At 40.7% G+C, this 144,179-nt stretch overlaps 2 protein-coding genes across 2 annotated transcripts in view; one reads left to right on the top strand and one right to left on the bottom strand.

Annotated features, from left to right (window-relative positions):
* LOC121943023 (unconventional myosin-XVIIIa-like) overlaps window positions 1-26,988 on the top strand; it is a 162,213-nt gene extending 135,225 nt beyond the window's left edge. Inside the window, 11 exon segments of the mRNA XM_042486381.1 lie at window positions 1,261-1,344; window positions 4,162-4,299; window positions 7,386-7,571; window positions 7,690-7,829; window positions 10,587-10,631; window positions 18,483-18,605; window positions 23,396-23,729; window positions 23,732-23,959; window positions 23,961-24,233; window positions 24,236-24,903; window positions 26,934-26,988. Coding sequence (XP_042342315.1) covers window positions 1,261-1,344; window positions 4,162-4,299; window positions 7,386-7,571; window positions 7,690-7,829; window positions 10,587-10,631; window positions 18,483-18,605; window positions 23,396-23,729; window positions 23,732-23,959; window positions 23,961-24,233; window positions 24,236-24,895 — 2,211 coding nt within the window. The 3' untranslated portion in view covers window positions 24,896-24,903; window positions 26,934-26,988.
* A 25,023-nt stretch (window positions 26,989-52,011) lies between these two features.
* Window positions 52,012-119,348, bottom strand: LOC121943021 (peroxisomal sarcosine oxidase-like). The gene is made up of 8 exons (XM_042486378.1): window positions 119,234-119,348; window positions 96,421-96,569; window positions 80,356-80,569; window positions 75,467-75,649; window positions 71,102-71,254; window positions 67,927-68,076; window positions 62,569-62,644; window positions 52,012-52,618 (listed from the first exon to the last, which is right to left on the bottom strand). The coding sequence occupies exons 1-8, from the start codon at window positions 119,342-119,344 to the stop codon at window positions 52,488-52,490; spliced, it is 1,167 nt and encodes a 388-aa protein (XP_042342312.1). The 5' UTR covers window positions 119,345-119,348; the 3' UTR covers window positions 52,012-52,487.
* Window positions 119,349-144,179: the final 24,831 nt, after the last annotated feature.

Here is a 144,179-nt window from a genome sequence, read left to right as displayed (position 1 = left end):
TTCTTGTTTTACAACCTGCCCCTAATTGACTGGCAGTATTAAAATAGTCAGCAACTGACTGATACTGACCAGTACTGATGTTTATTTAGCTATATATTTTATTGTATTTATTCTTTATTTAAATGGTCAGCAAAGGCCAAACAGTACTGGTGTGTATTTTATTTTTATATTCTTTATTTGAATGGCCAGTGAAGACTGATGCTGAAAACATACAGTACTGATGTTTACTTTATTTTTATTTATTATTTATTTTTGTTTGTGTGTAATGTTCGATAAGTAAATTGTTAGATATAAGTTGTTTCTGCCTTCTGAGTACTTCTGCATAGTCATATTGGTGCACAATCCACATAGAAATGGTATATTTTCATTCCAGCTCAAAAATGTACTATATTGGTTGCCATATTGGTAATCGATGAATTTTTCCACTATGAAATCAGTATCGGTACACACACAATACACAATACAGTACAATGCAATACAGTCTTCTCTGTCCACCCATGTGCAAAATATGTTCCAAGTATCACGTCATGCCTACCATATCATGGCAAAAAGCAATCCCAGGTTCATTTGTAAAAGGTAAAACCTCTGGACGGAGCTTCGCGTTGAATTGTTTTTTACACGGTCTCTCCCTGCCAATTGAGTCATTTTTGAAAAACAGTGGTGTTTGGCGAGCCTCAAGTGGTCCCCCATTAGTATTATTGTAGCTGTATAAGCAGATGAACAGCTAGTGGAAATGAAAGTGGAGTAAAAGCGCTTCCTTTCCACCACTGATGGAATGATGAGTGAACTGCTTCCGCTGGCTCCAAATGAATCCATCCTTCCTGTATAAATTGAAGCAGCTGAAATCCCTATGGGACACATCGCAACAGAGTGCTTCATCTACTGTGAAAAAAAACACTCATCTAAAATATTTCACACAGGTCACATTGAAAAGAGATTTATTGATATGCTTTCAGCAGACTGAAAGAATCTTTCCAGCAAATTTATTTGTCTAGGTAATGTCACAGAGAGGTCATCATGTTTTGCTGGTGCTGCACAGTATTTTTTATTGCTTGCCATTTGATGGATTCAGATATAGGTTTTAGGGATTTAGCTGCATTTATAATCCGCATATACTGTATAATCAATGATTATTTGTAAAAATTAGATCCTTATTCATTCTTCCATCAGATGGAATGAAAGAAAAAAAAATTTAATGTCCTCCTACAGTATCATGTTGCTCGCTGACTTTGCTTCTTTGCTGTGTTTTTGTGGTTTCAGTCAGCCCAGAACCTGGCGCAGATCAGTGACCTACAAGCCCAGCTGGAAGAGGCCCTCAAGGAGAAGCAGGAGATTCAGGAGAAGGTAAGTCCTGGCTTTTTGCACTCAGTATACCACTGATGTGACAAAAACAGCCAGTTACAATCTGCAGTCCGTGCAGTAAAACAGGAAGACAGTGTGTAATGAGTTTGAGTCAAGTCTCTGTCAGCTTTTAAAAATCGAAATCAGGCCAAAGGAGGGAGCCAGTAAGGACAGGGTCAGTGGACTGGCAATCTCAGAAGCCATCGGCTATCAGTCTGATGACAGTTTTTTGCCAGAATTGTATTTCACTTGTTATTTACGACATCTATTGCACGTCTGTCCGTCCTGGAAGAGGAATCACTCATCATCCTCTGCCACTCTTCCTGAGGTTTTTTCCTTTTTTTTCCCGTTACAGGGGTTCTTTTTCTGGAGTTTTTGCTTGGGTGATGTGAGGGTCTAAGGGCAGAAAAAAAAGTTTCTTCTCCAGTGAGGATACTGCAGCAATAATGCTGCCTCGGCCCTTCCCCTTTGCCTCTGCACTTTTCTAAAAAAATACAACCCTTGATGTAATTGATGTGTCAGTCAAGCGTGATTGGCAGAGACAACATGTGACACAGATGGCCAACTTGGTTTCCCAGCTCAGACGAGCGATAATGCTGAACATGCTAGTGTTGTCATCCGGGTCATGGCTGCTGCTGCTGCATGAATCTGTTTCTCCATCAGTGACAACTGTATCTGAAAGAGCAAAACCAGCCAGGTAGAGGGGAAATGAGAGCACTAGCCACCCTTTAACTGTACGAGGGACATGGTGTTTTCGAATGACCTAAGCCCTCAATTCTTTCATACCATGATTTTGTCTGAGATCTAATTTTTAGGGCAATTATCTCTACAGAGAGCAAGAAATGATCCTGTAACTTTTCTTAAGTTACAAAGACCAGTCATACCTCTTCATTCTTTACCTGTCTCACGGGTTGCCTCCTTTTATTTTAAAGTAGCAATATCATGGATGGTAATTTATCAGAAACCATCACTAGGACTGATAATCTTTGGAAAATGTTCTGTACCAGTTCTGATTAGTGCCATCACCAAATTACCTTACTTTAAGGAATATAAGTTATGTAAGTTAGTCAGTCATGCCAAACAAAGGCCAGATAAGTTAGAATTAAACAGGAGATTAGAGGCAGAAACATGTTAGAAAAATACAAAATACAATTTTGTTGTACAAAATACAACAAAATTAAAGCTGCAAGAAGCGATGAATGGGCCCTCGCACCTCCGCACACGTCGGGGCTACTTGCTGTATGCCGACTGATGCGGCCGCTTCTCCCCGAGAAAGGGCAACACTGCATGCAGCAGTGAATTAGTGTTTCCTTCATTTAGTGGTGGAGTCTGGATACACGTGAAGTTTCTTGAGGAGGGTGTTTGTGTCTTTCTCTTACTCTGTCTTTCTCTCTCTCTCTCTCTGTGTGAGGGTCAGCTAAAGCTGCAGCTGTGATACATTTGAAAAGGGATCCAGCCTGTTTGATTGATAATGATAATAATGAGTAGGATCAAGACAAAATGAAAATATAAGCTGGAAGATAAATTAAAAAGAGACATCACATAAAAGCAAGAATGGGCTTTAAGAAGTGATTTAAAAGAAGTCACTGATTCTGTGAGTCTTAGCTCCTCAGGCAGGTCGTTCCAAAGCCAAGGGGCCCTGATGGCAAAGACACGGTCGCCTTTAGTTCTAAGCCTCGACTTTGGAATGGCCCCACCTGAAGAGCTCACATAGGTTCAACATTTCTGTTATGTAGCTTGGGGGCAGACCCAGAAGAGCTTTAAAAGTGATCAGTGAAACTATTACTATCTAATATATGTAGTTTAATTTTGTCTCAAAGGAAGAATTTGAGAAATGAGACCTTAGGGCCTGTGTCCACCTAGTGTTTTTTTCTCAGTGCCAGCATTTTTTTTTCAATTGTTTCTTATTAGAAGTGGGTCTCTGTCTCTGCATGTGGCCACCTGGAGAAAAAGCATTGTGCCCAGCGTCTTTTTCAGAGCACGCTGCCTTTTCTGTGCAGTCGCTCCAAACACTTCTACTTCAAAATCTCTTTGCTTTTCATGAGGTGCCAGTGATGTCACAGCTGCTCTTTAGCTAGGCTACTGTCACAACCATAGACTGTATGTAAAGATGGACTTACCCCGGCTATGCTGAGGTGGGGTTAAAATATCTGGAATGCGGCCTATGCCATCCTGTGAGGGTGATGTCATTGAGAGCCTGCATCAAGGCAGTAGTGATATCCAAGGTGGGGGAGTTCCCGCCAAAACACCCGTCCGACTAATCGTTGGCAGCTCAATTGAATACAAGCACACAGATTGGCTGTCACAGTTGTCAATCATGGCCGAAAAGCCCCCTTTTGTGTCATTTAATTACTCAGGAAAACCAAACCTATCATGAAAACAAACTTTTGAACAGACATCAGGGTGATGAAGCCTACCTTCAGAGACAGAAACCATCTTTGGGAAAAATTTGTTTGGCGTGGAATTTGAGTTTTTAGTTTGGCCCATCCACTAACATGGAGGGTCAGGCTTTATGACTTGTACTACAGTCAGACACCAGATGGCGATTGAGATTGAATAACCTCACTTGGGGGAGCTGTCATGTCATCCATTTATATATACAGTCTATGGTCACAAAAGAAACAGAGAAGGCTGTCTGTGTTACCTGATCAGTGGAGGGTTGTGGATGTTGCTGGAGAGTGTTGTGCTTTTATCACTGAACTCAATGTCTAATTTTCGTCATTACCGCTTTGAATGAAAAACAGTTCAGATTTTATTCAAGCCAATGAGTGTAAATCAAAAATTAGTGATCTAATATTATATGTGCATGATTGTGTCTAGATGCAAGCCCTCCAGAGCCAGCTGGAGTTCCAAGAGCAGTCCATGGTAGAGAAATCCCTGGTCAGCAGGCAGGAGGCCAAGATCCGCGAGCTGGAGACCAAGCTGGAGTTTGAGAAGACCCAGGTCAAACGGCTGGAGGTGAGAGCTGCAGACAGGTGGTGGAGTGCTGGTGCTGGGAGGCGGTTGGCTGATGAAGCTCCAGCATGTGGAGGGCATGGGAAAGAGGCTAGGTGAATTGTGCTGCTGGGGTCCGAGATGCAGACAGAGAACGGTCATGATAAACTGAACATGAATGAACTGTACTTCCATGAATGAAATGTCCCACCACTGCCAGTCAGATGTAACCATCCCGGCTTCATTTTGTCCTCGAGCTTGTGTTACTTGCACTTGACAATACCATTTGTTATTGTTATTTGTCATTTTTAAATTATTTTCAGACTTTGCCTGAGACAAAAAGCACAAGTGAAGGATAAAGGTTCCCATCTGCATGCTCCTATGGAGACATTGAAATCTTCTCTCACCCACTGAAAAAATGACCCTACACTCAATTTTGCAGGTTCAGTTTAGTAATTACTGACTGTGCAATGTGCTCACCTTCAGGCATACTCCCTCTGCTCCTTGCCCTCCAAACTCAAAATAAATATATTTATTTATTTATTATGATTTTTTTAGGAACTCTAGCCTGTGGTGAAATGTGCAGAGTTAGGAAAATACACACAAGGAGTCGACTTTTATGGCTTCTCACCAGTTTTAAAACCTGCAGTGTGTGAATATTTCAGGTTTCCTGAGTAGTATAACTCACCAAAGCTGGAGGTAGCAGAGCTCAATCAATAGAGATATGAGGAGGCACAGTGCAACACCCACTCAGTATGTGAAATATGGACGGGGCTGGTGGCTAGTGCTGGAGCTAACTCAATGATGGAGTATACTGCTGGCATTGATGCAGTGACTGAATACAGACTTGCTGCAGATTTAAACACCCATATAGGAGTCACCTGTTCAAACACAGCTAAAGACGAACATATGTGTTATCAAAGTCTGCTACACCACTCCCATGCATTATTGATACAAATAAGCTCATCAATTGTTAACATGGTCTTCTGACTGAGTTGTGTGGAGATGAAGTGGTCAGATCCATACTCACTGATCTATAGCAGACTTTTGTTTTTGTCAAGGACTTCATGGAACGTATTGGCTTGTTTTATGTGTTTTGATTCTCATCTGCTATAGAACTGAAGTTTGAACCAGGGATTGGTTGATGCAGATTTTTGAGGGCAGTGACAATTAAGATACAGTAAATACTTACAATTCTTATGCCTCTGTGCCAACATTAGCGGTGGCCAAAGGCATTATGTTTTTGGCTTATTCATACATCCTTCTGATACTCATGAACTCAATATCCAAAGAATGCCTTGAAAGACTTTCTTCACAAATGGCATAAACATCCATTTGGACTCAACAATGTACTGATTAGATCTTGGTGGTAAAAGGTCAAAGGTCACTGTGACCTCGTCTGTCTCATTCTTGTGAATTTGTTATCTCAAAAAAACCTTAAGGGAGTTTCTTTTTTTTGGCCCAAACATTCAATTCAACTTGACTCAGCATTGAACTGATTAGATTTTGGTGGTCATGGGTCGAAGGTCAAGGTCACTGTGACTTTGTTTGTCTCATTCTCATGAATGCGACATCTTCAGAGCACCTCAAGGGAGTTTTTTTTTTTCTTTTGAAATTTGACACAAACATTCACTTGAAATGAATGATGAACTAATTAGATTGTGGTGAACACAGGTCAAAGGTCACTGTAGCCTGTGGGTCACTTTGTTTCAGGTATCAGTGAGACGTAAAAAAACAATCCAGGAAGTCCAGTTTGAGTGATAGATCCATGAGTCTCAAGGCTGATCATATACCAAAGAAACAAAGTTATCACAGTAGCAATTATTTATCTGCCATCTCAGCAAACCAAAAGATTATCGAAGAAATCAGTCTGACATTTACATGTTTTCATTGGGACGCTTTATCCAAAGGGATGTACAAATGAGGGACAATTTAAGCCACAGTGGGTCAAGGAAGAGGCCTTTGAGAGTGCCTCAGCACTTACTTCCACATTCCACCTAAAACATGTGACATAAGGCTTGCAGAGCATGATGTTATATGTTAGTACCTAGAAAATTACTCAGTAAGTATGTCATCTTTAAGAGAGGTATTCTGCTGATTGAATGGAGTAAGGTAAGTCATTCCACCTCCAAGGAGAAGAGTTTGGATTGAGAGATCCTGCTTTGCTGTGACAGTAGGACTCGTCGTCATTTATTTGCAGATCTGAAGATCGGATTTGAATTTATTGTAAACAGCACCAGGGAGCCAGGACAAAGAAATGAAAAGCAGGTGACATGCTGTTTTTGGCTGGTTGAAGACCGGACCTCTTGTTGCATTTTGGACCAATTGCAGAGGTTTTACTGTGCTTGCTGGTAGCTCTGCCAGGAAGATTTTAGAGTGGATGTATTTTACAGCGAAAGAGAACCAGTGCCAATACAAGGAGTTGAGTAGCATCCTCAGTCAGATAGGACCTGATCTTTCTAATGTTATTCATACAGTGCAAAGTAACATGACTGAGTGGAAGATGCAACATGCTCAGTGACAGTTTATCAGTCATCAGTTACAATTCAGGATCCTAACTGTCTCTTCTGTAAAACTGAAATTGAAAACATGTTCACCACATGTTTTGTCAACATGTGGTGACGTTTGGGATGACCCTGAAAAAGTGGCTGGCTTTGCAGTCCTTGCTGTTAACAATGTGCCCTCAAACAATAATACTTGGTGACTTAAGAAATGGATGTGCAATTATCTAAAATAGAGTTACTTTATTGGGTATGATATTTATTTTTTAACTGACATTTCCTAATTTTCTCTTCTTTTTGAAACATTATTTTAGGTTAGAGGGCATTATTGCAAATAGACAGGGAACAATGAAGGACTATGAAAGAAAATGGAAGGCATTAAGGCCATGTTTAGCAGACTGATGATTGTGATGACTGTGTTTTTTGTTTGTTTTGTTTTGGTTTTTTAACCGTTTTGTTTTGCATGTTGATGGTTTGTGATTTGTAGGTCATATGGTGCATCTTGTGTGTATTGTTGTAATGTTATATATACAAAAAAGGCATATGTACAGTATATATATGCTATCAATATGACTGTATTGTTGAAGCATCTGTCTCTCTGCTGCGCAGAGCCTTGTAGCTCGTCTGAAGGAAAACTTGGAGAAGCTGACAGAAGATCGAGACCAGCGTAGCAGCAGCGAGAATCGAGAGAAGGAGCAAAACAAACGGCTGCAGAGACAGATCCGTGACGTCAAAGAGGAGATGGGCGAACTGGCCAAAAAGGAAGCCGAGGCCAGCCGCAAGAAACACGAGCTGGTAAGGATGTGACAGCTTACCACCACTTCTCAATGAGCGAGTAGTTTGGTCATTTTAAGAGAACCTGCATAGCTGATCAACCTTTGTCCCTCTCTGCTGACTCTTGTCTCATTAACAGGAAATGGACATTGAGAGCTTAGAGGCTGCAAACCAGAGCCTGCAGGCAGACCTCAAACTGGCCTTTAAAAGGATTGGTGACCTCCAGGCAGCCATCGAGGACGAGATGGAGAGTGACGACAATGAGGACCTCATCAACAGGTACAAAAAGTAACTGGAGACACACACACACAAAAAAACTTAGATTGAGGACCACTTACTCGCTTTTTCCAGAGTTCTCAGCAGAATCTCACTGTCGTCATTGGCAGATTGAGACTCCTCATTGTACATGCGATACATTATTTATTTACTTATTTATTCCAAAATTAGTGGAACAGCTTTGTAAATTTGTATTACTCTTTATTTTCCACCCTTTGTGCACTTAGGCCATAGACAATGTAGATAAACATGCAGATTTTGCAGCATCTTTCTTTTGTCTGCTGCATTTTATGTCTAGTTGTCTCTGTACGTCTACTCTCTGCGGCCCATCCAATGTTACTCACTCACTATACATTCACATTCTGCCTTGATAGGTAGCGGGGGGGAAATAGTTACAAATGCCATCTCTTCTTCATCTCTTCTCTGTTGTATCTGCTTTCCAAAAAGTTGTTTGTTTTCCTAAAGTCTGAGACAAGCAGGTTGATAATAGGTTGATGATAGCGATGTTGTGTCTGCGTATAGAACAGAGCTTTGATGATCAGCAGCCAGGCACACAGAACTCATCACGGTGAGGTTACTTGGTTCTGTCGTGCCTTTAGACCAAAGCCACAAACTGCTCACCAGCTTTAACTGGAAACCCACACTGCAGCCAGAGACGCTGCTCAGAAGTGCCGGGCAAATACATAAACTATTGTTTGTCTAGAAATTATTCCAGCACATCATTCTCCCTCAAGTCACAAATTGGCATTTTTACATTTCTCTACAATTTAAACAATGGAGATGCAACATGTTAATCAGTGAGCTTTAGAGGTGTTGGTAGGTGTATTTTCAGGCTAGCTGTTTCCCCCTGCCTCCAGTCTCTATGTTTAACTCCAGTTTTGTACTAAAGGCACAGACATGTGGAGTCTGTTTTCATAGATAAGTACGGAAGCTTAGAACTGCCACGACATGAACAACAAATTGGTATCAGCCAATAACATGAAAAATGTATTCTTTCAACAATATGTTTTTTCACATTTTTACAATATAATTTCATTTTATAAGAAGTTGTTTTCATATTTCATGGTATAACAAGAACATTTTCTTATTATAGCATGAAACATAAACAAGAGAAGTTTCTTATCATTACATTAAAACATCTTGTAAAAACATAAACATCTTGTTATATCAAGAAAAAAAAGTTTCTTGTTATAACAAGATGTTTTCATGTAATACCAAGACACTTTTTGCATATAAAAATGTACTTATTTATCTTGAAACATTTCATATTATTACATGAAACAATTGTCTTATTTTATCTTGATATAATGAGAAATGTTTCATGAATAACATATCACATATATCACATATCGTGTAATAATGTGATATGCCTCATGTTATAACAAGATGAATAAGAACATTTTTACGAGAAACATTTCTTGTTCTAACATGAAAACATGTTGATATAAGAAGAAACCTTTTTTTGTTCTAACATGAAAACATCTTGATATAAGAAGAAACTTTTTTTCTTATTATAACAAGATGTTTCTTATGTTTTTACAAGATGTTTTCATGTTATAACAAGGTTTTCTTGTTTATGTTTCATGTTAGAACAAAAAAGTTTGTTGTTATAACATGAAAATATGTATAAAATAAATATGTAAGAACCTTAAAAAACATTTTTTTGTAATATGAAATTAGCTGATACTGATCTTTTTTCTGGCCTGGCAGTTCTAAGCTTCCATACTTATCTGTTATCTTTATAAGAGTTATGTGTTAAAGTGGACTCAAATGCCTCAAGAACAAAACTCGAGTGAAACATTAAGACTGGAGGCATCAAAAGTTCTTACTACAACAAGATGTTTTTCACATTTCTACAAGATGTTTTTCATTTTATAACAAGATTTTCTTTGTTACAACAACACACATATTTATCTTGTTGTAACAAGTAAAATTTCTTGGTATGACGTGATAAACATCCTGTAGAAATTTGAAAAGTTTTGATGTTTTTATACTGATTAATAATTTTTCCTGCCTGACAGCCTCCATAGATAAGCATATTTACCAAACTGAACTGCTCACTTCAGATAAGTGGATATGTTTCCCGTGGTTATGTCCCGCACAGCCATGTGACCAATGGCAATTTTAGCAGTCCAATCAAAGCCCTCCAGGTAGTGAATGTTCTGGTCATTTATTGCACTTAATGCACCTTTGTCCTCAGGATCAGCACCCCGTCTGTAGACAGCAGAGGTAACGAGTAAAGCTGTCGGACAGAGGGAGTGAGTTAGCTGCACTGGAATGATCTTGTTCTTTCTCCATTCAGACTGTATTAAACACAGCCAGTACAAGGCCTCGTCCTCTTTCGGGGCGCTTTGTAAGAAAATGTGTACACTCTCTGAGCTGCCTGCTGAGCCTTGCTAATTTTTCAGCAGCCCCGCACAGCTGTAGAGAGAGTTGTCCCTCGAACAGCAGTAAACAGCTCTGTGAATCATCAGAGTGCACTCTGTATGGAAGACACAACATCAGCATGAGGTGGCATGCTGAGCCAATGCCCCTAAAAACATGATATGTACTGTACAGTAAGTTTGCCAAAGGAAAGAAAAATAGCCAGTCACAGCACATGCCATGACACCTTCAATTCTTGGGATATTTTTAAGCATCATTCACAATTTATGTATTATTTTTGATTCAGATTTCCTGTTTTACTTTTCAATTGTCTTTTGTTTTTCTGTGTGTTATTTTCTTCTCTGTTCCCCAACCCATCATCATCATCACGGCCAGTTTGCAAGACATGGTGACAAAGTATCAGAAAAGACAGAACAGAGTGTGAGGAACTTTTTTTTTTTTTGCAGCACTGAAAATGATGCAGTATTCTCTAGTCTTTGAACATTTAGTGGAGAAGCTGATAGTGAAGAGAGAAAACCCTGAGTTTTTCTGCAGGGTTTAGTTTCGGCCCAGTTAGCACATCACTTCTGGCTGTCACACTGTAGAAAAGAGCTGATATTTGAAGGAAAAATCCCCCCTGACAGAAAAAAAATAGAAGATATTTGGATTGCACCTGGTATTCTGGGCCCCTTTTGTTGTTTGGTGTGGCTATTTTCTTTGATTTCTGTGGTAATTTCCATTTATTTTAAGACATCAGCTATTGGTGTCAGGCCCTCAGAATCAAAGAGTGATGGCTCAGCTCCAGGGCCACACATGATGAACAATTCAAACAGGAAAAAACACTTCATGGAAGACGCAGAGATATAGAAAATCCAAGGGGGGATGTCCTTTTGATGTGCGAAGGCTCGGGGATAATGCATCATCAACAGTGCACAGAGATTACCTCATAACCCCCCGCTCTTCACTGCATGCCCCACAGGCTGAGATGCATGAATACTACTGGCAATATGTTACTTTAGCCACAGCATGAAACGTCCTTCCTCATATTCCCTGAACGGTTAACTGTTTTGCAGAGCTTTGAGCTGAAAGGCAAGTGTCATGATCTCTCTGGTCATCCTCCCTCAAGGCCAAGATCATCCTCTTTGTTCTTCTTTACGCATCCGGGGGCGCATCCGGCTATGTTTCCAGTCTTGGTTCGAGGGCGTTGTGTCGGACACTGCTGTGTTTTGTTTGAACAGCAGTCGGTGACAAGGCAGCCTCTTGCTCCCAGGGCTATCTTAATATTTCATTGGCCCGATCCGGGGCTGGATGTGACTGTGGCTCTGTGGTGACTGCCCTCCTAACAGCAGAAAAAAAAGGGTGTGTTCATCATCAATCTTTTACTCGCACTTGCTTAATAATGCAGAACCCTCAAATGTCTTACAAAAAGCTGTCTTGCTCACCAGGCGAGTAGCACACACGCCGTGTTAACCTCTGGCTCTGAGCCGCTCCAGTCCCCTGTCAGCGTTCACTCCTCTGATGCTGGAGAGGATTAGTAATCAGAGCTGGAGAGAGCAGACTCTTTGTCAAAGACACCAGTGTTTTGATTTGTAAAGAGCTGCTAGGGAAAAAAAAAGCTGAATTTGTACTGGTGTTTGACAACAGACAGACAACATGCATTTCTTCTTCCATGAAATATTAAGTAATTTAGCTATGCATTTGAATTTATTTATTTATTTATTTTGACAAATTGAGCTTACTTAAAATAATCTAGGAAACCAACTGCCTTAAAATGTTTAAGTAAATTTAATTATTAGTCTTAATTTATGTGTACTTTGTAGCTAATTGTTAAGTTTACTTAAATTTTGCTGTATTTAAGTTATTTTGTGTAGTTGTTGCAACCTAAAAATGACAAGTGGAATTACCTTGCTCTTATAAAGTATTAGCAACTTCAGTAAACCAACTTAGTCCGACTGAACTTGATCACCACAAAGAGGATTTTGCAAATTATGAAGTTAGGAGATCTTTGAGTTCTTTTTGGGGTTACATGTTCAAGAAAATACAAATATGACTGACTAGTTTGCAGCCAACAGAATATGGATTTATAGCACAATAAACTTAATTTAAAAGTTATGGTATAAAAGATTCAGGTCCAGGCACTCAGGGTGGTTTGAAAAGCATAAAAGGCCTTTACAGTTGTAAAAGTTCTAACAAGTGTACTTTTAAATGTTTAGTTTAGATGCTAAATGTGGTTCATATTCTTCATTACCACTGACATGCTGCCAGTCCTATGAACTCTATTTAGTTATGAGGGTCAGTTAGTTGGCTTTGTGTCTTATAACATTGCTGGCTTACTTGTCAATCAAACATTCTCTCAGCCCAGAAACTCTGGAGGATAGAGGATCATTATTGATATTTCTCGAAAGACCATCTCTTTAGCTTTTAAGTATTTTAAAATTTCAAATGAAAATTGATGTAATTTCTTTATTTACCCTTTATTTAACCAGGTTGGTCCCATTGAGATTAACAGTCTCTTTCTCAAGGGAGACCTGGTCCTGACAGTCAGCAGTGAGAACACAAAGCTGCAGACAGAGACACAAAGAGAGACAAAATACAATTCACAAGAACTAAAATTTACATTAAAAGAGAACTATCTATGAGTCAAAGAGGACTTTCTGGAAGTCACTTTTACAACCAGGCAGGCTAAAAACATGCACATCCTATAGAATCTGCTTCTAAGTCTTTCATTATAGATTTAAAAATATTTCAGGACTCCAGCTCCTTGAAGTCATTCTGCAACAAATTTCAGGCTGAGGGTGCAGAATCCCAAAATCCCTTTTGCCAATTTCTGTCCGAGTGTTTTAGACAGAGAGCATAAAGAGGTCCTGAGAACGCAATGAGTACTGTCTGGTACTTTTCTGCATGATAAAAACACAGAGGTATTGTGGGAGCAGACCAAGAATTGCCATATATATATAAAGGAGTATCAATGTAAGAACCTACCAGAGCATGGTGTTCTACCAGAGAGTACAACTTACAATGGTGAGTCAGAGCTTTACAGTTTATAATGAACCTCAAGGATGCATGGTGAACTGTATCGACCATATGGAGACACTGAGCAGAGTATGTATGAATGATCAAAATCAGCTGAGCCCAGATATGACTCGACAAAGGGATGGCTTTTGTGACTTCTGTTGGTTTTTAGTAGAGCTAATAAAAAACTAATGTGATCATATTGCATTGAACTCACTGCAGTGGAAGAATTTTTTTTGGCAATTTTGCCTTTATTAGATAGGACAGATCTATTGCATGAAAGGTGGGGAGAGAGGGGATGACATGCAGCAAAGGGCCGCAAGCTAGAATCGAACCTGCAGCCGCTGCGGCAAGGACACTGCCTTCATTTATGGGACGCCTGCTTTATCCACTGAGCCACCGGATGCCCCACTGCAGTGGAAGTTTTGCAGCACACAGCAACCATTTTACCTCTCTATGTGACGCAGTGGATGAGAGTACTTTTTCAAGCCTATCATGATGCTCTTGGAGACAATGCATATGCCTGTCTGTGCTCCAAGGCCACGGGGGCTTCACTGGGTCGACAGTTTCATATATGGGAGACACAAACAGCGGTGTGTATAAGACCCAGGGACACAGAGGAGCAAAGTGAAGCCGAGCAGAGCAGGACGATCCATAGAAGCTAATGATGAATGTAATAGCGTGTAACAGAGATGTACAACCAGTGGCGGCAGAATGTCACAGACAATTAATGTCTGCTCAGCACTGTGTTTGTTTGCTTTCCCCAGGCTTTCAGCAGGGCTTAACTAATGGTATGGTGGTCAAGGACATAAATTGTAGTTGACACCGTGTGAAGCACACAATTACATATTGCCCACGATTGTGGTTTTGGCTATAGACCTGAGAGGTTTTTTTTTGTTCTCGGAATGTGTCATGAAGTTGTACACAGATAAGAAAGTGTTGGAGAACATTGACACAAAATATAAAACTGCTTTTAATGCACTCCTGTGCAAAGTTTCAAAATGTTCATTCTGAATAAAGTCCAAACTGCAGTTAAACGTTGCCATGTAAACGACCCCTCAAATTGTGTGCATACATAAAGGCAGAGAATTATTCTTATTCTTTTCTTCAAATTACTAAAACTGTGGATATGCCTGGCTCTGTTTTATAACTCTTGATCACTGTGGTACAGGGCACTTATTCACAGGCCTCATTGTGACTCTCACAGTTCGCCATAAACAGGTGTAGAAACGCCCTTAAGCCTCCATTTGCATATCAAACTTGTGCACTTCCACCATTCATTACCCCTTTGGAACCTGAGGAAAGCACCTGTTCGGATGCCTTTTGTAAGTATTTAAGAAATTAGTGAAAAGTACCTGAAAATTTGTAAGGCAATGACCTGGAAAGTGCATAAAAAATATATTTCTTCATCAAAATTTGAAATATTTAATTATGATAGTTATAGTTTTTCCATTGCTTTTTTTCATCTTTTTTTCCTCTAGACATTATCTCTTAGCTTTTAAAAAAATTTTAGATTTTTTAGATTTTCTAAATCTAAATCTAAATATAGAAGCATTTCATACCAAGTTGCTTATTGCATTTTCCCATATTTTCAAAGGGTTAATCTCACCCTCATCATTTTACCTGCATCTATGTCAGCTAAAACAGTGTGTATTCTGCTCTGAATATATGAATGCTTCATATATGCACAGAAGGCTGGTTACTATTAACCCTCAAATTGTGCAAATTGAAACTGCGATTTTAAAATACACCAAGCTCAGTTGGTAGAGCTGGTACCCCAGCTACACATCGCAACAACTGCGGGTTTGATTCTGGGCTTGGTCCTTTGCTGCATGTCATCCCCTCTCACTCTCACAAACACTTAAGTTGTCCTATCAAAAAAATAAAGGCAAAAAAGCCCCCCCCCAAAAAAATCTTTTTAAAAAATCAGTTTAGAAAAAACTCCTATCTATTACAAAAACTTTTTTACGCTCACATGAGGTGGTATTTCAGGTGATTCAAAAAAAGCCATATTTCCCAAAACTGCAATGGAAACCCTTTTAGGCTTCTCTAGATCACATGATGCTATGGTTATGCGCTTGTCAGTAGGGACTGGCTCCCTCATGATGCAGTAGGTGCTACAAGAGCTGTTATTGCATAACATAACTTCAACATTCGGAAGTTTTGAATCCACAATTCCTCTGTGAAATCCTGGACTATCACCTCCCAGAAATCCCTCATACGTGGTCACTCCCAGTGGCTCGCATTTCCATTATGGCCCCATAACATGCCTACGTGACCTTGGATTGGAAATAATGACGGCTAGTGCGGTGGCTGCAATAGAAATAAAGATGCTAATGTTTTGAACATCCATCACCCTGCTTCTTGAAATGTTATCATCAGAGAAGTCGCAGAACATCACTCAGTGGAAAAGCAGTAGCAATTGTGCTTTATTGACATTCCCAAAATATTGCTTAATTTTTGTGCGAATCTGTGATGGAAACTCACCTATACTCATCCAGATTCCTCCTTTACAAATACCAGTTTTTGTGCGGGGAAAAGGAGTAAGCATGTTTTTTGTGCATACATTGTTTATTGATCTGACCCCTGGAGTCATCGTCATGCGCTTTGTCTGCCTGCCATCCACCCTGACCACCTCCCTGTGACCTCTGTGTGGCACAAGAACACTTGTAGTAGAAAAAAATGTTGCCAGTCCTAAAATACATAATCCAGGCAACAATCATGTCTCCTCTAATACCATCTGAAGGAGAAAGAGTTTCTGTACCAGAGTTGTTTCTTAGTAGTGCTGTAAGTTTTAGGAAGCTCAGCAGTGTGACTATGATTACAAGGTGACAAAAAACTTTCCCCATTTTCATTTTCCCATTTTCTCAAGGCAGAAGCTGTTATTCTGAAATGAGTGTAGCCTGAGAAGACAAAGGTTAAAAGACTAATTTAAGAGGGCTGCAGGAAAGAATTGACTCACCAGAACTTGACCAGCGCACAAATCCCTGCAAAGAGTGAACTCTATCAAGGGTCATACAAGGAAATCTGCTTGCTGACATGAAAGTGTCTTCCCTTCTTATTGTTATTCAGTCCCAAAGTTCACAGTGCCAAAGACACTTTTCTGCTCTGTCATCATAACAGTAGGCAACAGCAAATCCCCATATTGTTTAATAGTAGAGGCATGTTTTGCAAAGCTAATTACAGCTTAAGAGTCTGCCGCCCCCGTCCTCCCTCCTCGTCTTTGGCGTGAATGCTGTCCTAGCATTAGCGTCCAGGGTTATTGTATTTCATAAAAGCTAGCAGGCTACGCATTTGGATCTCACTGGGCAAGCCATTATTTGAAATCTCCCTTTTGAAATCCAGAGAGCTTTTGTCTCTGACTGCTAATGATTTTAATTATAGGTGGTGCGGGGCCCTTCTGAGCTCTGTGTGCTGGAGAAAACAATGTTTTTCTCTCTCTTCCTCGACAAGACGGGAGGCTCTCTGAAACAGATGCGGAGATGCTGAGCCACCCCTGTGATGTCTCTGTAGGACTATCAAGCTGTAACAACTTAATTTCACAGCACCACACAAGCACTGGGCTTTGAAGGCACTTAATGAGTGTTGCACCCTTTTCATCCGTGTCAAATTTTATGACAAGGTCTCTATTTTACTCCATGGCTCGCAGTGGTTTGTGAATGTGTAATGATAATTTAGAGGAAAAACAGTGCAGTGCCCAGCTGTGTACCAAATCATTCTGTAAAAAAGTAAAATTATGAGTGAATGCATGTGATGATGTGGTGATGAAAATAATTACCAGATGAAAGTAAATCTGGACTTTTTCTGCCTCTCTGCTGTGCACTACTAGTTAAACTTGAGTATTTTTTTTCCAACATAGGTGCTGTTTTCCTCATTTTCACCATCTTTCATCAGGTTATGGTAACATTTATAGATCAATAAACTAATAAATTAAATAAATATTAATTTTACAATATTTTAATCTGGCATAGGTGACATCTATTCCTGTAAAAGTGTGCAAGGCTAGCAGCTCAGAAGAAAAGCCTTAAAGGGATAGTTCACCCAAAAATGAAAATTCAGTAATTATCTACTTACCCTCATGCCGATTAAAAATTTGGTGAAGTTTTATAGTTCACAAAACACAGGCTGCAGGTTTACAGGGGAATGGTAATGCATCCATCTTCCAGACAACTGAATCGAATGGTGACCAGGATTCAAATGTTGAAAAAATACAAAATAAAGCCACAAAATGTCCCCATGCTGCTTGTGTGAAGTAATCCAAGTGTCTTGAAGCCCTGACATGCAAAGTTGTTTTGAAAAATGTCACTGGCATCATGTTTTTAGCCTTGTTGTAGTCTGTAGTTCCTGGTATGTAAGCTGCGTTTACATATGCGTACTCACGTAAGACAAACGAGAGCTTGTGGTACCTACACGCTAGTGTTAACATACTACCTGGAAGCCTCCCCCACACACAGAGGGACTTCTGGAGTTAGCAGGAAACAACAATTCCCTTTGTTTGCTTTAAAACTTCTAAAAGCAACAAGCTCTCGTGGGTCATGTGAGCGTGCATACATGAACGTGGCTTCCACATTAGAGAGCAACAGGCAACAACATGGTTGAAAACATGACGCCAGTGATGTAGACTTTCAAACTCTGGATGGTTGTCTGGTGAATAAATCAGAATAACCGAAAATACATACGTACATCAAGTAAATGATACATATACCTATGTATACCCATATACCTACCCAGGATAAAACCCAAAATAGAAATAATGGTGTGCCATGTACAGTTTTTTTTATAAAATTTTATGGAAAGTTCCTATAATTTAAGCTCTGTGTTTGGGTTTCCTTTCTGTCACGGTGCTACTACAGCTCTGAAGTAGCTTTGGAAGACTAAGGTTGGGTATTTGCCTGATTGCCAGCTTACAGCAGGACCACGATAATGCTCATCTAACAGTGACAACAGCAAGAAGTTGCCGTGTGGTGTTAGCGTCTATACAACCTCTTGTGGGCATGATTGTGTTTTTACTGGGGCTCTTTGAGCATGTGCTGTCTTTTCTCCAGAATGAATGTCAAAATCTGTTTCTGCTTCCACGCTAACACGCACAGCCTGTTCTTGGTTCTCTGACTCCACAGCTACAGAGAGTTACAGCAACATTTCTACCAGTGTTGACTCCTTTTTACACTAAAATTTATCTGCCTATTCTCTGCTCTGTGAATGGCATATCTGATTTTTTCCTCCTTTGCCGTCTCTCTGTGCTTGCTCTGACTTGTTTTCCTGTCTCTGACTCCTCACCAGTCAGGGGGATTCAGATACAGACTCCGAGGTGGAGGATCGTGTGGATGGGGTGAAGTCCTGGTTGTCTAAAAGCAAAGGCTCTGCCAAGAACTTTTCAGATGACGGCAGCCTCAAGAGCTCCAGGTCAGTACGCAGGCAGCAGCTGTTCCTATCACTGCAGCAGCATTTAAGAAGCCATCAATATTTGGCTGTTTTTGAACTCTATCTAAATGAAATGGTTTACATGATTTGACCCAGAAGAAATAAAGCAATGGCAGTAGAGTACTTGGCTGAAATAAGGGGGCTGTTATTACTTAAATGTATTTTCAAGCCGCTTTGTCTTTATTGTCATCCGCTCGGTGGAGAAGAGACTTTTTTTTTCTAAAAACAAACCATCTCTGTGGTAGATTTATTGACATGCCCAATGGCCAGCTGGCATAGTCTACCTGAGCGGCTCGCTGAGATTAATGAATGTGTCTGCCAGCTGACAGTTTCGATTGCCCCAGATTTGTCTCCTTACCAGAAGATTTAACTTCCCTCCCTCAGCTGAACCACCCCCAACTTTACAAACTTTAGGAGTTTTTAAATCTCACTTAGCAGCAGTCCCCACAGACAAACACTGACTGATTCACTGAGCTCGCCAGCACTGCCTTATAGAAGTAGCTTTCGAGTTCCAGTGACTTTAACTGCCATTAGTGCAGGTCTATAAGTACAAGTACATTTTAATTCTTGCCCAGTTCTCTAAGTCATTCATCAAAAGAATAGACCAGCAAACTTATACTTCAATATGGTAAATATTTTCATCCAGAGTTTACCACATTATAAAGTAAGGAAATTTGTGTTTGGTATTTTATTTCTTTGTTGTAACAATTCTTCTTAGCAATAAATCTTATACTGTTGGAAAGCCTGTTTATTTCCCTTTTTAAGTGGTGGCATTTGTAAGGCATGCATTTGTGGGATGAGCAGCAGAGCTGAGTATATGGGTTGCACCCATGAAAAATTTGCCAAATCTTCATTGCCAATGCCAAACAGCTTTTCTTGATTGGCACCTGATTGTCAGCACCTGTGAGCATGGGCCCTGCTTCAGTGGTCAGTTGGTGTCTGCTCCAAGAATCGGCATGCCACGTTTGACCGATCTGGATAGGGCCCGTGCGATAGGGCAACGTCAAGGTGGTGTTCTGCAAAACCAAGTTGCAGCATTATTTGGAGTGAGCCCTCATACCATCTCCAAACTAAATGCCAAGTTACATATAATAGGGGATGTCAGAGACAGGCCGCGAAGTGGGCGTCCCAAAAAGATGACACCCCCAGAAGACCATTTCCTCACCCTGTCAGCACTCAGGAACCGTAGGCAGTCTTCTACAGATTTGCAGTCAAGGTTTGCAGGATGATATGGCTGACGGGTCTCTGCCCAGACGATCTGGAACAGACTGCACGCAGCCAATCTCCGGTCTTATGGGGCTGCCAGGAGGCCTGCCACGACTGCCCTTCACCATCAGTCCCGTTTGCGCTAGTGTCAGCAGTGTGGAGGCAGTAGAGGCAGTGTGATGGTGTGGGGCGGCATCTCCCTCACTGGAAAAATGAGGCTTGTCATCATTGGAGGCAATCTCAATGCAGAGAGACATCGAAATTAGATTCTGCAACCATTGGCAATCCCATATTTCCATTGTCAGGGACCGAACTCTATCCTCCATGATGACAACGCTCGTCCCCACAGAGCGGGGTTTTTCTTAGACTACCTCCAGAATTTAAGAGTGGAGAGGGTGGAATGGCCTGCCAGCAGTCCTGAACTCAACTCCATTGAACACTTGGAACACATCCACAGCTTGGGATTGCTGTTTGTGCCAGAGTGACCAACACAACCACGTTGGCTGACTTGCGACAAATGGTGGTTGAAGAATGAGATGTTCCCACAGCAGTGTGTGACCAGGCTGGTGATGAGCATGAGGAGGAGGTGCCAGACTGTCCTGGCTGTGTATGATTCTTCTATACACTACTGAGGCTCCTGTTTGTTAAATGAATAAATTGTTAAATTGCCAACATGTCTTGTTTCTTCAGACTTCAATCATCCAATCCACCAAACAACACCAAACAAGAGTCAATAGCAGAATAAGCTGTTTGGCAGAAGATTTGGCAAATTTTTCATGGGTGCAACCCACATACTCAGTTCTGCTGCTCATCCTACAAATGCATGTTCCTTACAAATGTGGCACCATTTAAAAGGGAAATAAACAGGCTTTCCAGCGGTATAAGAATTATTGCTAAGAAGCATTGTTACAACAAAGAAATAATCTATCAAACACAAATTTCCTTACTTATTGTGCTACGTTTATTAGTCTTGTTTCTGTAATGCTCAGATGGGTTTATTGATCAATCAGTATTAATCTTACAGTGGTTAAACATTATACTCTATAAAAAAACGATTTCAGAGTTACATATACCAAAAAAAAAAAAACCTAACAAAAAACTGGGTAATTTACCATTGGTATGCATTTCAGTTTTTTGAAGTGGGGTTGTACGGGGTACTTATCAATAGACAGAATATTACATACGGTAGATGTCAGTCAGCATGCACCCATTTTACAGAAGCAGACTGAAGTCCGACATGGAAGCTAAGCAGTGTACTGCTGTGGAAGGGCCAGCAACAAAACTTATTTTAGACACCTAAAAAAAATCATAGTCACTTTAAATGTATGCTTTATCAAGAGTATTTTCACTGTCTTACCTAAATGTAAGGCGGTAATTTCCTATGGAAAAATTAAGCCACTCCATTGAGAAAAACGGTGATTTAACATTACTGACTACAGGAGCTGCTTGTCTACCACTGCCACCACCACAAGCCAGATCATCAACTACTGATAAAGACCCAGTTGATGACTTGGATATCAGACCAGTCAGTCATCGCAACTACCTTGACCCTGACCTGGAGAAAGCCATCAATGAGGTGCTGAGTTTCAAGCCTATTAAGTTCAAGCGCCGGAGCTTGGAAGACTCCGAGGGTGAAGAAGAAAAATCCAAGGATGATAAAGATGACAGCAAAAGTGTCCGTAATGGTGATGCTACTCGCCCGACCAGCAGTCTTAGACGCTCTGCATCCGCAGTGGATTGCATGAGACCATCCCGCAGTGGCAGCAGCAGCAGTCGCCATCGCAGCAAGAGCAAAAACAAAAGCAAGAAAAAGAAGAGAAGCCACAGCTCAGAGTCTGACAGCTCAGGAGATCGTCACAGGAGCAGCTCTCAAGAGGAGGTCCAAGAAGTCAAAGAAAAAGTCCAAGAAGAGGGATGAATCTTCATCTTCTTCCTCATCTTCGTCGTTTTCAGATTCCAAGACAGACTCTGGGTCAGAGTCAAGCTCCGGTGTGTCCACCATTTCCTACCGAAATGTCTACCACTGCCTGGAACATTTAATTTGTTTGTGCTAATGTGTTTTAAAGGGTTAATTCAGGTTCACCAAAGTCATACAATTGCACAGCAGCTCATGTGTTCAGCAATATTAAATCACCATTTTTCTCAATGGAGTCTGGTGGCTTTGACGAGAGCAAAGATGAGAAACTGAAGCTGTTAACAGATTTCTAGTCAGAATGGGTTGTCTGATGGAAATGTAAAAAGGTTAAAATACTCTCAATATAGCGTATACTTAAACTGGTATTGATTTTTTTCTGTGGGATTTTTATAAGATAAAACATGTTTTGTGCTGACACCCATCCACAGAAGTACATTGCTTAGCTTCTGTGTTGGATTCAAGAACTCTCTTCGAAAGTGGGCCATCCAAAACCGTCATCTGATTTAGGTAGTACACTGATTGTGGATAGTACCCCATACAAACCCACTTTAAAGAAACCCATACTATCCCTTTAACTGGTATTAAAATGTCTTATCAATTCTTCAAAAGTCTCAAAAATGCTAAGAAAAGGGATGGAGGATTTTATGAACAGTTTTTCACCATCTTTATAGATAGATAGATAGATAGATAGATAGATAGATAGATAGATATAGATAGATAGATAGATAGATAGATAAAATTTTTTTATGTCACATGAAACACATGGGCAAAATTGTCACCAAACAAATGTCAGCTCATGTTTTTTTCTTTCATTTTGGTTAGTGTATAATTGGTCTTAAACATCCTAAGTGGCATTTAAATAAAATTTTAAATGTAACTTATTGTAAGCTGTAGGAACCCTGAAGTTTTTCCATAAACCACAACCCTATCAGTCAGGCATAGCTAACAGAAACAAATTAGCAGATTGTTTTTTCTCTCTCCAAATGTTTGCAATCCCTTTTTTCTGTTGCAGTAGCATTCTAGCATTCTTTCTCTTCTGTGATTGCCAGGTGCTTTGATTGGAGCTCAGTAACATTTTATAAAATCTGAACCCGGTAAAAAATGCTTTTAGAGTTTTAATCCTTTATCAAATGAAACAAAATACTGAAGAGCTGAAACTCAAACACTGCATTTTAAATTTAATTTTTTCCAGGTGTCTTGCATAGTATGTATCTACTTTCAAGCTAAATGGCTATATGACTGCGTTTTTGCCATTATGTTGTGTTGGCACAAACATTTACAGTGAATTGCTTTAAAGTGGGTTTGTTGGGGATGGAAGCTCCCATTCTTATAATTACTGTAGCCTTCACTGATCCTTGGTGGGCAATAAAATTATTTTGCTGTTTTAACATTTCAATACGGGAACATAACCCTTGTTAATCCATTTTCAGTTGTCTCCAGTTTCACTCTCCTAATCTCCTTTTTCATTGCTGTACTTTCATTTTGTTAAATTTCATCTCCTTCATTTCTCATGAAATTACTGTTTTTATTCATTTGTGTCTTATTCTTTTCCTTTACTCATCACCACTTGACCCACTATCTTATCTTTGTCATTTTCTCTCTCTCCCAATGTCTTCATTCCTTCGTCCTTTCCACTGTTGCTTCTTTCTAGATTTGCCACAAATGTAGACGCAAAGGAAGGGAAAGAGTGGAAAGAGGGTAAGGAACTGAAAGAGGTCAACAAAGAGGGCAAAGAGTTAGAGACCAACAGGCCAGTGTCAGTGATGAGCTCGCTCAGCTACAGAAAACGCTCCAACCTGGATTCCATCGGCGGAAAAGGGGATGCCCTTTTCAGTGCTCTAAAGGAAAATCTTGATTCAGAAGACACTCTGTCGTACCATAAGGCTAAAGCCAAGAACTCCGATCTTCAGGATGACACCTACTCAGTCAGCTCCAGGAGGAGGTCCCAGGCAGGGGATGACATCAACGGCAGAGAATCAGTCATCTCTCCCAGGCCTATTCAGAGGCAAACAGCCGCACCAGGAAAGGCTTGGACAGCCGTCGGGGTGACTTTGACAAAGAATCAGTCATTTCATATGCTGCACCAAGTCGGGCCTCCACACGTTTTGGGGTAAGCCCAGAGAATGATGCCAAGTCTACCATCAGCTTAGGTCTATCAAGCCCACTTGGACGCCGCCCAAGCACCTCACGCTTTGAAGCGGGCAGAGGCGGGCGGCGCGCTGTATGCCAGTAGTCCCAGTAGCCCTTGCTTTAGCCGGCGGTCTGGGGGTCGCAGTCCTGGAGTTCTCAGCCGAGCGGATTCCCATATGTCGCTGGCACGCAGTTGCCGCTTGAGCGAGTTTGACGTTGATTTTGATGATAGTCAAAGCGTGGCGTTCACCGAGAGGTCGGCATACAGTCCTCACTCCTCTACTGGCCGCAGCGTCTCCATGCCACCACCACAAGCCAGATCATCAACTACTGATAAAGACCCAGTTGATGACTTGGATATATCAGACCAGTCAGTCATCGCAACTACCTTGACCCTGACCTGGAGAAAGCCATCAATGAGGTGCTGAGTTTCAAGCCTATTAAGTTCAAGCGCCGGAGCTTGGAAGACTCCGAGGGTGAAGAAGAAAAATCCAAGGATGATAAAGATGACAGCAAAAGTGTCCATAATGGTGATGCTACTCGCCCGACCAGCAGTCTTAGACGCTCTGCATCCGCAGTGGATTGCATGAGACCATCCCGCAGTGGCAGCAGCAGCAGTCGCCATCGCAGCAAGAGCAAAAACAAGAGCAAGAAAAAGAAGAGAAGCCACAGCTCAGAGTCTGACAGCTCAGGAGATCGTCACAGGAGCAGCTCCAAGAGGAGGTCCAAGAAGTCAAAGAAAAAGTCCAAGAAGAGGGATGAATCTTCATCTTCTTCCTCATCTTCGTCGTTTTCAGATTCCAAGACAGACTCTGGGTCAGAGTCAAGCTCCGGTGCGTCCACCATTTCCTACCGAAGCTCCAGCAGTGTGAAGAAGGCCCCGGGTCGAAAGGCGTCCAGCCCAGAAGGGGGAGGAGAAGCTGGTGAGAGCCAGCCCGTGAACAAAAAGGAAGAAAAGAAGAGGAAGAAGAAGGTGGACAGCCTGATGATGAAGTACCTGTACCGGCCAGACAGTGACTGAGGCAGGCAGTAGGTCGTTGCCCGAGACGGACTTAGCTTGAAGAGTGTTTTTGATGCATGATGTGACCTAACCAATCAGAGACCTTACACTCTGATCAGTCAGTGCACTGAATGTTCCCGTTTGGGATTAGACTCTCACAGTTTGGAATTCTAATTTCTTGCTTGTGTTTTTGATGATGTGTCTTCGGCATGCTAACAAAGTTTGATGTTTACTTCATTTTCTCGGTTTCAAGCCAAACTGTAGTGACCACAGACCTCTGTGGCTCTCACCAGATAAGCAAAGCTTTCATTTAGGACTCTTTGGGGGCTGTGTGTTGTGGGTTTTTTTGCACCAGGAAGTGTAGTTGGTAAGAAGCCGCACTCAAAGTGAATATTTACTCAGCCTTAATCACTCCTGAGATGTCACCTTGATTTATAGCCTCAGAAAGGAAAAAATATCAAAAGTCAAATAAATGAGGCCATAGTGCATTTCTCCTTGCAGCCCTTTAACCGCAGGTATAATTAGACTCCAAGTATTGATTTACACCAACTAGCGAATTCATTTGAGATGCACAGTTGACAGTAATTAAACCCCAGTTTGCAATATTTAAGCCATTAGAATGTTATATAATGCTAAAAGGCTGGGCTAGGATCTATGTGGACTGGTAATGGGATTGGATTTTTCTTGTTAATCATGGTTATTAGACATGATGAAATATGACTTGAATTGTGTTTACATATCGGCAATTTATTTCATTTTTTGTAGGGTTTCTAATTCAATATAGCTGACTCACTTGACCACTGTAATAGTTTGAGAGGATGGAATCATGTTTGCATCAATGTTTTGTATTTGGTATTTGAATGAAAGGGATTTGGTCCATAATCAATGTAACCATTATAACATGAAACAGTTTTGCATGCTAGCATAGCACTGGATTGCACAGTGTTTGAGATGCTGGAGTAAAGGCTAACCTCACAACATGGCAGAATACACAGCTGGTGTATGGTGGTTCTGAGAGCTTAACATACTGTAACCAAAGGTAAACAAAACACAAGCAAATCCAGAAAACCTCATCACCACTCAACAATATTTATGTAAAATTTAGAACACCGTAAATAAAGAAAACAAAAACAAATTGAAACCATTACAATTGGACAAACATCACCCAAAAACATAATATCTTTCACACAGTGAAAGATATTATGTTTTCGGGTTCTGTCCATCCGTCCCTCACTTTATGATGATAACGATGTCTCAGAAACGTTGTGAGGGAATTTCTTTTGGCACAAATGTCCACATCGACTCAAAGAGAAACTGATTGGATATATGTGTTCCTGGACACACGATTTCCTGGACACCTTGAGGAATTTCTTCAAATTCGGTTAGCGTCCTCTTGGACTCAAAAATGAACGGATTAAAATGAGGTGGCCAAAGATCACTGAGACCTTTTAACCCATCTCATTCTTTTGAATGCAATATCTCAAACACACCTTGAAGGAATTTCTACAAATTTGGCACAAACATCCACAAATCTGGATGACCTGATTTTGGTGGTCAAAGGTCAAGGTCACTGTTACACTGTCCGTTGCATTCAAGAATGTGATATCTCAAGAATACCTTGAGGGGATTTCTTCAAATTTGACAAAAGCATCCACTCAGACTTAGCAATGACCTATTCCAAATTTGGTTTTCAGAGGTCGAAGTTCAAGGTCATTATGAGCTCATAAGACATGTTTTTGGCCATAATTTATGAATTCATGTGCCAATTATGCTAAAAATGTACACAAATGTCTAACAGAATCAATTAATGAAGTGATGACATTTTATATCCAAAAGGTCACAGGTCAGCTTCACTGTGACATCATAATGTTCTGCAAAAACACTTTTCGAGGCTATTATTAAACATTGTAACTCAGGAACAGAGGGCGAGACATTTGGTCAGATACTGAATTGTTGACACTATTGTGGTGCAGTGCATTGAGCTCTCTCAGACCCCAAACTGTTCTCTAGTCACTTTTGTCATAATAACATGAGTTTTACTTGTTTCTTCCTGCTCCAGCCCCACTGGCCGAAGACACTACTACTTCAATAGATCTGATGAAGAGGAGGAGGAAGAAGAAAAAGAGGAAGGCGGGGCAACCCCAGGCTCTTACTACTCTCGATACAGATACCGCAGCCACATAAAAGACGACGACGGCGAGGACAGGCCTTATGAGACCACATCGTAGTCCTCGCTGTCACCGTCCACCCTCTGAAATGCACCCCTATCAGACTGTGACAGCTTGTCTTGCATGCAAAGTTGACCACAACTGATCACAACTACACACTTAACTTATAACCCTGCAGGAAAACATGTTCCAACACAGTCAGAGTTTCCTGTGGCAGACCTCACAGGATTTGGTTCCAGTTTGACAAATGACATGTTTTTTTTTGACTCAGTCTAACCTCACTGCACATACAGCAGCTTGTTAGGAACAACTCTGCTGGTTGCATGCAGGTAGCTGTTGCTTGACTTGAGAAGCTGCCCTGAATGGTTGTAATCGCGCCAAATAACCTGAGATTGCAATGATAATAGATTATTTCTGTCTTTCTCTTTGTTACTCTTCCTCTCTTCTTTACATATAGTACACCACAATAATATGTATTGCCATAGTACAATGTATTGCCAAAAAGCCTTTGTTCAAGTATGTGTGTGCTCTGTTTTTCTTATTGCCAGCTGACGCTGAGTCCTGGAAAAGTCCGGGACTTTTTTTTCCCCCTTTCTCGCTCTTCTTTCCATTTTGGGAAAAGTGCCATTTGATTTAAGTGGGCTCCTCTACAACTGGCTTCTCTGCAGCTGTGGCATCTCATGAACTGCTGCGCTGTACACCGAGGAGGCTCTCATCATCATCTGCTTACTCTTTGTTTGCCTGAAAAGTTTTTCTGCCTTTTTCCAGCAAATGATCTCCTCCTTACAAGGAAAATTTGTTGCATCACTCAGAGGCACAGCTTTTCTCTCCATTTGAATCTTTTGTTTTAGATGATTTTGATAGATTTGTTTTGCAGAGAGCTGCTGTCAAGCAAATTTATATTTAGCTAATTTCCATGAGGTTTGAGCTTACCTCTGCAAAATGCCCTGCCTCACTTTAAATTCAACTTGATTTGATTAAGTACTTGCCAGAATTCTTTGGCGATGAAGAGACTTTGGCCTTGTCTTGTGTGCTTGTTGTTCACATGTAGTCTGTGTTTTGTTACACATTTGATGTGCTTTCCTTTTCCAGAGGGAATGTACTTGACTTTGGGCACCAGTCATGTGTATGGTATCCTTAGCCAGCATGTTTAAGGGGAAATCTGTTGTTCATTGATATTTTTCATACTGTCAACATCTCACATGGAAAGAATTCTGTATTTTCTTGACCTTTGGGAATAGCTAACAAAATATTCCTCTATCACAAGTCAATTCAGTAAGTTTTTGGGAGCTTTTAACCATGTCTCTTGGTCTTCTAAAGCAATGGAGCTGATTCAGGTGCCATAACAACTGTTAACCCAAAGCCCACTGGTTCTTACTGAAGACAATAATCTTAAAATGTGGCTCACAACTATATAGATGTTTTTAAGGTTCAGTAATTTCCTTAATTGTGAACCACTGTAGTGGCAAGACTGAGCTAGCCAGGATTTTATTATCATCCATACAGACAGAGGGCATGTAGGTCTTGCTCTCACAGGAGGAAGTCTTCGCTCTGCATTGACTTTCTGTTGCATAATGGTCCTCCTTGTAATTAATGTCTGTGGTAGCTGTTTTGTGGTGGGATGAACTACCAACAGGCAAAAGAATCCACACCTAAGTTTTCACAGGCTGATGAACCGAAAAACTGAACTTTTAAGCAATAAGATATGAGATATCAGCAGCAAGATATGGGAAGACTGGGATTCTTACACCAGTGTGCTGACGTGCAGCAAACATTCTCATTCTTTGACCAGACAAGACTGTTAAGGTTGAAGTGTATTGAGATATAAAATGCCAGGTTTGATCTCTGTCATCTAAAATGATGATCTTACCTGGTGATTCCAAAAATTGTTTGTTTGTAGTGGGATCATTTCTGCAAGCTAAGTAAGGTAAGAAGAAGGGACACTGAAACAGACAGACATTGAGTTGTTAACCCTTTGAAACCCAGGGTGACCGTCATTGTTCTTGTGCTGCTTTCAAATGCCTGTCACAAGTATTTAAACCTTTGTGCAAATTGGCGCAATTTCTTTCAAAAACACGGGAAAAAATGCAATGTGCACCTTGGTAAGAAATGTTCCACAAATTGCAAGATATTAGTAGATTTACAAAATATTTTTTTTCTCAAAGCTAGAGAAAAATCAGGGGTTAAAATTAATTAAATTAAAATCCCAGGGTTATGTCTAGGGGAAAAACGGGGAAAAAGGAAAAAGGCTAGGGCAAAAAACTATATTTATAATTGTAATAATGAAATATTTGAAATTAAGTTACAGAATTATTGTAACTTTTAAAGCACTGTTTTCTAAGTCTTGTTTGTTTTCATTGTCTTTTTCTTTTTTCTTTTCTCTTTTTTTTTTACCAATCTAATAATTTATTTGACTTATTCTATCATGTAATCTTTTTACTTTTTTTACTATATCTTGCTAATTTTGGGGTAATTTCTTTTGTTGGTGCTTATTGCCTTCATCCCACGTTCTTGAAAAAAAATCAAGCCAGCTAGCTCAGGTCTTATAGGGTTCTAGTACTTTTCCTCTCTTGAGACTTCAGGTGCCAAAATAACCCTTTGGCATGCTGAAATGTAATGTTTTTAGCAAGCTTTGGACATTTTGTTAGCGTTTCAGCCCGTGTTGTGCGTTGTGCACATCATCATCTTGTATTGTTGCCAACAACATCCACCTGCTTCATCCCACCATGTCCACATTCCGGTGGAATATGACACTCTGCGCGTGCTCTATAATGTTGAATCCAAAAGCTCTTTTCTCCATATTGCACCGACAACGAAATCCCTAGCCTGGTTTACAAACAGGGTAATAAGACATTCTATAGGTCAGAGTGACAGTGCAAAGCACGTCCTGTTGGCCTTATACACTGACAATGTATCATTTAAACTGATCATAGATTAAATATTGTATTTTTACCCATGTCCAACAAATTTTGAATGAAAAAGTGGCAGACCTACAGTGTCAGCCAATGGGCTACAACAGCTCCCCCCAAAGGTCAGCACTGTCAGGAGGATTTACTGTTGGTCAATGGTGCACATCCAGACCATTCTCACTCCAAACTTGTCAAATAGCGCCGCTCTATCAGTGCTTTCGGCGTATGAGCGTGACGCCAAAAGCCATTTCTGTTCAATCGTAATGTGGCTGAACAGCGTCAGATGAGAACATGCTCGGACAGAACCGGTGGTGTTGTTGTTATACACTGGCGGCTGGAGGGCACCAGCAGCGTCCATTTGCAGCATGCATGGACAGTGTCACTTGAGGACGCAGCCAGATGGAACGGTACCTCTTTTTGCCTAAACCTAACCATCCATGACTTTTTTGCCTAATCCTAATCATTGTGATGGTCTGCACTGTTTTGTAAACATAAGGACCATGACAAATGCACATGGTGGGATGAAGATCCCACCATGTGCATTTGTTGACATCACAGTCAACGCAGACGCAGAAGGATACCTAAAACACCATAAGTAGAAGTGGAAGGTCACTGACAGAGTGGCACCATGTGGCGAGCTGGGATGACAATGTGTTGGCAAATCCGTGTCAAAATTCGCCAAAGTCGAGTCTTACTGGCAGATCAGCAGATTGCAATGATTCTGCTGAAATGAATTGATCTTTCCTTGGATTGTTGTGTTTTTGTGGGTTTTGATGATAAGAAGAAATATGCAGAATATCACCAGCCTTCTCCCCTTATGCTTCATTGTGTGCTTTAACTGTAATTTAATGAACTGGACACACTACAGCCTGTCTAACCAATACTGTGAAATCATCTTTAGAGTCTTTGAGGACTGTTTATTTGTCAGGTTTTCTCTTTTTTGTAAACTCTATGATGCCTCAAAACAGCAAGATAATAGGAACCTACATTATCCTGGTTGCTTAAATGTTTCATCACGTGCTTCGGTCTCATGTCTGTAGCATTTAGATCTTTTTGAAAGCCATTTAAAGTCCAGAAGAGCTTGAAGCTGGGTGTTATTCTACTTTACATGCTTTTTGTAGACTCGTGTCTTCATTTTTATTCTCTATGCAGTCAGCACAAGTGTGGAAATGTTTTTTGACCTTATTGACCCTGATTAAAGAGGGTGGCTCCAACCGAGAAAGCAAAAAAAAAAAAAAAAACAAACAAAGAGCAGGCATAATGTGCTGACTGCACACAGTATTTATATATAAATATGTGTATGATTGATGCTAGCTTTGAAAATAGTTCATGTTTATTTTCATTATTGAACAAATTGACCACTTGTTATAAATTTTGCATTACAATTTAATATATTGTAAATAAATGATGGTGATTGTTTTAGAACGCATTGAAGTGTGGATTTGTCTAAGGTGGAGTGTTTTGCTGCAGTGTGTCTTCAGGTCCTCTCCATTTACACTTCAACACGGACTTCATATGCTCTTAAGTTTGGAAGTTTGGAGATGCAGTGAAAACAAAAGGGGGGGCAGCATTGTTTTCTGAAGCATTCAGTTTGGTTTTTTCATCTGCTTTGAGAAATGTCAACAGCGGCATCAGCTTGTAAAGAAATAGCACTGCTTTAGTTTTTTTACAAGGGCTGTCAAAGGATACATATTTTAGATCATGATTAATCGCAAAATATCAATAGTTACTGATGATTAATCACATTTTGAATCACATTTCAATTACACTATTTTGCATTTGAAAACCATAATGAAGTCCATATTGACAAGCAATTCTTGCAAGATTGTCTGAATTAGAAATCAAATGACAGCAAAAAACTACATGGGTCTAGCACAAAGACGCACATTTATGCACATTTACCCCCCCCCCCCCCCCCCCCCCCCCTCATGGGATGCTAGCATAACATGGATTTCTCGTCTTGATTCTGACGATAGCAGATAGAAGAATTGTGATCACTGTGAAGTTCAAATTTGTAGTTTTGAGTGGATTAGCTCAACAACTACTGGATGGACCGCCATGTTTAAAGACACAGACAAGCCGAATACTGGCTCCAGATAGGGCCATTCTCATTTAGGTGTTGGCACTTTAGCTAGCTAGCTAACTGCTTTATTCAGTATTTTTATCAGTTCAAATCACCATGTTTGTCTGTTTTAGAAATGAAAAGACCTCTGTGGACAATTCAGTTCTCTGTGAGAATCTCAACAATGAACACTGAAGGAATTCTAGTCCGAAGTTTTCAGATGGCTGCAATATGTAATCATTACCACTAGATGTCACTAAATCCCCCTAAACACACTGTTCCTTTAATTTCTGCCTCTTCATATAGGATTCACTACTTCCCGCTCTGATGAACACTGGACATAAACTGTGAGGTGTGCTAATATGGAAATGGTTTTAACTTCATGTCAAATAGTGATTAAGTATGTCTGATGGTTAAAGATTAAATCTTGTGCATTTGCATCAGACTTGAGACATAATTAGCTGTGTATGATAAACTGTACCTGATACTGCTCAGGTGTGCTTCAGCAGCCTTACAGTCTGTCCAGCAAATCAATCACTGGAGTGTTGGAAGCTGTGACACACTGGACACCCAAAGCCCACATGGGTAAAGCGAAAATCATGAGACTACTAAAACTTCTCTCTCCGTATTACATCACTGAACCCCCTCAGGATCATCCCCCCAGTCCTCTGTCCCCTCACAGGGTCACGAGCTGCTTGTGTTGTCTGACAGACATAGCCAGATGCAGATGCAGAACATGCGTACGGAGGCCTGTGGCTGTGACAGGTAACAGGATGTGGCAAGCCAATTGCCTTACTTAAAATGTCCTTATTAGCCAGAAAAGGCCACCGTAATTAGAAGCCCACCTGCAATGAGCAGTGCTGGAGTTACACTGATTTGTAACGTTGTTGTTTGTAGCGGTTTAAATCACCGGGTCCATTTATTTTAGAGAGGAAGCGACCCCAGCGGATAATTCTGGATAATCAGCTTCTGCTGAAAACCTCCTGAACATCTGAAAATTATGACTATCATCAGAGAGAAAAGGTGACCACACATTAGCATGTGTTGGACTAGCTAACTGCAGTGACATGCCAACCGCATCAGAAAAACATGGAATTTTAAGCTGAAACTGCATTAATCTGTGTTTTTTTCAGTTTCAATCACTGCATTTGTTTGTTTTTGGAAGGAGGAGACCTCTACAGATAATTCGGCTCCAGGTAAAAATGTCCTGAACAATTAACACTGAACGAATTCTAGCTGAGAGAAGTTTTAGCTAGTTAAAATCTGTAATTCACCCCTAGATGCCACCAAATCCCCCTAAATTTTACAAAGTTCACTTTTAAGAGAAAAGAATACAGTCAGTCAGTCAGTCATTTTCTGTAACCGCTTGTCCTTGTAAGGGTCGCGGAGGGGCTGGAGCCAATCCCAGCTATCATCGGGCGGAAGGCGGGGTACACCCTGGACAGGTCGCCAGACTATCGCAGGGCCGACACATACAGACACGCAGACATGGGGAGAACATGCAAACTCCGCACAGAAGGGCCCCCGCCCATGGACCGAACCCCGTTCCAACCGGGTTTCGAACCGGGGACCCTCTTGCTGTGAGGCAGTGCTAACCACGACGCCACCGTGCCGCCCGAAAGAATAGATATTATAAATATTAGATTGAAATATTGTGATATATTATAGAGGACCAAACAATATCTTCACACATCTTTCTCTGAGACGAGTGACCTTAACTCAATGTAAAGTCTTTCAGTACCATGCTAAAGCCTGGAGTGTGTTTACCTACAGACAGACTCTCAGCCGTTGAAGGCCGTGCCATGTGTTCACTGAAAATCCTCAAACACCCACAGTCAAGCAATGCTTTCATAACACAAACATCTGCTGTCTGTGTGTGTGTATGCGCGCATGTGCATGCACTTGTGCGTGCAGACTTTCATTAAGTGCTCAAAGTGTCCTTGAAGGACAGCAGAATGAGGCCTAAGATGTAATCTTTCTTAGCTGATCAATACTCAATCTAATATTTGTATATGTGTGAGGAATGTGCTCTGCATTTTGTCTTTCATTCACCCTCTGACTTCAGAGAGCACACAAAGTCCTTCATGTTGTTTGATCAGACATGCGCATCTTTTTACACTCTAACTGCACCACGAAGTGTTTAACTACACTGATTAAGAAATTTCCTTCAGGCATGTGCAATATATTTACTTTTCACACTAGCACATCATTATAAGACATTACGTGAGGGATAATGCACAGTGAGTGGGTCACTTTTATAAAATGAACCCAGACAGGGTGATATTGCGGATATTGCTACTGCGCAGACTACGGCTCCAAATGACCTCACCAGCGCGAGATGGCAGCAACCATATCCGCGATATTTTAGCTTCACTTCAGCATAGCAGGGATAAGTAGGGGCACGTCGTCCATCTTTATATGCAGTCTATGGTTCAAAGCAAAAGTCTGCTATTCCAAAAAAAACATTATATTCCAATAGGAAGTGACTGACGTCCTGGGTGATTGTCTGGGGTTTGTTGAATCCATCATTTGCCCCTGCAGCCCGCTTTACAGGGACCTTTGTGTTCCTCATATTAAACTGTTACTGGTAGTATTTCAACCTGTTGCCATCCAGCGGTAACGTGACAGTTTCTGTCCGGCTGCGTCATCAACTGATGCATTCACGTATAATGCTATGGCACCAGGTGCTGTCCTGCCGCGTTCTCACTTGATGGCGTCCAGTGGTGTATCATACAGCTGTGAAATGGGGCCTTCTGCATTAGGATCTAAGTTAAAACCACTGCATAAGCGATGATATTTGACAACTTTGTAAAAAGAAAAAGCTGCTCTCAGCCTGTCCCTATGTGGAAAAAAGCATCAATTCATTTTTTTTTTGATATTAATAACACCGTAACTTTAGAAATCAGCACAAACGCACAGACATGTAATTCGCAACTGAGACTCACACAAAGAATAGATTTATTTTATATATTTTAAAAGAGACGCTGGGATGTTTGAGTATTCTGTACAAACTGAAATGACATGGACATGATGTGGGAGCCAGCAGTTAACCTGGAGCTTTATGTCAGTTCATTAACTTGGAATTAATTAAGCATTCATTGTCAGCCAATAGTACATGATTCTCCCCACTAACATTTCACATTTGGGAAAAAAGTTTCAGGGTTGGGAGGTCGGTCTCTTGCAGTTTTCTCTTCACGGGTCAAATGTGTTTTGCTCTTCATCTGTGGCTCCCTGCCTGTAGTGTAGTCCCACTGACAAGCAAAAGCCAGCAGGAAGCAACCAGAGGCGAGGTCAGATCATCTGTGGAGCTGGTAAGTGATAGTGAATTCTCCCTCACTGTGGCTCTTCTATAGAAAACATCCCCAAACAGCAGGCAGGCGGCTGCTCACCTTCACCTCTCATATGGCATCAGCTCAGCGGCTCCAGATGTCAGAAGTTGCTGTGCTGCCTCAGCACTTCCTGGGACGGGGAAATGACAATCAGGCAATTCTCTCAGGTGTTAATATATATATATATATATATATATATATATATATATATATATATTTACTTTTGTCTGGAATGAACTGAAAAAAAAAATCCCCTCCCTTAAACAGCTGCAGCCTCTCTCTGTTTGAATTAGTTTAAAAATGAAACATAAATTATTCTAATCCATCATCCTCCTCTTTTTCCTCTAGCCTGTTTTCCCAGAAATCCCTCCTTGAGTGGTGAAATATTGTAGATTACTGTCTGCAACCTTTGTACCTTCTTAATCAAAACTACTTGAGGCCATTCAGTATTCATGAGCTGAATGATGGAAATTGGCCTTTCAGCTTCCATAGCACATCTCTGCTGGCAGGGAGGGAGAGGTGAAGAAACACAGACTGAGATGAATGAAGGAGGCAGCAATGGTGGGAAGGCGGACATACCTCCTCCCCAGAGAGAGATAGTGACAAGAAGATGCTGTAAAAACATACAATGCATTCAATGTTTTCTCCTGGCTGCCTTGCAACCGTGCTCATTACCCTTCCAAATGTGGCTGCTGTTTCCTTTTTTCTTGGCTGACAGTCCGTCTTGGTTTTTGGCTGACTCACAGTCGTTGCCTCTAATCTTGTGTCAAGCAAACGGTTGACAGCCCCTCTAAACTGTCATCTGTGGTTCTTTTTCAAAAAGAGGTAAGAGGCCATGGGAAAACAGGCTGACCTGCAGGCCTGAGATCACTGCCTGCAGCAGGACTGCACTTCGACTGGGACCCCTGAATGATGAAATGGGCCCAGAGCAGTCGGCCTGAAAACATCTATTGGTGCTCCAGCTGCCTACCAGGCTGGATTTGACTTGAAAACAGAGAGTTTTTCATTTCTGCAACTGCACATTTTGGTTTTGTAACTATACAGGTCAGCTGCCTGTATATAGATACAAAACCAAAATGTGCAGAGCAGGTCACTCACTTTTAAATCCCTGGCCCCTTCAGTCCGCATGTTGAAGTATCAAGCTTGTTCTCAGTCCGAAGTTATCAAATACCGTCAGTACACACCTTTGTCAGTGTGGAAGATCTCAGTGCCATAAAGCTACCTTTTGTGTCCGCATGTTATGCAACTGGATGGCATCAGCTGAGACCGCGACCGGACAGAACTGTTCAGAGTGTTATTACACATCAGTGGACAGCTGGATGTCACCTGCTGCGGCAGCATGACACATGGACGGTTAGTGTGAGTTGATAAAGCGGACAGATGGAACCTGTCGCATCCACATGAAATGTGACAGGATGGTGTCAGGTTGAAACGCTGCTGGTAACAACGTAATATATGGAGTGCAAGTGCGCCGACAGGACAGGCAGGAGGGTTGGAGGGTTGGTGGTTGGTCCAACAAACCCTGGACTTTTATGCGTGTCCAGTGCTCGCTTCATGTCCAAATGTGATATTTTTTTCTCTACACCTTATCATGTGCCTCCTTCCCCTTATCCTAATTAGTGATGCACGATAATGATTATTTCATCTGATACCGATAATTTCCAGCTTCTCGAGGCCAATGAGATACAGATAACCCACAATTTCTTTTTGTTTGTTTTTTATTCCCTGAGGGTAAGAAAGGCTGAGATGTAGTGAGTACAGATGCATTTAACATTATAGCTCTTTTTGCGACCAATTGTTGTTATTTATTTTCAACACAACTTGCAGGTATGAATCAAGCAATGACTGCTGTCAATATAACAGACATAAATATCAATACCAGTTTATCATGTGCTTGTGGTGACATCATAGTGGCATCCCGGATCGTCAACAGCAGACGAAGAAGGATACCTGGAGTGATATATGTAGACACAGAAGTCCACTGCAAAGCAGCAACATGTGACGACTTGGGATGAATCCGTGTTGGAAAGATGCTCTACAAGTACAGGTCCAACTATAAACTATTGGGATTGGAGTTCTGTAAATCTACACTTGATGGCTCTTTCTTCCTCAACAACCTGATGTCTCAGTAAGCTAAAGATGGGATTAAGTTGCATATGAGCAGGTCACAACCAGGTCTCAAAGTCTTAACCTTTAAGCAAGTCCGAAGTTACTGTGGTAAGGAAAAAAAAACAAATAACAACAAGAACGTTATTGTTCCAGGATGCTGCCACCTTGATGTCATCACAAGCTGATGGTGGGATTATTTCTATGCTGCACGTGGTTATATTTAGACAACAGAAGCATATGGCAACCAACTTTGGGACATCAACAAAAGTACATGCACATGGCACAGATGGTTAAGATGAGGCAACAAGGGCACTGGTGATTAGGATTAGGGGAAGGAGGCACAGGGTTTGTTGTCTACTGCCTACCTGCCTGTGTCATGCGGATGTGAGGTTCTGTCAAGCCCTGTTCTCATGTGACACTGTTTGTCTGCATATCATGGGGATACGGCAGGTGCCCTTTGGCCATCTACTGGCATATAATTACACTGAAACTGGTTCTGTCTAGCTGCATTCTCAACTGATGCCATCCAGCAGCAATGATGTGAATATGAAAGATTTTACAGTAAAAGTACTGTCAAAGCGGTGGTATTTAATGACTTCAGAATGGCTGGTTTTGCTTGTTTAGGTTCATGCTGATCCTGACTTCCTCGTGCATGTACAGCAAACTAAATCTTCTCTTCTTTCATGTTTCATACTGATTGCACCTATTTTTTCAATTTGCTGTCCTGTCAACCTCTCCAGTGGCTAAGATGTCTCCTTACTTTCAAGTGTTCATCACTGTTAATCTGTGACCTGTGGGTGGTTGCTGCCTCAGAGGCACAGCTGGAGGTCTGCTGTACAGAGGTCCAGTTCAGCTGACACTTAGTAACAGCAGCGTGCATACAGAGTCCTGCAGTACGTGGTGTTGATCAGGAGGACAGGTGAAGGGGAGCCTGGAGGGCTGGTAAAGGCTGACCTCATGTCAAGGCTCATCTCTGGGGTTGTGTAGGAGTGTTTGGAAAAGGCCTCTGAGCTAAAGCTCTGCCCTCAGAAGGTCACAGCAACTCTCCACATCACACTGTTAAGTTATTCACACATCTAACCACTCCAGTGTGTGCATATTTACAGCTCTGCCTATATATTGTTAGTTGTGCTCAGGCGCATTTTAACAGGACATAGTATAGTTCTGTACATTATGGCCTCTCCCTCACTTGCAAGGTACACGAGACTTAAGGATAGGATTAAAATAGTCCTGGGTACTTAATGCTTCATGCTTTAGCTGAGGTTTAATTTATGCATGAAATCCATATCAAAGCACATGATTCTGCATGTCACTCTGATATCTCAAAGTGTTCATGCATGTTTTAGTGTATTTAAGTGTTACCGAATTTTTTTTTTTACTAATTCACGTATTAAATTTCAATTTTTGATCATATAAAGTGATATATGGTATTAATGTTAACTTCTGTTCATGTAGATTATACTTAGATTAAATATCAAAATATAATGTAAAATCAAATACTATATAAAAATATAAATAAACTGGAAACAGCTATCAACCTCCTGTTAAAACGCTCTTAGCATTAAAATGCAACTCATCTTCTTTACAGTTGCCATGTTGTTCCCACTTTACAATCTCAAAGTACATGAACACAATTAAATTAGAAGAATGACCTCCCAACTCTAAAACTCGGACCTTCCGACATCACATGACATCACATGACACACCATAAGGGAGGAAATGAATGAGAGAGGGTGGGTGGAAACGGTACACAACCGGTACACAATTTGAAACAGAAGGAGGCAGTTCAGATAGACTGAAGAAGACACAGAGCAGAGGAAACACAAGACAATATGTTGAAAGTTTCAGTTAACAGACTGTAGCTGTATACCAACATCTGTTGCTTAATTTCGGGTGTTTAAGTCTAACAGAATGTGCGACTGTCACATTAGAAATAACAGAGTGATCAAATAAATAGGTAGCCTATACTGAGTTGTGCATTTACACAATAAGTGATTTTCTGCCATTATTCCTTACTCTTGTCTTAACTGAAGCAACGCTTTAGCTTTTTGCTGTAGTACTTTTCAAAAATTCCTCATAGGCACAAGTAGGCGGCATTAATCAGTCATTTTTTAGTGTCAAATTATGTGATGAATGCATCAAATGATGTGCTGAATGTGACAGATGAGTCAAATGACGTGCTGGATGCGTCAAATTATATGCTGAACATGTCAAATTATATGCTGAGCATGTCTTTTGACAGGCTTTTGTGAACATGATTAGAGCCATGGTAGTAAACCTGGGTTAACAGTGACTGTTGATAACCACCTCCGTGGTACCTGTTATCTCTGTCTGAGGCTTTAAGGTTTATACAGCCTGGATCTTTAGCACTGGCTTCATGGTCTCATACCTAGTGAAATCCCATTTCAAAACCCAAAGCAAATATGCGTCAGTCCATTTCAAAGCTCTTTCTGACTTCCATATTCTGTCTGTGGCTCTCAGCTCCAAGCCCATTGGTTTCTACTGATGACATATTGTATATCTCACAAATTTATAGTCTCATGTTTAAAAAGGGCTCAGTCATTTCCTAAAACAGCGGCACACTATGTTTATTTTTAACTGTAAATGTAAATGTCACTTATGGTGTGGTATGGAACTATTTTCAGTGGCAGATGAATCCACATTTGATGCTCTAGTGAACAACCAGGGCTCCAAACTTTTCAGATAAGTTCAGAGTGAGATTTGAAAAGGAAGTTAAAAAAGGTTTTTTTTGGTGGTGGCGCTTCGCGTACAAATGTGTCGTGCAGCATTTTTTTCCTTACACACAGCATGACATAGCCTAGCTCATTTTGTGTAAAAGAAGTTTTGATGAAAAAAAACTTATTCTTTCAAGTGTTACAACAAATAAAAATGTATGATTCACACACAGACGCAAATTAAAAAAAAACATTAGAGTAAATTTAAAACTGCACTTATTGAAATAAAAGTGAATTATGCCTTGACTGACATGCAATAACTGTAAGCCTACTTTATGTCACACTGGGGCAGCCAGGTATGTTGTGTGTGAAAACAGCATTTCTACAGCACACCATCATTCCCAGTTAGAGAATGGGTGAAATCAAAGCAAGTCAGATAGACTGGGGCACCAGGCCTCCAAATCAGATGGAGCAATGCGCCGTCATATTTAGAAAGAATTCTGTCTAAAGTCTGACTGAAAGTGACACAACACCAAAGTCTTCTGTAGAAATCTGAAGAAGTCACTTTCCCCGCTAAACACTAAACTGTTCAGATGGTGTGAGGAAAACCACGCTGTCAGTCTGCTGTGATCTAAAGATCAGCTGCGTGATCAGCAAAATGTGGTAGGCATATTGTTTTCATTAGTGCTTTCTGTTTTTTGTCAGTGGTTGAACAAAGTAAACAGGGCTGCCAACTTTTCAGAAAAGTTTGGAATAAGATTTGGAAGGGGGATTTTTGGTGGTGGTGGTGGTGGTGCTGCTGTGCGCGCGAATGTGTCATGCAGCATTTTTTTTCCTTACACAAAGCATGGCATAGCCTGGCTTATTTTGTGTAAAAGAAGTTTTGATAAAAAAGTCTTTATTCTTTCTAGCGTTACAACAACAAATAAAAACGTATGATTCATACACAGATATTCATTAAAAAACATTATGACATTAGTGAATGTCAAACTGCACTTACTGAACTAAAAGTGAATTATGCCTTAACCAAAGCGCAATAACTATAGGCCTACTTTATGTTACACCGGGGCAGCCAGATGTGTTGTGTATGAAAACAGCATAAGTTATTCTACAGCCAACCACCACTCCCAGTTAGAGAACGGGTGAAATCAAAGCAAAGCAGATAGACTGGGGCACCAGGCTGCCAAATCACTAAATCCGACCCTGATAAAAACAGAGGCAACAAGGCATAACTGGATGAGAGATGGAGCGATGCGTCATCATGTTTATAACAAATTCCATCTAAACTCTGACTGAAAGTGACACTAAAACAAAGTCTTCTGTGGAAATCTGAAGAAGTCACTTTCCTTGCTAATCACTGAACTATTCAGTGTGAGGAAAAACTCTGCTGCCTGTCTCTGTCTCAGTCACTGTGCTGGGCTGTCAGTCTGCTGCAATCTATTGATCAGCTGTGTGATCAGCAAAATGTGTAAGGCATATTATTTTCATTAGTGCCTTCTGTTTTTGTGTCAGTGGTTGAACATAGTCAATTAATTTCTTGGGCTCAGTTACTTTGGTTCGGACAGCAATGTGCGGTCTGAGTCACTCTAGTATCCAAATGCGCACACACCTGGCGCAGTCTGTATTCATGCACGTTTCATAAAAACAAAACTATTTCTGTGCATTTTTTAGTATTAACTCTCTAACCAGCTGCTGCATGTCGGATGTTCAGTAAAACACAGGACAAAAAGTGAAATTTCTGGAGCGTTCAAATTTCGTATAGCCTATTGGCTCAGACTTGACCCCTTGTTCCCCATGAAGACCACGCACATGGCCCAGAGCTCTAAATCGGGAGTAATACAGGAGAAATGCGATGCCGGGAGGACACTGAGAGAGGGCTGCATGAAACAGGAATCTCCCATGAATTCAGGAGGGTTTGCGGTATGGCTGTGACCATAGACTATATGGCTGTGACACGCTAGTCATGCACGCTGGCTCTCCAGGTCATTGTGGTGTTGATGTGTGAAGTAACAGGTCCTGCTGACAGATCAGAAAAGGTCCAGGAAGGTAGCCAAACAAGCCACAGCCTTGCAGATATATATAGCCTTGTTTGCATTAATTCATTTTTATGTCATGTTTAGAAACCGATACCTGGCGTTAAGTAGGCTACTTGGTTCTAAGCTGGCAGCTCTGAGTAAAATTAATCTCTTGGGCTCAGTTACTTTGGTTAGGACAGGAATGTGTGGCCTGCTTAAAACTGGACTTTCCTGTGAGTTTAGGAGAGTTTGCTGTATGGCTGTGACACGCTGGTCATGCATGCTGGCTCTTCAGCTCGTTCTGTTGTTGGTGTGTGAAGGTTCTGCTGACAGATGAGAAAAGGTCCAGGAAGGTAGCCAAACGAGCCACGGCCTTGCAGATATATACCTATAGCCTTTGTTTGCATTAATTCATATTTATGTCATGTTTAGGAACCGACAGGCATTACGGAATTTTTTTTTTTTTTTTTTTTTCACATACCCAGTACTTGGTGTTAAGTACTCGGTCCTAATTTGGAAACAAGTTTCAGTTCCCAACCCTGCTAGTCAGGCAGATTTGATAGGCAGATCTGCTTTGAGAACTCTCATTCTGTAGAACTCTGAAGGAAATCCAAACATATTGTTGGTGACTTGACCAGCCCTCTTTGCCAGTTCCTACAACTTTTTTTCTTGTTTTTTCTTGTATTTGATGGCGTGAGAAATAAGGGGTGTGGTGTGAGAGCGTGTGAAAGGGGGCCGTCGCATGTGTCTAACTCTCATTGCGTGAGAGCTGGCAGCTCTTTGAGCAACAGTGGAGCTGTATGACACAGAGAATAAGGATAGATATGGCTTTGATACACACAGACAACACTTGTAAATAGTGATGTCGGTTTCAGTTAATTTTAATTTTAAAAGGCCGAGGTTCATTAACCAGTAACTAACTGGTTATTTTAGAGAAAAAAAAGACATGACATACAAAACGACCTTTCCCTTAAGTCCAGTGCTTCATTGCCTCAGTGAGCTTTAGTGCTGTAAGTCAAATAACTATCTGCTTATTGGCGGTGAAATCTTAATGGTTTATGATGTAAATGTCTTGACTTTTACTTTATTTTCTGTTGGCTTTGCTGACAGACAGCCGGTAAACATGTTATCGTGTTGAAACATGCCCACTGCCTAGCCTCTGGTCTCCACTGTTCTCAGCTGCTCTGCACTGTGCACCATCCGGGTCGGATGTGAGCGAATGTTAGCTTGCTAGTAGCAGTGCTCATTCGCAGATCAGCTGGTAATGCCATCCTGGCAGTACTGTTGGAACATTGTGCCCACCCTCCAGTCTCACACTGGTGTGTAAGTGGCTTCATTTTGACTGCAAAACCCCTGGCACTGATACTATTAGCACCTCTAGCCATGCTGACACAGCTAGTGGTGGTAACAGAGCTAAGAGTGGTAACATAACAATAGCTATCAATGCTAAAGGGGTATGACAGCTCATAATAGAGCCGCTTACTCACCAGGGCAAGCTGGGAGGTAGACCTGAGGTTGAGCACAATATTTGCACACTGATGTTGGTGGGTTGAGACAACGTTATTCGTGTTAATGACCTGTGCTGAAAGCTTGCTAGCTCCTAACAAACCTGAGTGGGATGCAGTACAGCTAAAGTGAAGAGCAGCACAATTGACCAACAGACCATGTGTATCCGATCAAAAGTATTTTTGGCTGTTGACCGTTGACCTCCAAAGTTGAAAAGAATACATAATGTTTTAGTTTGGCTTATTACATGATATTTGTTAACAATAAGGATAAATAGATTATTGCCAGACCTGGCCTTAAGTCTTAAAGTCCAGGTTAAGTGATAATTAAAATGTGTTCTGAGTTTGTCATATCACAGAAAGATGTGTTATTAAACACCTGACCAAATTTGAATGACCAACAAAATCACTAAGTATGTAAAAGAAGGTCTCAAAATCATGAAAAAATGCAGAGTATCTAGTAAAAATCTTAAAACAGGATAAAACAGTCAACCATCTAATTCCACAATGCAGTACTATATATTAATGGGTCTTTGTCACATGTTTTTAACAATCACTTTCCAACATCTAGAATGAGTTTTGAGTCATGGTACCATACCAGCTGCCACTTGCTACTCAGTTTAAAAATCACATGCACTCACATACCTCAGAGGACCTTGGGATCAAACTGACAATTTCCCAATTGGTTGACAACCCACTTTACCCCCCTGAGCAACAACTGCCCTCTTTAGTAGTGGTTGGTTCCTGGGTGTGTGAGCAGATTATGCTGCCATGTTGCACTGTACTTGATGAGAAATACACAGATGGAGGCAAAGGGTGGGATGTGGTGATGGTGGAGGGATCAAAAGGAGCCCAAAAGCAAATGTTTACCCTGGGGCCCACTAGCTGGTAATGCAGTCGTGCAGGTATTATCTCTTTGAAAAGTCTGCAGTACCACATGATAATCAGGAGAAATGAAGGCATAGATGTTCAGGGTTTCCCCCAGAAAAAGTGTTATGCCCGATGGCAAGCATCTTTTGAGGGGGGCCAAACAGTGGCCCACTGGCAGCCAAGTGTCATAAGCCAGCAACAGATGGCAGGGCCCTATAGGAAACGTACCCACGGATGGAGTTGTGGAATTGAGAATTTAGAAGAGGTGTTTCCATAGGGCCCTGCATCAAATTAATGCTAAAGTTGACTGGAGATTTAAAAAATGACTATGTCTCCAGTATTTCTTCTACTGAAAAAACTTTTCGTTTTTTTGGCTTTTCCTCCTTGTCATTTAGGCCTACTGTTAGGCCTACATGTAACGACTGACCCCTAAATTCCACCGAGTCAGCCTGCTGCTCTGCTCCGCGTGAAATACGTGGCAAGTCTATTTTTGCTGGACACGGACAGCAACCGCGTCAAGCCACACAGAGCAGATCATACCAAGCAGCCCTCTGTATTCTGTCCAGCAGGAGAATTAATGCTCCTGACAACAGTCACTGTACATGAAATAGACAAAAGTAGATCATAATTAACAACAGCACTGTATTGTTAACAAAAACACAATCAAAATTGTATCTACCTCATATCTATTTTGCTTTATGATTAAATTATTAATTATCCATCTGTACAATTAATAAGACTGATATGTTTTTAACTAAATCACAGCCACAAATCGTCTGTCTTTTTCATATGTATCTGGATTTATTTTTACTGATTTGTATAGCTATCAAGATGAGCTTTTTTTTTTTTTTGACTGAAAATCGGCCTAAATTCTTTGCTGTGGCTGGACTGCTGGCTGCAGCCCAACAAATGCCATGGTAGAATCACTAAAATCAAAGAGAAATGACCACCAACTGCAGTGAAAAACATCTTATTACTTGCTAAATGCTCCATAGTGTCAGCCAGGTAGTGTCTGCGTCAAGCTGCAGTCCGGTACTGAGCAGTAGTGTACACTGGGTAAATACCTGGGATCAGTTAGCTGGAACTTTTTTCTTTCTACCAGTCACCAACTGTATCACTGCGCAGAGGGAAGTATGCATCTTCTCATAGATGAGAGGCTTGCGACAACATTAGATGTAAACAGTCATAGTGTCCTCCTTGGCTGAGCTGTAAGGCTCAGCAGTGCTAGGTGAGCTAGCAGTACGGTTGGTGGGTGTAGTTCAGTAGAGAAAATAGAAAATAGTATATAGCTCATAGAAAATAGTACCCACATGAAACTGTTCACAAGGCGCATGCAGATGCAACAGCCTGTGGCTTCTCAAATTCTTGCTACTTTTAATATATTTTGCTATATTTTTTCAACTCCATTGCCCCTTCTGCTGAAGCATAACTTTCCTACGAGAGAGGATCTGCTCAAACAGCATACACTGAGCTGCCAGTCAAAGCCGAGGGGAGAAACAAAACCGAAAGCACCGGACGAAGAGAAGGGGGAGAGCCGGTATAAGAGCGAGGCTGACCTGCCTTGGATCGAGAGCTGTTCCACTGCCAAGCCTTCTCCTGACTAATGTCTGGTCGCAGGAGAATAAAATGGATGAGATGGGATTGAGGCTCACACAGCAACAGGAGATCAGAGTCTGCTCTGCGCACATCTTCACAGAGACATGGTTAACCCCTAACATCCTGGATCAAGCTGTTGCACTGGATGGGCGGACTTTATTCAGAGCAGACCGGTCACAAGACTCTGGTAAGAGGAGGGCTTTGTGTTTTACTAAATGATGCTTGGTGCTCAAACCCAGTAAAAGTGGATGGATTGTGCTCACTAGATGTTGAGTTTTTGGTGCTAAGATGTCACCCATATTATCTGGCCAGAGAATTCACCAGTATTTTTATTGTTGCTATATAGATACCCCCAGATGCAAATTCAAAAAATGCATTGCAGGAATTGTATGATGCCATCAGCAGCAACATCATCAAGCAACTGGATGGGGTCTGCTAGCTGGTGATTTTTAATTAAACAGACCTCAAATCTGTCTTACCTAAATTCCACCAGCATGTTCAGATCTCCACCAGAGAAAGAAATATCCTGGACCAGCTACAAAGCCCTCCCACGCCCTAACTTTGGCCTATCAGATCATATTTTCCTGCTCCTTCTGCTGACATATTGTCAGCTGTTAAAAAGGCTCAAACCAACAGTTAAAACTGTTAAAGTGTGGACAAGTGAAGCCACAGCAGCTCTACAGGACTGTTTTGAGCACAGATTGGCAAATGTTCAAAGATGCTGCCACTCAAGATAACAAGATCAATCTTGAAGAATATGCATCTTCTGTGACATCATATATCAGCAAATGCGCTGATGACATGGTGATCACAAAGATGGTGAGATCAAGCCCAAGCAGAAAGTCTGGATGAATGGGGAAGTGAAGGCTCTTTGGCAAAAAAAGCTGCCTTTTGCGTCAGGGGACAAGGAGGCATCGCCAGAGCACAACTGAGAGTTGGCATCAAGGAAGCTAAGAGGAGAGACTGGAGAAAGACCTCAACAACAACAGCACTAAAGATATGTGGCAGGCGATTCAAAATGTGACAGGCAGGAGTGCCCCCATTGCATGTGAGGCCATGCTGCCGGACGAGCTGAACACATTCTATGCTTGCTTTGACCAGAGAAAGCGAAGCTGTGAAGTCTACTCTGCCTCCAGGAGACTGGCCACTCTCAGTGACCACAGCAGATGTGAGAAAACTCCTGCTGAGACCAAATATAAACAAGTCCACAGGCCCAGACAACAAGTACTAAAAACTTTTGCTGATCAGCTTGTTAATGTTATAACTGACATTTTTAACATCTCACTATCACAAGAGACTGTTCCCTCCTGCCCTAAGACAGCCATCGTTGTTCCCGTGGCTCTTAGCCCCATCCTGATGAAGTCCCTTGAGAAATTGGTTCTCCAGCACATCAGAGACAACATACCTGCCAGCCTGGACCCTTACCAGTATGACCCTTACCAGTATGCTTTCAGAACCAACAGATCCACAGAGGATGTCTCACCTCCTCTACATTAGCGCTTAACACCGGAGCCCCCCAGGGCTGTGTGCTTAGCCCCCTCCTTTTCACAGTGTATGCCCATGACTGCACTCCCAGACATCAGGAGAACTCTATTGTTAAATATGCGGATGACACCACCATCATTGGCCGTATTACAAACAACGATGAGAGTTCATACTGGGATGAAATCGACAATATTGCAGAGTAAAGAAGAGTTTAGAAAGAAGGAGGCAAAGACACACACTCTGAGGGGGACCAGGTTCCTTGGAATTACTATCACTGAGAACCAGAGAGAGAGAGAGAGAGTCATCTCCATTCATCTCCGTCATCTCCATTCACTCCAATGGACCATTTTTTCACAGCAATGTCGGAACGTGGAGCATCTCAATAGTTCCCAGCAGCGCAGTGGAATTATAGCAGAGAAGACCATTTGTGATGGGCTTTTAAAGGATAAGACGACTAAAGAATGTTTTTTTTTTATAATATCAGCATATCTTAGCTAAATTAACATGTGCATTAAAGCATGAAATTGGATTATTAGCCCGCTAAATTTGTAGATTGACGAAGCAATAACAGAAATGCTAACAGAGTAGGCTAACATTAGGACACTACTGTATATACTGTACACATATCGTTAGCCACTAACAGCCTGTTAATTTAAAATGTCCTGCTCTTGAATAATTTCATCTAACATTGAGGAGTTAAAGGGGAGAAAAGGCTAGTGTAATTTATTGTACAGGTCAGTGTGAGTTACATGTCAACTTTCTTAAAGATAACATGGCACTTGATAGCAGAGTGCTATTTTGTGATACTGTATATTAGTATTGATATGGATCAAGAATGCATATTTGAGACATCTAAACAGAATGTAAGAAAACATTACTGTAAACAGAAATGTAATTTAAGGTTGAATGTTTTTAGCTTTGGGATTCTGTTAACTCCATTTGTCTTTATTATGTTTCAGCTGATTTTCCATTGATGGCAAAGGGAGGGACGGTGAAAGACCTGAATGACATTACAGGGTAAATCATTTAGAAAAATGAAACATACTAAAATTAAAGGGGAATTATTCTAAACACTGAAAATATTTTTTATGATGTAATCTTGTTATTGTTTATTGGTAACTTACAATAGGAGCACTGGGTGCAGGAGGAACTATTTCGAAGCAGGTTATAAAAACACAGAAGGCTCTTGTTTAATGCAGTCCATTTCCCACTCAGGCCTACAAAGGTATGTCTGACCCTCTCTCCTGTCCTTTTCTCCCTCTCTCTTTCAGCAAAAGAGCTACACAGGATTCAATGAAGCCTGGAGACTCCCTGCACTAAGACAGCACCCTCATCCTGAGTATCAGCTCCCTGTCTTGTGCAAGCCTTTCCCTGTTCCTTATTTTTTATTAAACCATATACAAGGCTTCCCAAGGGTGTGCTCTTTGTTTGGGTAGAGTGTTCTAATGCAGTTTTTGAAGTTTTCTGCATGTCAGTGGAGAAAAGGTGCACGCGTAACCCCCTTTCTCTACATGCCATATAAACGTGTATCTGATTTATCTTTGTCTTTCTACGGACTTACTTACTGCAATTAATTAATTTAATCACTATCTTTTGTGGTGTCCTCTCAGATCATCTCCACCATGCTTTGCTGTGCTGCACGGGGACTATCCAGGCATGTAGAGAAAGGCATGCTGACACGCAGATGAGGAAAATATTGTTGAGTAATGCCAGCAGAAGTAGTCTTACACTAACCACAGATTACAACTACAAATTAAAGCTGCAAGCAGTTATGAACGGACCCTCACAGCCCCACGCATGTAGGGGTTCCTTACAGAACTCCATCTGACACAGTCACTTATCTCTGTGAAAGTTAGATAATCCACGGGCAGAGGGATGTCGTACACTGTAAAGCCCTCTGAGGCAAACCATGTTTTGTGATAATGGGCTCTATAAATAAAATTGACTTGACTTGACTTGACACACTGCGTTTTCTCCCTGCAGTGAGAAATGTCACATGGCGTAGTATTTCCAGTGGCCACTAGGTGGCAGTGGAGGGGACATAATTTCCATGTCATCTTGGTGAACATCATTTAGAGAACAAATCATGTAAATTTCATGTAAATCAAATGATAATTGTGTTACAAGGTATACTTCCTGTTGCCAGTAGGTGGCACACTGACTTTCATGGGTAACTTATATGTTGATGTGTTCAGGGCTGCCACCTGATCACAACCATAAAATTTGGGGAAACTCAGTTAATAGCATTGCCATGGCAATAGTGTTCATTTAAAATATATGACCTTCACAAAGAGGCATCATGAAGGTCCTAAAGCAGCTTTTGTTACAAAGTTGGAGTTGAATGTAGTCAACCTGTAAGGGGATGCAACTAAAAATATAAATCATGTAAATTCCTGTTTCCAGTAGGTGGCAGTATGCCGATAAGTCAAGTGAGCCGTGCAGATGTGTTCAACTCTGTACTCTTATCAAGCATGAGAAATTTAGGGCAGATTGGACAATGTCTGGCTGAGTTACAACAACTTCCTGTTTCATGGCGATACATCAAAGTTGACCTCGCCACGCCTATATGGTGTGACGAAAACCAAGATATTGAATAACTTTTGATGTCCCATGATCTTTCATTTCAGTGAAAGTCGGAACAAGCAGGCAGAGAGTTTCAATCCTTCTATTAGATATTACATATGGGGAAATACTTCCTGTGGCCATGCGCTGGAGGCCACACAATGCATGCCATCTTGGTCTATATAATTTGTAGATCAAACCATGTAAATATCGTGTAAATCAAAGTTTAGCTCTGTTAAGAGGCTTACTTCCTTTTGCCAGTTGGTGGCACTGTGATTGACGAAAAAAAAATTTTTTAAATCAATTTTTATGTTGCATGTCTTAAGGTGTCGTTGACCAAATTTGAAGTCAATTGGGTGAAATCTGTAGGAGATATACATCAAAGAAGAACATGATTTTCATGCCATTTCCTGTTGCCAGTAGGTGGTGCTATAAGAAATAGTAAAGGTTATCATGGAGATGTGTTTAGGATGGGACTGTCATCAAGCATGTGACGTTTGGTGCAGATTGAACCATATCCCTCAGAGTTCTTAACTACTTCCCATTTACTTCCTGGTTCATGGCGAGACATGGAAATGTTTTGCCCAATAATGGCCACACAGTGTGACGGAAACTCACAATTTTAATAACTTTTGATGTCCGACTACTTCTGAGAAGATGTTTTAATTTTGAAGTCAATCAGATGAAATCTGTAGGAGAATTTGTGAAATTGGTGAAATATGGTGAAATTGGCCAAAAACGTGAAAAATTGGAACTTCAAATCAAAATGGCCAACCTCCTGTTGGATTTGCCATATGGGTCCAAGAGACTTTTTTATTGGTCTTGGGGTGTTTCATATGCCTACCAATTTTGGGGTCCACTCTTTGGGTCCACTTTATTTATTACACACACTTGTATCCCTCTGCACAAAATGGGCTTTTCAAAATCAAGCTTTGAAAAATATTATAAATTAGTATTATTTTACACTTTTATTTAATTATTTTTCTAACCAACATCAGTGCTAATGATAAATATCAACCACTCATTCATTTTCAGAATTTTAACCTTTTAAATGCCAGGTTTTTGTCATCATTTGATATGTTTTTGCATGACTACATGCAAAGTAGATTATTATTATTTGGTTGTCATAGCCTGGGATATGTCAGATGATGATGATTGATTAGCTGTAACATTGATTATAATAATTTGATGATTAGAATAACATAATAATTTCTTTGTGCAGTGTCAAATGCTCACACTCATGCACTTTTCAAAATCAACCTATAAAACATACATATATACTTAGATTAATATGATTTTTCTTTTGTCATTGAGTTTATTCTTTAACCAACATCAGTCCTAATAACAAATAGCAAATATTCATTAATTTTCAGAATTTTATCCCCTGAAATGCCAGGTTTTTGTAATGATGCCACTGCAAAGTAGATTTTTTGGATTATCACTGTCTGGGATATTTCAATGATTGGCAGCAACATTGATTGTGACAGTGCACTCAATGGAAATAGCACGTTTTTTTCTCCATATGCCAAATATGGTAAAAATGACATTATCAGGTGGAAAATAGTAAAAATGACAAATTCCAAGGCAAAAGCCCACAGTGACACCCAGCATCTTTTTATGCTTTGATGGCTATGGGATCAAAAACTGCAGTTTGAATGGGTTTCAGTGCCACATCTTTTGCACTTAACAGTATGAATGTAGCAATTTTGTTTCCACTGTGTATTTTAGACTTATTGTGGGAGCTGAGCTGGAAATTCCAACATTAAACAAAAATACACAGTCTTGCCAAAATGTATACCATATGCATGAACACAGCTGAATAAGCAAAAACTGAAGAATGAAAAGCATGTAAAATGATTAAAATGATTTATTATTTCACCCACCTGCCGACCTGAACCCACCTATGTAAGTGCATTTTACTATCTGAATGATGAGCCCTTTAAAAAATCAGAAAATACTCCTTCATTTTGACTTTCTGCTGCCTCAAAATAGGAATCTGACAAATCCTGACGACACTTCATTTTAAGACCTACCCACCCATGGGTACACAGATGGGAGCAAGTACACTGCACTGTCTGTGGCTTTGTGCTGGGTGTAACATAGGGCCCACTTATTTTCATGATGGCTGAGTGCCAACAGCTGATTACACCATATGGAATTGGAAACTAAACTGATCACATCAAATAAAGTGGCATACAAAACATATGTTATTGTCTAATTGTGATTAACAAGGTGGGGCTAAATTACCAAGACAGCATCAAATCATATTACAATGACAATCAGATAAGACTCTGTGATGCTCTGTTGATGCTCTCAATATTCCCAGCTCTATAAAGCTGATTTGGTCATTGCCTGGAAGCGTCTGATTCGGAAAGGTGAGAGGTCATAGGAGGGCACTTCTCCCAGGCTGAGTTCACTCAGGAGCTTGCCAATGATTGGTCCAAACTTGAAGCCATGACCTGGAGAAGAGAAGACATCACAGTGAGCAAAGTTCGCCAGTAGATCATTAAATCATGTCAGATGAATCAGCGTCCTAATGTGAGCAAATGCGTGCCCTTGCACCTTGTAGTTAGCCTATAAATAGCTGGCATCTCTGGGTCTCTCTGACTCAGGAGGTGGGTTCGAGCCCCACATGAGTGAACGCATAAGAGAAGAAGAAAGCTGTTGCGATGCCTGTCACTGAGCATCTATTCACTTTAATGAACTGGGACCAAATGCTAAATTATGGGAGATCTGTCCTTTCTCTGCGTAATGGCTCTGTGCGCTCCAGCCCAGGAGTGAGACAGGAGTGTCTGTTTTCAAAATGCAGCAGTCTGATTGTCCTTGTTGCTAAGGTCTGAGAGGCAAATTGTGAATGTCAACAGGGTTTGAGGAATGCAGCACATCACCATCTGACAAAGGTCTCAGAGCTCCCGTGGATTCGCTGGGCTTTGAAGTCATAAAAGCTTGGCTCTGACAGTTTGGCCGTGTGAATTTTCATCTCGCCAGAGAAGGAGAATGGAAAACCTCAATAGATGGCCAAGCCCACAGAGTGACTTTGTAGCCATGGCAACCCCCCAGTACTTGCTTTAAAGCACTTGTGTCGGGCTTTGATGACAAATGCACGTAGTGAAGGAGGGGGAGGAAGGCAACACATTTTTTTCTGTATTAGGGAGAAGCCCTGTGAACTTCTCCAATATGGCTCATATTACTGCTGCTGGAGAATGAGCACAAAGAGTTAAGATAATAATTAACTTGGAAATCATTGCAGTCTATGAATTGGAGAGCTGTTAGTTTGTTTCCATCTATCTATTCTTCATCTATGTTTCAAACAAAGAGCCATGCGTGAGTAGGAGGACAGCAATAACAACAATGGCAGACTACTGAGTTGTGTTTGTACTGCTGACTCCAATGATTATAATGACTACGATCTCGAACATGCTTTCATCATTGTCTTCTTGTTTGTTTATACTCACTGCTCTGTAGAAGAATGCTTTTATGCGCAGGTGCATGGTGTTCCTCGTGTTACAAATTTACGCCGCCAACTACTGGCCTGGCATGCATACTCCAGCGTTTTTGGGGAACCATGTAAAAAAAGGATTGTTTTCACAATGTTATCATTTGAACACCGATTTTTTTTAAACGGAAAGGAAAGAGTTTTCTGTTAGTAGGGCCGTTTTCATCTAAATGTGGCCTGAGTGGATTTCTTATATTTTGCTTAGAGAATGAATCAGCTGAGAAGTTGAACCTAGAACACATTGCATGACATTGACATTGCATTGCACAAGACTGATAGAGTGTCTTTAAGACAGGTCACAACAACAAACTCACTGTTCATGAGGACATCAACAACTAGAATTACCACCTTGCCATTACGTGTCTCCACAAACCAGTCAAGTTGCAGTTGCAGTTTTCATCCATGTCTGAAACATGGATGTTTTACACACACCTTCCCCCTGGCAGCACAGAAGACCTCTGCAATCAGCACATGATGATTCAAAGGTGTTCTTAAGATATCGCATTCATGAGAATAAGAGAGTGACCTTTACCTTTGACTACCTAAATTTAATCAGTTCATCATTGAGTCCAAGTGGACATTTGTGCCAAATTTGAAAAAAATCCCCTTAAGATGTTCCTGAGATATTGTGTCCACAAGGATGGGATGGATATTGTGGTGTATTATGCTTTGTTTCTTTAGGTTCCTATTTTGGTTGGGCAATGAGGTCAAAGGTCTAGGGACGGTTAGACCTTGAAGCCACACGTACAAAATACCAGCCCCAGGTTAAAAGTAACATGGAATGAGGCTCCTTCCAAATAAGGAGATATTTGTGGGGTCTTGTGATTGATCACAGCAGGTGAGAAGTTGTTTACTGACAAATGTATTGATGCCTGTACCTATATAAGAGACTTGCATGAGCTGTAAGATAGAGAGATTCGTATTGGTCATGAATCCTCTCCCAGGCAGACCATGGGGCCTGGTGGATGCTGAACTTTGTTGTAATAAATTGATTATTATGCAACCAAGTCAGTGTCCGCGGAGGTTTCTTCATCTTCCACACATCATTGCTACTTAAGAAACAACGACAGACAGTATTCATATACAGACATATACAGACAGTCAAGGTAAAAACATAATTCCTTTGGCTATGGCTATTGCCAGAGCAGAGGCGTAACTATCCCACATGTGAAGTGAACATGCCATAACGGCTTACCACAGTAGGTTATTGCAGAGGTAGGTCACCACTGAACATATTGCTACACTTTTATGAAATTTACATTCAGGGGAAATAGCAGAGGTGCTACTTTTAGCATATTATTGACTATTTATTAGTTTATCTCCTCATAGAATTGATCATGTTCTAAGGTGTGTCAGAATCTGTCTGTTATACCACCTCTGATAATTTTTAGGGGGAAACCCTGTGAGACTCAACAGGATTATCTTGAAAACATCTGGTCATTACCATGAAATTCACAAAGCATGATGCATTAAGATATTGATGATCCCCTAGCATGTTGTCTTGGAAAAAGTTACCATTACATTTTCTGAGCATGATCATGCTCCCTTTACTCTTTCTTTGCTTCCCCCTTTTCGGATTTTCAAAAGTGAAAGGGGTTTTTCACACCTCACCCATCTTTCATACCATATTCACAAGCAGGGTTGGGCAAAGCCCAACAGCACAATATCCTTGCAGAAATAGCAGCAACTGGTGAAAGGATGATGTATTTTTTGTAGGCCAACCAGGAGGTTAGCATTGCACTGGTTCCTACGTCAAAAACCTTATGGGATTTTTGAATGGGATTTTCGATTATCGCCAAAAAATAAGCTCTCTGATGAACACAAGTTTATGAGACTTACACATTTTGTTCAGCATGATATTCTTCACAGATGAATACCACTTTTGTGTGTTTTGAAGCATAAATGAAATTGCCAGATGCAAAAAGCTATTGCTAGGCTTTACACAAACTACATCACGGTCGCATGACTTAAAACACAATCAAAAAATATTATAAATAGATAAATCTACAAGTTCGAGTGCGACTCTGTAAAGCTCTAAAGGCGGACAAGTGGGTTTAATGAATTTCTGTGTCCTCTGTGATGACATCTAACGTCCCCGACAAACACTGTAGTCCAATTTAGCCACTTCAGCAGACGAGTAAAACCTTAAAAGTTCAAAAATCAGGTTTATACGGACGTATTTAATGTTGCAGAGCAAAAAGTCTGAATATCTTTAGCCTGTGTTAACCATACACTTTATTTAAGGCATTTTACCAAAACCCCATTCAAAAAACCCATAGACTGTAAGACGAGAGAACTGGAAGATCAAAAACGGACTTCTGTGTTTTAGGACTCATTACTTCACCACTCTGTGTGCAGTGCTGCTGCACCCTCAACTGAAGATGGCCTCACTTTTCTCAGTGTTGCACTTGATACGAAAGCAGCTGCTCAAAATGTTTTTAGCTTTGAAACTGGTAAGGCTGTAAGAAAAGCTAAATCATTAGTATGTAGTTCATTTGACCAACATTTTTGTATTGTGGGTCCTTAGACTTTTAGTCCCTTTTATCCAGCAGGCTGCTCTGACAGCAGAGGACTATGAACAGGATATTAATTATATTAATTATATTAATTAGGTAAAGGACATGACTGCATGAAGAGATGGAAAAGTGCCAAGAGACAATGGAAGGAACTGTAGGAGAGGAGAGGTGGAGCCGTACTGGCCTTCTGGGTGCTTCCACAATGTTAATTAGACAAGAACATGAGTGTGGACCCAAAGCACTGGTGCTTTCACCTCTTACAGTGAACAAGAACATCTCATTAAAAGTTTAAGATCAGACTTTAGACAAATACGGCCCTACTATAAAGGGAAGTCTTTCCTTTGCGTAAAAGAATATCTGCATTCATATAATGACATTATGAGAAAAATCTTTTTGTACATGGATCAGCAAAAACAACTGAAAAGGCTGTAGTATGCATTTCAGGCCAGTAGTTGGTGGTGTAACTTTGTAATGACACACCATAGAAAAACACCATGGGCATGCGCGAAATGCAGCCAGGATCTGTGCATTGCCAGTTTACACAGGGACAAAAGGGGTTGCATTTTCAAATGATTACACTTTGGAATCCATTTTCAAAAGTTTGTTTTTTCAGGCCCCTACAATACCATTTTCATGTGAACAAAAGGCCAAACCACAACAAAGCTTCAACATGTCATGCAAGAACCGTTACTGTGTAAACAGCCCCTTAGTATCCACTTAGTATCTTTCAGCTCTGAACACTGTGAACACATGAAGTTATCTTCATGCACCGTTTTTCTTGTTGGCAATATCGGAAAAAAGCAGCTTTAAACCTGTCCTGAAATTCAGTTAATACAATATTTGGTGGTGATGTCTTGATTTGACTTTTATCAACACTGAAAACTTGATGGCGGCTGATTTTTGAAAAAATAGAAAAAAGGAGAACACTGAAACATTATTTTGAAACTAGGAGAAATTGGCCCTAAAAGATACTAAAGATGCTGGACACCACAACTAGTTCTGTCCCCTGTTTGGCTGAGGAATGGCCGGTGGCACACTGCAAAGTTTTGGAGATCTTGGATGGTGCATTTTGCAGTTTCTGCAGTGCCTCTGGTCTTTGTGCAAAGCTAAGCTCATCATGTCTTGGGATGTGGTGGCTGCTTAGGGTCCAGTGGCCACCAGGGGCCTCCCAAACATGCAAATTACAAAGGAAAAAAACTTTTTCTATGTTCCATAAAAGGTTGGTAGTACTGTAAGCTTATACTGTTGAAGGAACAGCCTGACATTGGCTTCATACCCTGAGTTTGATTAGAGGATAATATCAGTTTCATGTGTGTGCAGTTAGTGCAGAGGTCAGGGATATTTTTAGTCTAGCTTAGCAAAAACAAGTTAGCCTTGCTCTGTAAAAGTCAGACAATATGTCTTTTGGTGACTTTACAGCTTTTTAATTTTAGGTGTGTATACTTTTATGAGTCAGCTAAGTTCAGATCCAGTCAGAACCCAAACCTAACTGGGAACTTTGAGACGAGGCACTCAGTCACTGCATCCAGCAGTTGTTGGTCATAGCCTCAGTGCCTGGATTTATCTTTGTTTGCAGACATTTTGAATGAGAATTACCACCTTGCAGTTGTTTTCCTAAGCAAACCAGTCCAGCTGCAGTTACAGTTTACAGTTTGTCAGCACATCATCCTTTATATATATTTGTGTGAAATGTGATAAATAGCATATCAATTCCAGACTTAAGGCTAAAACCTTCTTTTATGAGGTCACAAAAGAACCTTAAAACTTTGACCTTCTACCACCAAATTCAAATCAGTTCATTGCTGAGTCCAAGTGGACGTTTGTGCCAAATTTAAAAGTAGAAAAAAAATCATTCAAGTGATTTGAGATATTTCATTTACAAGAATGAGACTGACAAGGTCACAGTGATTTTGACCCTTGACCTATGACAGCCAAAATCTAAACCATTCATCACTGAGTCCAAGTGGACATTTGTGCCAAATTTCCTCAAGGTATTCTTGAGATATCACATTCACAAGAATGGCATTAACGTATAAATGCCAAGGCTACTGCCGGCGCGGAGACCTCACAAAAAGGAAAGGATGCAGAATGCAAAGTTTTATAGATGTTGGATTGTGCATTTTGGAGTTTCATGTCTCTGGTCTTTGTGCAAAGCTAAGCTCATCATGTCTTGGGAATATCTCTGTTTTGGACTCATAATGGAACTTAAATCTCATTTTCATGTCATTGGCTCACTACCATGATCAGCGGTTGGAGTTGCAGCAGTAGCTTTGACACATGGAGGTTTACTTAAAAAAACCCATTGCCATAATTTGTCAATAACTGGACTCCTCTGAGTCATAACTCAGTCAAATTTGAGCACAAAGACATGATATGCATATTTTCAGTTAAGGGTGACTTTCGCTGTTCTTGAGGATTTCTGAGGATATCCAATTACCAATTCAATAAATGCCCATAAATACACATAGAAATCATGGAATAAAAGAAACCCCTAATATCTGCAGATCTTGCCCGAGAATCATCATGTTGTCTTTAAATAATCAGATACTGATTCATAAAATCAGAGGTTGATCTTTTAATATATGCCCTTTCCAAGGGATGTGTGAAACTTTAACCCTGTAAAGGGCCTGGCACTAAGACCGTAGTGTTGATAAGATCTGACATTACAAGTTATTTTACCTATAACTGTTAGCTTACTTTCTATCTTTTTGGTGTAACTTATGATCATGCTGCAGCTTCTCCTCCTGCTCCATGCATTCACCCAAACACACAAACACGGAACATCGGCACTGACAGGCTGGGGTGAAGACGGTGACAAGTGAAGATCATTCGAGTTGTCGACAACTTACTGTTTGCAATTTGCAAGGAAAAAATCTAATCAAATTGGGACCTTGTTAATCAAATTGAACCGATTTAAGAAATTAGTGGCGATGCCCAGTCCTTGGATTCACATTGTAGTCCAAAGCTAATTCACGGGAGCCATGCAAACATTTTATTTCTTGTTAACCCTTTGAAACTTTGCTTGATTTCTCCAAAAACATGGAAAGAAGGCATTGAGCAACTTAACAAGATAGGACCAAAATTTTGCAAGCAATGAATAAAAAGTTAAAAGTAAATTACGAGAGATTAGCAACAAGAACAAAAAAAGAAAAGAAAAGGAACAAAAACAGGAAATGACTTGAAAAAGTTCTAAAATAAAAAAATAATTATAATAAATTTATTTCTTTCTGTAGCCTCATTTTAAATCATAAATATAGAGTTCTTGATATTTTCCCCTTGCTTTGCTATGGCGACGGCAGCGCATGCAGATGCAGCAGCCGGTAACTCCACAAATCCTTGCTAGGTTTTTGCTATATTTTTCTATTTCCTTGATACTTTTCTATGATCGAGTAGCTCTTGTCAGCATCGGGAGAAGTTGTTTGGGGCTCGGACAGAGTGCAGAGTGAAGTTGATGAGATGGGATTTTGGCTCACTCAGCAGCGGGGGATCTGGGACTGCTCTGTGCACATCTTCACAGAGTCATGATTAACCCCTAACATCCCGGATCAAGCTGTTGCACTGGATGGGCAGACATTGTTGAGAGCATTAAGGACTCTGATGCAAGTTCAAAAAATGCACTGCAGGAATTGAACGATGCCATCAGCAGCAACATCACCAGGTAACGGATGGAATCTTCATAGTAGCTGCTGATTCTAATCAACTCAAAGATGTAGCATGATCAAGGATAAATGAAATTTCATTTTTTAAACTTTGTTAAAAACCAATAAATCTACCTTATCTTACCTTACCTTAGTTATTTGATAATTTCTTATGATTCTCTCTCTCTCTCTTTTTTAAGTTAATTGTTAGATCCGTTTTTTGTCACATACAATTTTTGGGGGGATTTGCAGGAAATTTCCTTGCCATGCTACTTGCTATACCTTTGCCCAGGATTTTCAAAGAATCCTCAAAGTCATGCAAACTGTAGTACCAAAACTGAAGAACATGATTATCCACCAAACAAGTAAGTAATGCAAATAACTGTAACAGGAAAGACAAGAAAATGTATTAAACCTTTTCTTCAAGCTGCACTATCAGTTTATATTTTTTGACATTACAAAGGCTCAGAAATTTCAGTTAACATAGTCCTGGATCACTGCGACTCCTCTCTTACCATTCATATAACCATTTAGACAGAAGTACCTAAAAATCAACTTGCAACTGGCAACTGGCTAACTCTCAGTTGTTGAAGTGAATTCTGAAACATTAAGCTAATTTCACTTTGTTAACAAAAGGCCTGTCTTGTCTTCCCTGTGAAACAGAATGACAGAGGTTCATGTAATACCTGTTCTCCATTAGTGAGTTGAGTTGATGTTTATTTCAAGATTATGTCATGTACACACTTTCTGATTTGTCATCATTATGGTTCCTTTTTTTCCCTTCAAAACTAGTATCAAGCAACAATAGAATCAAGGCTGAAGAAAGATTTGGCAGGCAAGCGCGCGCGCGCGCACACGCACGCATGCACGCGCGTGCACACACACACACACACACACACACACACACAAACACACAGCTCATCACACACTTTCCTGTGGAGCACTGGGCCACTTGGCTTGGTGCTCTTCCCGGGTGAGGAGGGAACAAGTGATGCTGATTCATTTGGCTGCTGCTGCTGCTGTTTTTGTGCTGGCACTCATCGGTGCACATCTGGTACACAAGGTGCCAGATACACTACTTTCTGCTCTTTGACTTGTTGAGCTGATGACATTTTCATTTCGACACCGATTATTTCTAGTTGACTCCACTGGCTCAAAAACACAGATGCCATCTTTGTTGTTGTTGTGTCTTCTACGAGAGTATAAATGCATGTGATACACAGTTTATGTGTCAATAGTAAATAAATAAATAAATAAATAAATAGCAGAACACAAAAATCCTTGTGTTTTTCTCATTTCTGTGACGCTCAGATGAGCCCAACACTATGCATCCGACTGAAATACCTTTACAGCTACTTGGATAGATTGCTATAAAAACATTCACGGTACTCAGAGGATAAATTACAGAGACAGATGATTTGTACAGTATACGAAGAGTAGAACTGCCAGGCTAGATAAAAACAAACAAAAAAACCCCATCAGTGAGACACATTGTGCCAGGCACGATTGCTCCAAAAATGCATTGGAAGCGCATCTGGAAAAACAGCTGGTAGTGCCTATGGACCAGGGCTGCATATGCATGGCCAAAAGTGACATTGAAGAGCGGTGTGACTCAGCGCCTTGAGCTGAAAAGTTAAAATTTAAACTTTTATGCGTGCCCATAAACCGCCAGAAAAACGCATCGCGCAGCAACAAGAGAGGAGTGTCTGACAGGTGTGCTGTACCATGGGGAATAGCGATGCATCTCGGTGTGATCGGCCGCTAATAACACGAAAAGTTTCGTTTTATAAAAATATGTTTTTCACATTTCTACAAGACCTTGCTATATTATTTTTTCATGTAACAACAACAAACTTGTCTTTATATTATTACATGATAAGGGATCACATTATAAAATGAAACACTTGACAAGTTAAATATATATATTGTTATAACAAGGCATGATCTTGTAATAACGAGAAAGGTTTCATAATATCACATGACATTAATACATGAAACATTTCAGGTTATAACATGATAAATAGGTATATTTTTAAAACAAAAAAGGATCTTGTTTTAGAGCAAGCATGAAAGTATTTTGTAAAAACCTGAAATATATTTTTTCATGACAAGAAGCGTGTCTTATTATAACTAAAAAGCTTCTTGTTATATAGTGAAGTGTTATAACAAGAAACTTTGACAATGATATTACCTGATACTGACTTTTTTTGTCCTGGCATGGCAGTTCCAGGGCTCCATATACATTATGACCAAATTCCTAGAAAATGTCATTTGTCTCAGCTGTACTTCATGCTGATTAGCAAATGTTAACATGCTCACTTACTACATGGTAACATGACTCTAGCATGTTAACATTGGCAAAGTGAGCATTGCATTTAGAGCAAAGCACCACTGTGCCTAAGACAGCCTCACAGAGCTTTTAGCATGGCTGTAGACCCTCAATCTGGTTTATATAACTGTACAGTTCTGATGCAGCCTCTTCATAGTTGTTCTAAATAAATTCTCACAGCTGTAAGGCTGCTGGGTTCAGCTGTTACCAGGCTACAGCTTCTGCTAATAGGAGCCTTAAATTCAATGCTGACAAAGAGACGCTTGACATGTCTACTTACCCGAAATGTGTATCAACGGCAGTAATGTGGTGTTATATGTAAAAGGTGGGATAATGGATACTAACATTAACACATTCCTCATCATAGATGTTCCTTTACAGAGAATTTCTTTCATTTGGTTGTAGATATTTGTGTTGCATTGTGATGTACCTGAAAATCCTGCTCCAACCACAATGTTGCTGTAGGTGGGGTGGCAGTCCAGCACAAAATGACGGTCAGGCGTTAGCTGCAAAAACAAGACAACATGAGGAGCCAGCAAAGTCCAAAAATAAAACCGAGAGGGTTCAGATTATTGGAGACACTGATTGACTCTGATCAAACTGTCAGTTTTGGACCATGATTGCAAACCTGGTGAGTATGAACTGTTGGAGTTACTACAGAGCTGAGCTGGGGTCTCAGATTCTGATTTTTGTCAGATATAAGCAAAGCAGCTTGCACACATTTAGTCAAGAGAACTGTAGCCTTTCGTCTCCTGCCTCTTCAGTCCAAAATATTGAGACATGAATAGTGAACTGAGCATTTGCAGATTGTCCTGAGAACCTTTTGACAGACTTTCTCTCCATTTCTGTCAAAGTCTTTGTGGAAAATGTGTTTGAATGGATGAAAGAGTCCATTGTAGAATACACAATGACATTTGACACAAGTCAACATTTTACCATAACCACAGAGACACATCTTATTTAACTCTCAGTCCTACTGCATGAATGGCTGATAATGGAACAAAACACTGGCTGTTAAGTGAGAATTGAGTGTGACTGTCCAGATTTTCAGGGGCATTGGACAAGGTTACAGAAATTATGTTTTCCTACAGCTTCAGTATGTGATCGTGGTACAAGCAGCATGCTGTGTTGCTGGAGGGCAGAGCAGCTGCACACCCCCCAACCCTGTAACACACACACACACACACACACACACACACACACACACACAGAGAATTTAACACCTGCGTATGGCACTGGGCGAGAGAGAGGACCTTTTAGCAATAAATTAAATACAGACAGCCCTATACACACTATATTAACAATTTAACTGCCCGAACTGCCTACTCTGTTGTTGATGATGCAGACCTGTTACTGGCTGCCTCAACAATACAATCTAAAGTCTAAAATGGCTCCGAGAGGCTGTAATGGCCATTAAAATAAAACCATATACCACATACTGCTTATTTAGCTATTATTCCAATAATGGCGGAAAACATTGTGGATTCAAAGGGGTTTCTTAGACATATGTCAAATGTCATGACAATCTGCCTATTACATGTTAGTTTTGCATAACAGGTAACGGAGGGGGTTGACAAAATTCTCCTTAGAGGACAATAAATGTCCACAGCATATTTAGTTTTTTTTTTGTCTTCAATAACTTTGGTATTTCTAGATTTGTATGGAAAACAGCCTGACATGGAAAGTTTACAGCCTTTGCAAATAATAAAGAGCCATATGTGTAAAATTGGTATTTTATTTGAGACAAACCTAGCCACAAATAATCTCTTTTGCGTATGCAATGTTCCTGCGGATCCATTAAAAGTCTTAAAAGGCACTGTAGTCACTAATCTAAAACAAGAGTCCTCAAATAGCATTTAAAAGTCTTAAATCCTGGAAAAGTCTTAAAAATGCTAAGACATGGTATGTGGGATTTTTTTTTTTGTTTTGTTTTTTTCATATGTTGTATTTAGGAGTGAAACTGAAAATCATTTAATCAAATGAACTGCATCAAAGCCTCTTTGATGCAGTAATGATGATTATTACTGTGGTACAATGGGCTTATTTCTTTTCTGATTGCTCTGTTAATCAATGGATTCATCTATAGTATTCTTGATTACTAAAATAGATAGCCGCAGCCCTAGTTATGTTATAAAATCTCAACATGTTTTTAAAAATAATACATTTTTGCTGAATGTCTCTTGTATTAATGTGACACAGATCACAGTTGGGGAAACAACAGTCGTATTTTGTTTTTGGCCAGGACACTCGGATGAGAGGATCCACTGTCTTCTTGTTAACTGTCACTGGCTGACAAGGGGAAGTGCAAATTCAATGAAAATGGGCCATTTACTGGCTGAAACCAGGACAGTTTTGGTTACTGTAAAACTGGTTACTGGTAACTGTAAAAATCTTATTCCAAGTGGCATTAAAATTTCTTTGAAAGTCTTTAATTTTATTTGCTTTAAACTGTAGTGCAGGGACCTGATGCCAAGCTTGTAGCACCCAAAAATTTAATTACTGCCTGAAAATGTAATAAAATATTCTCTTGACCTGATTGAAAGTGTAATAAAAACAACAAAAAGTCATAACTTGACCAGTTATAAAATGAAAAGCTCTGACTGATGTGTAATAACGTTTTTACCAATAATGTCAAACCTCTCAGTTGGGTCTTTTTTTCCCTTCAGAACTACTGATGTAGTAATTTTGATGTACTATGTAACAAGACATCAGACATCTAGTTCCTAATACTGCAAGGGTTTCAAGCAGAGGCCTATAAGCTCAGTTACCATTTTTACCTATTCAGTGACAGGTAGTCACTTAACAGGCATTAATTGAAATGAAAATCTTTGCGATACAATCATTACTTTAATTTTATCTTTTATTTATAACTTTACAATTTTATATAGCTTTATAACTTTATATAGCAGTTTCTAACAATTGCATCCCCCATGCTGTTATCTGTCTCTTCACATAAAACACTTAACTCCATGCTGGCTATTCTTTCTGCTCTTTACACAGGCAGTAGCTTACTTTATAAAATGAAGTCCCAATTAGAGCACTAGTAATCCAAATTTGGTCATCTTGAAAAGTTTGCGTCTGGATCAGGGTCCGATCCAGTTTTGCTTTGAAAAACTGGTACAAAAGTAAAACGGATCCTGGATAGCAAAACACTGGATTCCCAAATCCGGATCATTTTGATCCAGATCAATTATTTTCAACAAATGGGCGAAGATCATTTATTTTCTGATGAGGCAAAGTGAGCGTCACTTTGCATTGACAGGACAGAATCCAGCACCTCCCATGTTGAGACAGGAACCTATTAAATTGGATCTGGCACCTCCTGTGTCACTTTGAAAATACATTTTTGTCCAATATTTAATGTTAGCTGGCTTGTTAGTCTTTATTTCCCATTGATGTAATGCAAAAATCCCTTGTTTGCCTATCTTAGATGCATTTTAAATTAATTTTAAAAGAGACAGAAAGACAGAGACTTTTTGGGTCATGCAGCGTGCATGTCACATGATCTGATATGATTTGAAACTGCAGTTTGAATTAAGATAGCCTGCTCTCATCTGGGAGGAGGAAACTGGTAAAATGGCAAAAAGACAATAACATGTGTTGAATTTCCTCAAGTAGTCAGACCCTAAGCAGGCCAAAGTAATTTGCCGGATCAACAGTGTGGAGACCTTGGTGAGGTCATATATTGCAAAACGACATAGAATTGCCCGGGACACAAGGAGTAAAGACACAAGCAGGGCTCTGTGGATGTTTTATGGGTTGTTTTGGACAAATAAGCATGAAGGTAGAAAGGAATTTTTATTGTTATTCTCTGCTGCGTCTGTGCTGATTATTACGACAGCATATTGCTGCCACTCTAGAATAAAAAATACGGATCAGTTTCACATTATAACGTGAAAAGTTTCACGTTATAACGTGATAATTTATACATTATGTCAGCAGGAAAAGACAGTGAAGATGGTTTTGATGATTATATTGACTCGACACCACATTTACTGCAGTTTAAAGGTCTCTCTCTGTCACGGAGATGAGGAAATACAAAGACGTCTGTTTTACTCCTCCCTTTCAAAACAAAAGCCCTCTGACAGCCCTCTGTGGACAGAATCCCATTAGTTGCTGATACAAGGCATTTGATTTTGAAACATTTACAGGACCCTGTGCAGGAGCTTGTACGACTTCATAAATGAGAGGAATTTGTGCTTATAAATATGAAAATACAGCACTAATATCTGTGGGCAGTGACGCAGCAGCGACGTTGCAACCACGCTGTATGTGTGAAGACCAAAAGCATAAAACCATACATCCATGCATGAAACACGCTGCAGCTCGGCGAGGCTGAAGTCACGCTATTGTACATCAAAAACTATGGAACCTTTCATAGACTACAGGGTATTACTACCACCTAGTGGTCAAGATACTCTTTATTCATCAAACTAATCTATATAATAATACAAAATAAATATGCTAAATGGCTCCTACACACGCACAGGTGTAGGAGCTCCTGGTCCTCCTTGCTGTGTGAAGCAGGGAAGTTGGAGCAAAACAGACTTCTTTGTATTTCCTCATCTCTGTGACTGGGAGAGACTTTTAAACTGCAGTAAAACGTGGTGCAGACTCAATATAATCATCAAAATACCATTTACACTGTCTATTCCTCCTGACATGCAGTAAGTCACATACAGTATAAATGATCACGTTATAACGTGATCATTTATACTGTATGTGACTTTTCATCTGAAACTGATCTGTATTTTTTTATTCTAGAGTGGCAGCAATAGGTTTCCGCAGATCATTGATTTGGAGGGTGGCGATAATAAAATTAATGCAATGTATGCTGTTATGTGATTTAATGTTTTTCGTTGGCTACTTATTTTTGGTGTATGATTACTGAAAGCCCCGCAAGCCAGAGGGTGTTTTTGCTGTTAGATGGTGAAATGCAGCTAAATTAAAGGTGGATAGTTGGTGCGGCCCTGTCTGTAGTGCTGAAACAGGATGGAGCTACACATAGACATCTGTCCTTTAGCCTGCTTGTTCTTGCGGCATATGCTACAAACAGTTAACAGCTGTTTCCGTGCATCTCATCCTACTGATTTTAAGTGAAAAGAATACTCTGATGAATACATATTGCTGTGTTTGTAAAAACACTGTTGTTTAGGTTTGTCTTGTTGTAACAGCTAGCACTCATGCAGTCTAATATGTAGCATACACTGTGGATTTTTCAGTGATTCCCCCTGTCTGAGTTTTTGGAACACCCCCCTCTCTTTGTTTGGGGAACTCCTACTTTACAAATTAAGCACTGAGCGGCATTCATTATTTATGACCTTACCCTACAGCAATAACCACAGCATAACATAAAATTTCAATGCATTCGCTACATAAAAACGGGCAAATGTAAAGTCATTTAAAGCATGGTACCTTGAACTGTGTTTTTTATACTTTCATACTAAAGCTTTTAAAAATACTTCTGTTAACATCACTGATGTTAAAAATGTATTACTTAAATATATATATTTTCAACAATTTAAGAAGTAACTTGAAAGTGGCTTTTATGTATTCTTATTTGTATGTGATCCCTGATTCCTATATTATAGAAATACTACTGGAATGTCTTTAACGAAAAAAGGCAGGGGCATTGGAAGTTTCATCATTAGCTCATTCCTTTTGAACAAATGTATCATTCAAATAATTGTTGAATTTTTCTGGATATATACAGATAAGCCCCAGATGTAAACACTTTGACAGGAGGCAAACATGTATGAGCCCTGTGATGAGATGCGCTGATACTGACCGTGTACATGCAGCTCTCCACCACCGCAGGTTCAGGGACCAGGCCAGGTAAACAGCGGGTGATGCAGCGCTTGAGGATGACAATATCAGACCTGTCTGTCTGCTTGTCTCTCTGGTCTGGGTCTGTCTCACTGCCCATATGGTAGCATATCTGCACACAGAATTACATCATCATAAAACAGTAAAAGCATGGCAATCTGTATAAATTAATAGCAGCGGCAGTACACCATCCAACAGTTTCTGCATGCATGCAGAAACTGTTGGATGGTGTTTTGAACAAACTACTAGAATTAATTCTCTTTTAGTTATGTTGTGTCTTTGTCTCATTTCTGCCTTGATATTCTGCCACCATCAGCATTTTTTCAGTGACAATAACTCCAAACAGACACGGACTGGACCTACTTAAGCATGTTGGCTGCAAAGCCACCCCTGTTCAAAGGAGCAGGTGCATAGTGAGCTCTTTGCTCTTCACTCAGCAGCCCCCGTCCAGGATTATCATGTCATGTTGCAGGGAAGCAACACAACAGATTCTTGAACTGCCATGAGTCATTCCACAAATCCATAATCCTTCTTGTATTGACAATTTTAAAGCTGATATGCTGTGAGTAGCACTTTAAATAAGAGCATCATTAACCCCTGAATGTATGTGTGACAGAAAGCAAAGAAGAACATCTTGTGGTTGCTATGCTGGGGGTGGAAAGCACAGCTTCTTGCTGTATCTTTACCATGGTGCATAGGACAAACAGGGAGTGGTTTGGAATGCTCTGAAATACTACCATAGTAGTAGAGTTATTTATATACTGCAAAATGAACTGCAAAAGTAGATTGTGAACATATGTCCGTTTTATTTTCTATTTTTTTACATTTAATTTAGAATCATATTGATAGCTATGATTCAAATGTAAACAACTGAACTGGCATATATATATATATATATCTATACACATATACAAAGTTAGTCCTCTTCATGGATCATCATCTTCATTCCAATGAAAGTTGCCCAGTGGCACATGCAGTCAGAAAAGTTTAATTAATCATTAATGTGCTGTCATTGCATTGATGCAGAATCGTCCATGTCCCCATCGCAATGCATCTTAGAAACGATTCATTTCAACACTACTAGTTAGTGCAGTGCTGACTGGGGTTATTTTAAAGAGGCTGTCATACACACACTCCAAACTCCCAAAGCTGCTTTTGCGTGCCACTCCTGTCAGCCAGGTCTGACACATACAGTGTCACCAGAGACGAGAGGCACAGCGAGGAGGCTGACGAATTAAAAGAGCTGGAGCTTTTTTTCTCTACAGGATATTCTGATTTAGAAAACTTTCTGTCAGGTCCCTGAAGTGAAAATAACAACAAAAGCCAACAGAGTAAATAAAATGTTCCTCTCCGCTTCATTGGGGGATTTCTTTTCCAAACTATGTTAGATGGTCATATAGTAGCTCTGGTTACTGTGTCTAAGAGTGAATAATAAGAGTGACGTGGCATCACCATCTTTCCACCTCTCTCTCCCATGCATGAGGTCTGTTCTTAGGCTGCGAGCTCCTGCTGGCCGGCCATAATGCCCAAAATAGCGATGTGCCATGAGATGACATCAAAACCAGCACAACTCCCACAACTGATCTCATGCTGTGACAGGACAAATGGCATTTTACTCTAATTTTTTTAGCACTGTTTTTATTCTAAATTAGACAAATATGCAACTGTAGTAATGTGGTTCCAAAAAGCAACATTCTAGGCAAATTCTGCACTTATCCTTCATCCTGTTTTTTAATGAACATTTTATAATGAACAGATTTCAGTGCTTAGGTGTGATGCTCTTCTGTGAATGAGCAGGGTTCAAGTGATTAAAATTAAGTACTTCTGGTAATACAAACAATCTATACATGTTTATTAATGTTAATTTTAAATCAAGGAAAAACACAGAAACAAAAAATATCACTAACTGAAATATACTGTATACTAAATACCATCTATAAAAAGTATTCACCTCCGTAAAAATTTTGCTGCCGACTTTTTTTATTCTGATCAACCAGAAACAATCTATAAAGGCAGACACCATCTGAATTAAGGACTTCAGTATAATATTTTCATGGCCTAGGAAAATTCAGTTAATGTATGAACATGAGTTACTCATCTCAAAGGCAGATACTGACACAAAACCTGCCCTTATATGGTATTTAGGGGGTGTTACCTGTGCTAACAGGTTACTTATGATCAGTGGAATTCATCACTGAGCACACCTGGTCAGAACAGATTGGAATGGTGAAGAGCATTTGGTGTACCTGAAGTTGACTTATATTTTTACCAGAAATGTAGAGAAAACACAAGAGAAATTTAAGAGAATGCTGCTGGATGAAGCCCAGTGTTTGTTTTCTTTGTTGTAATGAGCTGTAATAGCCGGTGGCCATTGTTTCACACGGACCATTCCACATTATGTCACCTACCAGTGGGACAGTCTGATAAGGCACGTAGCATTCTGTTAGTTGTATGTTTTCTACCTCTTGAGCAAAGTGCCCTTTTTCTCTGGTCTTGTTCCAAACATATTTGCGTCTCTATGCTGCAGAGACAGCCTAGTTTTATGTGAGGGCATTCTTTATATCTGTGAAATACTTACTTAACAATCCTTTCCCAGGATTGCAGACTGAACCTTTATATAAAAGATGATTAGTTTTTCCAACACTTGTCACAGAACAAGAAGACTCCAAAGTTATAAACTGACTCAAAATTTTAGTTACATAGCAATATCTGGCAAACAGGAGCTAGGCTCCTTAAAAATTAAACTTGTTTTTGTATTGTTTTTATTTTGAAGTCAAAAGCTACATAAGGCCACTTTGATAATTATGTAAAATATATTCCTACTTTTGAAATATGTCACTGTAAGTTTGTTAGCCAAATGCTTTTATGTTGAAAAGACACCACATGCAGTTAGTGCATTAGTGTAGGCATGTATCTTAATTTGATAAAGAGCTGTGTTTGCTCCAGTGCTCCCAGCACTGGATTTGAAAAATGAAGTTAAATGATCAACTAGAAAAGCAGATAGATAAAAATGCATTAAAAATAAATTCTCATTATTAAAGTCCACTTTATACCATTACCATGAATATTTAAGGGGCCTGACAGAATGTAGAGTTTCTCCTCTAAGTCACACTTGAGAATTCAGTACTGTTGAATACCTTCACCAAGCCTGGGTACTCATTGGAGGGGAGGCCATAGATGTGCTCGTTGGCCTCCTTGCCCTCAGTCAGCAGGAAGCAGGGAAAGCGTTGCTTCACGTTGTATGTTCCGGGAACCTTCTCTTTCCAGTAGCACACATTGATCTTCACCACCTGTAGTCATTAAACCAGGGAAATTATTAGTTGCAGCCAAGGCTCCAGAGATCTGTCTACCACTGAGGACCAAATGAACTGTGTATACAGTACTGTAGTTTTGATGTACAAAGCTCCTTAATTGAAATTCAGAGGGATGGTGGCGCTCCAACAACATAACAACATTTGTGGGTTGTTGTTGTTTGACAGTGTCTACCAAAACTGTTTACATATTTATGACTAGAAAATTGATATAACTTTTGCCATGGTCATATGTTATTAACATTGTGCTTTGGTTAGATGCCTTTCTATACTTTGAGATTTAAGAGTGTTTAGGGGCTTTATGATGAAAGAATATGATTGCCATGCTTGTGCCAAGTTATTTCTCTTAAGTTGATTCAGCAATTTTTTTGTTGATATTATTTGTTACTCAGATTTTGCACAAAATTTAAGCATTTTTGATCACTTGAGAACTGATTAAAATAGGAAAAAACAACAACAAATTATTTTTTTTAAATAAATTAATGATATGTATAATAAAAAATTTTTTAGTGACTGGATGGCAAGCATTCCTGTTCCATTGGAAACCGCAGAAAGACCCAATTTTGTCACTATACCGATGAAAGTCATCCATCGTCTAGATGAATGAGTTCTTGTGTTTGTAAAGTTTCATATGAGACTGTGACTATCCTAGCGGTCACAGTAGGTCATTTTATACAGTGATGTCAAGTGTCAGTAAGTGATCTGGCTACTCTGGGTACTAACATTATTATACATGAATACATTTGGGCTCATTGAATCTGCAAGAGTCTCAGCCTTCAAGTCATTCCCAATTTATGCAGTTTAATACTGATTATGGATCCCAGTGTGCAGCAATATTCAAATATAATTGGCAAAAATAACATATTTGTATTGTATAAGAAAAACTACGTCTTCTGTAAAAAACTGCATAAGACTAGCATAAAGTGGGCATGTCTATAAATGGGAGAATCCTGGGTACTCAACGGAATCTATTTTCATTCAGATATTTGAAGGTGAGAGGTTAAGGGCCGACTTTAAAAATGACCATATCAGTTATTCCTCTGAGCCTAACTTTGAAGTATTATTTACCTCCTTTCCCTTCAAGCTAGATGGTGCCAATGGAAACTTTAGGTCCTCTAGTTTCATATGATACCAGAGAAATACCAGAAATGTATTGGAAGGATAATCCCTTGAGATGTATCATCTAGTTTTCCAGGGGGTCCTTATAACAAACAAACAGAAAGTACAAAAACAGAGAATACAATACAAGCAAACCCATAACAATACAAACATTAAAAAAAGCTCTCCCAGGCCTAGCTAATTCCAGTACCACAGCAGTATCTTCACTTTAATTTAAGAACTCATTTCCACTGCAGCCTCTGACAGATAGTTTTGCTTTGTCTGTCATCTTGTGGACTTTGTTTTTTAGGTTCTCTGTTTGTGTTTTTTCTTGGTTCATGCATTAATTCATGTTTAGTCTGTTTCCTGTTTAAATTGTAGGGTCACTCCTCATGTTGTCATGTCTGCTTATACTTCCTGTCTTTGTGTGTTTTCCCCAAGTGGCAAACCTCAAAGGTTAAAAAAAATGAAGCCAAATTGGGAGTGCCAACAACTGCATTTCCTCTAATGGCCACTTGAGGCTGACTCCAAAACTGAGTCAATCTCCATCCCTGTATGTCCTTATATGTTTACAGCATGGTAAAAAAAAACTATTTTGGTATTCTTCATAGCTTAATGCAACATTCATGACAACTGTATGGGAGTGAAGATTTTTCTAACTCATTCGTTTACATTTTATTAAGACTTAGATTTACACATAATTAGGGGCAGGCTGCTTTGAGTGACAGGCTGTCTGATGATAGTGTTCTCAGCTTCTCAGTCAGATTTAAAAGTCCTCTTTTGAATTGTGAATCATGAAATGTATCATATCAGTCTTTCTAAAGTGACGTAGTATATGAGCTGACTGTTATCAGGAAGTGGAGGAGATGGTGGATGATGTCACTTATTTGAGATAACCTGTCATGCTGCAAACCACTGGTTGAGACCAACAAACAACAAACTCGGTTGGGATTTAGCCAGTCATTGCAAAGATTTTGCTACACTTCCAGTGGGGATTGTGCCCCCAAAACCAGATGTTTTAAGCCAAAATATTACCTTTAATATTACCTAACAATAACCAAATTATTTTTGCGTCTTACCACAGCGATGATGCAATATGAAGTTTTAATGAATCTGCTGGACAACAATGTGCAAATGCAAAGTACTGAAGAATTTGAATTAGAACCAAAGTGCAAATATGCTTTTTCATAAAATATTTAGGGAGGCATGTATACAAAATCAAGTAACAGGCAAAACTGCATTACAAGCTTCTACCCAGATGGAAGTAAAACAACCTGCTGGGCCAACCTGCGTATGTAAAAGCACTCATGTGAACACTTGATCTTCTATTTAAACACTGTTGGTGATCCTGTTTGATTGGAGACACCCCGTCCATGCACTTGACTCTATGACCTGATTGTGTTGCAAGAAAAAGGCTCCTAAGGGGGTCGAATTTACAAAGAGTTCATCCTCTGAGCAGTATTAATGTGCTGTGCTCAGTCTGTGTATTTACTTTTCAGAACAGTGTTTTCAAACAGATGGTGCAAGAGGATAGGTCACAAGGACACCAAAAAACATTAGGGACCATAAATATCCACATCTAATATGATGGAAATATGACTGCAGATTTCCCAGATGTTGGCAAGAGTGTTGTTTAGATGGCATTTTTGGCCTGATGGTAGCACTAGAGGGGAGATCAAGGGGTCATGATAGTCCCGAGGAAATTACCTCGAAGGCATTCGAGTGTTCATACAAATTGTCATGGCAATCTTGGTCTCTGAAGTTGTTGGATATGCATAACCTCAGATATGATGGATATATTGTCAGATATTTTATATTTTTTGTAAAATTACACTTGTTCTCTGCAAGAGGCCCCACACCTGAATGAACACACACTGGCACAAAATCAGCAGCAATAAAGCCTCATGCTGGTTAAACCTTAACTACAAACCTCCATCACACCTACTCCATCCTCCTTATTACTGTGTTTCTGTCTAATAGAAGTGCAATTACAAAAGTAGCTCTGCTCTGGTGAAGTGAGAATTGAGATTTAATGAAATGTACACATGATTGTACAAATGACGTCCATCTGAGGGTGGCAATAATAAGGACACATTGTTCAGGAGCTTTCAGTGTAATGAACTAACCGGCCTTGCACTCATTCCCAGAGACCATAAAAATTCAGACAGAAGTGCTCCAGCGAGCCAATGAGCTCCGAGCCTGTGCTTTTCTACCAGCTCACTCAGGCATGGCATTCCCCAGGCCCCCCAGCCTGCTGCTAACCTGAATAATGCAATTGCAATATCAACTGCAATTCTCCACTCTAACAGCTGTCTGCTTGTTTTCCCATCACCTTCTCTTTTCAGCCTGTGTGGCATATTGCAAGATGGAAAACACCGCTGTGCTGACTAAGGCCTCTGAGCTGTTTAAATATGGAAGAAAAATGCTTATGTGTCTATGGCATCTTCGGGTGAGCATTTAAAGGGGAGGCAGGGCAACATGTGCATTTTAGAGAAGGACAAGCTGAAGTTGCTAGACATGCATACACCATATCCTACCAATGCATTTCCATACATAAAACCATGACTGTGCACACCTCATGCATGTTCAGACCATGCATACACTTGGTCGTTTAGAATGAGCTGAATGTGATATAGTGAGGTGGAAATTAGGCTTGGGTGGTATCATGGTATTGAGGTATACCAGGGTATTTAGAAATGGTATGGGAAGTTTTTCAACTGGCCTTTATTCTTTAACAGCATAATGAAATTCCTGAAATTCAGTTCTGGCTTTTGGTTTTGGTGTGTCAACCCAAGATTTATAGTGAGTGACCCATTCTGGTCTCCCCTTGGAAAAAATTCTGAGTGCTCACAAATTCAATCTCTTCACAAAGCTCACATTGTACTCTAGAGATGTATTCACCTCCTTGTGTCCCGCAGGTTTGATATTAAGTAAAATGATCACACATTATGGTCCATGCTTAAGAAATTAAAAGCTGGCTTTTGGTATCATGTACATGTATGTTAAACTCTAGAATGCAAACACTATACTGAAATTCATACTTGAGTACAATACATATACGTAGGCAGCTATATTAACGTGAAATTGAAGTACCTCAAGTGGCAACTGTAAGCCGGTGTGGGCCAACAGTCTATTAGCCCATGGTCCAGCAGTTATCACCACACGCTTGGCTCGATAAACGCCGTCAGATGTTGAGACTGTCACAACAGGGCCAGGCTTTATGTCCATTACCTTCTCTTTGTCTCTTATGATCCCACCCAACTTCTGGAACTGCCCCTGGGAAACAAGAAGATCAGGTCATGTGTTAATGAAAAACCTCCATTGCAATCATTTGTTAACCTGTTATTAGGGGCTGTTAAATATAAAATATAGATTGATGAGTAATGGCTGCTAAAAGCATCTTAATTTGCCTTATCACTTAAAGAATGCAATTCCAAAACGAAGAAAACAAATAAAATCAAAATACCCTGCTGCTGAAATTGTAAAACAATTTGTACTTTTAGATAATAGTACCAAAAAAAGATGATAATATTTCTTCAGGGAGTGCAATTTGACAGTGTGGACCATTACAAAGGGACTGGGCTTATTGAAGGGTCAATGACCCACCTTTTTTGCAACCCTAATGGTTCAGTCTGCCTCTGCTATATTTTTGCCCAAAGTATATGTCCAAGCCCACACTGCCATCCTGGTCCTGATGAAGCTCTCTGCGTTTGTAGAAGAAGAAATTAGGTTTCCAAATGAGAAAAGAGAGAAAGAGCAAGTGAAGAGAGAAGATGAGAGAAAACAACTCCACACCAAGTTCTCTCAGAAGAAAGTTGGGCAGCTGTAAGAATTAGCTGGAAAAAGACAGTAACGTCAGTCAGCTTATGTCCCACAGATGGTAATCCACGTCTGAGGATATCTTACCTTAACAAAGAAAGACACTAGCAGAGGGAAATATTTGAAAGGTGTTTGGTAGACAGGTGGTTGGCATATATCAATATCGTTTGATGGTAAATCAGCTAAAAGAAGAAAATTCTAAACTTAATTTTCAGGTAATTCGAGCCAGATGCATAAAACTCATATTCATGTCTAAAAGTGTGTATAATTACAATGACAGAAAAATGCATATGAATTATTTTTCTCAGATTAGTAAAGCTGCATGTACATAAGGTACTCAATCATTGTGGGGATGAGCGCACATGCACAGACCTTATTTCCACTCCCACAGTGGGCCATAAATGAATGTAGAAACGTAGAAATGTAACCCTAACCCTAACCCTAACCCTAACCCATGATGATCAATGATTCATGTACAGCTCTCACGTTGAGACAAATTTGACAAAGAACTTCAGGAGCAAATTAAGTGATCACTAACAGAGAGATGATAGCTCAAATGAAAAAAAAAAAAGAATCATGAAATCCAATAGTGATAAAAATTTTAAGGTTTTTTTTAAGTTTATAGATGTTCCTTTAATTGACATTTTACGCAACACTGTGTAGAAGTATCAGTGGGTATTTTATTATGCCTCCCTGCTGGCAGAAACCAAGGCAGGAGGTATTATGTTTTCGGGTGGTCTGTCTGTCTGGCACATTCTTGTTAACATGATATTTCAATAACGCCTTAAAAGGGTTTCTTTAAATTTAGCATAAACATCTACTTGGACTCAAGGATGATCTGATTAAATTTTGGTCAAGGTCCCCTATGACCTTGTCTGTCTCATTATTGTGAACTCAATATCCCAAAGAACCTTGTAGTGTATGCTTGAGGATGATTTGGTCCCCAGATTTTGTGGCGGAGTGAGTGCTCTTAACTTTCATGCTACTCTTTGGTACAAGCAGTTGCAGACACGCTGCAGCGGCAAAGAGGAAGTGAGACTCTTTACCATAAGGCTCTGAGATATCTTCATCGTCTCTCTTCTGCTTAGAAGTGGTAAATATATAGCCCAAAGCAACCTAATAAAATACAGTCTCCGGCTTTTGTTTGATAACTAATGTAGGCAAAAAAAAAAGTTGCACATTTGCGATCTGTGGTTAGCGCTGTTAAGCTTATTTACTATGATACATGAATGCCGCTGTCACACTCAGTATGTTTGGATAATGTTAGAAAAATTCTAATTAAAATTGTTGTGTCTAATACTGGACTTTTAACATACAAGTAAAACTGTTAGTCTTTTTTGTACTAAGCTGTACTAAATTGAATTTCTCAAAATTACCTCGATAATGTGATGAGATGAGGGACATACAAGTTGAAAAGGTAGTATTTCATATTTGATTTAAATAAAAAAGTCTCACACCAGCCAACCCTCTTCTCTGATAAATAAAGCATCGTCCCACAACCTGTTGTGGATACAGAAACATATTTTAGCCACCTAAAAATGCCTCATTTTAAGTGTACTATATGTGTATATGAATGTTATCCCCTCTTTAGCTTCCACAACAGCTGATGGCGGCAGCAGTAGAGCAGCAGCTCTGCCGTTCAGTGGAGTAAAATGACAGTTTTCTTCAGTGGAGTCTGGTGTTTTTGATATAACTACTTCAAATCCCTGTCAGTCTGCTGTCTTGCAATGTAAAGTGGGGAAAATACTTTATTTTAATCAATGAAGGCAGAGTTTGCTCAGCCTCATTTGATAAATGTATGTGACGCAGCGGTTTTCTGCCCTGAAGTTATTATAAATAAACAGTTGTGATTGTAATTGGGTCTATATCATAGACTCTATAAATAGTATAGGTTTAAATAACAAGTAGCTGAAAGAGGACATATCTCCACCTGTTGGGCAGAGTGGGACATACTTCTGTCAATGAATGGATTCTTTCCTGGTGCCTGTATACTAGGACAAGGACAGTAGTCCAATTAAACGATCTAATTGAGCTATAACCATAGCTCCACTAAACTGTGCATGAAAACATACTGACTGAACGTCCTGCTGAGCCCCATTCAAACTTTAAAACTCTATATGGAAAAGAAAAAAACCTGAGTAGTCGAATGTTTGTACTGAACTGCAGACTTTGATTTGCCTGGCATTATTCTGAGTCAGATACAGCCCTACTGATGTGTATCTGTTTAATCTGTTTTATCAATTTTCCCTCTGAAGCTATTCAAAAGTAAACTTGGCATTTGTATCACAATTCAATGCAGGTTTCAGCCAGCCAGTGACTTGATCAAGAGTGTCTGAGTGTGGTCATGAGACTGTTTAGGGCCCTAAACAGACCTGAGCTGCCCTTAGTTTGTGTTGGAACTGAGAGAAAAAGAAGATATAAAGAAATGTGCTACTCTGAGATAATACTAAGGACAAGAGGCTTTTAAAAAGCCATTGAACATAAATGCACGAAATAATAATTTACCTTTACCTCTCTTAAAAGCTTTTTTTCACAATTGACCGCTGCCCCCCCAGAAAAAAAGAAAAAAGGCAGCTGAACAATCTGTCGGGTCAATTGAAAATGGCACATCACTGAAATAACAAAGCAGTGTTTTGTGCTTGACCTGGCAGCCATGGATGAGTCTGTTCTCCTCCACTACCTTCTCTCAGTGCACACAGAGTCCACTAATGTGAATTTACTGCTGAAAGACATTCCTGCTGTGAGCTATTATTAGATTAAAACAATGAGCATAAAATATGTTCAATTATCCACATCTTGGTATTTTTTAGCCCAATTCTCACTAGTTCTTTGGTATTTGTAATTTTGGCTGGAGCAGGTTTCTTTAATGAAGACACAGCTGTCTGCCATGAACCCTGGAACAGACATCAAGGTCAATCAATCTTTTATTGAATTATTTACTTAAATAGCACACCGACCAATTTACATTGATGATGATGCATAATATGTATGTATGCATTAAAAATGCATCTGAAAGGGTCATGCCTTTTATCACATTAAGACACTATGTGCACTTTCACATTTATAAAGGAAAGAAAGACCTTACAATATTCAAAATCTTTGAAAAACTCAGGATTGGGAAAGTTTAAGAATGAACTTTGTAAAACTCCATAATTCAATTTTATTCCAGTCATGCATGGAGTCATGAAGGCAATTTAAGAGAAAGCCATAGCTTTTAACAACTTGTATTTTATTTTTGTAGTATTGTCTATCAGTTTTATCAGTTATTATATTGGCCTCACCAAATAGGCTGAGATTTAGGAACACTTGGACTTCACTAACTGCTTACTGTTAAGCAGTGTTCTTAAGATATCGCGTGCACAAAAATGAGACAGATGGAGTCACAGTGACCTTGACCTTTGACCTATGACCACAAAAATCTAAAAAAGTTTATAGGTTAGACCAAGTGGATGTCTTTGCCAAATTTAAAGAAATTCCCTCAAGGTGTTATGGTAACTGTGACTGAAGCAGGAGGTGCATCAGTATTTACAACTGTTAGGGGAATAATTTTACCACTAGCCTTTGTTTTCCAAATAGATTTGGCTAATCTGGGATACAGAAAAGATGTATGTACAGAAATTTGTGCCTGCCAAAATGTTAAAAAGTTAAAACCTTTGAAACACATAGCAGAGTTCCCACACATTTTCATGGACAAAATTTGAAAACTTTTCCATGACACATGATAACAATTTTTTTTCTTACTTTACTCGCCAGGTGTTTTTTGGACAAACATAATTTCAGCTAGCTGCATACATAACGGGAGAGACGGAATGCAGGGAGAAAATGGAGAAATGTATGTGATGTTAAACAAAACATCACACATCGACACACATTAGAGCTAAGTGATGTTGTCAGCTGCAGAAAATAATTTAGCTGTTGTGTAACATAACTTGAAAGGTTATTCACAGACAGTTACAGTAACACTTTCATTCCACACAATAAAATTCCATGATTTTTCCAAAACTTTCAGAGATTTTCTTCTAATTTCATGACTTTTCCAGGTTTCCCATGACCATGGGAACCTTGACATAAGGACACGCCTTTGCCTCAAATGACATCACACTGAGTGTTTCATTTCCTCAGTAGATCACATGTTTGACTCATGTTCAGTATCTCTATTGTACCTGTACAGCCTTGAGTGCACGGTCGGCATACAGAACTCCAGCAGTTATGTCCACCACCGCTTCGTCTCCCTCTGCCAGGGCGACATGGGGGATGTGTTGGCTGAAATTGTCACTGTTAAGGATCATGATAGGAACCTTGTTCCTCTGAAGAGTGTTCTTAAACAGCTGGTAACTCTGGCTGTTCTCTGGTCCCATCACCAGGAGCCCTGTTTGTCTGAGAGGAGAGATAAATGGAGATGAAGGTGGCATCTTGTTAAGAAATGGTCAAGACACATGAAACCTTTATAAATCACCCACTATGTTACAATGGGAGTGCTAATATAAAAGGACAGCTGAAATCCAGAGGACATACTGGTAAGTGTGTTACAACAGTCAAACAGGGAAGGGACTACAAAAAGTGAACTTCACACTGGTTGGATGCTAAGTGTAAGCACAGACAAAATATTGGTAAAATCCTCACAGCTTAAACTAGAACTGTTGCCTTGCAGACTAGTCAAGTTGAACATACGGTTTACAACCCTGTCTGCGAAAACATGGGTACTTCACAAACATCTTTCCACCAGCTGCACAGAATATCTATACAATCAGCACAGATGGGGTCAAAGTGACCTTGACCTTTAAATTCTGACCACGATTTCTAATCAGTTCATTGTTGAGACCAAGTGGACATTTGTGAACAGACAACCCAAGAATATAGTGCCTCCAGCTACAGTTATTGTTGGTGTGGAGGTTTAAAAATGGTATGCATGCACAGCTACAGTATGGTAGGTCAGAGTTGAACAAAGAAATCAGTCTGCAAAACCTGATTTAAATTTACAACAAATAGATGGATTGTAATTTAAATATGTACGCCTGTTTTCTCTTCCAAAGCAATTTGGCAACATTTTATGTGACCGTTTAACCACTTTGAACTAACCATGTCAAGAGCACAGTCCACACGTAGAAAACTCAGAGACAAAGGTAAAACCCTGGTAGTAAAAATCCAGAAATTGCCTAAAAGAACCGTGTCTTTAGGGCCAGGCCACATGGACCTGCTAGTTGGTCCCTGGGCAAAAAAAAATGTGCTCTGGGCCCACACTCAAAACACTGAGTTAGATTAGTAATCATTTTACAAATATTTAGGTTATTGAGGTCATTCTGGGCCTTTGGAACATCATGTATGACAAAACAATTTCAACTCAAAGGTCACTTACTGGCTTGAAAGTTTTCAATCACATCTCAGGGTTATCAGTGAATCTAACTAGCTCATGTGTCATGCAATTATTAATATATAACTGTAAAAATGCACTGCATCTACATGTCTTATGACTTAGGTCAAAAAGTGACACTAATATAAAGTATGACATGGTTTTCATTAGGCTTGGGCAGTATGTAGTATTTTATACCTACCTGAAATTTCAGTGGCATTATGCTATATGATGATGTAAGTTTGTTGCGCTAACAACCCCCTTGACAGCAAGAGTAATACTTACTTTCAGCTTTTCAGACAAATAAATACTTAATAGTAACCCACAAAATGTTAAGTAGTGCTAGTTATATAGTTAGTAAGTCCACTGTTCTAACAATCACCAGCTCCGTTTTGGTCAAAGTAAATCTTTAATTCACCAAGTTAGATGTAAAAAAAAAAAAAAACATGCCCTTATTCCCGACAGTCTCTCTTTGCCTGCTGGCCACTGGCAGTTTACAGTCCAGTAACTCTTCCCTCTGCCACTGGGTGTCGCTGTGTCTTTCAGTTCAGCTGTTCCACCAGTAGAGCCCAGAGACTGAGCTCTGGTGGTGTGTGCTGTGCACTGTGGTTTTAATAGAAAGAGGACTGTATTTATGGTATTTGAAAACTCAAGATTTCTTAATACTCTGGTATGCAGTAATACTGTGATACCTAGTTTTCATCAGGTTGAAAGCTCTAAGAAAAAGTAGTGAGTCAACCTTGAGTTTAGTATATTGCCTCACTGAAAGTGGAACTAAATTTTTGTCAACAACCTGCCTGCACCCTATCTCTAAGGCTGAGCCCAGCCACCCTGTGGAGGAAACTTGTTTCGGCTACTTTTATCCACGATCTCATTCTTTCAGTCACTACCCAAAGCTCATGACCATAGTTGAGGGATGGAACATAGATGGACTGGTAAAAGTGAGAGCTTCACCTTCTGGCTCAACTCCTACATCACCACAACGGTCTGGTGGAGTGCCCTCATTACTGCAGATGCTGCACCAAACCGCTTGTCTATCTCACGCTCCGTTCTACCCTCACTGGTGAACAAGACCCGAGATACTTGAACTCCTTCTCTTGGGGCAACAACTGTCCCCCCACCAAGAGGGGATGGTCCACCGTTTTCCAGCAGAGAACCAAGGCCTCAGATTTGGAAGTGCTCTCATCCCAGGCGCTTCACACTCGGCCGCAAACTGCCCAATTGCATGCTGAGGGTCGCAGTGTAATGATGCTAACAGAACCAGATCGTCTGCAAAAAGCAGAGATGCAATTCTGAGGTCCCCAAACCAGACCCCTTCCTCCCCCCGGCTGCGCCTTGAGATCATGTCCACGAAAATCACAAACAGGATCAGAGACGAGGGGTAGAGGCGTTTGTCTTCACGCCGAGTATGTGGACACAGCTCTCACTTTGGCTATAGAGGGACTGAATGGCTTGCAGGAGCAACTCTGGTACCAGGTACTCCCGCAGCACCCCCCACAGGACTCCCCGAGGGACACGGTCATAAGCCTTCTTCAAATCCAGAAAACACATATAGACCAGATAGGCAAACTCCCATGCCCCCTCCAGCAGCCTTGCAAGGGTAAAGAGCTGGTCTGTTGTTCCATGACCAGGATGGAATCCGCATTGTTCCTACTGAATTCAAGGTTCGACGATCAGTCGGAGCCTCCTTTCCAGGTGTTTGGAACAAAGTGATATTCAAGTGAGCTTTGACTCATTTTAACCCTTAGGGACTATTTGGCACATTTTACACGCTTTTCATGCTTAATCATTTTGGCTGTATTCATGCTATGGCACACATTTCGGCAAGATTGTGTATTTTTGTTAAATCTTGGAATATCCATCTCAGCTCCTACAATAAGTCTAAAATACACAGTGGAAACAAAATTGTGATGTTCATACTGTCAAGTGCAAAAAATGCTCCATTGAAACCCATTCAGACTGCCATCAAAGCATAAAAACATGCATTGTATTACTTCTGGGTGTCATTCTGGGTTTTCGGTAATTTTTTACCACATCTGGCATGTGGAGAAAATACATGCTATTTCCACGAGTTGCACTGTCACAATCAATATTGCTGCCAATCATTGATATATCCTATACCGAAATAATGAATTTAAAAAAAAAACATCTAACATCTAAAAAAATAGTGGCATGATGAAAAAAAAACTGGCATTTAAAGGGTTTAAATTCTGAAAATCAATGAATATTTGATATTTATGATTAGGACTGATGTTGGTTAGAAATTAACATGAAAGTATATAAAAGAATATAAAAGAATATAATATTAATGTAGAATAGTAATAATAACATTTTTTAAAGCTTGATTTTGAAAAGTGCATTTTGTGTGCAGAGCTATACGTGTGTGTATCAAAGTTGGCCCTAAGGGTCAAGGTACGTCATCATCACCATGTTTGTTTTCCTAAATCTAACCACAGTAACTTTACTTGCCTCAACCTAACCTCTGTAACGTTTTGTTAATTATGTAACATTATGTTGATTACTTAACTTTATGCTAAGGACATAACATCATCCGTGGAGCTGTAATTCGTAGCATATCATACAAACCGTTGTATAAGGATACGTTGGTTAATTACTTCTCTGTAATGCACAAATATAAGTAACTGACAGGATTATCACATTTTACTGGAATTTTATCTTATATGATTTCATGTGACATATTGATTGAATGACTACCATGCAGATGCAGCAAAGGGCCAAGGCTGCTGCAGTGAGAATACAACCTCTGTATATGCGGCGCTGCTCAATCTACTGAGCCACCAGGCTCCCCAATTACAAGTGTATTTACTAGAGAAGCCAAACTTGTGCTTTCACAGCACCAGCACCATCAATCCTTGACATGTTTGTGCAGACAAGTTTCGGCAGTGCCATTTCTAAATAACAGCAAGAATATTCTGACAAATTTAAACTTCTCCACCCAGAAACTTGTGACCTGATGCCATCAAAGGCAACTCCAACTCCTGTGTATCAGCCCAGCTGGTCTGTGCTGTGTCATATCAAAGTACACTGAAAGGGATGAGAGAGAAAATAATCTAAATACATCAATCTAAGGTCAGTGCACCCACTCACTGCTGTTTAGGAGAGACTTGGATTGGACACTTTGTAATTTTTCTTTGGAAACTGACCTAGTATTTAGGTTTGATGCATAAATTCATGTCTGTCCTTTAGTGTTGACTAAGGGTGCTTTCACACCAGTATCGTCCTGGGGACTTAGTTCATTTTCACACTGAACTTTTGAAAGGGGACAAAACCACCTGGACAGCGTTACGCAGTTACAACAGCTGCTTGTTTGGGGAAGTATTGCCCCAAACGAGCAATGACCAGGAAGAAAAAAAGCATGAGGAAGAAGAAAACCTGGCTCATTGATTGGCCCGGACCGAAAATGGAAATCCATCCCGTTCAGCTGACTTGTTCACCACAAAAACAATGGAGCAGCACAAAATGTATGCAGTCTTGGGGGTTGTGTTTTTACTTTGGTGTTCAAACCTAAATGTTTCTTCACAAGAAGCTGCCCAGTATGAGCAGTAGGGTAGCGAGCTATCCAGCATATTGCTCTGTGCATGAGACAAATGCAGTAGTACCGAAAACGACAGAGGAGGTCAAGAGACTACGACGTCCTGCTGTGGTTACACAGACGCTGAGCGAGGTATTGCAAGGATTTAAAAGTTTTCAGATCACATATATGTCCCTAAATCATAAGCAAGAGAGAATAAATCACATTCATCATAAATAAGAACTACATTTTTACTAAAAACAGAGTTGTGTAGCCAAGGTAATTTTAATAATTATGTAATTATGTCTTTGACTACCTGTTAATCACTTTCAAAAGAAACTGGTTATCAAGCATATGGAGTGGTTAAAAGTACATAAATACAGGAATGCATATTTTTGTTTTAATCAGGCTTTTATTGATCCACACAAGAAATTCAATTCCTTTTTTAAGACTTGATCCAGTAATTCTATATCCATTTGTATAATTACCGTGTGTTAATATTTATTTGTGCATGCACAAATATGTATGTATGTATGTATGCATGTATGTATTTATCTATGTATGTGTGTGGTAGCCTATATAATAGCTTTTAATTGCTTTGATACACTTTGTCTTCACAGGAGCATGTGGGCCCAACCACGTCCCTGCAGTTGGTGGCAGCATATCAGTGACAACTGGAATGACAGAGAAGAACATCCTTCATGCACCTATGTAACATCTTGCAGCCCAGTTTGACACGCCAGAATACATGTCACCAATGCCCTGTTCCGGTTGAGCTACGAGTGGGAATGTGTCTGTGGAGGCTGGCAACCAATTTAAAGTTGAGATCCATCTCTCACCTGTTGGCATCTCCACTGCTTGTATTAATCGGGTCATGCAACACCATTACATCAAAACCCCATCTGATGCTGAGCTACGGATGATCATCCAGGGCTTCAGGGTCAAATGAAGATTCCCCCAGGTTGCAATAGATGGGCATATTGGCATCCTGGCTCCAGCTGATCACCCTGCCGATTATTACAATAGGAAAGGCTGGACCGAGACATTTAAGGTGTGGCTGTGCTGCTACTTATTCTAGGTGATGCTGCTTACCCACTCCTATCTTAGCTGCTGAAGCCATTTCCAGAGGGCAGAGATGCAACACAGGCTCAAACCATGTTCAATCGCCGACTCAGTCAGTCCCTGACAAGGTTCGGGTCCAAAATCAAGTAGCAGGAAACCCACGGCTGCCCAGTCCACCAAGAACTGGAAACCGCAGCACCGTCGGTGAACGTCCAGCAACCGCAAATAGCATAAACAGGATGGTTATCGATGAGACGGGGGGCGGCGGGGGATCGGCTGGAGGGCTCAAGGCACAGGTGGAGACAGGTTTAAACAGCGAAGCATGGAAGGCAGGATGTACGTTAAGAGCAGGAGGCAATTTGAGCTTCATGACACATTTATTAATCAACTTCCCGATGTCATAGGGTCCGATATACCTGGGTGAGAGCTTCCTACATTCTGTCCGGAGAGGAAGGTCATGAGCTGAGAGCCAGACGTCGGTTCCAGGCAGAAGTCCATTTGAGCACCCCTTGGGCCTCATGCCAGACCCTACGGGCGCGCCGAAGTTGATCCTGAACGGAAGGTACTGTGAAATCGTCCTCATGCATGGGAAACAGAGGAGGTTGGAAACCCAAAGACACCATGAATAGAGACATAAAGGTGCAGAGCTGAGTTATGTGGGTATTCCACCCAGGGGAGATGAGTTGACCAGGAGGCAGGGTGATGCGAAGTGACACACCAGAGAGCTGACCCAAGGTCTTGGTTGGCCCACTCCGTCTGGCCATTTGTCTGAGGATGATACCCCGAAGACAGGCTAGCCAATGCCCCCAACACCTGACAAAACGCCTTCCAGACTTGAGAGAAGAACTGGGGACCTCGGTCTGGCACAATATCCAGAGGGATACTGTGGAGCCAGAAAACATGAAGAACGATGAGATTGGCAGTCTCTAGGGTGGAAGGAGTTTAGGCAGAGGGACCAAGTGAACAGCTTGAGAAAAACGATCGACTATAGTGAGGATGACTGTGTTACCTTGGGATGGGGGTAGCCCCGTGATGAAGTCCATCGCGACTTGAGACCAGGGTTGGTGAGGAATAGCAAGGGGGCGAAGGAGGCTGGCTGGAGCCCGATGAGAGGTCTTGCCTCGGGCACAGACAGAGCAGGCAGAGACAAACTCTTTAGTGTCAGCGGAAATGGTGGGCCACCAGAAACTCTGCTGGAGCAAGAATAGAGTTCAGTGAAAACCCTGATGGCAGGCGACCTTGGAGGAGTGACCCCACTGGAGCACAGGAGATTGAGCAGCCGCAGGGATGAACATCAGGTTACGTGGACATTGGTCAGGAGTCGGTTGGTCGCATTGGGCCTCCTGAACCACTTGCTCTATCTCCCACCTGGCTGCTCTGACTACACAGGAGCAAGGGAGGATGGTCTCTTCGGTTGCATCTTCAACTAGTGGAGAAAGCTGCATGGATAGGGTGTTGGGTTTCATGTTCCTGGAACTGGGGCATTAGGTAAGGGTAAACTGGAAACGTGCCTGGTGAGCATTAAATCGATGTGCAGTCTGAAGGTAGGAAAGTTTCTTTTGGTCAGTCCAAACAAAGAACGGGTGAGCAGCACCCTCAGCCAGTGCCTCCATTCATGGAGTCTGAGGACCACAGCTAGCAGCTCCTGGTTGCTGACATCATAGTTCCTCTCAGCAGGAGAGAAGGGGTGCAGCTTGTGGTCCTTGGGCGAGTGTTGGGAGAGCTCTGCTCCTAGTCCCATGTCAGAAGCATCCACCTCCACCATGAACTGAAGGGAAGGATCTGGGTGAGACAGGACAGGTATAGAGGTAAACAAGCACTTCAACTTTTCAAAAACAGCATTAGCTGCCTGGGACCACACAAAAGGCACTTTGGGTGAGGTTAACTGGGCAGGGGATGCACCTACGCAACTGTAGTTGCGAATGAATTGTCTGTAAAAGTCTGCAAAACCCAAAAACCTCTGAAGCTGCTTCCTGGAGGCAAGGACGGGCCACTAAGCCACAGCCTGGACCTTGGCCAGATCCGCCTTTAGTTGACCCTTCTCAACTATGAACTCCAGAAAACTCACAGTGGGTACATGAAACTCATATTTCTCTGCTTTAATGTATAGTCTGTTCTCCAGCATTGCAGCGTCATTGCAGCACGAGTCTCACATGCTGTGTGTGTTCCTCTAAGTTCCTGGAAAAGATCAGATTGTCATCCAGGTACACAAAAAAATAATCGGTTCAACATGTCTCTAAGGACATCATTGATGAGAGCTTGGAAAATGGCTAAAGCGTTGGTTAAGCCGAATGGCATGACTAAATACTCAAAATAACCAAGAGGAGTGTAAAGCAGTTTTCCATTTGTCTCCCTCCTCCACAGTAGACTGGTGCATAGGACCGAATGCAGAGTTGATCAGAGGGAGAGGGTACTTGTTTTTCACTGTAATATCATTGAGACCCCAGTAATAAACACAGTGGCGGTGTGTCTTGTCCTTCTTTCCAACAAAGAAAAATCCCGCCCCCACGGGAAAGGAGGAGGGACACCTGCCGACAAAGAATCTGTGATATATTGCTCCTTCTCAGGTCTGGAAATGGTACATAGTTTACTGGAAGGAAGGGGAGCGCCAGGGAGTAGTTCTATAGAACAATCGTAGGGACGGTGAGGTGACAACGAGAGAGCGCTGTCTTTACTAAAAACCTCCTGGAGGTTGTGATAGTCAAGAGGAACAGATATCTGGTCTATGGGCTGAGGTTGCAGAGTATGTGAGCAGATACACCAGGGGGTAGCTGAGTGTAAGCAGTGAGAATGACAAAAAGTACTTCAATTAGTGATAGTAGTCATGGACCAATCAATATGTTGTGCAGCTTTAACCATGGAAGACTGAGTACCATTGGAGAGGTGGGTGAGGGGATTACAAACAGTGAGATCACTTCATGATGGTTACCAGAGAGCTGGAGGGACAAAGGTCTGGTGCGATGAGTTACACGAGCGAACTTCCCATCTAGGGCAAAAACCTCCTTCGGTTCAGGTAATTCCTCTGCAGGCAAATAAGCTTCAGTTCAGTTCAGTTCAGTTCACTATCTATAAAACTGTCATCTGCACCTGAGTCAATGAGTACTGAAAGGAGCAAAGAGTTCTAAGAGTACCTGAGCAAACCAGGAAGTTGAATTTGGCTGGAGGGTGTGGAAGACGAGGTGGATCGGCTCATCAGTGCCCCTCCAGAGGCTGATGAGCCTGTTCTTTTGGCAGTTGGGGGCAGGCTGCGAGAAAGTGGACGGGCTGACCACAGTAGATGCAGAGCTTCTGGCGGAGTCTGTGTTGTCGTTCTGATTGAGACAACTTCATTCTTCCCAGCTGCATGGGCTCCTCCGTGCAGTGGGAGGTCAGAAAACCAGGTGATCGGAGTGTAGTCATGGGAGAAAGCCGGAGCCTGTGGGTAGGTGGGAGCTAGAGGAAAAGTCATGTCCCGTCTCCCTGCTCTCTCCCTACATCTCTCCCTTAGTCTGTTATCTAAGTGGATAGCTAGGGAAATTAACCTATCTAGTGACTGTGTTTCGTCACATGCAGCTAGTTTGTCCTTTACATTATCAGCAAGCCCCTTAACAAAAACACTCTGAAGTGCTGTCTCGCCCAACCACTCTTTGATGTGACAATGCAGAAATCAATGGCATATTGGGCTACAGGTGCAGATCCCTGACAGAGTGACAGCAGCTGACTTTTGGCCTCCTTACCTTGCACCGGGTGATCGAACACTTTCCGTATCTCGCTAACAAACGTGTGGTAAGATTGAGTGAGAGAAGGTTGGTGAGTGGAGACGGCTAACGCCCAGGCCGAAGCCCTGTCAGAACATAGACTCATTACATAGGCAATCTTAGACTTATCAGTAGAATAAGTGAGGGACTGCTGAACGAACACTAGCGAACACTGGTGCAAAAATTGACTGCATGTCCCTAACTCACCTAGATACTTGGATGGAGTGGGAATGTTGGGCTCTCAAGGGTGATTAAAGGACGAGACCAAGGGTGCTGCAGGTGGAGCTGGTGGAGCTGGAGAAGACGAGGGATCACTGGAAGGAACCAAGCAGGTGATTTGATTGACGACCTGATCCATACAACCGCCGAGCTGGGAGACGCTGGTGGCGAGGTTCTGGAGAGTGTCCATGATCTCGTGGATTACTTGATGGTGTTGTCCAACTCAGGCGCCTTCAGAGGAGAGTGCATGCCGGAGTCTGTGTGTCTCAGGGTCCATACTTGGCCATATCACTCTGTGAAGGTTGTTTGTATAGAGGACCCAAAATGCGGAGGCGAAGACGAAAAAAAAAGGTATAACAAAGTTTATTGCTGGTGATCAAAAAGAGGGAACAAATCAAAGGCTGGTGGTGTCGGCGGAGTCTGGCTGGCTGCCGGTGTGGCAGACCGAGGCACTCAGACAGGTGAGTAGTCAGGCTGGTGAGTCAGCGTGGCATTGGTGAAGCTCATGACTGCAACGAAGTGATCTGGCACTGAAGCAGAGTCCCAACCAGGCAAAAAAGGGCTGGAGTGATTGTCAGATGAAATTCAGGTGTGCCTTATCAGGGGAAGCCAGCAACACCTACAGCTGCACCCATACACAGGAGGGAACATGCAGAGGGGAAAAAGAAGGGGGAGAAACACCCAAAACAATACCATACAATAACCATGACATATCAATCACTTCACAGTCAAACTGCTGCAATCTACAAACCCCAATTCCAATGAAGTTGGGATGTTGTGTAAAACAGAATATAATGATTTGCAAATCCTTTTCAACCTATATTCAATTGAATACATTACAAAAACAAGATATTTAATGTTGAAACTGATAAACTTTATTGTTTTTTTGCAAATATTTACTCATTTTGAATTTGATGCCTGCAACACATTCCAAAAAAGCTGGGATATGGGCATGTTTACCACTGTGTTAAGTCACCTTTCCTTTTAACAACTCTCAATAAGCGTTTAGGAACTGAGGACACTAATTGTTGAAGCTTTGTATGTGAAATTCATTCCCATTCTTGCTTGACGTACGACTTCAGTTGCTCAACAGTCTGGAGTCTCTGTTGTTGTATTTTGCGCTTCGTAATGTGCCACACATTTTCAACGGGAGACAGGTCTGGACTGCAGGCAGGCCAGTCTAGTACCAATGCTCTTACGATGAAGCCACGCTATTGTAACAGGTGCAGAATGTGGCTTATCATTGTCTTGCTAAAATAAGCAGGGACGTCCCTGAAAAAGACATTGCTTGGATGGCAGCATATGTTGCTTCAAAACCTGTATGTACCTTTCAGCATTAATGGTGCCTTCACATATGGTAAAGTGATGGTATGGGGGTGTGTTAGTGCCCATGCTATGGGCACGAACACACCCCCATACCATCACAAATGCTGGCTTTTAAACTTTGTGCTGATAACAGTCTGGATGGTCCATTTCCTCTTTTGCCTGGAGGACGCGATGTCCATGATTTCCAAAGACAATCTGAAATGCAGACTCAACTGACCACAGTACACTTTTCCACTTTGCATCAGTCCATCTTGGATGAGCTCAGGCGCAGAGAAGCTGGCAGCGTTTCTGGGTGTTGTTGATATATGGCTTTTGCTTTGCATGGTACAGTTTTAACTTGCACTTGTAGATGTTACGATGAATTGTGTTAACTGACAATGGTTTTCCGAAGTGTTCCTGAGCCCTCATGGTAATATCCTTTACAGAATGATGTTGTTTTTTAATGCAGAGATGCCTGAGGGATTGAAGGTCACGGGCATTCAACGTTGGTTTTCGGCCTTGCCGCTTATGTGCAGAGATTTCTCCAGATTGTCTGAATCTTTTGATGATATTATATGGACTGTAGATGATGAAATCCCTAAATTCCCTGCAACTGTACGTTGAGAAACGTTGAGAAACATTGTTCTTAAACTGTTGGATTATTTGCTCATGCAGTTGTTCACTGCAAGTGGTGAACCTCGCCCTATCCTTGCTTGTAAACAACTGAGCCTTTGGGGGAATGCTCCTTTTATACCCAGTCATGACACTCACCTGTTTCCAATAACCTGTTCACCTTTGGAATGTCTCAAACAGGTGAGCATTCTTTTGAGCATTCCTCAACTTCCCCAGTCTTTGGCTGCCCCTGTCCCAGCTTCTTTGGAACATGTTGCGGGCATCAAATTCAAAATGAGTTAATATTTGCAAAAAAACAATACAGTTCATAAGTTTTAACATCAAATATCTTGCCTTTGTAGTATATACAACTGAATATAGGTTGAAAAGGATTTGCAAATCATTGTATTATGTTTTACACAACGTCCCAACTTCATTGGAACTTCATTACCAGCAATTACAATAAAAGCAAAAACAAGAGGTAGCTGGGATCTACAGAAGTACAATTACAAAATAAAAATGCTCTGCATTGCCATGAACCCAATATATGTGCATTTTTTCATCTGCCTGCAAAAATGGCAGAAGAGGTAGCTGTAACAAACAATAACAAACAGTAACAAAAAATGCTTTACATTTTGAAACCCAGCAGTTATGTACATTTCTTCAAAGTACAGCACAATTGCAATGTAAAGTACAATTTAATGTGATAATTTAATGTGATGTGCATTTATTAAATATCAAAGAACTGTATGTTTACATCATGAAGCAAGAAGAACTTGTGCGTGGAGCCATGGTTTCTGCCTCTTCTGCTGCTTATAGCTTTCCAAAAAACTGTCTAAATGATCAGTCTGACTTTTCCTTTTTCTACCTTGGGCACCAGGAATTGCCCACTGGAGGGTGTTCTGTTCTTGCTGTGGCCTGGGGCTCCCTGAGCTGGTTGTGCTCTCATCTTCTTCAGGGTGAACTTCCCCGTAGCTTCCATCCCCTGTTAACATAAAGTATGTTACTGTATACATGTCATTGCTATGTTATACTCATACAAATGTGTTGTATGCGCCTATGTGAGTAATAACCAATAACTATTTAAAACGTCATGAAAAATTATAGTGTTATATATAGTGTTAAGTTATAGTGTCATTTAATGTCTGATAACATCAAACACACAACACAGACTCACATGCAGACAACACACACACAACACACAAATCACACTTACCACTTTTGTCTGACTCCTGACTATCGGAGCACTCGAATAGTTCAGCTGGCTCTGCTAGTGTCAACATCCGAGGAACCTCCTCTTGGAAAGACTCAACAATGTGTTTTGGGCTGCCTGTTGGTCTTGTGCCGAGAATATCATCCAGGTCATCGTACCATACAAACTTTTTCTTCTCTTTCCTCGAGCTATTACTTTTCCATGGCAAGTAACAGACCATAATATATTGCTGTCGCAGTTTTTTTTAGCTTGATGCGACACTGAGCCACAGACCGATTAAATCCCCTTGCCGCCATCTTCCCGCTAAACAATTTAAAAACCTCATTGTTCTTGTGTGTAACCACAAGCAACCACGATATACATATAGTCCTCTGACAATATATCAATAAGCGCCTGCACCTCCTCACTACTCCACGTCTGCCCACGAGACATTTTCCAACTTTTTTTTGTGTACCCATGCTTCTTTGGATTCACACTGTTGGCTTTATTTATTTTTTTCTACCCAAAATGCACTGCGTTCTATGTCATTGTCTCTAGTTCATTTCCTCTCTTTGGTTTGCTGGATAGTCTGTTTGCATTTCCCACTGTAAGGGAACCGCACCGGGGTTCACTTGCAAGCGAACCGAGACCCACGTTTTCAAGCAGACCTGAGTTTTCTTGTTTGGTCTGCACCAGAGTTTGGATAAGCTTTCACATCTGCCCAAAGGAAACAAACTCATTTAAAGCAGACCAAACAGCTCTGGTGTGAAAGTGCCCTAAAAGTGACAAGTGAGTGGCAATCCACACCAACTGCAACTACTGAGGTGCTTAGAGGACAGTGGCCAACCAAACTGCATTCACTAGGCTGGCTAATAGCTTCGCTCAAGTGTCTAAAGGGGTCACATACTGACCTGTGATGTCATGCATATTTAAGAAATAAAGGCATATCTGTTCTTACAGACAATGGGGACATGACTTTAAGAACTTCTGAAGATGTTATTGGTGTGGATTGACCATGACGTCCTATACAGGCATTTCTGTTTCTCAAAACAATTCAAGTAAATATGCTCATCCATTACTAAGTCTTGTTGCCTTGTCTTGATGTTATGGTATGATTTGAAAGAATAATATGATTTGAAGGAATTTTACCACATTTCATATGCAAGAAAGTGTCATCCTGATTAAAAATATAGTTAATACTATTAATGTAGGCTATCAGTATGGACAAATGGTGGAGATGAATGTGTATAGCTCAGGGTCTAGCTGTTTGGCGATACCTGGAAGTTACTTGACATCCCCTAGAAGATATTTTCTTTATGTTCTGTGTTCACACTATATGTATCATTTTGTCACATGCCTTTATTATGTTGGTTATTCTGTCCACACAACATCTATTGTACCTCTGTCCGTCCATGGCTGTGATCCCTTGTTAGTTCCTCTTCCTGAGGTTGCTACCGATAGAGGGTGTCATATGCTGAACAGATTGTGGAGCTTTTTTGATATTGGACTATGCAAATAAAATTGGCTTAAGTGCAGAGATATGGGAACACAGTGACATTGCTAAAACAAAGTCTAATGGGGCAAGAAACAGGAGCAGTTGGATGATCAGACAGTAAACAAAACAACATCTATCCAGATTATCTTAAAATCTGTAGGTCAGAAAAGGTGGTGAATGCAATTGAAATATCTGAAATAATCCTTCATTGCACAGGAATGTCTGTGAGTGTAAAACTACACAGTATAGTTAGTGTTTGAGGCAAGACATGAGTCTGAAAACTGTGATGGATCAGACATGAGGGTAATAACTTACTCTCAGTTTTCTCCTCGTAATCAGTTTAGCTATCATGGTTGTTAGAAGGCACCCAGACAAAAAATTGCACTATGTTGCATAGCAGGTAGTTGTGTGGTAACAAATTTGCCATGAGAATATCAAATACAGTTAAGGAAGTCCAGTTTGATTAAAAAAAAAAAAAAATTGAAAGGATCTACATATTGACATTAGGCTTGGGTAGTGACTGAGCTCTGGTGGTGCGTGCTGTGCACTACATAAAATAAGTTTAATAGAATAAAACTTATTTTAAAATAAGTATTTATGATGGTTTTGAAAAACATACTTGTTAACACCCTGATATGCCATAATGCTTCGATACCGCCCAAGCCTAATTGACACTTGACCTGACATCATACAAGCATCTGACAGTAATACAGCGGCACACAGAGTGAAGTTATTGATGCACACACATTCATAATTCAGTAATCTGCCTTATAGATGGGTGACTCACCCTTTGCCAGCAGTGTTTTCTAAATGCTGCTCCAACATCTGTCAGCAGCCATAAGGCACAGACAACCCCAGCTAAAGGCTAAAGTCATTCATCAGAAAATTTTATGATTATGTCTCCCCGTGTGCTTGTGTGTTTAGGAGTGTGTGACAGAGGAAGGAAAAGCCATGGGGGTGTAGGATCGTAAATATGATACCTCATCTAGTCCAACCTGTCAAACGTGGTGATTGGTGGCTCCAGTTCAGCTGCTGGTTGTGCACACATGTTTCCATGTATGTTGAGAAAATAATAATTCACTAGGGCCCTTGTGCGATGGCTCCATTTGTCCCAGAGGCAACAGCAGAAGTGGGAGGTAGCCTTGCCTGGACATTTCTCATTGTAATGCAGACTCTTTTTGCCAGCCCAAGGGCACAGGTGGCCTCAGATTTGTGCCCATCAGTCATGATGTGGAGGGGTGCACAAGGGATGGGGAGGCGTGCTGTGTTTCCAAGGAACATAATGTGGGCGAGGCTTGGTACCCTGAACTATTACTCTGAGACATGAATAATGAATCAATGTGTTATTCCAAGAACAAATAGGACTGCTCAGAGGGAGTATGACCAGGAAAGGTAAAGTCCTGCAGCAGGGCTGCTTGTCGTTTGATGCCACTGTTCTATTTATAAACACACAAATTCCTCCCCGCTCTGCGTACGAAAATCAGAAGTTCAGTGAGATGAAAAAAGCCCCTGTTCCTCATTCAAAGGCATGGGAGCTGTCAAGGGGTGATTCAGTGATGCCGGAGATAATGAGAAAGTCATGCATTTATGGCTCCCATAGATTAAGTTGCTGCTCTTGTGTGTACATAGCACCTCGAATGTGACAAATCCCTGTGTTCTGGCAAAGCTTTTGTTATGTTCTATTTAATGGCTTTTCTCTCTGTGTGTTTCTGCTGACTGCTTACCTGTACAGTTTGACACCTGCCTCCCTCTCTAGCTGGGCCCACAGCTGGTAGCACTCCTCCATCATGTGGGTGTAGAAGTCCTGCTCATAGGCCTTGCGAATGATGCGGGTCTGGCCATGGGAGCTTCCTCGGGTGTGGGGCAGGACAAACTGAACATATAAACACAACATAACTTGGTTTAAATTAAATAACTTTAAATTAGGAACAACATAAACCAGATGTCCAAAAGTATGTGGACATCTAAATATATTAGCAACAACATGTGATTCCAAAACCATGGCCATTAATTTTCTGTTGCATCAGCCTTCACAGCCATCACAGCCATCACAGGATGCAAATAAGTTGTATTGCTTATTATTAAATCATATTTATAAAGTCCACTGGAAGTGTTCCAGGAAAAGAGCATCTTCCCCTACGTTTCCATCACAAGTCGTCATGTGTTGCTGTTTTGCAGTGGACTACTGCAACTAAATATTAAGCTCAAGGTATCTCTCTGCATCTGCTCTTCATGTTCTGAGATGCCACTACTGTGATGTCAACACATCACAGCCCATGCTGAGATTACGCTGCATGTTGTTATGTTTCAGCAACAACAGCACATGGCAACCGACAATGGGATATCAACAAATGCTCATACTGGCACAGATGGTTAGGATTATGGGAAAGTGGCACATGGCAAAGTGTAGAAACACCCCATCACATTCAGATGGGAAGCGAACACATTTCAGCACAAAAGACCAGGGTTTGTTGGACCCATCCACTGCCCCTCCCATCCACCCTATAGGTGCCCTTGCTTTTCATTCTGATGCAACAGGTTCTGTCTGGTCACATTCTCAAGCGACCAAGTGGCCAAATGCCAGCATATAATAACACCATATAATAACACCGTGATCAATCTGTCCATTGGCGTTCTCACCTGAGGCCATCCAGCGCTGTTTCATGTGGATGCGAAACGTAGCTTTTAGCGTTGCAAGCTCATGTCATTAGCACTACCAAAGCGGCACTATGTAACAAGTTGTCTCTCTCTAAAGGTACAGCCCATGTGAATGGGCTTTTTCTCTCACAACCTTTAGTCAGCATCTGTTTTTTTTTTTGTTTGATTCTTTAAACAGAAAACTTTTAACTTTTGTAGCTTACTGATAAAGTGATTTTAAAAAAATATAAAGATAATTTGTTGCTGTATTTTATTTATGTTTATTATTGTACTACATCAAGCAGTCTGATTACTAACTAAGACAATATTAAGACGGCTGGTATTGTTTTCACCTTGTGAGTTTGTGTTTGTGTGTGTGGCTATATGTCATCATAATGGTATTAGGTCCTGGAGACACCTATTGTAGTGGGAACAACCACAGAATCAGTTTTCAGTAGTCTGCCAGGTGTTCATATGTCGACAGATTTTGTTACCACCATAGTATTATAACCATGCAAGATGCAGTCTGAAAAAATTTACAAGTTATGGGTGTGGGTCTGAGCAAGGGGGCCTGAATAAGAGGGGTAAACCGTTGCACTCCACTTTATACCCCTTGCCCATATTCACTTAAAGTTGTGTATTACCTTATCATAACTGGAGTAGTCCCATCTCAAGATGGTTTCCATTTTTTATTTTGTTTCTTGTTTGTTTTAGCATAAGGAAAACAACAGCATTTTTTCTCCTGCCTCAGACTATAGAGTACAAGTGACAGAAACAGACAAGATGATCTTGTTGGTTGAATACATAAAAGCAAAGTCAATAACAACTTAAATGCATCAGTAAATACAATTTTTAAATCTATTTTCACTTAATTTAGCTTGATGTACATTTCAGAGAAGCAAACTTCCCTAGGTAAAAGAGGTCTGATGTGCCTGTGTGTCATCCAATACTTGATAAAAATCATTTCCAGCATGAAGCCCACTACCAACTACCTTTATTGTGTTCCAACCAAGATTCTAAAAAAGGTTTTTGGGGGAAACTAGTTTGAGTATTTCTCAGTATTATTAACAGCTTACTTCTTACTGGGAATGTCCCATCTGGGCTCAGACATGCTGTGGTCTAACCTTTCTAAAAGAAAAAAGGGTATTGAGCCAGTAACACCAAAAATCTTAAGACCAATTTCAAAGCTGACATTTCTGTGTAAAGTATTGGAGAAAGTGGTCCCTCAACAGATGCTTTCATTTCTTAACAGCAGTAACATTTTTTAGAAGTTTCAGTCAGGTTTTCAGGCACAACACATCACAGATTATGCAGTGCTGAGTGTAACCAATCATCTCCTTGTACAGCTGCTGGTGATGACTCCTTAGTTTTGGTTCTTTTGAAACTCAGCGCTGTCTTTGACACAGAGGACCAGGCAATACTTATTGATCACTGGCGTCATTGGTTGGAGTCTGTGGTACAGTTCTTAACTGGCTTCAATTTTATATCACTGATAGGGCCTTCTCTGTAATTTTGAACCCTTCTTCCTCTATCCTCACATAGCTCTTATGTGGAGTCCCTCTAGGCTCAGTGCTTGGTTCTCTTTTATTTTCCATTAATTTCTTTTACTAGGAAAATTTATTCAGAACCACATCTCATTAAACTGCATGGTCGATGACACACAGCTGTACCTTCTACTCCAACCCAATGACCAGACTGCACCAACTGTCCTTGCTAAATGTCTGAATGATAAAAAGATGGACGCCTCATACGTTTCTACAATTAAATAAAATAAAACAGGGATCATAGTGTTCTGCTTCCTAAACTCCTTCAGCATCACTGCCCAGTCCCTCAACCAGTAATCCAATCACATCAGACCCTTTGCACAACACCTCTGAAAAATATTTGGCAATACTCTGAAAATGTATGGAAAGTTACGGAAAGGTTAATGCAGTTGTTAAATTAAGCAACAGTACACGAGGGTGTGCTTTAACATCACTTGAGCACGACAATGATACAGTTAGGTCTGCAAGCATCACTTTAGTGCTCAGATTAAGTTAAAGCACACCCTCTCATGAAATATTGCAATTATACAGCTATCACCAACATAATAAAAACGTATAATCAAAATGTATTCATGTTGTGGGGCAATTAGCTCTCAAAACAAAAAGCTTTTTGCGACTGTTATCTCTGTTTCCATGGGAATACACAGAGTTTGACTATTTACTGGAAAACAGCCAGTCACATCAGTAGAATCACATATGAAATGAAACCTTGTTTTCTACTCCAGCAAGTAGGTCCTCATTAGTAGAAGCAAGTAGAACCTCATTAATGACCTGCAGACGTATTTTCTATGCACTTCTGAGTCCGCTGGCAAATTTGTGCTTCTGCTTTCTAGAGATCCTGGGGTATCCCAGACTAAATAAATACACCAGATATAAACACAGAAATGTTTAGCTTGTTCAGTCTTGTTAAGATTAAGATATCTGCTTCCACATACAGATTAATTACTACATCCGCAGACTTTATCTGTATTTTTAAGCTAGTAGCTCCGTGTCACGGCACAGCTAATGGAGGATGCCAGGGGGTGACAAACATTTCCAGTTACTCAAGAGCACAGTTAAGTCCAAAAGTCAAAATTAATTAAAAAAAGAATAGAAGCATAATTATTTCCAAAATTCACAACATGTTTTTATCTAACAAAATATTCGGCTTCATTCTTCTTCTTGATGGCATTACAACGGTCCTGTAGCTCTCTTCACAACAACAGACACAGGTTGGTTCTTTGAAACGGGCGTTTTTAATGAGCTGATGTCTTCTCATACTTCGTTTCCTTGACACCGTGAGAACTGTGATAAATTACATACAAACAGTATGTGTCATAAAATACAATGCATCGCGTTGTATAAACATATGCAAATAAAAGTTAACGAAAACGTGAAATAATTAACAACAACAAAAAATACCTCATTGGCTGCTGGTCGTGAAAAGAGGTCCGTTGGCTTCACATTTGACAGTCATTCTTAAACGTGAGCTGTGCATTCACAACTTCCTCCTCTGTCCTTTAGTTAATACTGTCGTAGCCACTTAGCAGCACAAAACAAAAAACTTTAGTTCCGCCATGGGAACAACAAAAACATACACAATAAATTCATTAACCTGTAATATATTTATCAGCTCAGTATAATACTTTAACACCTTTTAACCTGTTTTTAATCTTCAATAAATAAATAAATAATTTATTTATTAACTAAACCAATGAATTGACTAAAGAATTATGCCTACTGCATTTCTACAACAGCACTTACACTCCCACCAAAATCACTTCTTAACCTGTAATGTGTGATTTTCTTGTAAACAAAACTAGGAATGAATGAAATACTTAGGATGTGCATGAATGTGATTTCATGTACATGACTTAGTTAGCTTCAAGTAGTGTGACCACTTTGTGAATAGGTCTCTCAATGTGTACTGATCTGGTATGTGGTTTGCCTTTATCAAATGTAGTGTCAGTGATCAGTAGTTTCAGTTTTCGCACCATGCCATCTGGACTGGGGTAGGTTTCCACAACTCTGGCAAGTTTCCACTCACTTCTTGGTAATTTGTCATCTTGTACAGTGACAATGTCATCCACTTGTGAGTTTCTTGAGGGTCTTTGCCATTTTTGCCGCTGTTGGAGGTTTAGCAGATATTCACGTTTCCATCTTTGCCAGAATTCATTGGCTAGGAACTGCACACTTCTCCACCTTTTATTCAGATAGAGATCTTCCTTGCAAAACTGGCCAGGAGGGGGCAGTATGATCAATGATTTCATGGTTAAGATATGGTTAGGGGTGAGAGGCTCTGGGCCAGTAGGATCGTGGAGATGTTCAACACTTAAGGGCCTGCTGTTGATTATAGCCATTGTTTCACAGAGAAATGTTCTTAGGGTTGTGGTATCAGGCCTGCTTGCAGACTTGTTGAGCATGACAGTCAAGATGCTGCGAATTGTTCGGATCTGACGTTCCCATACTCCACCCATATGACTCGCAGAAGGGACGTTCATCACAAATTCACAACCCATTGCTCCTTGCCGTTCCTGATCCATTCCCTTGAGCAACTCAACAAACTCTCTCCTTGCTCCCATGAAATTTGTTCCCTGATCGCATCTCAGTTGGCGGACAGGTCCTCTGATGGCTATGAACGTTCGAAGCACATTCATGAACGCATCTGTTGTCAAGTCGTCCAGTGTTTCTATATGCACTGCTCTACAGCATAAGCATGTAAACAGCAATCCATATCGTTTTAATTCCTTTCTTCCTTCTTTTACGAGAAAGGGACCAAAACAGTCAATACCGCAGTATGTAAAGGGAGGGGATGTTTCTGTTCTCTCCTCTGGAAGGTCTGCCATTTTCTGAACCTCAGTAGTTCGTCTGTAGTTCCTACACTTTACACACCTGTAAATGTGTGAGGATACCACATTTCCACATCCTATGATCCATATACCATGCGCTCGTAACTCGTTCATGGTCATGCCTCTTCCTTGGTGATGTACACACTCATGATGATGTTTGATTAGCAGGGCTGACACATGAGATTTCTTGGGAAGTATAGCAGGGTGTTTTACATCATAGTGCAGGGCTGACTGGGATAGCCTTCCTCCCACCCTGAGAACATTGTCACTGTCCAAGAAGGGATTTAAGCGATGTAGCTTGGTGTACTTGTTCAAAGTGCCTTCCTTTTGGAGCTTGATTCTCCAGATGTCTTCAGCAAAAGCTTCTTCTTGCACTAGCTTAATAATGAAGAGTTCCGCTCCTCTTCTTTCTTCAAGGTTAGTTGCTTCATTGGTTTTTGGCTGAAGTCCTTTGAACTCTCTTACAAACCTCTTGAGCCTCGCCACAGCTCTTACTGCTCTGGACCAGTCAGAGAACTTGGTGAAGCGGTTTACAATTGAATTCACTTCTTTCGTCTTAACTGTGTGTACGTGGGTCTTGCGAAGCTCAGGATCTGTGGTTTCTACTGCTCCCACCATCTCCTCTTCACATGGAAAAATTTTCTGCCAAAGAAAGTCTGGACCTTTCAGCCAGTTGGAGTCCTTTAGCTGAGCTGCACTCACTCCTCTTGAGGCAGAGTCGGCTGGGTTGTTGTCAGAGTTGACATATTGCCATTGTTTGGGGCTTGTACTGGATCTGATGCGTAGGATTCAGTTGGCCACAAACGTGTGCATCGTTATTCACGTAGCCAAGAACCACCTTTGAGTCAGTCCAGTAATAGTCTTGCATGTTCTCAATCTCAAGCTCTCTGCGGATAACATCCGACAGAAGTCACAGCTGATGAAAGCTCAAGTCTTGGGATAGTCATTATTTTGGTAGGGGCTACTCTTGCTTTCCCAATGACAAGTGAGCAGCTGATCTGTCCTGTTTCACTTATCACTCGAAGGTATGAACAAGCACCGTATCCAGTGCAACTGGCATCTGAAAAGTTGTGAAGTTCATACTGTGTAATCTCATCAAAGCTTGCAGGGAGGTAACTTCTTGGGATCTTTAGGGCTGCCAATTGAGGCAGATCTCTTAGCCATGACTCCTACTTTGGAAGAATGTGCTCGGGGAGATCTTCATCCCAGCCTACTTTATCTCCGCATAGTTCCTGGAGGATCTGTTTGCCAACTAGGATGAAGGGGGCTACAAACCCTAATGGATCGTAGACAGAAGCGACGGTGGAGAGAACTCCTCTTCTCGTCAGTGGGTTGTCCTTGACGATGACCCTGAATTGGAATTCATCTGCTTCGACACACCACTGGACTCCAAGGGCTCGCTCGATATGCTTCCCCAGTGCCATGTTTAGATCCTTGGTTTGGGCACGTTCTTCTGGTGGTATTGTGGCAGTGACATCCTTATCATTGGACACGAACTTGTGTAGTCGCAGTTTTCCTGTACTGCACAAGGCTCTTGACTCTTTCACCAGATGTATGGCTTCGGCAGGTGACTTTAAGCTTGTTAAGCCATCATCGACGTAAAAGCTTCTCTGGATGAACTTAATGGATTCTTCGCTGAACTTTCCATGGCCCTGTGCTGCCAGATGCTTCAGTGCAAAGTTGGAGCAGCCTGGTGAAGAAGCTGCCCCAAAGAGATGTACACGCATACGGTACACGGAGGGTTTGGAGTCCATATCACCTTTGTCCCACCAAAGGAACCTTAGATAGTCTTGATGCTCCTTTGTAACATGAAATTGATGAAACATCCTTTCAACATCACATATTATGGCTACTGGTCCCTTTCTGAATCGACACAGCACACCCACTAATGTGTTAGTCAGGTCTGGTCCTGTCAAAAGATGATCATTCAGAGAGGTTTCTTGAAAGCGTGCTGAACAATCGAAAACCACACGGATCTTCCCGGGTTTGTGGGGGTGGTAGACTCCGTGGTGCGGTATGTACCATGCTGGCTGGTTATTGAGTTCAGGCTATGGAACTTTCTCGGCATCTCCTCTCTCTATTATATCGTTCATGAAATGGACATAATCCTTGTAGTATCCTCATTTCTCCAGAATCGTCGCTCTAATGAGGCAAGCCTGTGAACCGCACATGGTTTATTATCTGGGAGACTGGGTTTTTCTGTCTTGAAAGGAAGCGGGAGCTCGTAGTGGCCGTCTTCCTTTTGTCTTATTCCTTCCTTCACCTTTGACAAGAAGAGAAGGTCTTCCTGGGAGACTGGATTGTCATCTGCCATGTGATCCACAAAGTCAGACTCAAGAACTTTGATTATATCTGTTGGATTGATCTCTTTGACTCGATTTCTACACACAAAGTGCACTTCTGTCTTAAGCTCATCTGATGGCTGTACAGTAGGGGTAACTTGTCGCACTATGATTCTGTGACTGGTTCCTATTGCATCACCATAGTCAGTTGCTGGATTTGAGCAACCCACAATGCTCCAGCCAAGATCTGTTCGCTGAGAATATGGATAATTTTCTTTGCTGGACAGGATCTCTCTTGGAAGAAGGGCTTGCTGACAGTTATAGCCAATTAAGAGGCCTACTTCACAGTCCAATGGTGGCGGTATCTTGTCTGCCAGTTTTTCCAGATGAGGCCATTTTTGAGCTGTCTCTGAGGTTGGAATGTGCGTTCTGTCAGCAGGAATGAACTCTCGTGTAAAGAGTGGTGGCAATGAAATCCTCTTCTGTAAGTTGTATCCTCTCACTTGTAGGTTTGTCAGTTTCTGACATGGGATAACTGTTGACCTTGTTGACATTGTAGATAGCCGCAAACTGACATTTTCCTTGTTTGTGTTTAGATCCTGGGCCACTTCATCTAGGATGAAAGTTGTGTCACTCTGAGTGTCTAAGAGTGCATAGACCAGGACTTCATGATCTGGCTCTTTTGTGGATGAAACCCAGACTGGAACTATGGAGGATGTTTGCGTGCTTCTGCCCTTTTGTATGACTCTATTAGTGGTTGCTGTTGCATCTATTTCTTTGGAGTCTGTTTCGTTCTTTGAGTGGTCGTTTCCCTTAGGTGTCGACCTTTGACGTTCTTTGAAGTTATCATTGTGCAAACATGTTGGGTGTCTCTTCTGACACTTTTCGCATGTATCTTTGTTATCACACTTTCTTGAGTGATGACCTGTCTTTAAACATCCGAAGCAAAGCTTCTCTGCTTGCACAAACTTGACACGATCTTGAACTGTCTTTTCAATGAACTTTCTGCACTTAGCAAGGGCATGACCTGTTCTTTTGCAGAAGACACATGATGGGGTGTTGTTCTGTGTTGTATTTGTAGACAACGTCTTTGCTTGAATGGCTTGACCTTTGGTGTGTTTCAGTTTCTCACCCTGTATGCTCTTGAGTGCTTGTATGGAGGATACGGGATCACAAGCAAGCTCTGCTTCCCTTGATAGGAAGTTTACAAACTCTTTGAATGATGGGTAACCAGCGTTGGCTTGTCTGACTTCCATGACAGTACGATTCCATCTTGACACCAACCAATCGGGCAATTTAATCAGAATTTTTTGACTCTCATTGCAGTCGTTGAGAATTTCAAGTGTCTTAATGTGAGGCATTGCAGCTTCGCAGCTCTGGAGGAAGTCTGCAAGTTCTCTTAGCTCACATCCATCTTTAGAGCTTATTTTTGGCCATCCATGCAGCTTATCTCTGAAGGACTTCCCAATAATGAATGGGTCTCCAAAGCGTTTTTCTAGCAGCTGCCAAGCTGAGTCATATGCTGCTTCAGTACCTACTAGGAAGAATCCTTCAACAGCTTTCCTTGCAGCACCGCCTAGGTACTTTCTTAGGTAATACAGTTTTTCATTCTTTGGAATATTTTTTCTGTCTATCAATGTCTTGAAAGACAGTCGCCAGTCTTTGAACTTCAAAGGATCTCCATCAAATATTGCAGGCTCTGGTATTGGAAGGCGATTAGCACTTATAGCTTCTGCTAGCACATTAACCAAATCAGAGTTGTTCTGCACTTGACACATGGATGATGAAGTTGGCGGAGCTTGAGGCACCAACTGAAAGCCTTGGGAAATGGGAGCTTGGTTTGTGACTGATTGAGACTGGGGTATGAATGGGGGACTTGAAGCATGGAGGATTTGAGTTGTGGCTGCTAGGGATGGAGAAATGAATGGGGGACTTGAAGGGTCAAGATTTTGTGCTGTGGCTGGCAGAGACTGAGGAATGAATTGGGAATTTGAGGGATGGAGGTCGTGAGGTTCTTTAGTTTGTACAACATCATGCAGCAAGTCAATTGCATCAGAGTTTTCTTCAGCTTGGTGACAGACCTTTGCTCGAGCTCTTGCAGTGTTTAACTTCTTAAGTTCTTCAAGGCGCTCGAGCTTTCTGTGCTTACTTTGCATTACTTGCTGTCTGGCTAGGTTCTCAGCCTCCAGCTGTTGTAGTTCTGTTGCCTCCTTTTCTTGTTCCTCCAATACTGCTAATGCTTCCTGAGCTGCAGCAGCTTCAGCCACGGCCTCAGTTTTCTTGAATGAGTGAATGCTTGAGAGAGCAGAGCCACATTTTGATTGATGTGATGGTGGCCTTGATAATGAACCTGTTGAGTCCAGAATCGATCCAACATCAGGCCAAGGTTCTTCCTCTTCGTCTGCTGTGTGCCCTTTGAGTTGCTTTTCTGCCCTTTGAACCATGAAATCTGAAAGTGCTATGCAGGCATCAACTCTGCGTCGCAGGTCTGGCTCAGGCATTTGTATACGACGTAACTCTTCATATGCAGCTTTTACACTCGAGCAAGTGCATTGCATATTCTCAATGGTCTCCTTTAATTCATCCTCAGAGGCCTCATCAGTCAATATTTCCTTTCCTATTCTTGCTTGAGACTTCCATCTTTCATGAACGATTCTGTACATTCTTCGACTTTTCCTCTTGAAATTCCTTTCCCTTTTCAGTCAGGGTTCGAGCTCTTTCACTTCTTCGTAACTCCTCCCCTTCTTCTGCAGCTTGAATGTCAGCGGCTTGGGGTTGGGCTGTTTGTTCAGTGTTTACATGCCGGGTCTTAGTGTTTGTGTCGGACATTTTAAGTGAATTGAATAACCAAATGCGTATATTCAGCTTGAATTGGATTACATTAAGGCTATGTGTAATGCCAGTTACGATATTTTCTTCAACAAGTAGCCAATAAGATTGTAATTAACTGACTGTGTAGGAGATCAAGTTTTACATGTGAACTTCAATATATCATGAAAATGAAGGCATAGTGTTCAAACTTATGTAAGCTTAAAATTACCTCAGTGTTTTGAAGCAAATGAGAAACTAGCATTACTTTAACACAAATATGCAAATATGAACTTTAAATGCTGACCAAATGCGCTAAGAAATATGTTAAATCACCTTATCTTGATGAAATAAAGGTTTTTAGTGACTCTTTAAATTTCACTTATGTTACCCTTTAAACTTGGTTTTCTTCCAGAAATACAAAATTCTTTACAGATCTTAATTTTAACTTATAATAAATGCCTTTTCTTTACCATTAACCTTCAAAATCCTAAAATTTCACACATCTTAGTTTCAACCCAAAACGTTTCTTTCACCTTTAAACCTTAACTTATTCATTTGCTTATGATTAAATTACTGTTTAGACCTTATGACATGTAGCTACGAACATCTGCACATAAGATTTATCCCAAACGTGTAGGCTTAGCACAGCATGATCAGTAAATAGACCTGAGTCCTTTGCTGCAACTTCCAGGTTTGAGCCACTTCTCATACCACTTTAAGACTTTGGTAGAGCACTTCCTGGCCTCGTCCTGTGGGGTTGCGTCTTCAACACAGTCTATGATTGCCGTTGCTTGGAGTTGCTATGCCGACAATACGCCATGGGCTTGGTCATCTGAAATGCTGGATGCTCGTTGCGTCGTCACCCGCTGTATGGTCCGGTCGTCTCTCCTACCCGCGCTGAGCAGGTGAGTTCTCACTGTAGCTCTCTTCACAACAACAGACACAGGTCGGTTCTTTGAAACGGGCGTTTTTAATGAGCTGATGTCTTCTCATACTTCGTTTCCTTGACGCCGTGAGAACTGTGATAAATTACATACAAACAGTATATGTCATAAAATACAATGCATCGCATTGTATAAACATATGCAAATAAAACTTAACGAAAATGTGAAAGACTAATTAACAACAACAAAAAATACCTCATTGGCTACTGGTCGTGAAAAGAGGTCCGTTGGCTTCACATTTGACAGTCACACTTAAACAACGTGAGCTGTGCGTTCACAACTTCCTCCTCTGTCCTTTAGTTAATACTGTCGTAGCCACTTAGCAGCACAAAACAAAAAACTTTACACAATAAATTCATTAACCTGTAACTTATTTATCAGCTCAGTATAATACTTAAACACATTTTAACCTGTTTTTAACCTACAATAAATAAATAAATTATTTATTTATTAACTAAACCAATGAATTGACTAAAGAATTATGCCTACTGCATTTCTACAACAGCACTTACAGGTCCCAATAGCCTATATTTCCCATCATGCCCAGATCTGGATTGAGTAGTTTTTAGTTTGCAGTGAAATTTGGTGTTTTATGTTCATATATGCAAATGTGACTTTTTGTCAGTGTTAATAATGTGTTTGTTCAGAACATGGTGGTTTATGCTGGTTATTGTCATCCTTGTGTTAGTTTATAGTTTACACCATTAGTGAGTTGGCTGGTACTTTTCATTTGCATTGTATTTTTCCTTGTGAGTTTTGTATTCTTTGACAAAGTGAAATTAATGTTTATTTATATTGCTCTAAAATGCCCCTTGTCCCCTGCCTTAAGTGGTACGATAATCGTATGATTTCTTCAAGAGCCGAGATTAAGAAAAAGCAGAGTAATATTTTCAGGAAGGTGTGCTGTCATGCAGATTTTAGAACATTCTAAATGTGTTGTTGATAGGGGTAGAATGGGTCATGAAATCCATGGTTTTCGGGTCATGGATTTCGGAATGGTTCGGAATACTTTGCTTTAATACACTTTTTTTTTTAAACACCAGAAATAACATACATCAGCATAAGATATATAGCCTAATAATCCACCATTTACAGTACTTAAAAAATGTCATATAATATTATTGTCAAGGATATGTCTTATGGTCATACAAAACTGAAAGAAGGAGGCAGTTTGGCATTAGGCACATCGTTGTGACAGTCTTTGGTAGGGGTGGGATTCTCTGGTCACCTCACGATTCGATTCAATTATGATTCAGATGGCTACGTTTTGATGATAAAATGATTATCAATGCATCTTGATAATCTTGATGCATCTTTTTTTGTGATCAGTGGTTTTATTCTATTATTTTTTTAAGCATGTTTTTTTTCTATACATGATTTTGTTCTCACTGTGTGACTACTAAAACAGTAGGGGTGAGGGAAAAATCGATTCAAATAAGAATCTTGATTCTCGTTTTTAACGATTCAGAATCGATTCAAAAATCCTAAACATCGATTATAGATAGTCTATTCTTAACCCTCTAAAATTTTTATCATTTAGAAAATTTTGAGACCGTTTGTCGGATCGCCTTACTTTTTTTTCCAGTGAAAACTATCAGCTGTGCTGTTCAGAGGGATGACTCTGATGTATTGTAGCTCTTTTAGAAGCCTCAGAATCCAGCCTGGGAATTTGGGTGTTTTTACGGAACCTTGTCCAATAAATACATAATGACAGTTCAGATATTGGATGTCTTCCATCCATATTTTAATGATAAAAGTACATTAGCACCCATGCTAAACGCCATATTGGTTTCCCATAGTTCCTTTGGAGAGAGGTCAGAGGTTTGTTTCGGTCTTGTCCTCCAACTGGAAGACGATCCGACGCTTTGTATCCGCTTACGCATGCCACAGGTCATCTGGAGCAAACTGCACTGTGATTGGCCTAATTCTACTGTATCTATCACTCTGTGTTATTGGTAGCACCTTGTGCATGAGAATAAACTCTGGTAGCCCCTATAGTAATAATAATAAGACAAGGGTAAAGCAGGGGAGTCTAACAAGCAGCAGGGCCTCATATGGACATAAACTCTGTGTTCACTGCAGGTAGAGCAGACAGGAGAATTAGGCCCTCTGCATCATCACAGAGAGGAGCTGCTTTGCAGAATGGCACAGATAATGGAATACACAAACGACTGCAAAAAAACGATGGGACTTTTTTTTGGAAAACTGTGCCCATTTTTTTTTTATTATAATAATTACAATGTTTTTTTTCACTTTCTGATTTCCAGCTTTCTACAACGAAAAAGGTTGTACATAATAAAACTTAGATCAGTGGTCCCCAACCTTTTTGTAACTGCGGACCAGTCAGCGCTTGACAACAAGATTGTTATAAAATAACATGAGTATAACATCAAAGTCTCTGGTAACATCCTCTCTGCCCATTAAATAAATAAATAATAATAAAAAAAAAAACAAGTGGAAAAATAAATAAATGACAAGAACCAGCAATTCCACATTTCTTTCTCGATCTAAATATACCTACACACCATTTTCATTATTATTAAACACTCCATGAATGTTATTTTTCAACAGCTGAAATAAAGTTGCCAGTTTGAACCGTCAGATATGGCTCCTGCATGTTTGTGTGCCCGAGACTCACAAGCTCTCCTCCTCTCCTCTCTCCTCTCCCTCACCTCCCTCTGTTGGCAACCACTGCCCTAATGCTCTCTGATTCTGGTTGCTATGGTAACATTTACATGCCTTCAAAATAAGATGCAGATACACCATAAAAACGAATATAAAATGCATGAAAATTTTAACTCACCATAACGCTAAATCAATGGGAGCCCTGAGCTTGTTTCTCTGCAACGAGACGGTCCCATCTGGGGGTAATGGGAGACAAAGACACCGGAAGTGTGTTGCTTATGTCCAGTCTACTCCGTTGTTTTGTTTTGGAGGCTGTCACTGCAGAAAACCCCGCTTCACACAGATAGGATGTCGGAAATGGCAACAGGGTTTTCAGTGCTGTGGTGGCAATCTCGGGGTATTCTGCCATGACTTTAATACAGAACACCAGCAGAGTTGTTGTCTCGAACACACTTTTAAGGCCGCCGTCATTTGTGATCTCCAGCAGTTGATCTTCTTTTTGCACAGACATGCTGGATTCACCTGGTTTGTTGACAAATGGGTCGCGGATCCATTCCTTGGCAGTTCGTGGGTCCTTTGAGGTTGGGAAGTAGCGCTCGAACTCTTTTAAAAGCAAAGACAGGTGATCGTGCACCAGCTTGGTGAATGAAGGCGCAGGCTCAGTCTCACCCAAAATCCCCGCTAATGTTTGAAACATGTCTTGGAAGTCGTAGGCTGTTCTTCTCTCTCTTCACTGTGCCTTTTCCCCTTCACAAAGAAACTTTCCAAAGATGTCTGTTTCTTACTCATTTTGCTAGCTGGGTTAAATTTTGGCGCTCAAGTGACCGAGATGTAACTGAGAGAATCCGGTCATTTTTCAAAATAAAAGATTTTTCAAAATAAAAGATCGTTCAGACTCAGATAATAAATAAAACGGAAATAACTAATTATTTCTTGTGCGGCCCGGTACCAATTGATCCGCGGACCGGTACCGGTCCGTGGATCAATTGGTACCCGGGGGTTGGGGACCACTGACCTACATGATTTTAGACACACTTTGCTTTCATAACATAATATGCCACTGGCAAAACAGAGTAGATCCTGAAATTACACCTCCTATATTTTGAATCGGGAATCAATTTTGAATCGGAAATCGTTTTGAATCGAGAATCGATTTCTGAATGGTGAGATACTGAAAGATTCACACCCCTATAAAACAGTGTATTTGTAATGATCCATAATTAAATAAAACACTAAACAGATGAATTTACTTCCATTATCTTTTATTAATAAACAAATGGAGGAGATGTGTCAAGTCAAGCTTTTATTATTGTTTACTCAATGGTTCTCTGGTTGGCAGCACCAAGCACAGCTGGCTGTCCTTTTCGTTCAGGGGGAAACGTGTTATATGGTTTCTCATATTTGTTGTGTCCCCAAAATATTTTAGCTTAGTACAACACAACTTGCAGGTACCAGATGTGTTAGTGTCATCAGTTCGGCTCGGGGTCTTGAGTCTGCTATGAAGTCACACAAACACGATTGGCTGTAGGGGAGACTGGGGTTGGTTGGCACACTTTTCATTTTTTGCGGTATTTTTCTGGGAAAAAATACTGTATGTTACAATGGTCTATTCAACAGTAAGTGGAAGTTTAAGATAGAAGGTAAGAGGCAGATTTATTAGTCATTTTTTAAACCAAGTTTAAAAAACGAAATTACTTTTGTCCTTGATCCTACTACATCTTTGGAGTGTAAGGATGAGTTGATTAAAATCAGCACCTACTATGAAAATTCTATCCAGCTCCTTGGGCATGTTGCTGCTGGTGGCATCATTCAATTCCTGCAGTGCATTTTTTGATTTTGCATCAGAGTCTTGTGTCCAAATGGCTCCCACAAGGTCAGTCCATCCAGTGCAACAGCTTGACCCGGGATGCCAGGGGTTTAACTGTCTCTGTGACTGTGCAGAGCAGTCTCTGATCTCCTGTTGCTGAGTGAGCCTCAGTCATATCTCATCTACTCCACTCTCCTGTGACCGGACATGAGCCAAAAGTAGGCTTGGTAGAGGAGAAGCTCTTTGTCCAAGTCATGTCAGCGTCGCCCTGATGATCGTATTCGTTTCTCCCCTTTGGTCTGACTCGTTGCTTGGCACATGCCCCCAGTGGGGATCCTCTTGCGTTCCAAAACCCACATAACCTCTGCCACTCTTCCTCAGCTCACTTAGCTCTAACCACACACTCAGAACCAGAGCAGACAGCCTAAAGGCACATACATGCCTCTTCAGGATGAAGTTGATTTGTGTTTGACAGCAGAATTGGAAGAAATGTATCTCTATCATTATAACTGTGGTACTTAGACCAGTGTTGGCAGACCAGCAGTTAAATGAGGTCATGTTTAAGGACACACGAACTATATCACAACCCACACAAAGTCAAGAAAATAACCAAGGAATAAGTGCTCCCCGCTCAGCAAAACAGAGCTACCAGTGACCAGGGTTGTGTCCTCAGCGGATGTGTCGCTGAGCGGGGAGCACTTATTTTTAAACGTGAAGGGGGGGTGGGAGGTGTATCGTGGGCTTCGGCTGACTATGCTTCACTCAGACAGTCACCCGAAGCCCACGGTACACCTCCCACCCCCCCTTCACGTTTAAAATAAGTGCAGTGCAACGTGAAGTTAGTGACACCAGCAGCCATAGTCAAATGTATCCCTGGGGCCAGAGCGGGCGACGTCGAGTCAAATTTAAAGCTGCTGGCAAGGCTAAGCATAAATACAGTAAGATTATTATTCACGTCGGCGGCAATGACACCCGCCAATCGGAGGTCACTAAAATTAATTTAGAGTCGGTGTGTGAGTACGCAAAGATGATGTTGGACATCGTAATCTCCTCTGGACCCCTCCCCAATGTGACATGTTTAGCCGCATGTCATCACTCAAGTGCTGGTTGTCGAAGTGGTGTCCAGCAAATGATGTGGGCTGATGTGTGTTAATAATTGGCACTCTTTTCGGGGTAAAACCTGGTCTTATCCGGAGGGATGGCATCCATTCCACTTTGGATGGAGCTGCTCTCCTCTCTAGGAATCTGGCAGAGTTTATTAGAAGCCCAAAGCCATGACATCCCACAGTTGGGACCAGGGTGCAGAGTCGCAGTATTACACACTTCTCTGAGCTTCTAGAACAGTCACACACCCATATTGTAAATGTTATAAAAACGGTGCCTGTCCCCTGACCACTTCATTTGTTTAAATCTAAAATAAATAAAAGGGTAGTTGTACAAAAAAATTCCATAATAATTGGATAACCATATTGATTTATTCTGCCTCACAGAGACCTGGCTTTGTCCTGATGAGTACGTTAGCCTGAATGAATCCACTCCTCCTGGTCATATAAATAGTCATGTTGCGTGCGACACTGGCCAAGGAGGGGGAGTCACTGCTATTTTTGATTCAAGCTTAGCAATTCACACTAAGGCTAAGCTAAACTATAGTTCATTTGAAAGCCTTTTTTTTTGTCTTTCTCACCCATCCTGGAAAACAGCCAATTCTAATTGTTATAGCGTACCGTGCCCCCGGCCCATACTCTGAATTTCTATCTGAATTCTCTGAGCTTATATCAAGTTTACTGCTTAAATCAGACAAAGTAATTATCGTAGGGGATTTTAACATTCTGTCATGGTTCCTGCATTCTCCTCCTCCCCCTCCCTGCCAGTAACTTTCCACTCACCTTCCTCTGACCTGCTCTACCTCCTAGCCACGCCCACTGCTGCAGCCTGCTCTCCCACAGCTGCAGCTCATCACCAATCACCCCGGTATTTAAGACACTCCTGTTCACACACTCATTGCCAGATCGTCCTCTGCAGTATGCATGTCTTTCCAGCACTCTCCAAACAGATCCTTCGTTGCCGACTCTGCCTGTCCCCGACCTGCTCTCCTCGCCTGACTCCTCGTGAACCTACCTGCCTTCTGTCCCCGACCACGTGCTCAGTTTCGGCATTCCGGAAATATGACGGATTCCCTGGTAAAGACCTTTCTGCTCTGCTTCGACGATTCTCCTGCCTGATCCCTGTTGGTGCTGTTGTTTCCGTGGACGGACCTCCCAGTAACCGAACCCCTGCCTGCCCTCGACCACTCCTCCGCTGGATCCCCGACAGCGCTCACACACGTGTTGTCGGCTCGCGGAGCTACGGGGTTTCCTCGTCACCAGCCACAGTGGGTACAAGCTTCGTGTCTTTGCTTCGTGTGATTCCCAGAGACATTGCTTGGGCTCACAGCCCGAAGAACGAACTCTCAGTCTGTATCCTGTTTTCCATTCGTGTTGGTTTTAATAAAAGTTTACCAACTGCCAGTGAAGTGTACTGTACTGCATCTGGGTCCTCAATATACCCGTTACACATTCACATGGATATTAATAATGAAAGCCTTAGTTCTGCTCTCTCCACGCTTTTGGATTCAATGGCTTCAGTCAGTGTGTACATAAACCCACCCATCGCTACAACCACACCCTAGATCTTGTCCTAGCATACGGCATGAATATTGAAGATTTATTAATCTTCCCAGAGAATCACGCTCTGTCAGACCATTATTTAATAACTTTCAATTTTTTATGACTCGACTACAAGCCCTCAGTAAGAGTTACTATTCTAGATGTCTATCCAGTTCAGCAGTGGCTGAATTTAAGAAACTAATTCTGCTTTGACATCATTACCATGTCTTACAGTAACTGAGAACACGACTACTCACTTAAGTCATTCTCAAATTGACTGTCTCATTGATAATGCTACTGGCTCACTGTGATCAGCTCTCGACACTGTTGCACCCTTCAAGAAGAAAATAATGAAACAAAGAAAACTAGCTCCATGGATTAACCTCCAGATCCACAAATTGAAACAAACATCACGAAAATTTGAAAGACACTGGCGTTCAACCAACCTGGAAGAGTCCCGTTTAGTCTGGCAGGATAGTCTTAAAATGTATAAGAAGGCCCTCCGCCATGCCAGAGCAAACTATTACTCGTCATTAATTGACGAAAATAAAAACAATTTCTTTTCAACACTGTAGCCAGGCTGACTCAGTCACAGCTCCATAGAGCCTTGTATTCCTTATAATAAAATTATAACTATTCGAGATAGAATCCATCAGCTCTTGCCCTTAACTGACCTGACCCCAGACTCAGGTAGCTTGGAAATGGCGGCAAGGCTTGGAATTTATTTGGACCGTTTCTCCCCCATTGACCTTCGCCGACTCTCTACTCTGATTTCTGCATCTAAGCCATCAACATGCCTGCTAGACCCCATCCCAACTAGGCTACTTAAGGAAGTTTTGCCCTTATTAGACAACTCTTTATTAGATATAATCAATGCATCTTTATTAACGGGCTATGTACCACAGTCCTTTAAAGTAGCTGTCATTAAACCTTTTCTTAAGAGGCCCACTCTTGATCCTGAGATTTTAGCTAACTATAGACCGATATCTAATCTCCCCTTTATTTCTAAAATCCTTGAGAAAGTGGTTGCTCATCAACTCTGTGACTTTCTCCAAGATAATAGTTCATTCAAGGACTTTCAGTCAGGCTTTAGACTTCATCATAGTACAGAGACGGCACTAGTAAAAATTAATAAGGACTTATTGATTGCTTCTGATTCAGGTCTGGTCTCTGTTTTAATCCTTTTAGATCTCAGTGCCGCTTTTGACACCACTGACCATCAAATCTTGCTGCACAGAATGGAACAGTTAATTGGCCTTAAAGGAACAGCACTAACTTGGTTTAGATCTTACTTATCAGATCGTTCCCAATTTGTTCACATCAATGATCAATCTCCGCACATACTAAGGTCTGCTTCAGAGTGCCACAAGATTCTGTGCTTGGACCAACTTTTTACTTTATATATGCTTCCTCTAGGCAACATTATTAGAAAACACACTATAAATTTTTGTTGTTATACTGACGATACTTGTTCTTGGCCCAAAACACCTCAGAAACTCCCTTTCTAACAATGTAATTTCTCTAGATGGCAATACCTTGGCCTCCAGCACAACTGTAAGGAACCTCTTAGTTTTATTTGATCAAGATTTATCTTTTGCCTTTTGCCATATAAAACAAACTTCAAGGACTGCTTTCTTTCACTTGCGTAACATCGTGAAAATTAGACATATCCTCTCCCAAACAGATGCTGAAAAATTAGTACATGCATTTGTCACCTCTCGGCTGGATTACTGTAATTCCCTATTTTTCGGTTGCCCCAACAAATGACTTAGGTCTCTCCAAATGGTGCAGAACGCTGCTGCATGTGTTCTAACGGGAACCAAATGGGACCATATTTCTCCTGTTTTAGCTTCGCTGCACTGGCTTCCTGGAAAATCCAGGATTGAATTTAAAATCCTCCTACTTACTTACAAAGCTCTAAATGGTCAGGCTCCATCCTACCTGTCACAGCTCATAGTTCCTTACCAACCCTCAAGATCACTGCGCTCTGAAAATGCAAGATTACTTGTAGTTCCCAAAGTTTCCAAATGCAGGAAAGGAACCAGAGCCTTCAGCTACCATGCTCCTCTCTTATGGAACCATCTTCCAGTTTCGGTTAGGGAGGCAGACACTGTTTCCACTTTTAAGGGTAGACTTAAGACCTTCCTCTTTGATAGAGTTTATAAGGGGCTGGCTCAGGTTGCCCAGACCAGCCCATAGTTAGGCTGACATAGGTTTAACCTGCTGGGGGGCTTTCTGTAGGGGTCAGAGAGCAGTGGGACTAACACTGCTCTCTGACCTTTATATTTAAGCCATAATAGCTGATTAGTGACCCTAGTTTCGTAAGTGTGTATATTCCTGGAGCACAAATTTCTTGTGCTCAGTTGAAAATCTCCGTCCGTGTGACAGGGAGGAGGGGGAGGTGAGCTGGCGGGGTGGTTTTGGGTCCATTCAGACCTGCCACTCTGGCTCTGCTTCCTCTCTTTTTCTTTCTTTTCTATTACTGTTCTCTGGAATTCATATTTAAGTTGTAATTGCTGATCAGTGACTCTAGGATCCTCACTGAGTGCTTATCCTTTTTACTGCTCACCACCTTGGGTCTGTTGAACTGCACTACGCTAATCTCACTGCCTACCGGAGCATTCCTGCTCCCTTGTCTCCTAGCTTTCCCGGATCCTGGCCGCAACCCCGGCTGTGCCTGATCGTGGTGATATCTGTGCTGGTGCTGCCTTTGGTTGTGCTCTTGCTGTGGCTGCACTGACACACTACCCCCCGCTTGCCCTGATCGTGGTCTTGGTCCTTGTTGCGCCGATGCCGTTATCATGCCTTTGGACACCTCCCTATCAATATATGCTTGAGACTCTTATCAGTACCCACAATATCATCACAGAATGCATTTGATAATTTCACACCTATTGTTATTGTAATTTGACATGTGTCTGTTTCCACTATTGCTGTGCCTCTCTCCCCCTCCCCCCTCTTTCTTTCTCTTTCCTTTCTGCCACAGTTGTATTTCATTTGTTATTTACGACATCTATTGCACGTCTGTCCGTCCGTCCGTCCATATATAATTTATTATTATATTATATGTATGTATCTGTCAATCTATCTATCTTTCTATCCATCAATCTACCAACAACTCAGCTCAATTCGCACAAATCTCCCTCTACTTCCTTGCCACAACACAACACCTCAAACGCCTGCATTTCCCGCAGTCCTTTAAAACTCTCTGTCTGGGTTTGGTACATGGTTCTATTATAAATCAGTTTGGTCCCGATCACGTGCCGTTTCAAAATCCGTCTCGAGCTACGTGCTAAAGCTGGAAGTGACGAAACGTTTCGAACCAGTTTAATCTTGGATGTCGAATTTGCCATCTCTACCTGTGGCGGTATGATACACCATTGGGAGGTATCTATTTGTTACGCTGCTGGACGAAACCTTTTGATTCACTTCCGGATGGCTAGACAGCACAGACTTCTTTCAATAACATGGGAAGAAGGCAATGAAAAAAAAGCATTAACCTAAAATTTCCAAGAAATTTGAAAAAAAAAAGAAAGATTTTGAAAAAGTGCTTAAAAACCATTATTCTGTAGCAAAATTTAAATCATGTAATTATTATAATTATACACATGGTTTTCCCTGGCAATTTTTATTTTTCCCTAGACATTTCCCTTAGCCTTTATAATTTTTTATTCTAGATCTCATAATTTCTTAAAATTTGTGAAAAATTTCATTTCAAGTTGCACATTGCCTTTTTCCTCATGATTTTCAAAGAAATCGCACTAATATGCTTAGGATTTAAAGGTTTGAATATTTGTGAAAGACTTCAGGGTTAATAATTAGCACATATGCAAGGCTAGGAATGTGTGGGAGAAACAAGGCAGTCAATGGGCCCCCACCCTAAACTGGTTAATCTGACTGTCCACATCAGTAACGAAAGAAGTCAGTGCTTCTGGTAAAGATTGCTGTGTACACTGTAGTGTATGCTTCCACACACTGTATCATCATGCTTTGTACATTTATGTTTATTTTAGTTTATTAAATTGCAGTAATGCTTTACATACACCCAGTTTCACATAGATTTAATTAAAATAACAAAAACACCCTTGTTAAGTGGAGGCAAGGATAGCTGCCAGGCAACATATGAATGCCAAATAAGTCCAGCTGCTGCCAGATGCTCAGTGCAGCACAGCAGCCAGCTCTGACTTTCACAGGTCGGAAATGTTACATGTTACTAATGTTACTATGTTACTAATATGTTACTAATAGCCTAACCTGACATAGAAGTTTGTCATTTACTTTGTGCATTTTCATGGTAAATCAACCTAATGCCGCACACACTCAATCTGAATACTTCACCCTGTCCCACAGTCTCTTAACTGTTACCGGTCGTTAATAACAAATGTTTTGGAACAAAGTTCAATGTGTGACACACCTGCTCCAGCAGAAGAGTCCTCTGTTTCTTTTTGGCCAGCTGGTAGGCTGTAAAGGAGCCCTGAACCCCGGCCCCGATCACTATGCAGTCATACTCCCCATTAGTCGACATTCTGACCAAGTTTACCACTGAGGTTCCGCATGCAGATCAAGTTGTTTTCACTCTGTGGAAACAGACACGCCCACTTCTAGAAGAGGAGGAACGTACTAAGATATGCTTTTTGTGCCCTGAGTATTACCTGCTAGGGGCTGAGGCTTTTTTTTTTGTCACACAGCAAGCTGCTTCCGTGAATTCCTTCGCTTGGTGTAAGATTATACGTGATTATGGTCTGGATGAGGGCACCCTGCTGGGGCGCTGGGTCTGCACCAGTTTCAGAAAACAAGGAATTTGTACCGAAGGGCACGTCAGGATTTACGTGCCTGACAGTCCTGACATAGGGCAACGAGCACTGTTTCAATATAGTCACGAACGAAATAACATGATTTATTTGCCTTGATCCAAATAAGACAATAGACATTAATAATAATAACAATAATAATAAAGAAAAGAAATATAAATTAAAATATAAAATAAATGAAAAAGCAAAATTAAATATATAACTGTCTATAATATATTTATTAAAAAGTTGATACTTATTGGAAAATATTCAAAATGTTTGTCACACAATATTGAACCATTACATCATACTCAATACTAAAGCACAGTAGCCTATGAATTAAAAAAATAGTAAATTCAAGTCAAGTCAAGTCAATTTTATTTGTAGAGCCCATTATCACAAAACATGGTTTGCCTCAGAAGGCTTTACAATATACGACATCCCTCTGCCCTTAGACCCTCACATCAGCCAAGGAAAAACTCCCGAAAAAGAACCCCTGTAACAGGGGAAAAAAAGGAAGAAACCTTAGGAAGAGTGGCAGAGGATGATGAGGGATCCCTCTTCCAGGACGGACAGATGTGCAATAGATGTCGTAAATAACAAATGAAATACAATTGTGGCCAAAAAGGAAAGAGGGGGGGGGGGGGGGGGGGGTGGGGGGGGGGGGGGGGGGGGGGGGGGGGGGGGGGGGGGGGGGGGGGGGGGGGGGGGCACAGCAATAATGTAAACAGATGCATGTCATAATACAATAACGACTGGTGCGAAATTATCAAATGCACTCTGTGATGATATTGTGGGTCATTGTGGGTCTATGATGACATTGATAAGAGTCTCATGCATATATTGATACAGAGGTGTCCAAAGGCATGATCACAGCATCGGCGCAACCAGGACCAAGAGCACGATCAGGGCAAGCGGGGGGTACAGTATAGACACAGTACAGTACAGTATAGAATAGAAGAAAGGACAAACGTTAAAAGTATTGTTTTGTAAGCTGTGACAACTTTAGCATATATTTACTTGTCCAGAACTGAAAAACAAAAATAAGACAACATTTCAGGAAAGTCAGCTGAATTAATTAGCTTACTTCAGTTCACTGTCCAAGAAAAATAATAGGTCTAGTTGTGTATGACATGCAAGACTCTGATGACAAAGGGTAACTTAAAAGTACTACAACTATTTACAACTAAAAAACAAGACAGAAAAGAAATAATTAATAACTAACTAAAATTAATAACTAATAACTAGTACATTCTCTCTGCATCAAAATAGCCTAGCCTTAACCCTTATTTAGCACTCAGTGACTTTTTTTCTGTTGCCTCTGACTCTTGAGCTGCTGAAATGTGTGAGTGAAGGTGAGCAATTATCACACTTGTTTTTTCTCTTGTTCTAGTGTGTGTTGATGGTGGTCTTAGTAAATATACTTTTACTTTTTAGAAGGTTGGAAGTTTATCATGTGTCCTATAAATCAGAGAAGGTACTTTCAAACCTCCAGTTGTTTGGCAACACTTTGAAAAGTTTGAATAAACATTTTTACTGTGACAAAATATTAGGTTACGATATTATCCTAATCTTTCTGTGCAGCTGTAACTGGGGTTGCAGAGAAGTGTACTCTGGACTGAGTCTATAATGTTCATGGTTATGTAAGTGTCACAAGTGCACTTCGGTCTGTTTAGAAAACAGAGTGTAGAGCAGTGCTGGAAATGACCTGATGTAACTGGAGTAGGGCCGGGGCGACGCATTGACATAAGTGACTATGAGATTAATCAGTCTAATCTAACCCTGGCTGTTATCATTAATCTTCAAATATAAGCATGTTTTACTTTAAAAAACAATATAATAATGAAACTACATACAATGCGCTGACACCCGAGCATTTTGAACTTCCATTGTCAGTACTCTGTTTATTCTAGTGCACTAGTCTAGAGCACGTTCTAGGACAACATCTCCAATGACATCACTGAATTCACTGAGTCGGTGGTGATTTTCATTTGTAAAGTATCTGTATACAAATGTACAGTTAAATTATTCCACATGGATTACCAGAACCATCCATAAACACACACACACTGCTGCTTTCAGGTCATTCTCATTATTCACACGTCAATCCCATAGTCTAAGACTGTCCAAAAAAATATCAGCAAATGTGAACCACCTTCTCCCAAATCCAAAAACTATAAGTGTTAAAACTCAAATTTGTGACCTGGATAGCTTCAGCTCCTGGTACTTTGCTCTAAGCAGAGTGAGGGACATCAAAACAGGCAGAGAAAGTCTTCAAACACTTTACCAGAAGGCAATTTTAATAATGCTGCTAGTAGGGCTGGGTATCGGTACAAAATACCTTTGAGGTATCGACCATAAACCCAGTACAAAGTAGTGACAAAACCTCTCCAGTCAAACAATACCTTCATCCCAACTCTTGTGTACCTAGATGTATTTGTGTGAGTGGTGGAGGCATTTTACACAGCTGAATGATTCCTTTCACATAATGGGTACAAAATGAAGCAAAAAAGGCATCAAATGAAGTACTCTACTGGTATTTGTATCACTTTAAGGGTACTGGTATCGTAATTTCTCAAACAATACCCAGCTAGCAGTTGATGGATTTGAGGGAAGCCCTGTCCTTACATTTAAAGGCTTTTTGTTGTATTTTGTTATTGTATTGTAGTAGGTAGGGCTGGGTATCCAAAGTAATTCCAGTATTAAGTAGTACTGATCCTTTTTGTGCCCATTTCTAGAAAAATGAATATTTGTACAATGTCACTCACAGTCAGTCACTGCAAGCATTCTTCATTTTAATGTGACCTGGTTTGCTCACTACTGCAGCAGCTACAACCCATGCAGTCTGTGCTTTGGTGAAGTTGAGTAGAATGTTTTTGATGGAGTTGGCAGTTCAGCATGCTGAGATGCCACCAAAACATTCGTAAAGGCTATACACTCCATGCCTGTGGCATTTGTGGGATTACAACTGAGTGCTCAAACAAATACTGGGTATCAGATGAAGTAGAAAAAAAGGTATTCAATGAAGTACTCCACTGGCATCAGTATCAACTAAAGGGTACTGGTACTGGTATCATTTTTAAAAAACTATTCCCTGCCAGCAGGTTTGGAGCACGTTTCAGGACAACACTATCAGCGTCACCAATGACGTCAATGAATTCACTGAGTCTGTGGTGGATTGTGAAACAACAAAAACAACGGTACCCAAAAATACAGTAAAATTATTCAGCAATCCAAAACCATGGATTACCAAAACGATCCAAAAACACACACACTGCTGCTGTCAGTTCAGGGCTGTGGTCTGGAAACATGGAAAAATTCTGTATAAAGCAGCAGCCTACAATGTAAGAGCAACAGTAAAGGATGCAAAAAGGGACAAAGGGAAGAAGGTGGAACTACAATTCTATGAGGGCATTCCCAGAAACATCTAAGATCTATGAAAGATTACACCCCCTTCCCTGCTAAGCACTGGTGCATCTTTCTGTATAACTGCCTCGATCTCAAATACATCTTGTAATTTTAGAGACTATAACTAATCTTCTGGTTCTGGAAAAAGGATGATGTCCATATTTTTAACCCCACCTGCTTTGTTTGGGCGTGTTGTCTCTACAGGCAAAACAACCATCAATGAGCAAGACACCACAACCAGAATCCCTGAAGAACTGTGGGTGGTGATTTGGAGTTCTGAAGGCTAAAAAAGAGCTTACTTAATGTGCTCTGTGTAGTACATGTGTTTTAATGTACATTAATTAATCAACAGCTATTTACATGATGTTAGAAAAAGTTGAATTATTGTGTTAGTCCGACTAAAACTGGACTTTTAAACTGCATGAAAACATGTTAGTTTGCCTGAAATCATACTAAGTCAAATTTCTTGAAGTCAGACAAACAGAGCTGAATAATGTGGTTGGGTGTCTATTTACTCTTCTATCAATATTCCCTTAACTGGACCTGAACTGGCCTAGTCATTCTGCAAATATTCCACAGTCCCTGAGCTGGGCTGTGACCCAGAAGGTGAACAGCATAATATAGTAGAAGAAAGCCAAGAAAACAACAGAAGAAGAAGGAGAGAAGGAAACAAAACAAGACAAAGGAACCAAGTAAAAGGTAGAACCATGTTTTCACTGTTCGACAAGTAACACGTTTGCCACTTGCTAACTTGTTTGGTATGTGATGTAATAGGTCAAACGGAAGAAGGTCCAATAGCAACTAGCTGAAAGGGGGCATATCTCCACCTGCTGTGGGAGGAGTTAGACATACTTTCGTCAAGAGATGGATTCTCTCCCGGTGCTTCTGTACTGGGACAAGGACAGTAGTCCAATTACGTGGTCTAATCAAGCTATAACTGTAGCTTCACTAAACTGTGTATGCAAACATACTGATTGCTGCAAAGAACTACTCTCCTTTTGACCTTTCTGCTTTGGACTGAGGTACCTTTGTAACTTTATCTGTAACAATGCTACATAAGTTTAAGTGCAAAATCACAGTTAAATTTCTATAAAACATATTCAGATGATATCATGCAGATGATAATATGGGCTATAGTTTCTTTATAAAGGGCAAACTATTCCAAAAAAATACAGACAGGCAAAAAGATCTACAAACTACACTCACAATCGGGCAAACACACACTCACACACACACACACACACACGCACACACACACACACACACACACACACACACACACACACACTTGTTTTTGCTGCATCCTGCGAAAGACCAAGAAGAAGGTGACATATGCACTAGAGGTGTAACGATCCATCGATCTACATCGATATCTTGATTAAATGAGCAACAACCATATGACATTGATGCAAAGTGTAAACAGCAATCCATATCTTCCTCTTTCAGATGTGCTTTTATTTTGAAAGCCTGTGTCACCTGTGTCCACTGCCCACTAAGCTAATTTATGCAATGTAAAATGCCATAGGCTTATGTTAATAATGTTAGCATGTTGTATACGTGGGGGAAACGTGCAAAAGATAGTTGTTTTGTCCATGATACTTAACAGTCATTATTGATAATAATAACTGTCAGATAATAAATTGGCTAATAAATTGGCTAATATTGATCGCTGGCCCATAAATCAAATCGAATCAAAATCGTATCAAGGCAGACTTTGTGATATCAGCAAATATTGTGCGTGCTCTAGACTAGTGCACTAGAATAAACAGAGTACTGACAATGGGAGTTCAAAATGCTCGGGTGTCACGTGCCACATGGAGGCTTCGAAGAGTTTCCGGAAGTGTCTGGTGGGCCATTTGAATACATTGTACGCGAGACAAAACTTAGATTCTCGCTAAATAGCGGTCAATAACCACATTGATTTACAATATACATGAAGCACATTGTATGTAGTTTCATTATTATATTGTTTTTTTAAAGTAAAACATGCTTATTTGAAGATTAATGATAACAGCCAGGGTTAGATTAGACTGATTAATCTCATAGTCACTTATGTCAATGTGTCGCCCCAGCCCTACTCAAGTTACATCAGGTCATTTCCAGCACTGCTCGAAACTCTGTTTTCTAGACAGACCGAAGTGCACTTGTGACACTTACATAACCATGAACATTATAGATTCAGTCCAGAGTACACTTCTCTGCAACCTCAGTTACAGCTGCACAGAAAGATTAGGATAATATCGTAACCTAATATTTTGTCACAGTAAAAATGTTTATTCAAATTTTCAAAGTGTTGCCAAACAACTGGAGGTTTGAAAGTACCTTCTCTGATTTATAGGACACATGATAAACTTCCAGCCTTCTAAAAAGTAAAAGTATATTTACTAAGACCACCATCAACACACACTAGAACAAGAGAAAAAACAAGTGTGATAATTGCTCACACTCACTCATATCCTGTGTCCACACAGGAAGGAATGTGGCATGGACAACAAAGACAGTTTTTTTCACAACATAGTTTAATGAGCTAACTGACTGGAACAGTGTTCTCAGTAATAATTGATTTTTTGGTAAGCGCTTGTTTGTGTAGAGTAGGGTTGCATTGAGGAATGCTCTCTAGTCACATTGTGGAAAGTGAAGAATCCAGTGTTTTTGAGCTGCTAGTATTTAGGACTAAGAATCTTGATATGTCTTGCTTGAATCATGGTATGCTTGTATTGTGACCTTTTTTATTTGTCTCTTGTGAGTCCCTCAACAATGGAAGCATGTCATTAAATAACTGGTTCTCTTCCAGACCAGACACTATAAATCCTCTCTGACCTCAATCTCATAGCCATATCTATTCAGTCAAAGCAGTTACTCTACAGAGGCACCTAACCTTTGTTTTACATTGTTATTAGGCCTAATAAAATGGCAGTTACATGACAATGTCAAATACTGCTGATAGACACTGTTGTTTGTGAGGGCAGCTTCTTCTCATTAAGCTAAATGTATAAAATTAGTCAGGATGAAAAGTTGAATGGCAAAGTGATTTATATATATATATAGGGAGAGAGCGAGAGAGATAGAGATACATAAACTCTATATTTACACCATGATATAGAATTTTTATTTTGGCCAATATCAATAATTATTTACAAAAAAGCTCAAATCATTATTTCTTAAAAGTGTAAAGGCTGGTTTTTGAAGCTAAGGGGAAGTTGCTGAAATCATAGCTCAAACTGTAATTCAGTGCTAGAACATGAAAACATTTTCCAAACAGCAGAACATTTTATTAATCTGAAGTAGATTCAAAATTCCTATTATATAGTATATAGGTATGTAACATAATATATAATATTCAGGTCATCCAGTTTTCTGTGTCAAGCAAATTTGTTCTCTTGCATAAATCAGCATGTTAAGCTTCCTTACTGCTCTCTTTGATCGCTAAACACATCATATTAATTAATGTACATTTTATTTTGCATTGAATAGTCTGTCCCTCTGTTTTCTGTATCCAGAGTTGAGCGTGCTGTTTGTGACTTTTCAGGATACACCCTAAAGTGTGGAATATTGGTGCTAAAAAGAAGTTGATACGAAAACCTACCAGACATTGTCCAGTTGTCAATTAGTGTCCTTCTGGAGTCTTTGCAGGCTGTGTCCTGACCAGAGGAGCACACTCTTAAGAGTGTAAAATTTAGGTCATCAATATTCATTACACTGGTTTGTTAAAGAGCCTGTAAGTTTGACCAGTAAAGGAGCGTGCTGGTTTGGCTACATATAATTGTACATAATTTACATATGGATATATATTGGTTGGATCACAGATTTGGTGGTGATATCATTGGCTTTCTGCATGAGGTAAAACAACTTTTTATTTTTTGCAAATTTAACCAAAACTGATTTATCCCGGGCACAGGAGCTTTCTCTGACAGGGGTTGAGAGATTCAAGCATTCATTCATTGATTTTTCTCTCCCCTCATACTGTGGACAGCTGGAGCTTCGGTCTGAACACTTCTCATTTGCAATCGATCAGTGCTGAGATAGCTCATCCCCATCGACCTCTGCAAAAAAGAATACAGAAGTAAGGCAGAGTCTCCTTTGAAACCACAACTTGACCTTAAGTGTTACTCATATGCTGTACAGTTGATGTGCAGTTTGTATTTGAAATTAAACATTTTTTCTTATTTGTATACAAGATTAAAAACCATCACATCATTCATTCAGTTATTTAAATGTGAGTTTTATTATGAATGAACATGTACATGAACATTTCCTTTTCTGTTTAAGTGCATATGAATCAAAGATGGGAATAGTCCAACCTGACCTCACGGTATTAAGTGAAATTACCACAATGTGTGAATGTTGTTCATTACACAATGGTGGCATGTGGTTATAAATTGTGTGGTGGTGGCACAGTGGGGTTTAGCCACCTAAAGTACTTGTTTAGGTTTAAAGGTTGTAGTTTTATCAAAGTAATTTTTTGTTAGGCATGGAACACATGTGCTTACTAAAGTGATGTAAGAACATAAAGAAAATAAATATTTGAAGTTAAAAGAACTAAAATGAATGTTATTTCATCATATACTTGTTGAAATAAATATATACTTGTGATTTTTCAAAGCACTGTAATGATAAATATCTAGAAAACATACATGGAAATATATATATCCTTTATTTAATCAGTTAAAAGATTTAAAATCTTTTTTCCAAGAGTGACCTGGCCAAGAGGGCAGCTTAAAACCAATGTTAGAAAAATAAACACAAGCAGACAAATACACAAAACAATCAAACACATAAATATGTGCATCAGTATGTTTTTTGGATTTTAGGATATCTTTATGATTTTTTATGGCACTCAGCACCCTATGCGGGCCATAAGTAGAGTATCACTGCTTTAAACTGTATGATTACTATATACTGTATTTCTCAATGTTCTGATGATCCCAATAAAATTAGATACTCAGAAAGCCCAGATGATCAAGTACAGAGTCTGAGCCCTCTGACATCTCTTGCATTGCACACACTAAAAACCGTTTTGTGTACCTGCATAGAAAATCGAGGTATACAGGAACTCTCAATGACCTTAATGGGGCCAAAATTCTATCTACAACATGTAGAGCACAGTGTTACTGAACCACCTGACTGCACATTATTGCTGCTTTTAATGAAAGAGTCTGTAAGCACACCTGGAGCAGGTTATGTTAGATGAATTACCGGTAAAAAGCGGGCTTGGTGGGAGACGGCCTGTGCTCCTTTCATAGGAGTCTGAGGACAGCAGGCCAAGCAGATGGATGGTGAGGCAGGACAGATCTGCAGCGGGTCACCTGGTCAAACAACCCGCTGTTCCACTGTGTCACACACACATGAGGTGTGAACTTCCCTACAGCCTCTGTCCTGCTACATCACACCACAGAACATTGACCTCACACACCACATGCCGTGGGGGCATGCCGTGTTTTACTTTTTGGGTGATGAAAGGATATATGGCAGGGGAGTTGTTCTCTTAAAAATACTAAAACTGCATCAATATTGCACAAACATTTTGTTGTGAGGTGTTTCTATTTTTTTCTGATGCTCGCTTCGAAAGTGCTGCAGTCGACGAGGGCCATCAGATTCATGACGTTGTAATTTGGAATTATTTATACAAAACGTCCTTTTTCACTTCAAAAATCTAAACACCGTCAGCTAGCTGGAGGGACATCGCCAGGAAGCAAGAAGTTTGTCATCTCTATAAAATATTACAATATAAAAAATATGTTTTCTGATTTAAAAAGTAACGTGATAAACGTGGAAGGATAGCAAGTAGGCTACTCACTATTTTTTAAGTGTTTATGTGTCCAGTCTGATCTCGAGCGCACAGCTGATAGCTACGTAGCTTGTTTACATGAAGCAACAGAATTGTATATTTATTGGATTCAGTGTGGACACAGAGCTCTGTTGTCTGTAACACCAGAGCTGGATATACTCTACATGGTTTGAATAACCCAATTCCGAATTTTTCCTCTCATGTGACACAGATCAGATATGTATCATGTGTGAGCATGTGTGAACGTGTGAGCAGGAAAAAAAGCAAATGAAATTGCATATTCTCAGTTCGGTTTCAGGCCTTATTCACTATGAAAATAAATCAGATATGATTCAGATATCAGCAAATGAGTCTGTAGTCAAAGCAGACAGGTGGAATAATCCCTAGCATTGTGAGATGTACGTAATTCAAAATTAAAATTCAGTATCAGTATGTACTCGCCCTCATGCCGATTGAAATTCAGGTGTTAAGTTTTATAATCCATAAAAGGACTAAAAGAGGTTCACGAGGAAAGAGGTGTTGCACTCATCTCCCAAACAATAGAAGCAAATGATGACCCAGATTCAAATGTTAAAAAAATACATAATAAAACCACAAAATGTCTCCATACTGCTTGTCCGAAGAAACCCACGTGTCCTGAAGCCCCAACGTGCCAAGTTGTTTTGGAAAACATCGCTGGCGTCATGTTTTTAGTCTTGTTTTAGCCTGTATCTGCATGGCAGTGTCTAGTTGCTACCCAGAAGCCTGATGAAAAACCAAAAAGCTTGCATGCACTTTGTTCATAATATATTAATAATTTTGGTCAGTTATGGTGCAATATGGTTTTCATGGTCCTGGTTTGTAGAAATAAGACAAGCCTTAGAGAGAGATAGAATGAGACATCAGCGTTCTGTTTATGATCTGTGAGTCCTACTGAGCCACTAAAATCACCATATGCTGGTGGGGAAAGTTTATTCCCTCTGTGCACACGGCGGAGGCTTGCCGCTGAGGCCCGAGGGGTCCCCGTCTCTCAGCTTTGTGTAATATGATGAACGGTGTGCCTCCTTGCTTTCTAAAACAACCCTAAGCTCTGCAGCGGGGGAGAAAATGCAGCGTCAGGGCATTTCAACTAAGCACTGCCACTGTCCCTGACATCAGGGAACCTGGAGGCAGTCAGGAAAAATTGTTTCTCCACTAGAAAATACCACTCTATGTTAGAATGACTTTGACAAAAACAAGGGCACATGTTTATTTTTTTTAGTCAAACCATTATGGTTTTACAATATTTTGAATCGTAAGTTATGTTTTCATTCTTCATGTTAATCAGACATTGTGATGTTAAATTAGAGAGTTGCCAAACAATTAGATTCGGTTTTCAATTCAGTATAGTTAAACCTCTACCCAATTACCACATTGAGCAGCTCTGCATGATACGCCCCTGGACGGCATCAGCTGAGAATATGGCCAGACAGAACAGGTCATGGTGTTATTATACTCCACAGATGGGTGGATGTCACTTGCTGTGGCAGCCTGATTTGTGGATGGGTGGCGTCATTTGAGAACACGTAAGAGAAAATGGAACCTGTTGCATGCGGATGATACACCACAGAAAGGCGTCAGGTTGAAACGCTGTCAATAATGATGTAATATAAGGAGTGCAAGGGCGCCTATAGGGTGGGCAGGAGGGGTGGTGAATGGGTCAAACAAACCCCGGACTTTTGTGCGGGAGTCCTGTGTATACTTCCCGTCTGAATGTGATGTGTTTTTTTCTCTACATCTTATCATGTGGCTCCTTGCCCTGATCCTAACCAACTCTGCCAGCATGTGCTTCTGTTGACATCCTGTCGTTGGTTGCCATTTGCTGTTGTTATCTAAACATAACCACATGCAGTGTAAGCCGGCCATGTGCTTATACTGACACAGTAGAGGAATCCTGGAATATAAATAGCAGATGCGGGACACCTAGAGCCTAATATGTACACACAATAGTCCACTGCATAGTGGCCATATGTGATGAAGGAAGGGGTAGGAGTACGTGTTGGTTAAGACACAAAACCACTTGGTTATGGTAAGGATTTGATTAAAAAAAACTACTGATTTTCAAGGCACTATCTTTGTTTTTAACACAGAGATGGGTCACTAAAAAACAAATTTGTTATGTTGCTTGTTGGTCTCAAACAGTGGTCTGCAGCGCCCTTCAGCTTGGCAGGCATCTTGCTTCGGTGTGTACCCTGGACAGCAGCACTATCCATGGTGCTGAAACAACAGCCAAGCAAAGTCTGGCCTGTTGGCTGCTATTTGAGGGGGGTGTGAAAGGCTAATCGGAATCAGAATTTTACGGTAGCATTTTTTGTTAATCCATCCATCCATCCAGTTTCTTCCACTTATCCGGAGTTGGGTCGCGGGGGCAGCAGCCTAAGCAGGGAAGCCCAGACTTCCCTCTCCCCGGCCACTTCGCCCTTCCCGGGTGATTCCGAGGCGTTCCCAGGCCAGCTGTGAGACATAGTGCCCTGAACACCTCACCAGGGAGGCGTCCGGGAGGCATCCTAATTAGATGCCCAAGCCACCTCATCTGGCTCTTCTCAATACGGAGGAGCAGCGGCTCTACTCCGAGCTCCTCCCGGATGACCGAGCTTCTCACCCTATCTCTAAGGGAGAGCCTTGAGAGTAAATGGAAAGCTTTGCTTTTCGGCTCAGCTCCCTCTTCACCATGACAGATCGGTGCAGAGTACGCATTACTGCAGACGCTGCACCGATCCGCCTGTCAATCTCCCGCTCCATCCTTCCCTCACTCGTGAACAAGATCCCGAATAGACTGCATAGGCGAGTGTTAGGAGCCTAGAAGTTAAGGGCCAAAGGCCATGATGGTATAAAATGAAACCATCAGTTTCTGTAACCTTGGAGTTATCTTTGACCCTGACCCTCTTGTTCCTGCCCCATGTCAACTACATAGAAATACATAAATAAAAAAAAAATACCTATATAAGTTATAAGTTAATAGTAAATATAGCAATCAACTAAATGTAGCAGGGTACAATATTTCCTGTTTAAATAGTCAAGTCAAGTCAAGTCAGTTCAATTTTATAGAGCCCATTATCACAAAATAGGGTTTGTGTCAGGAACCAGACAGACAAACTTGGACCCAACACAAATGGGTGCGAGTAAGTAGGTTTATTCCAAAACAGTGTCGGTACACAAAAAGGCAGTCAGAACAGGTGACGGTACAAAAACACGAGGCGACAGGGAAACCCAATAAACAGTGCAAAGTCAAAACAACACAGAGTAGAGAATCAGGCTATGGTACAAAATCGCAAGGCAAAAAGGGGTAACAAAGGACTAACTGGACAAACACGAGGAAACACACAAGGAAGGGGGAGACAATGAACAATCACACACACACACACACACACACACACGGAGTCAAGAAAACTCAAATAAAACACGAACAGTAAATAGGGGAAAACCAGATACCAAAATAAAACAGGAAGTGACATACAACACAGACAAGGACCTGACAGTTTGCCTCAGAGGGCTTTACAGTATACGACATCCCTCTGCCCTTAGACTCTCACATCACCCAAGGAAAAACTCCCGAAAAAAAGAACCTCTGTAATGGGGGAAAAAAAAGGAAGAAATCTCAGGAAGGACAGTAGAGGATGATGAGGGATCCCTCTTCCAGGACGGACAGATGTGCAATAGATGTTGTAAATAACAAATGAAATACAATCATGGCAAAAAGGAAAGAGAAAGAGAGAGGGGAGGAGAGGGGGAGAGAGGCAGAGCAATAATAGAAACAGATGCATGTCATATTACAATAACGATAGGTTTGAAATTATTAAATGCACTCTATTATGATGTTGAGGGTAATGATAAGAGTCTCATGCGTAGACTGATAGGGAGGTGTCCAAAGGCAAGATCATGGCATTGGCGCAACCGGGACCAGACGAGACAATCAGGGCGAGCAGGGGGTACAGTATCAGTGCAGCCATCGCACGAGCACAACCAGAGGCAGGCTCACAGTGCCAGCACAGCTATCACCACGATCAAGTGAAACCAAGGTTACGGCCAGGATCCAGGAAAACTAGGCAACAGGGGAGCAGGAATGCTCCGGAGAGGCAACAGGCTTAGCGTAGTGCAGTTCAGCAGACCCAGGCTCCGTAATTGAGAGCCCCAGGTAGTGACGGTACCACATGGCTATCACAGATGCAAGGCTAAGCTAAACTACTGAGGCTAAGCTAAGCTTGCAAACGACTGTCACAGCTTGCAAACAACTGTCACTAAGCACTTAGTGCTAAGCTTAGCACTAAGGGTAATGCAGTAAACAGACGTGCATGATTTTCAGATGGCGGGAGTAAAAGAAGGAAAAGGAGCTCAGTGTATCATAGGAAGTCCCCCGGCAGGTTTAACTTATGTCAGCCTAACTTGGGCTGGTCCAGGCAACCTGAGCCAGCCCTAATTATAAGCTTTATCAAAGAGGAAAGTCTTAAGTCTAAGTGGAAACGGTGTCTGCCTCCCTGACCGAAACTGAAAGATGGTTCCATAGGAGAGGAGCGTGGTAGCTGAAGGCTCTGGTTTATTGTTGTAATTGTATATATAAATTACATAGCAGGGTAAAAAGTTCAGGCTGTTGTATTTCAGGTTGATAAATGAGACCAGCAAAGCCCAAATCAAATGGGTTAATGATCATTTGTGAAGAATTTGAATAATAACTCCAAATTTGTATCAGAGATGGTCTTTTTAAATGTAACATCTGTAGTTGCTGTATATGTGTTTTTCTGAACTTTGAGAAACAGAAATTTGTGAACTGATCAGGACTGTGACTTTTGACTTTTGATATGCAGTAACAACACACAAACCAGGAAAACGAACAATATGGGCAGGGTGCATGAAATCAATAATAGCATATGAATACATACCACAGCTGTATTTGTTTACACACAGAGTCAAGTTTATCATGTCCACCAAACTTAAACTAATGCAGTCTGATACAACAGTCCTGCAACAAATCCACCTTCATCAAGGCTATACTGTTTAATTTGTGTTGAAACTGTTTAGAGAGGTGTTGATTCAGCTGCTTGATCATTTTGAAGACTGCAGTTTGTAGTGCTATGTAACTTTATTGCATTATATAGAGAGGTGTTTCTGTTGTTGAGCCACACCCTCACAGATATAGAATAGGTGGACAAAATACAGTAATAGAAACAGTGATTGATGAGCACTGCAAACTGACTGGAGTCACATCCCTTGTTTGTGTTAGCATACTTGGCCAATAAAGCTGACTGATCTGGAGACAACCCCAGCTGTCATTGGGCACAAGGTGCAGTACACCCTGGACAGGTCGCCAGACTCTCGCAGGGCTGACACATGTAGACAGACAGACAGACAACCTTTCACGCTCACGGTCACACCTAAGGGCAATTTAGAGTCACCAATTAACCTGACCTGCATGTCTTTGGAATGTGGGAGGAAGCCGGAGAAGAGAGAACCCATGTAGGCATGGGAAGAACATGCAAACTCTGCACAGAAGGGCCCCCGCCTACGGACCAAACCTCGTTCCAACACTGTATCGAACCGGAGACCATCTTGCTGTGAGGCGACAGTGCTATCCACTTGTTTTCAAAATATGTCTACCCTGAGTCTGCTGCTGTGTTTATTTTGTTGACAAAAATGATGATCAAAATTATGTCAACAACCCTTTTTTCAATGACGAAAATGCGTTGTGCTTACAAGCTAGAAATAGATCTTTACGATAAAAGCTATGGCAAAATCCATCTTTTATTTTTGTTGATGAGAGGAAAATGTAATTTGTGGACTACTGGACATTCAGAATAAGAGGAAAGGAGAACACTCACACCGGAGGAGGATCAGCTGTTGGTGAGAGTTGTTAGCTGTACTTCAGCAGTAAATAATCAGTCCTGTGTCTGACTGTGGATGATGGCGCTCTTGATGGATTTGTGGAGTTAGTTAGTTGCAGCTCCATTTGTCAGCAGTTAATTCCATTTGCTAGGTGGTGAACTGCAGCCTTCACATCTGTCCCCCTGCAGGACTCTACAGATCCAAACTGTCTAGAGAAGATTTATGGTTTGATGATTTTTGACAGGCAGGTAGGCGACTCGGTCATCTGGGAGAGGAGCTGTGCTGTATGTAAACAGCCTGAACTCTGTGCAGTTTTCTCTGATGCCTGGAAGTTTAGTTTTAATCAGTGAGTCTGTGAGAGTACCTGAGTTTATACCTCTAGACTAACATGTTGTAGAATTAGAAAGAATTCAGGCTGAAATTAAGTTATTTTTCTGCCTCTTCAGAGTGAGATCAATACCTCAGAGTTTGTATTGAACCTGCGTACAAATCCCAGTCATCTATAATTAGTTGTCTGTGGTGTCAAGGTGTTTGAGATCATATTTGGAGAGATTTTGAGCCTTTAATGTGATAATCAGTACGCATGTGCTCATAAATAATCCCTTAAACCTTTCTAAATGTTTGCAGAAATTACTTGTAGTTGGGCAAGAAAAAAAAAGTCTGAGTGAATTTTGATACCTGTCACCTTGATTCTACTTTCTGGGACCTGCATAGCCTTAATGGATTAGTTTAAAAAAGAAAAAAAAACATCTTGACTAAAAGTTGACTAAAATTTCTTAATTTTTCAATGACTAAAGCCTTTTGGGTTTTCATCGACCTAAACTAGATAAACTGTGAGGAATAAGAATGACTAAAATTTGACAAACTAACAAGCATTTTCATCTCATCTCTAAGACTAAGACTACGATGTGTTCATATGGGATCTGGTGGATGGGAGATGGCAAACCAGATATCATTTAAATGAATGAGTGCAGTGCATTAAAATCAGGAGAGGCCCACAGAGAATATCTGCAATGGCATCAGATTATGGCATTGCTGTCCAGAGTTTAAAAAATTGAAATTTTTGCCTTCTTCCAGAATGGAATTTTCTTTCTTTTTTTCATTGATGTTTTAGCAAGGGCACCTGAACCAAACAGTTTTAACACATAACAAAGACCCATGTTCACTGTCCCATCTTTTCTAAACAAAAAGCACAACTCCAGTAAAGACAGAAAATACAACAGAAAAACAAGACAAAAAATACAAACAAACTAAAATAACAACAGAAGTACCTTCACAGTACCAGTTACTTCAGAATCTACCAAAATATCAAAGCAAATTCCATTACCACATTACTTAGGCAATCCCTACATTCCTTTAGATTTGATAGAAAATATCTTCTCTCCCCATCAGTTCAATTTCCTTTAACAGCATGGACTGGATGATTTCCAGTGTCTCAGTATCTGGTAACAAACCCAAGATACATAGAGCTAGAGATTTATCAAATGTATGTCAAACATTTTTTTTCAGGAACATCAACCCAAAATAATTTTTTTTCACAGAAAAATAACATGTAAGAGTACCAACTTCTTTCTCAGATCTCCAGCAGGTGTCACTATTTCTATTTCTATTTTGCTATTTAGTCTGGCGAACGGAAAGGAACTTTCACCTGCACAAGGAGAAAACATGGCCAGTCCAGACAAAAAAGCTAATAATTTTGGTGCAACAACACCCAGAACTGTCTGATCAAAAATTGAAATCCTTCCGAGATGTTATAAGAAAAGTGGACATATGGCAGGCAATCAGTGCTGAGCTGGGTGGAATAATAAGTGGCTATTTATTATTCAATCAATTTAAGTTTGCAATAGGATGTGAAGTGAAAGCTTCCTTTTCTGGTTGTATAAATTGCTACAGTAAGTACATAAAATAATAGACACCAAATATTTAAATTTAATACATTCATTTTTTTTGTAAAAACATCACTATAGCAGCATATCATCATGCGTGTTTTATTGTGCAGTCCTGCCATTATGTTGCAGTTTCTTCTTTTTTTCCCCATGCTGTCCAGGAAGTGTTGCCAGTCTGCTGTCGCGCGTTGCTTGGATTCCATGTGAACACAGCAAAAATCTAAAATAGCTGCCAAAATGACCACTGGTCTGCTATAATCCATGGTTGCAACATATCTGGCCCTGGACTGCTGGCTATGTAAACCCATTCCTTGGAAATGTAAGATTCCTTCTACCACATGTTCTGACTTACTAAAAGGCATACTAGACACCAAGTGTTTGAATAAAAATCCAACGCATAATAAGTTGCTCAGAGGCTGAATCACAGCCATTTTTCATCATTGAATGAAAGCAACGAAATACTGTCACTGATATAGACATGTTCTGGATTATACTTGAATTCTATCATGGATTTAGTGTTTGGAGCTGCTTGACATATGTTAATGACACACTCACTGACAGCCAGCTTTCTCTGCCATTTGGCTGCCTGAATAGATTATTTGGCAGGAAATCCAACCTCGTGACATAAGCCTCATTTGAGAAAAGGTCATGCAAAAAAGACAGCACTCCCCGAGACTCAGGTACTACTCCACTGCTATTTACCTGGCATTTACTGCTGCCAATGTATTCTGAGTCATGTTTAAATATCAAGCACCTCTTGTAAATATTCATGACGATTGCCCATACCAACAGGACAAGAGTATGCTCAGGAAAATCTAATGAATAACTGAAGCCTCATGAATAATGAACAGCTCTTTCCTCGCTGCTTCAGTTTCAGGTGGAGACTCTGCAGACAGCTGGTAGCGTCGTGCTCTTTGTTGTCGTGATAATGCATAGTTCCAGTGGCCTGAAGAATAGTCTCTCCACTTTGCCTCTGCTGTGTTAATGACTCTGTTTGACTGCTCTCTCCTGTACATGAATTGCTGGAGGATTAGCTGCCTCATTCTCCCCTTTGTGGCCCCTATTGCTGCCAACTTTAATGGCTGCTCTTTGCTCGTCAGATAGATGTGGGTTCACTGAGGGGGAACAGGATTACGTTTGCTTCAGGAGGGTGTTTATGGATAAAAGCTCAGATCGCTCACTCCAATCTGTGTGTACAATAGATGCTGTCATCAAGATACATGTCTTTGGTTTTATAGTCCTAACTACCTGCTTATTCTTTTACATGCAGGTTATCAACAATATCTGAACTTGCCGAATACATTTAATGTGTCTTTTTATTGTAGTAGGAAAACATGCCACATTATAAACCATTCTGTTTAGTTTTCTGGAAAAATAAAACAATTGTAAGAAATATCTCACCCATTCATTCTCACAAGATACTGTAGCGGTTATTAATAACTACGTTAGAATTTGGATTTTGCACTTGTAAAAGTAAAAGGGGCACCAAAATTTAATCTTAAATTGTGACAGTGTTAAGACATGTCATTACTTTAATCAATCTCACAATCTGTACCATTTATTCTGTATACATTTATCTTGTTTCTCTCATGAAATAATATCCACAGACAACGACTTAGTGATAAATGAGAATAATTTATTTAGGCTAATAAAATGAGGAGTAAATAGAGGAAATAGTATGACATATAAAGGACAGTGAACACATGAAAGGGAACCTAAGTGATGTATGTTCAGGTGATGTAAATGATTAATTATGGATGATAGTGGGTGGAAATACGTGACTGTCTAAAGCGTGGATGCGCACTGAACGGTGAATTAGAATTTAGAAATTTGGCATTAAAGCTTCGCTATACGCTTCAACTCTGATCACTAGAAAATGTTATTCTGCCTACTTTTGTCGACTTGATTAGACTTCTCCAGGGAGGTCCAGGTCCTCGCGTCACTCCAAGGGAGAGCTGCAGCTACACTTCCAGACAAGGTGACCCGCTGAAAGGCGGCGGCGGCTGGGCAGGTGAAGTCGGTGTGTGGCGGTCTTTAACTGGCCTCGGTGTTCGCCTCGGCGAACTGGTAAAAGTCTTTAAACAAAGTCTTTAAGGGCAGGCAACGGATGCTGATAGTTTGTGCAGCACGTGTTGCTTCTAGATCCGTGGCAGAGTTGATGGCGAATCGCGGAGTGTCCTTCTCAATTAAAACTCGCAGAAATAATCAAAAGTAGTCCCATTGGTCTGAGGGAGTCACTTTAAATGATTAATTTAAGTTTACTTAAAACGAATGACAAAAGTGTCTTTACTGACCAAAAACTGGTATAAAGAAAAGCGTCATAGAGATTTTAAAAAAAAATGGCTTCAAAAGTTAAAGTCTAGCAAAGCTCTGGTGAGCTGTTGCGGCTCCGCTTATAAAATTGAAGAAAAAGAAAAAGTTGCGAGCGCGGATGTACGAGACGCGCCGCGGTAAAAAGGAGTGAAAAGAAGCCTGAGGAGGCTTGAAGAAAAACTTGACAAGAGAGAAGGAGAAGAGAACTTGAGAAGAGAAAGCTGAGCTGAGCTCACTCAGTTTTTATCTTTCAATTTGGGGGTGCGGATGGGAGACCGAGTTAGGGAACTTTTGCACCGAGGGATCGCACATCTGGAATTAGTTTCTAAAAGACCTAATGTAATTCAGGAGACATTTATGTCTCTGTACTTTATGACGAATTACGCAATCTAACCCGTGGTGTATAAATTCACGTATCTCATCACCACTATAGTCTCATCACAGTAATTTCAAATACATGTTAGGAGACCTAAAGGGAATTTATAACGTAACACATGATTCTGAAGATCCTTTGCTCAATTCTGTTAAATGAGCACACATAACATAACATTGTACCATGGATCCTAACAAACTTGGTGATTACTTAGATATAGGATTACTTTTTAACATTATACAATGAATGCAAAATAAGATGTAACTATAAAGTTGGTTACGAGATTAATGATAATTAAGGTCACTTAGATGGCAATAGGGCTCCATCACAAAAAGGGAATAAAACATGCTTTACCTAAATCATTCAAATTAAATGATAAAAGAACGGGAGTTGGTCCTACTTCTTCATCAAAGTACATAGACAAACTCTTACCTACAAAGAGAAGGATTAGAGAATTAAGTTAAACTTTAACTCGCAACCTTGGTCCAAGCGATTCTGTCAGATGTTAGTCTCAACACAAGGATGTATAATGACTTTACAACATGTTCTGCCTTTTGTCATCTCAGCAGGGGGGGCAATGAATGATTGTGCCTGAGTGACCCCAGGAGGTCATTCAGATGTCTTACATCCTGTGGTATGCTGGATGTGGCCTCATGAATTCCTATCTCCCATGCATCTTGTGATGGAAAGGGCCAAGTACTTGTACAAGTACTGACACTTTCTGTGGCTTAAATGCAGAATGTGTTTGCAGATGCCTACATGGAGTATCAGTTAAGTTAATTAATAACCCTCTGTTGGATGTTTTGGGTTGTAAAACAGTGTCTCTTGACGTGTCCCCCACTTGCCCAGGGGATGTTGAGCTCTGGAGTTCCTCAGACGAAAAAATGTAATGACCACGCCAAGGCAGTCCACTACAATACTTTGGACTATAATCTCTTTTGGGGGAGGGTGAGACAGCAGATGGCATTTTGTGCCTCTTTCGGATCGCGAATATTTAGCATATAGAGTGATCAATTCAATTGAATTTCAATTCAGTTCAATTTTATTTATTTCCAGGAAGGACAGACTTGCAATAGATGTCGTAAATAACTATTAAATTACAGTAATGACAAAGAGGTAAGAGAGAGAGAGAAAGAGAGGGGGGAAGAGAGAGGGAGACAGGGGAAAGAAACACAGCAATAATGGTAACGATAGTATGTCATATAATAAAAGTCATATAGGTAAAATTACTAAATGTGCTCTATGATAGCATTTGATGTTACATGCAAATATCGTAGGTGCTGATAAGAGTCCCATGAGTATATTAATAGTGGAGACATGACGCATAATTATGGCAGTAGAAGGTCGCGTCGAGCAAGATCACCAATCCATCTGCACAACCAAGGCCCACAACACAGGCGCAGCCTCAGACAGGACCACAGCAACAGCACAACCAAGACCATGATCAAGGAGAGTTGGAGGTACAGCATTAGTGCAGCCACAGCACAATCACAGCCAAAGGCAGAGTAACAGCATTGTCACAGCCATCACCACAATCCAGGCTCAGCCAAGATTGCTGCCAAGATCCGGGAAAACTATGAAACAAGGGAGCACGAATGCTCCAGCGAGGCAACAGAATTAGTGTAATGCAGTAAAAAGACAAGCATGTTTGCAGATGGAGGGAGCTAGATAAGGAAAAAGGAGCTTGGTGTCCCCAGGCAGACTAAACCTACGTCGGCAAGATCTGATCCTTTGTTTTAGGTCAGCTGTCACACAGGTGCTTTTAATTTCATGCACAGCAATGCAGAGTACACTGTTCCTAAACACTCCTACTCAGCTGTCTCTGGCTCAATCCCAAACCACTCCCTACCCACTCCCACTTCACTACCGAGTGTCACTCCAAATCAAGTCACACTCGCAGCTGTGGAGGGCACTTCTACTGAAGGAGGAGGGTATAAAATGAGGGAGTGATTATTGGATGCCCTGTGTACTCCACCGGAAGAAGGAAGGAGCAGTAACCATGGAGACATATGGACACGCTATGAAGTATATTTCACATATTTTCATTCATTTTTATGTAGTTTATGCATGCATGCAGGCATTTGTGGGTTTACTAAAAGTCAAGCAACCATAGGGACAAAGTGATATTCTCCTCTTTTTTTGTTTTATCTTTTACCACCTTAACACATTCTGTGATTTTGATTGGGACTATAAAGTCAGTGTGAGGCAAAACAAAAGTGAAAGTGCTTAATCTGAAATACTTGACAAAGTAGAGAGGTGGAACTCACATTTGTATGTTGTTTCCTCCATTCTCCTGATTCACGTGTGCTTCCTGCTATGCGCATCCTAAGCCTGCACTTTTGGAGACTCGCTATTTAAGGGATTAACAGTCGACTTCCACTCCACCTTAGTTGGTTTGGGACTTCTCTTAATATGGCGAACCTCCGTGTGAACACGCAAACAGAGGGGGAGTGGTTAGGGTGGGGGGGGTAGGGGCCGGTTTGGGATTGGGCGTCTGTCTCCCCTCTGTAAAGCTCCGTGTGTGTGAGAATAGCAGCTGAGCCCTGCCCATCACAAAACACCACATGCCTTAAACAGAAATGCAGCATGCCACTGTTATGCAAGTTATGAATACTTGTTTCATTTCAGCTCAGTGTGAGTCTTGTATTTTGCCTTCGGTGTTTCTCTGCCCTGCTCAGAGGAGAGAGGAGGAGAGGAGACCAGGACAGAGCTTACAAGAGCCAAACTCACCACTGCAAATACAATTAAAGCTTCACATGCAAAAAGCCAACATGGCTGATGAGTGATAGACGCGTAAAAGATGTGCAGATAATTAAAAAAAACAGTCAGTGGAACACAGATAATTCAGGTAACTCACACACAGGCTGCACCCAAGCAGCTAACAAAAGGGACAGAGTCATTCACCTGAGACAGCGTCAAGACTTAAAAGATTAAAGGGAGGCTTTGTGATTCTATACTTTGTGATATAAAACTGACTGGCTTGTTGTCGATGGCATGCGCCAACAAGCCAGGCAGACCAGAGGGGAGAAATGACACTGAAAGTGCCAGATGAAAAGAGGGAGAAGATCACAGTGAGACTGGCCTGACTTGGACTGGGAGCTGTTCCTCTACCAAGCCTTCTTCTGTCTAATGCCTGATGCAGGAGAGTGAAGTGGATGAGATGTGATTTTGGCTCACTCAGCAGTGGGGGATCTGGGACTGCTCTGCGCACAACTTCACAGAGTCATGATTAACCCCTAACATCCTAGATCAAGCTGTTGCACTGGATGGGCAGACATTGTTGGGAGTGATAAGGACTCTGATGCAAGTTCAAAGAGTGCACTGCAGGAATTGAACGATGCCATCAGCAGCGACATCACCAGGCAACCGGATGGAATCTTCATAGTAGCTGCTGATTCTAATGAACTCAACTTTCAACTCAAAGATGTAGCACGATCAAGGATAAATGAAATTTTGTTTTTTAAACTTTGTTTAAAAAATGACCAATAAATCTACCTTACCTTACCTTACCTTACCTTATCTTTAAAACAATAAAATAAATAAATTTAAAAAACAGTAACACTAGTCTCGCCGTCCACAGCTTTGGCCCAGACTGAAATAACTGCAGGATGAATTATCATTGACTTGTACAGACTCAGATTTGTTTCAACTCAGATTCATGGTCCTCAGAAGAAAAATCCCACTGCCTTTGGGATTCCTTAAATTTTTCCCCAGCATCACAAGCAGGTTAAAGTCTTTGCAGATCTTGGGAAATATCTCAGCATGTAGAAGTTGTATTGACACAAATTGTGGTACAGATATTAATGGCTCCTAGACGATTTCTCCAGCTGACTTTGGTGATCCTCTGACTTTTCTTCCAGCACCTCCATGACATTGACATTTGTGGTTCTAAGTGAAATGACATGGCTTATGGATGTCATGTACAGTATTTAGATATGCCTTTTATTTGAACAGGATGCGATCAGCAAGCAGATACAGAGGGCAACTGCCACCTGTACCTGCTTTCCCTCCCAGGGCAAGCAGGGTGGTGTTGTGTCATTTGCAGTTGTTTCATTAACAAAAAAACAAAAAAACCTTTGGATGAACACACTGAACAGAATCACGTCTTGAAACGAGTAGTTCATTTGTTAGTTCAGTTGAGGGACTCAGTGACCCAGCGACTGCGAGGGAATGGTGCGTTTTCGGTGATGTGTTACTGAACGTACTACACAGTAAGCATGAGCCCTGACTGAAAGGGAGTTACTGAGTCACTCTAGCTCGCCACTCACCCTCTTTGAAGTCTTTTTCTTTTAAGTCTTTTTCTTGAGATTGTTATAAGTAAAGACAAATGCTTTATTGTTGGAGTGATTTATCGTCCCCCAGATCTTGACACTTTCAGGATCAAATTGGATGAATTATTATTCTCCTTAAATGGAAATAATATTGATTGTTTTATTTTGGGGATTTCAACATTGATACAGTGCTGCTTGAAAGTATGTGAACCCCTTGAGCAGTTTAGATGTTTCTGTTGTTTTACCATGATTTTCTTAATTTATAATCACCAGTTTTTATATATGAAATGTCAGATTCATGTTTATCAATTGCATGTACTTGTTTAGTGGGACTTGTTTAAGTAGTCCAAACACTACATGAAAAATAGAATGAGTGCATGAGCAAAAGTAAGTGAACCCCCAGCTGCATTGGTAAAGTCAAGCAGGTAACAGACTCAGATGACACATTACACATCTCCAAAATATTCCAGCTCCATCCATTCACTGTAAGACAAATCATTTACAAATAGAGGGCCTTCACCATGACAGCAGCTCTGCCTAGAAGTGGACACCCATCAAAACTATCACCCAGAAGCACCAGAAAAATAATAAATTAGGTAAAGGCCAACCCACACATCACCTCTAAAGAGTTGCAGACCTCTCTGGTAGCATCTGGGACGAATGTGCATGCATCTACAATCAGACAAAAATTGAATA

This window comes from Plectropomus leopardus, chromosome 5 (genome assembly GCF_008729295.1).
Source record: "Plectropomus leopardus isolate mb chromosome 5, YSFRI_Pleo_2.0, whole genome shotgun sequence".
NCBI lineage: Eukaryota > Metazoa > Chordata > Actinopteri > Perciformes > Serranidae > Plectropomus > Plectropomus leopardus.
This window is presented reverse-complemented; position numbering and strand designations above follow the sequence as displayed.

Coding starts and splice junctions, on each gene's coding strand:
- LOC121943021 (XM_042486378.1), bottom strand. CDS start 119,344: ATGTCGACTAATGGGGAGTATGACTGCATAGTGATCGGGGCCGGGGTT. Junction 75,650..80,355: donor GTGCACTCAAGGCTGTACAG/GTACAATAGAGA, acceptor CTTGTTTCCCAG/GGGCAGTTCCAGAAGTTGGG. Junction 52,619..62,568: donor GGTTGGAGCAGGATTTTCAG/GTACATCACAAT, acceptor TCTCTTCTCCAG/GTCATGGCTTCAAGTTTGGA.